The sequence below is a fragment of the Neomonachus schauinslandi genome, chromosome 2 (assembly GCF_002201575.2).
Source record: "Neomonachus schauinslandi chromosome 2, ASM220157v2, whole genome shotgun sequence".
In the NCBI taxonomy this organism is placed as follows: Eukaryota; Metazoa; Chordata; class Mammalia; order Carnivora; family Phocidae; genus Neomonachus; species Neomonachus schauinslandi.
In genome coordinates, this window is record NC_058404.1 from 168,912,256 (window position 1) to 169,017,069 (window position 104,814).

The 104,814-nt window shown below is 36.8% G+C and overlaps 1 protein-coding gene across 2 annotated transcripts; it reads right to left on the minus strand.

The window, feature by feature from the left end:
• Positions 1 to 4,461: 4,461 nt before the first annotated feature.
• SLC30A9 (solute carrier family 30 member 9) lies at positions 4,462 to 84,253 on the minus strand. Of its 2 annotated transcripts, XM_021701605.1 has the most exons (18): positions 84,029 to 84,253; positions 73,122 to 73,289; positions 59,474 to 59,533; positions 57,291 to 57,390; positions 55,234 to 55,326; positions 54,779 to 54,861; positions 44,655 to 44,713; positions 38,305 to 38,372; positions 35,529 to 35,631; positions 28,079 to 28,134; positions 25,821 to 25,956; positions 22,746 to 22,785; positions 21,607 to 21,678; positions 21,048 to 21,155; positions 19,831 to 19,996; positions 16,681 to 16,810; positions 14,552 to 14,665; positions 4,462 to 6,049 (listed from the first exon to the last, which is right to left on the minus strand). In XM_021701605.1, exons 1-18 carry the CDS (start codon positions 84,138 to 84,140, stop codon positions 6,005 to 6,007), a joined length of 1,713 nt encoding a protein of 570 aa, XP_021557280.1. In that variant the 5' UTR covers positions 84,141 to 84,253; the 3' UTR covers positions 4,462 to 6,004. The 2 variants fall into 2 exon arrangements, with proteins under 2 accessions (XP_021557280.1, XP_021557281.1); XM_021701606.2 differs by lacking the exon at positions 14,552 to 14,665 and having other exon boundaries at positions 84,029 to 84,243.
• Positions 84,254 to 104,814: the final 20,561 nt, after the last annotated feature.

Genomic DNA, 104,814 nt, shown 5'->3' on the forward strand with positions numbered 1-104,814 from the left:
TAGGCTAATGTAAATGTCCTGAGCACATTTAAGGTAGGTTAGGCTAAGCTGTGATGTTTGGTAGGTTAGGTGTATTAAATGTTTTTTCAACTTATGATTATTTCAACTTAGAATGGGTTTATGGGGACATACATCATTGTAGGTTAAGAAAGATCTGTACTTTGTTGTACACTATAAAATACTCTCAAGTATTAAAGAGATTAGAATTACTTTATTATATTAGCACTGTCTAAAAAGAATGGTGAAATGGAAATGTTCTATATCTACACTGTATAACATGGTAGCCACTAGCCACATGTTAGCTATTGAGCACATGAAAATGTGGCTAATGCAACTGGGAAACTGATTTTTCAATTTTACTTATTTACATGGTAATAGTCCCATGTCACAAGTGGCTACCGTATGGTAAAGCACAGCACTATACTGTTACATCCTCTTGATGTAACAATTTTCAGTGAACACAAAACTCTGGAAATTGGCTGTGTACTTGTTAAATTAGAAGAAGATTCCTTAATGTAAAGTATTTTCCCATCTGTGTAGAACAGAGGAAATATATACTATAAACTTGCATGTGGGTGTGCATATATACACCAATATGTGTAAGGACACATCATAAGCTTGTAATACTAGTTTTCTCTGGGAGAAGAAAATGGGTAACTAGGGGTCACAGTTGGAAGAGAGAGTGTTCCCGATGTATCTGTTTGAACATGTAAATGTTAATTTTAGGTCACATAAATGTTTCATCTACTCAAATACAACTTTAGGGTATTTTATAATTTTTTGATTAATGCTAACCTACACACCTTTCCCTAAATATTTTTCCTACATGGTTCAAATCAAAGACTGACAGTTGAACTAAGTATTATCTTCTGAGTATGTCTCTAAGGTGGTCTGTAAGTAATACTTGAAAATAAATCTTAGAAGTGACAGCCAATTCCTCAACTTCTATAAAACATCAATGTCCCACCCCAACCCCACCTCACCAATCCCCGTTTCAAGCAGTCTAAATTAGATGTGGCTTGGTGTTCTGACTACTGAATATTAACTCACTGGCTTATTTTACAATAAAATGATTATTTTGTTTCCACTTTCTGTTAAGTGCTACTCTTTCTGGGCTCTTGTGCTCAGCAGAGTGACTTGTAGAGAGCCAAATTTATCTGAGTTCAAATTTGGACTCTGCCCTTTACCAGCTGCATATCCTCAGACATTATAGATCTACTGTATCTCAGTTCCCTCATCTGCAAAAAAAGTAAATAATAGGGGCGCCTGGGTGGCTCAGTCGTTAAGCGTCTGCCTTCGGCTCAGGTCCTGATCCCAGGGTCCTGGGATCGAGCCCCGCATCGGGCTCCCTGCTCCGCGGGAAGCCTGCTTCTCCCTCTCCCACTCCCCCTGCTTGTGTTCCCTCTCTCGCTGTATCTCTCTCTGTCAAATAAACAAAATCTTTAAAAAAAAAAAAAGTAAATAATAATCTCTACCCCACTGGCTCTTTGTAAGGATTAAATGGGCAAATATATGTAAAATGGTACCTGACATAAAAAATTCAAATTATCCTGTTGATAGCTATCATAATACCAATAGGTATGTTTTAAGTCTATTTTAAAGCCTCTGTAAGCCCTTAAAGATACAGATACGATTCTGTATTTTGCTATGCCAATTCTAAACAATTGTGCTTCTATTTTCATTTTTTTAAGATTTTATTTATTTATTCGACACAGAGAGTGAGCACAAGCAGGGGGAGCAGCAGAGGGAAAGGGAGAAGCAGGCTCCCCACTGAGCAGGGAGTCTGATGTTGGGCTCAGTCCCAGGACCCTGAAATCATGACCTAAGCCGAAAGCAGATGCTTAACCGACTGAGCCACCCAGGCACCCCTGTGCTTCTATTCTCAATAAATTTGATTTGGGGAAGGGGACTATGTGCTCTCACAGTACCAAATTACTTTCAGTAATTACTTTGGTTTAGTTTCTTATGAAAAAGAAAATACAGTGGGAATTCCTATATTAGCATTAGTAGAGAATTCAACGTGGGCCCCAGGGCAGGCTAGCTCTAGGTTGCAGCTTTTAGTGTTTTTGTGTTTTTTTTTTTTTCCTCTAAATATGCTATATAGACACATCTCAGAAGAAATAACCTAATTAACATGTTTAAACAATCTAGTTTTGTCAAAATGTAATAATATATACCAATAAGGGATATAACATTTTGGGTTCGTGCTTTTACAAAATACATGATATCCTAATGGTATGTTAATAACAGTTCTCTTTATCCTGAAAACTGATTATAAAATGATTAAGAGTTGTTCTATTTTGGTTTTGTAAAACCAGGAAACTTACAAACTAACAAGTGTACTCAACGAATAATAAATTCTGTTCAAAAATACAGGCATTTTTGGGGGCGCCTGGGTGGCTCAGATGGTTAAGCGTCTGCCTTCGGCTCAGGTCATGATCCCAGGGTCCTGGGATCGAGTCCCACGTCGGGCTCCCAGCTCAGCGGGGAGCCTACTTCTCCCTCTGACCCTCTCCCCTCTCATGCTGTTTCTCTCTCGCTCGCTCTCTAAAAAATAAATAAAATCTTTAAAAAAAAAAAAAAATACAGGCATTTTTAAGGTAAAATATATCAATCTACAGTTTACAGTTATTAGTACATGAAGTAAAGGAGGATTTAAGTTGATGAAACATTTATTTATCAGGAGGAAAAAAAAACCCCAAAACTAGTCAGTGATCTGCTCTTACTTACATATGACATTTATTAAGGAAACCATCCTGAGGGACCAGGACCATCTTAATCTGCCAGCACATCAGACAGATGAAATACAATATAATAGAAACAAAAATTTTCTTTTCCATAAAACCAAAGTCTAGGGATGCTAGTAAACTTAATGCAAATATAAAGGCTGCCAGACCAATCTTCTACATAAATGCCTTCCAAATTTCCATTTCAGACACAGGGATGAAGGATTTAGGGGAGACAATCTTTGAATCAACATTTTACCTTCAATTCTTTGCTTCACTGACTTCTGACAGTTTGGCAAATTGGGGGTCATCACATTTAAAAGAAATGCCAAAGCTTGACAAATGCAATCTAAAAAAGATAGTATAAACTCTAAATGCCTGTGCAATTTTCAGTAGTTCCCAGCATTCCACCTCAAAAAGTTATCAGATTTAAAACTTAAGTCATTTCCTTTAGACGGTATAATTTTAGCAAAAAGCATTTTTCAAATTATGGGATAATTAAGGTAACACTAAAATCACATACCCAAAATTCAAGTCTTACACCATTTTGTTATTCTGAGTTATTTGGTGTGTGGGTAGGAGGATGTATGCAAAGATTAACTTCGTTTTTGAAAATTCTCCAGTATAATCCTATCTCAGTTTCTTCAGTACATGTTCAGGAATCTCCCTCTTTGGAATTGGATATTTTTGGCCACCAAGACAGTCCACTTAAAAATAGGTCTCCATCCCTCATCCTCCCTAGTGCCATAGTCTAATTAATAATGTGCCACCTTCCACAGTTTGGGGCCTACTACTTACAGCTGATGGGAGATCCATTCCCAGCCAGGGCTGAAAACAAGCATATTCACCTTTGAGTTCCTGAGGTCAGCTTAGTACAAGTAGGAGTCATGGGCCCTTGACTGCCCTTCTCACTGTCCCACCTTACTTTTGCAATTATTCTATCACAGAAGCTACTTCCCTTGAAAATATAAGATTTATATGCTTACATGTTCAAATGCTATGCATCATCAGATCAAGACTTAAAAGTTAGAAGCACTAATTTGGAAAAACACAAAAACAAGAAACCTGAACTAGATATTCTCTCATTTTTTAAAAAAAGAGGCCCAAATTCTCTGGTTTTAGAATTTAAACTGGACTCTAGTTTAAAAGGAGAAAACAAACAGAGCAGTGATAGCATACATTTCCTGATTCCACAGAAATACTCAAATTCTTAGATAGTGCCGTACGTCTTTATGTCAAATTTTGTTGAACTTTACAACATCAGTGCAGAACAGAAATGGAAAGACAGAAACATAAGCCTTCTATTATTATTTAATAGGCATGACCTCAATCAAAATCAGATTAGAAAACTCAAAGAAATATCAGGAATTGGTTTCTTTTAGGGAATTCTTAAAAAATCTACCATTTAGAATAACTTGTGCACACCAACTCTGACATTTTTTTCTAAATGAGTTAATTACTCTCATGTAGCTATGTGAAATTTTTCAGAGTAATTTTACTGGGAGGAAACTGGATATAATTTGGTACCTTCCCATTTGGCAGTGACACTGACTAACAAATGGCAAGTGGGAATGGGAAGGAAGATGACATTAGAAGTATAGAGTGAAGTATAATGAGTCAAAAAGTTAAAAAAAAAAAAAAGAGGGGTAAAGAATTTGAACCATAAGAAGAGAATCAAATTGTGTGTGTATGCCTGTATATATATATATATATATATATATATACACACACACATAACAATTTTGTATCTTCAAAAAATAAAACTGGAATGTTATTTCACTTAAAATGTACAACATGCAAAATGCTCTGTAATGGTAAAAAAAAATGTACACCAATATAAATTTTCATAATTTTCCAATAAATGACATTTCTGGATCAAAAAATTACCATTACAAACCCTTTAATCAAATGTTTATTTTTTGTTTCCAGCATTACAATTTGCTGTGATTCATAAACTTGAACCTAAGTAAGTTTTTAGACACTGACCTCATATAATTAGGTCCTTAGGTCAAACACTCACTTATCAAGCAAAGAAATCACCCAGCCACTGCTTTTGCCTGGACAACGCTCACTGCTACCTGAACAATTTAAAGTGCATATGAGTTGTTTTGATGAATGGAGACATAGCTGTAGTTTTGCACTAAATTTTATATTACTGAATTGTACGTTTTTTCACCCAGATACCTTATGATCATTAGAGAAAACTATTTACTTACATAATGTTTTAGCCATATACTATGTTAAATGTCCATTTATAACTGCAAGAAACTCACATTACAGACACACTATTGACTATATTATACAAAATCGGGGCCACAAGTTTCCGCATAAGAAGAGATTTACTTCTCTGTCTCTTAAAGCAAGAAATACCCCACAGTTCAGATTTACATGAGTAGTGCCTTTTTAAATAAATTAAAAATGCTGTCCAGTCTGTAAAATTATAAATATTTCTACTCATTTTACAGAATGTTAAAATGCTTATAAATGCATTACCTCCTAGTAAATACACATTATGGCACCGAAGCCAGTTAAAAAACAAAAACAAAAAAAAACAGCCATCAAACTGGCCTATGGAAACATCTAGGGTTATTTTGTATCTCCTACACTGGAAAAATTAAACTAAATAAAGAAAAAAGGTTAAGGTTAATAAAAATTTTACAAAATGGCAACTACTATAACCTAAAAGAGTGGACTGACATGTCTTCCTTCAATTCAGTAACCAAGCCATTTCTGGAATGAACATTTACGGATAACTAGGTTAGGAGAGTGTTCCTCTTAGTGCTCAGGGCAGGATTATGTAGAAATAATTTCCACATTCTATAAGAAAAAAAACAGAGTGACTGTTTAAAAAGGATTTAGCCAGAATGTTCAAGATTGGCAGGTTTTGATGGAGTGAAATCTTCAGTGGTCACAAAATTAAAAACCATAATCCTATGGATGCTGCTTATTTTTACCAATGTGAAGGAAGGAAACATGATTGCAAGGTACAATACACCCTGACAGGGTAAAATGAAAAATTATGAACAATTTAAATAACTAAAATGTTCCCTACTGAAACATAAAAACATGATTTCCAAATTGATTCAACTTGCAATGTCTCTTAGAAGTATGAAGTAGTATTAGTTCTGTAGACTGCTGAATTGCCCTTCACATTAAATATTTCCTCCATCTTAAAAAAAAAAACAGCTTCTGAATGGCATGGACTCCTTTGGTGTGGGAGAGCAGGCTCGCCGAACTTGAGTCCAAGGCTCCCTCCAAGGTGATTCATTCCATCAAATCTATAGTATCTCCAAATCTACATGTCGAACTTCAGGATTTCGTTTCTGAAACGAAAAATCACCACCACATTATTCATAGCAAAACAGAATTCTGTTTCCTTTTATTCCTTTAGATCACTAAAGCCACTAAAACATATGATCAAATGATTTCATGGTGGCATATTAGCAAGATAAAAGTCAATAGAGGAATATTATACACTATAAACAATACGGTAAGTAGCCCTACCTCCCTGAGTTTGTTCATATGTTCATTAATACAGTAATGTACTAAGAATCTCATATGGGGGCACCTGGGTGGCTCAGTCGTTAAGCATCTGCCTTCGGCTCAGGTCATGATCCCAGGGTTCTGGGATCGAGCCCCACATCGGGCTCCCTGCTTGGTGGGAGGCCTGCTTCTCCCTCTCCCACTTCCCCTGCTTGTGTTCCTGCTCTCCCTATCTCTCTCTCTGTCAAAGAAATAAATAAAAAATCTTAAAAAAAAAATCTCATATGTGCCAAACATTGCAAAGCTTTGGAAATACACTAATTTGTGGTAAAAAGAAAATCACTGGAAGACAATAATAATCAGAAGAAATGAACTGATATACACTTATTTTATATATGTTAGCAGCAACCCATACAGTTTTGGGCCAGGCACTGTGCTAGAAAGTAGAGCTATGATTATTAAATAAGATAGTTCCTGACCTTGAGGGACTCAGTTTAGCCAGGCAGCCAAGTATATCAATAACCATCTATGAGTTAGCGCATTAGAGCTAATAATAACAATTAATATTAGGAGCAGTTACTCTTGTGTCAAGTACTGTGCTAAGTAAGGGGCTTCACATGCATGTGTATGTTTTAAAATCCTCTAATAACTCAATCATTTCCATTTTACATATGGGAAAACTGAAGTCTGAAGAAATTAACTACCCTGCCCAAAGTTACATAGCTAGAAGGGATGAAGCCAGGATTGATTCCAGACCCCAAGCTCCTAACCATTACAATGTCCTATAATGCTAACTCTAGGAACAAAAATGTCAGATCTATTACTTTAACTCATGAGACCAGCAAGACTTCACCAAGGATCTAGTATCTAAACAAGGCTTGAAAGTAGTGAGTCTTCCAGAGAGATGATGAAGAGGACCTAAACAGAGAGCCTGAATAAAGTTACGGCGCCCAAGGGCGCCTGGGTGGCTCAGTTGGTTAAGCGACTGCCTTCGGCTCAGGTCATGATCCTGGAGTCCCGGGATCGAGTCCCGCATCGGGCTCCCTGCTCGGCAGGGAGTCTGCTTCTCCCTCTGACCCTCCCCCGTCTCATGCTCTCTGTCTCTCATTCTCTCTCTCTTGCAAATAAATAAAATCTTAAAAAAAAAAAGTTACGGCGCCCAAGAAGTATGCACTGGCAGCATGGAATAGTTAGGCACAGAAGCTGCAAAAAGGGCAGGATTAGGAAGGAGGCTGGAAGGGCAGGCAGAAACCAAGTTGTGAAAAACTGTAAATGCTAGCTTAAGGAACTGCAATTCAGTCACAACAGAAAATATCTTTATTACATGCCCACTCTGCGCCAGGCACTGAAGCATACAACAACGAACAGGAAACAGTACTTGTCTTCAATGAACTCTTATCTAGGGAGGAAATGCAGGTAGGTAAGCAGGCAATTGTAACAGTCTGCTACTCAAAGAGCAAGGTAAAAAAAATAAAGAGCAAGATAAAGGTCTTGGGATTTTATGAGTACAAAAAGGAAGGACACCTAATTCAATCTGTGGAGTAATTAAAAATGTAGTAAGATGTAACATAATGACACTGTGAAAATGGAGGGCAGAGAGAACATATAAAACTATGTAACTAATCTCCATCTATCAAAGAGGACATTTTTTTTTAAAAGATTTTATTTATTTATTTGACAGAGAGAGACACAGCAAGAGAGGGAACAGAAGCAGGGGGAGTAGGAGAGGGAGAAGCAGGCTTCCCGTCGAGCAGGGAGCCCGATGCGGGGCTCGATCCCAGGACCCTGGGATCATGACCTGAGCCGAAGGCAGACGCTTAACGACTGAGCCACCCAGGCGCCCCAGGAAATAATGTTTAAATTAGGAGAAGGAGTTTAAGACTTTCATATAGGAATATCGTAGTAAATATAGGAGAAATATAGAAGAAATACTAAAAATGGTTATCTCTGAGCAGAAGGATTGAGGATGGTGAGGGAGGTGATACTTACTTCTGTTTATAAGCTTTTCAGTTGTTTGACTTTATAAACTTTGTGTGTTATTTGATAAAAAATTATAAAAATAGGGGTGCCTGACTGGCTCAGTCGGAAGAGCGTGTGACTCTTGATCTCGGGGTCATGAGTTTGAGCCCCACTTTGGATGGAGAGATTACTTAAATAAATAAATACTAAATAAATGGACAGATAAACAAATCAACATGGGAGAAACTCTTCTAAAGGATTCTGATAATCAGTCAGGATTAATAATTCCTAACTTAAAAAATAACATCCTAGGAACATTTGCATATTCCTCATATTAAAGGAATTCAATTATAAAGACAAAGATCTGATGTAATTCTGGAGTTTAGCTCCAGCTGGAGCATTCTACTGAGTGTGCACTGAGATTTTTCTTATAACTAGTTTTGTTCAAGTATACCTGGGGGTTCTTTCCTCTTGGATCCTAATGCAAGAATGGCCAGGGGACCCCCAAACATAGGGGTACACTTTTGTTCTCAATGTTCTCTTTACCTTAAACTATTTGCTCTATCTAGAATTCCTTAAATTCAATACAGAATAGAAGATTTCCTCAAACAGAAATGAAACTGAATTTTATTTTCCCTTTCCAATCCTCCCTAACCCATCCTAATATGACTTTAAAAAGTTCAGCTATTAATGGAAAATTTGAAATTATTCTAAAAAAACACTATACAACAAATGTGTACCAATTAAAAATTTAATCTCAAGAAAGTAAAAAGTTGATGTACTCGGTTTTAAAATCAAGTTTTTAGAGAAAACTATCAGATTCCTAAAATGTAATGTGCCAAATACAAAGAAACACACACTGTATTAGCTGAATGAATAAAAAAACAGGATTAATATCCTTAAATTTTAATGTTTAGTGCCTAACAAGAGATCACATGCACAGCAGAAACTGAATAAATAAACAGAAATGAAAATCAGTAAGTGGTATTCAACTTATAATTTTCATTCGTTTGCTCAATACCTATTTTTTTAAAAAAGATTTATTTATTTGAGAGAGAGAGAGAAAGAGCACTAGCAGGAGGGGCACAGTGAGAAGGAAGAGAATCTCAAGCAGATTCCATGCCAAGCGCAAAGCTTGATGTGGGGCTCGATCCCATGACCCCGATATCATGACCTGAGCCACCAAGAGTCAGATGCCCAACTGACTGTGCCACCAGGCGCTCCTCAACAAATACTTACTGATTTATTCTGTCCTAGGCACTACCCAACTCGAATATTTTATATACCACAGACAAATTTATTCCAAAACTCACTATGGAGAAAGAAAAACCACATTGTGTAATTTATTTTGCAATGCTGCAGACTCAAGAAAATCCTACAGGAGCATGCAATTCGAGAAGCACAAGACGGACTGAAGAGCAGAACATTTAAATGGAATACTACTTATTAGGAATTTGCAAATACTATGGCATCTTCCCACTGAATTAATTCCCAATAGAATTATTGCCTCCCAAACACAAAAAAAAACTTCATGGAGGGATAGGAGAAGGGTCTATCCACAGATTGAAATATAGAGGTAGAACAAAAAAAATTTTTAATTAGCAGTTCAAAGAATTTCAAAATAAGAACAAAATATATTTCACATTTATAATATGGGACTTTATAAATTAGCTTCTATTATTTTTCATGCTTTTACAAAGAACTATCCAAGCTATAGATTTTATGCCAAAAATACCCTCTATTCTAATAATTAGATCAATGGCATTACTCAACAGAGATGGCTATACTGCTAAATTTTATCACTGAGTGTGATCTTCCAAAATAAGTCAATAATTATTAAATTTAAACTTAGAAGGCAACATGCTTAGATACTAAAAAGAAGGGAATATGCCAAAATTTTATTTTTCAAAAGAAAATCAGCTGATTTTCATAACAAGAAACAAGAATTACCTTCATGCACTCTCTTGGTTTGGTGCCTCAACTATGAAGAACTTTAAGATAAATTATACCTTAGCACCTTAGAGAGGTTTTTAACATGAAAGTATGGGTTAAACTTTGTTTCCTGGTTTGAAAGACTTATAATTCAAAATCACGTATGAATTAGTTCAGTCTATTAAATATTTAATAGCTTGTAAGTAAAGCACAAAGTTAGCTAAACAAAAACAATAAATTTATCTGATTGTGGTAAGAGTAAATATAAGTTAAGAATGACCCATTTGTTAACTTAAATCTGGCTTCTGACTTATTGTTTCTATTAAAGAGTAAAGCTAAAATAAAGATTTAGTCTGAAAGTCCATTATTTGGAGGTGCCTGGGTGGCTCAGTCGTTAAGCGTCTGCCTTCGGCTCTGGTCATGATCCCAGGGTCCTGGGATCAAGCCCTGCATCAGGCTCCCTGCTCAGCGGGAAGCCTGCTTCTCCCTCTCCCACTCCCCCTGCTTGTGTTCCTTCTCTCACTGTGTCTCTCCCTATCAAATAAATAATTAAAATCTTAAAAATAAATAAATAAAAATAAAAGTCCATTATTTTATCCATGTCAGGGAAATAAAAACAAACAGAATGGAAAAGCAAAGTTTATTTATTCTCATGTCACACTGCACAAAAATAATCATTTTGCATTACATTTAGAACAGTGATTTTTCAAAGTGTAGTCCAAAGATCCTGAAACCTTTTCTTTCTTTTCTTTTTTTAAAAGATTTTATTTATTTATTTATTTTAGAGAGGTCTTTCGCACATGTGTGTGAGAGTGTGTGTGAGAACGTGCACGAGCAGGGGGAGGGGCAGAGGGAGAGGGAGAAAGACTCTCAGGCTGATTCCATGCAGAGTGCAGAGCCTGGATGCTGATGCGGATGCCAGGCTCAATCTCACCACCCTGAGCAGAAATCAAGAGTTGGTCACTTAACCAACTGAGCCACCCAGGCACCCCCTGAAACCTTTTCAAGGGGTATTCCAAGGTCAAAACAATTTTCATAACAACATTGATGTTATTTGCCTTCACACTAGGCTGGTATTTCCTCTGATGACATATAAAAAGCAATGGTAGATCAAACTGATGGCATCTTTGCACAATTCAAGGCAACTGGCACCGAACTATACTGATAGTCACTGTGTTCCTTTATTGTCAGACACATAATTTTTTTAAAAAAAGCCAGTTTCACTTTAAAATGTCCTTCATGATCAGGGCACCTGGGTGGCTCAGTCGGTTAAGTATCTGACTCTTGATCTGGGCTCAGGTCATGATCTCAGGGTCCTGGGATTGAGCCCCCAGTCGGGCTTCACACTCAGTGCAGAGTCTGCTTGGGATTCTCTCTCCCTGTCTCCGTTTAACCCCTCCCCCCACTCACGTTCTCTTTCTCTCTAAAATAAATAAAATCTAAAAAACAGAATGTCCTTAATGAAAAAATAAAGAAAAGAAAATGTCCTTCATGAAGTAGAAAAAACATTGGTTTATTAAACCTCAACCCTTGAGTACACTTTTTAAAATATTCTGTGAAGGGGCGCCTGGGTGGCTCAGTCGGTTGAGCCACCAACTTGGTTGCAGCTTGGGTGGTGAGGCTCAGGTGGTGAGTTTGGGGTTGAGGGATCCGCCTTCAGCAGGCTCTGCACTCAGCAGAGTCTGCTTGAGATTCTTCCCTCTCCCTCCCCTTTTGCTCCTCCCCCCACTTGCACTCACTCATGTGCTCTCTCTCTCTCTCTAATAAATAAATAAATAAATACAATCTTTAAAAAATAAAATATTCGGTGACAAAATGGGAAGTACTTCCAAAGCCCTTCTGCTTCTGAGGTCTGATGTCACAAGGAAAAGCACCTGTGTGATTGCTTGAATTATGGGTTGACTCAGATGATTTTTTATCTAAACACCATTTAGGGGCTCCTGGCTGGTTCAGTTGGTAGAGCCTTGGTGCTACCAAAAAAAGTGAGCTTATCTAAACCCCAGTTTTACCTGAAAGAAAAACTAACAAACTATGGTTATTTAAATATGGTATTTGGCAGGGATCTTCTTAAAAAATGAACAAAATAAATCTGTTACTTCAAGTAAAACAGTAATATTTGTTGCTAATGGTAAAATGCAAGGTTTCAAATGAAAATCAGAATGCTGAAAAATTTTTATCTACCACCATGACCTTGATCGCTTCCTAATACTTAGAAATGTATCACCACTTGAAAGAGATGCATAAATCCAGTGAATTAGTATTTTCCAAATGGCCAATTCATAACATTCCAGAATCATGCATGGGTTAAAAGATCCATTCAAAGTACAAAGATAGACTAATGGATTTTAAAGTAATAATGTATAGCAGATAATTAATCATACCTAGAGAGAGGTCTGGCCTTGGCCCTTGGCTATGGGAGGTGATCTCTAGGCCCTTGCAATGTCCTGATTGATAATTTTGTCTTTATCTTTGGCCATACAGTATATGCTATATATCCACAAGGGACTGGAGACTAAGAGTGTGGGCTTTTCCCTGGAGTGGACAGAGATGAAAGGCTGACCACTCATGCAGTCAACTATGGAGCCCCAATAAAATCTCTGGACACCAAGGCTCAGTTAAGCTTCCCTGGTTGACAATACTCTGTGCAAACTGTCACATCATTGCCAGAAAATAACAGTGTCCATGACTCCATGGGGAGAGGACAACTGGAACTCCGTCCTATGCATCTCTTCCCTTGGCTAGTTTTAATCTGTATCCTTTCATTGTAATAAATCATAACCATGAGTATAAAAGCATTCAGTGGGGGCGCCTGGGTGGTGCAGTCAGTTAAGCACCAACTCTTGGTTTCAGCTCAGGTCATGACCTGAGGATCTTGAGACCAAGCCTCGAATTGGGCTCCACACTCAGTGTAGAGTCTGCTTGGGATTCTCTCTCCCTCTCCTGCTCATGCTCTCTCTCTCAAATAATCTTTAAATAAATCAATAAATAAAAGCATTCAGTGAGTTTTGTGAGTCCTTTCTGTGAATTATCAAACCTGAGGGTGATATGAAGAACCCCTTGAAATTTGCAACTGGTGTCAGAAATGAGGGTGATCTTGTGGACTATGCCCCCTAACTTTACAAACAGTATGTGAAAAGTTCTCTGATACAGCTTCAGGTTCCACATTGCAACTAAGCTTTAAGAGGCTGCCAGTTGTCAGGTATTGGTGTAACATCCAAAAAGAATTATCACAATTATCTGAAAATGCTGTAAGAATACTCTTAAAGATTCCTCCCTTTTCCCTTTTCTTCATATTCTTCAACCAAAACAATATATGTCAACAGAATGAATGCAGAAACAGATATGGGAATCTAGCTTAGATTTTTTCAAAAATGTGAAACAATACCATTCTTTTCACTATTTTTTCATTTTGGAAAATGTAGTTACTTTTCATTAAAATGTTATTTTTATTAACATGTATATTATAGTTTTTAAATGAATATTTTTAGAACTCTTTTTAAATTTATGATTCAGTAAGTATCAATATTAATTCAAATAAATAAAAGCTCTTTGGGTCCTGAATAATTTTTAAGAATATAAAGAATCTTAAGACAAAAATATTTGAGAACAGCTCATCTACAAACTTAAAAATCATGTTGTGAACTATAATATTAACATAAACAAAATCATATTATTTGAAGTGCTTCTATTACTCTGGTACCTAGAGTCTAAAAGAAAAAATAGTAAGTAGTGATAGAAATGCTTCCCTTCAATTTTTGTTATTTCCCTTCAATTTTTAAGGGAAATTTTTATCTAAAGAATGATCAACATCAGCTGAAGAAAATGCAGTGCCTTCAACAAGCTATTTATGTTAAAGATCATTTATAAATATTATTTATTGCAATAACTTGAACTCAAGAGTCAATAAATGACAATTTGAGAACACTGAGATTTTTAAAGATAGTCTTATCAGGTAATATTTCAGTAAAAAACCAACAGGTTGTAATGATATCCAACTCAAACAGAAGCAAAAAGAAAATATAAAATAATGACAGATGGAGTAAAAGGAAGATGTGTGTATGTTCAAGGTCACATTCTGTTTTTTCAAACTTTTGAAGAGAATCTAGTTTCCCTTTCACCTTTCTCTAGAAACTTTTAAAATGCTTTTTATTTCAAAACAAACAAAAACCCTTTAGCTACTTTAGAAACTAAGCAAGCACTATGGAATACAGGTTGAAAGTACAGAATTTGGAATTGACCAACAAAGGTTCAAATCCCAATCCCCTACTTCCTTGAGTAAATTGCCCAACTTCTCTAACCCAGTGATTTTTCTTGTTCACAACTACCAGTCATACACCATGAGGTTACTGAGAAGATAAACATATACATGTGATACAATCAGCACATTGTTCTGACACAGAGTAAGTACTTATGAAACAGTCAGCATTATGATTACCATGAATACATCTTACTTTCAGTTCTTTCTCAAGTCTATCTACTTCAGCTCCTAAAGTATCAATAATATTTTCTCCATGTTTAAGCATAAAGGTCTCTAGTTCTTCAGGAGTTTTCACTTCTTGAATTTCCTATAAAGAAAATGACAGCAGGAAAACAAAATAACTTTTTAAAAAATCATAGTAGTACACCAATGATTTCTTTAAAAAATTATAACAAACACCATTAAGTTTAACGAAAAACTTTCATGCTAAAGGTGATGGACCACCTAGTTCCAAAAACATTTAATTCAACAAAAAATTAAGTATAATACTTCACAGAGATAGCATTACAAAATTAGTGGGAAAAGAACAGACGATTCAATAAACAGTACCAGGGCAATTATTTTTATATAGGAAAAAAAGATTAAACCCCTACCTCAAATCATTAAACAAAAAAAATAATAATTCTAAGTGAATTAAAAAACTAAGAGTAGAAAACAAACCACAAAACTTTTAGAAGAAAAAAGAGAGTATTTTTATGATACTGGAATAAGGAAGTACTTCTCAAGCAACATAATAAAAAGCCTAGAGAAAAGGATTATAAATTGGACATGAAGTTAAAAAACACATTAAACCTTCTGTACAATAACAAAGTGAAATGGTAAATCACAAACTAGTACAAGATATTTGCATATACACAACTGAGGATTAGTGTCCAGCATATTAAAAATAAAATGTTTATTAATTTGTCAGAATAACAGAAATTAACTAAATAAAGCAGTAGAGGAAATCCCAATGGCCAATAAATTTAAATGTTTTCTAACCTCACTACTACTACCAGGGGGAATAGAAATTATAATTAAATATAAATTGTAATTTTCACATCTATCATAATGACAAAAATTTCAAAACTGTGAATATAATACCATCTAGTAAGAATGTGAAGCAAGAGAAACTTTGATGTACTGATGATGGAAATTAAACTGACAGTCTTTCAAGAACAATTTGCAAATACCTAGGGAAGTTGAAGGTAAGTTTGTTTTGTTTTGTTTTGAACTAGGCTCCACACCCAGCATGGAGCCCAACACAGGGCCTGAACTCACGACCCTGAGATGAAGACCTGAGCCAAAATCAAGAGCTGGACACTTAACTGACTGAGCCACCCACCAGGTACCCCAAGTTTACTCAGAAGCCCAATATTTTAAATCTAGCTATGCAGTACCCTAAAGAAATTCTTACACATTTGAACAAGAAAACACATGAGAATGCCATTGTGGACATAACTGTCCATCAGAGGGAGACTGGATAAATTGCAGTATATTCATAGGAGATTATATAGCAATTAAAATAAATTAACATATAAATAAATATATGTATACACACATATATTAATATGGAGGAATCTCAAAATGATGCTCTTAAGCAAACTATAGAGGAAATCAGATGGTATGATACCATTTGTATCGATTTTGAAATATTCAAAATGCTACTATATACTGTGCTAAGAAAAATCTGTGGAAAAATATAAAGACTGAATGGAAATGATAGTGCTAAATTCAAGACAATTTTTAGTTCTAGGGATGGAGGAAGAAGAATGGGATCTAGAAGGAGAAGACAAGGTCTTCACCTGTTTTTGTAACAATTTCTTTAAGATCGTAAGCAAATACAGTAGAGTAAAATGTTAAGATTTGACAAAGGCAAGTGGTAACCTTTGCACTGTTCATTATTATTATCCTCTGAATTCTCTTTTAAATTTAATTCTTAATATAAAATCATGGGTTGTAGAATCATAGAGATCTACACTGATATCTGACTCCATATTATGGCTTTGTAATTTTAGACAAATTACTTAATCCTTCTGTGTCTTAACTTGCCTATGTATAAAACTGAAAATACTATTGCTTTACCTCACAGCGTTGTTGAGAGTATGCTAGAGAATTTCTATAAAATGCCTGGCACATGGCAAGCACCTGAATAGTAGTTTGCTCTGCTGCTATCTCCTCCAACCCACTCCACAGCAAATAAAACGGTCTCTGTCAAGTTTGGGAACTCTAAGCTGAAAGCTCAAGTGACTTTAAGACCTGTAAAAGTTTTATTTTATTTACTCAAAAAGTAATTTTTCTAACCTTTGACTATATAAGAAAACAATAAATACATAAACTTACCTGTAGCATTTGGTCAAAATCTTGTTTTTCCAAATATGATCTTGTAACAACTCGTCCATCAAAATCTACTTCTGCCTTAAATCTTACTTTCCCTAATCCTAAATCTGTGGCTTTAACATCATGAATTGCCCTGCAACCAATAACAATGCATACAAGTTTATATTTGCACACATACACATTTTAATGGCACAAAGTACAGAATTCTTTTTTTCCATCAGTGATGAAAATGGACCAAGATGGCTTTCCGAGTATTCACCATTAAGTGCCATCAATAAATTTCCAAACAAACGTCCATTTAGCTATTTTTGCATAATGCCATACAAAGATGCAAACTTAATAAACATTATTTTATGGTTTGTATATACATGAATTATATAGTTTGTGGATTAAAAAATCAACTCTAAATTGCTTTTCTACAATGTTGTCATTTTGTCTCATAATTCTTTTTTTTAAAAGCTTCTTTAAAAGTCTTCATGCAATTGTAAAGTACTCTATTTGAATGAAGTTAATAATAACTACCTAATGGGATTTGATATGGGGAATAATGAGCCAACACACACATACAATGTTTAATATGGTAGCAACTACACGGCAGACATTTAATGAATGGAATTCAGAAAGTAGCTAAGTTGGCATCTTTACTTTACAGATTATAAAACAGTCCGAGAGGCCTAAGTGACTTGCCTGAGCTAATTCAGCTAGTCAACAGCAGAGGCAGGACTCACCTCCAGATCTTCAGACACCCAAACCCAGTAGTCTTTCCATTATACCATTTTGCCTCCCAGAAAGGGAAGCAGATGTTCTAGTGTTATAACTGCTTTTCATCCCTTCTGTCCTAACCCTCAGGAATCAATCTTCCTTAGAAAACTGTTGAGAAATTCTTTTCTTTCTATGATAACCACTATTAACATCTTTTCTTTATGGGATATATAAAATAAAAACACTCTGAATCCTGGGGATATAGAGAGCCATAGGAAAACAAGCCTAAATGAGACTCCAAATACTCAAAACATTTGACCCTAACTTCTGAGTGATCCTGAGCAAGTTACTAAATACTGAGTCTCAAATTCTTTAGCCATAAAAATAAAGAAGCATATTTATCAACTAGGATAAAAATAAGAATGATTTAATATTTATAAGGTTATATATACCCAAAATGAAATAAAACTTGTCCAGACTGGCAAGAAGCTACATAATTTTTTTCATTTTTAAAAAGCATATCTACCTCAGTCCTAACAAAATATTACAAATTTCATTATTTGACTAATACAGTGAAAGTAATGCTTATTCACTAAATGTAAAAGCCTATATTTTTAAAAAGAAGATAGATACCAAATGAAAAACTTAAACTACCATCTTAAGACACTGGAAAGAAGAGCAAACTAAATCTAAAGCAAATAGAAGAAGGAAATAATATAGATCAGAGCAGAAATTCATGAAATAGAGAAAACAACAGAAAATAAAACTAAAAGCTGGTTTTCTGAAAAGATCAACAAAATTGACAAACCTTTAGCCAGACTGGCCAAGAGAAAAAGGAAGACTCAAATTATTAGAGTCAAAAATGAAAAAGGAGACATTACTACCAATCCTAAAGAAATAAAAAGGATTACAAAGGAAAATTATGAATGGTTGTATGCCAACAAATTAGATAACTTAGAACTAATGCAGAAATTCCTAGAATGACACAAACTACTGAAACTGACTCAAGAAGAAATAGACAATCTGATCAGATCCTTAACAAGAAAATAGGTAGAGTAAGTAATCAAAAAACTACCCACATAGAAAAGCCCATGCCCAGATGATATCACTGGTGAATTCTACCAAACATTAAAAGAAGAAATAATACCAACAGTTCATAAACTTTTCTAAAAAATAGAAGATGAGAAAACACTTCCCAACTCATTCTATAATGTCAGTATTACCTTGACACGAAAATCAGACAAAGATATTACAAGGAAAAGAATATTAACATGGACTAATCAAGTACTAAGCCTAATACTGATTCTAAGAATATTCAACTTCTAATCTAGATATAGCTAGGTAACTACTTTTCCAGATTAAAAATGTAGGGCTTAGAATATAAATCTAGTAATAATTTACTCATTTGTTTTACTGATTCAGATATACAGGTCATTCTTAAAAGATTTAACTTAAAGATTCTGGTTTTAAGGGTGCCTGAGTGGCTCAAGTCTGTTAAGCATCTAACTCTTGATTTTGGCTCAAGTCATAATCTCAGGGTTGTGGGATCAAGCCCCGTGTTGGGCTCTATGCTCAGCGGGGAGTCTGCTTGAGATTCTTTCCCTCTGCCCCTCCCCAGTTTGTGTTTTCTCTCTCTCAAATAAATAATCTTAAAAAGATCTGGTTATAACACAGAAGAAAAATATATTCATTTAAAGTTTAACATATATATGTAGTTAGTAGAAAATTGGGATTTTAAAGGTTTATTCCTTCCGTATCACTCTGAAACTTGAATTTCACTAAAAAGTACTAATTAGAATGCCATATCTCTTCTGATTATCTCCTAAGTCTTCAGTTCTTCATTTTTTTTTTTTTTAAAGTAAACTCTACCCCCAACGTGGGGCTTGAACTCACGACTCCAAGATCAAGAGCTGCATGCTCTACTGACTGAGCCAGCCAGGTGCCCCTTCAGTTCTTCATTTTCATATCATTTAAAAGATAAAGATTATAAGGAAAAACTTTTAAAATGAGCTAAAACAAGAAGTCTATTTTCAAAAGGAGTATAAATTATATTCAATTTGGTAATCACTTCCCCATTGAATAAAAATTTTCTTAAATTTAATATAGCAATTTGTAATTATAATACAAATATAAGGCAAAATAAATATGAAGGTTCCACAGAAGTGTTCTACATTATGGAGATAACCACTTGCAAACTTCGGTTCCCATTACATCATCTAAGTGTTCCTTATTCTAAAAATTGAAGATAAATAGAATTTAAAAGAAAACAGGGAGTTTCCTAAATGCTTTTTTTCACTTGTTTTCTTCTAAGGTTGCAAGTCTGAAAAGTCATAGATTAAAAGTCTAAAGGCTAGGGAACCACAAACTCTTCTGGAAGTATTTACAAACCAAGCATTTCTATTTCTTAATATGTTTTTATAAACCTTAGCAGCATCACTGGAATAAGCTGACCTTACTGATGGGTCGTTCTCCAGGAGTTCAGTAAGCCGTTGTACTTGCTCTGGCTGGATGGATCGCCCTAAGAGCGCTTCCGTGTTAGTGTAGATGAGGAATGCTGAGACAATGCCTAATAACGTGCCCACACCCAAAGAACCTAGGCTGTCATACAGTGGATTACCTACATAAAGCACAGAAGAAGTCAGTAAATTAACATTTTCTATTATTTCATCAATCAGCTTTAGTGAGTAAAGAACCAGAATTAGTAAAACAAAGGACCTGAAATTCATTCCCTAATTCCTTTAATGACTTTTTCCTAATAAGTTTACTATACTACAAAATGGAGATGCTACCATATGCTTCACATTACATAGGCGTATTATGTGGTTTAATTATTTAAGATCTATTTCTTGCATACGGTCATTACATGAGTGAGGGTTCAGAGCATTTTAGAAACATCATATACATACTACTAATTTAATAAAATCCACTTCTTTTTGATATATCAGTAGCATTTTTCCTGTCCCACGCTGACAACACTGTGAGAGCAACAGCTGAAAAAAATAACCACCTTTTGTTTCTTATTCTTATCAAGGTTCTGTGAGAGAATTAAGCCATACAAAAAAATGATATGGATCACTCTTTTCATTCAACCAAGGATGATGCATAGCTAGTACCATTCTAGATACAAAGGGGAGAAGTTAATTCATTGCATGCTACAGGTACCTTAGAGCAGTGGTTCTCAAAGTACAGTTCTTTAACCAGCAGCATCAGTATCACTTGAGAACTTGGTAAAAATGCAAGTTCTTAGGCCTTACCTAAGACTTTCTGAATCAGAGCTACAATATATATTTATTTACAATATTAGAGTTTATTAAAGTTCTCTCCCATATATTACCTTAATAAACCTTTGAGGTCACTAGGCCAAATATTATCAATACTAAGCTCAGAGTAGTTGCATAATTTATTAAGGCACAGCTAGAAAGGTTTAGCACATTACAGAAATGCTCTAACAACAGCCGTCTTTATTTCAAACTAAGAAAATTTCTGAGAGAGAACTCTGAAGACTTCTACTGTCTTATTTGTCTTATACAAATAAATGGTTAGTATGCAATTAGCATTTAACAATCTATTGGTTTAAAACTATTCAGTGATATAAAAGAAAATACCCACATATTAGAGAATTATTTAAGTAGTACAAATAAATCACCTGTAACTTAAGAAATATTTACCTGTTAGAGAAGTAAGGCCCATACACGTAGCTGCTATTGTCACTCCCAAGACCGCTGCAGTATCCTCCAGTAATATAACATTTGTACTAGGATCACGACTTTCCATTACTTAATCATTGGGGTAGAGACAAGAAAAGAAACTTCTGAAATCCTAATTTGATACTATCACGTAACATTTTAATAAGTATCCATTTAAAATTAAGATATAAATTAAGATAAAAAATGTATGAGATCCTGATTTTAAAAACCCAGTTCAATGTAAACACAATTAGTTTAAATGTTGACAGTAACTGAAATTTAAAGTCAAATTACTTTCTCTAGTTATAAAAACATATATAGAAAAACGGTAGTCACTTAAGTTAAAATCCAAATATAAAGTATTCATGTTCGTATCACACTATGTTTCTCTTTTTAAAAGAGATGATATATAATACAAGAGCCATACAGAGAAGACATCGAGATATATTTTGTACACACCTATAAGGAAAAAGCAATAGTACTGGGCAATTTTAGAAAATAAAGGAGATGAAGTAAGACACCTGGTTTCTAACATACATACCATATTTATAAAATGACATTCCTTTGGCCCGAGCACTCCTACGAAGTTCATTTACAGCAACAAGAAGTGTTGCTGAAAGAAAAGCATTCATATCAGCGAGAAAAAAACTTCATGCCTCCAAATTTTAAAGATGGCTTCTCAAAATAAATAGGTACAACACCTTTAATGCCAGGGTTGTCAATAAAGAAAAGTTCTATATTAATTAGTCATTATCTAGACTCCAATTATCATAATACAAGGAATCCCATATTTCTAAACCATAATAATTTAAATATCATTACCACCACCTTAATGACCTTAATTTATTGGACAGCAACTAGTTGGCAGGCACCACACTAAGCACAACACTTCTGATCCTCCCAACCTTTTGAGGCAGGTGGTGTTATCACCATTTTACAGACTGTCAAAGATTAAGGGAACACTATGCATAGCAAATGACAATGTATCGGAAGTAAGCATACTATGAATACAATGAGTTAGGCAGTTTCCTACATGATGTGGCGCTTTTCTGTCATAAAACTTGCTACAGCTGAACCTTGCAGAAACCTGGAAATATTTTATTGCAAAGAGTCAGCCTTCCATGATTAACACTACTAAAACCTGATTTTCATTTATTTTTTTTAAAGATTTTATTTATTTGACAGAGAATGGGAGCGATCGAGAGAGAGAGAGAACAGAAGGAGCGATCGAGAGAGACAGAGAGAGAATACAAGCCGGGGGGACAAGCAGAGGGAGAGGGAGAAGCAGACTCCCTATGGAGCAGGGAGCCCAAAGCGGGGCTCAATCTCAGGACCCTGAGATCATGACGTAAGCCGAAGGCAGCTGCTTGACTGAGCCACGCAGGTGCCCCACTAAAACATAATTTTTAAAAATTCAATATATAGTTATGTTTTTAGACTCCATTCCAAATGTTCTGAGTGTTATGATTAAGATACTCAAGAACAAAAAAAAAGGTTTTCCCTTGCCCACATCCATTAGAGGAATAACCATAGTACATTATACAAAGAATTTACTCCCTCGAAGTAGATTCCTATTTCAATAGTTTTTCTTTAATCAGTGGAATTTAGCAATTTATAAAAATGAACTGCTGAATATATATTACTAAATTAAGAATAAAGAGATACTGTAACAGTACATACCTCCTTCAGATGCTAATGATCCCGCTAAAATACAATACGCCTAGAAAAGAAGTATTAAAATAAAGTGTAAGTTAATATTTCATTAGAGAGTCACAACGATTCATGCATAAAGTTTATAATGTTTAAAATGGAAACATAAATTCAAATCCTAGCCAGATAAGAATCTTGATGGGAGATAGCTCAAATGAGGGCAATGAGATAGAGGGTATATCTTCATAAAAGGAAAAAAATAAAAGTTAAAGATTTGATGGTCATTTCATTTTTTAATACTTAGAAGAGTAATCTGTCTACTCTACAGAATGTTAGACCATGACCTAAGTTAAATTCATGACATAAGAGATGAAAAAATAAGTATAAAAAATTTTCTGAAGTTCAAAATGAACACAAACATTTGAAATCTGGGGTGTGGATACCAGGATACATACAGTAAGATCCATACCCATACCCATGTAACTTCTGGCTTTTGTTTGGATGCCCAGTACCAATCCTGATTCAGAAAGATAAGCAGTTATAAATAGTGATCAATTTGGGAGAGGGGGATTACACCACCCTCCTTGCAGTACCAGGACACACTTGAATTAAATAAAGATTCACAAAAAACTTTAATCCAAGAGATAACCTAGCAACACAAATTTTTAACAATTTCAATGAAATTCAAACGAAACATATGTAGAATTTTCAGCATCATCTTTTTGGAACCCTGGGCTTCCCTGAAATAGAAGTTTGGAAAATTCTGAACCTAGTCTAATACTCTTATAATTCTGTTAAGGAAACTGAGATGTCCCAAGGCTATGTGATTTGCTTGAGTACATAGAAATGATACCAGGGTAAAAGCTAAAATATGGGTTTTCCAGTCTCAACTCTAGGCTATCTCCACTGAATCTTACTGCCAACCTACAACATAATTAAAACAGGAGCTAAACTGTCCAATATTTTTTTTAATCCTTCTATCTCCTTCCTGAAAGGATTTAAGACACACTTATCACCTAATAAAGGGAAACAGCATATATCAGCAAAAGATTCCAATACCTAATAAACATAAATTGGTCTATGGTACATTGAATCTATTATTTATTAACTAAGAGTCATAGTCTGATGTAACCTCATTTAGTTGCAAAAAGATAGAAGAGCTTCTAGCATTTTTTTTTTTTTTTTTAAATAGGCTCCACACCCAGCATGGAGCCTAGCATGGAGCCCAACACGGAGCTTGAACTCAGGACCCTGAGATCAAGACCTGAGCTGAGATTGAGAATCAGGTGCATAACCGACTGAGCCACCCAGGCACCCCGAGCTCCTAGTAGCTTTAAAACTTAAACACAATTGAAAATTTAACTAATTTTCATTAACCACTTAGTCTCTGTAAAATAATACTATACAATTCAGATGAATGCTGTAAGAATGAGGTATCTATAGGGCGCCTGGGTGGCTCAGTTGTTTAAGCGACTGCCTTCGGCTCAGGTCATGATCCTGGAGTCCCGGGATCGAGTCCCACATCGGGCTCCCTGCTGAGCGGAGAGTCTGCTTCTCCCTCTGACCCTTCCCCCTCTCATGCTCTATCTCATTCTCTCTCTCAAATAAATAAATAAAATCTTTAAAAAAAAAAAAAAAGAATGAGGTATCTATAAAGTGGCTGAACCTTTTCAGAATGGAGGAAAAGATGTTAAATGAGATTCATTCCAACTGAGAACAAATTAGGCTATAAGTACTCCCACATTCCAAAATGAGGTGCTGTACCATTTCTTCAGGCTTTGCATAGAGAACGCCCAAGCCTCATTTTACAACTCCTAGCTCCACACCCACTAACCCATGAGGAAGAGCTAAGGTTAAGGCCAAAAGTGAAGATTTCTTTGGAGAAAGCTATTAAGCTGTTAAGATTGTTCAGAAAGCTGGATGTACGTCCCTGGTGCTTAGAGATTACAGTGAACTATGTCTAATTCACATATAAAAATAAATTTATTGGCAAGTCTACTGATATTGATTGTGTCAACAGAGTAGATGATTATGTTTGGGGAAAAAAAAAACAAAACTGCGCTCTCACTGGGAGGGCATTAAAGATGTCTGTTTTAACACACAGAGCCCAAACAGGATTCTGAGTAAGAGTCTTTGGAAAAGAGATCAACTGCCCAAAGAGCCTTCTTGAAAATGCAAGGCAACCTCAGCAGAAAGAGTCTGGAACTACATCCTAAGAAGCAGAAGCTAAAAGGGGTGCCAAATGACCAATCCATGCTTGTCAAGGGAGCCAGAGTCAGAGTGGACATGCAGGGTAATCTCCAAGAAGTTTCCATGAGAGAAAAAGGCAGCTTTAAGTATCTACAAATGTCAGAGGATTCCAATGTAAAATGATGCTGGTGCCAGTAAAGTACAATAGAGTAGTATTTTCTGTCCTCTCTCCCTACATTTGATGCTGCCAGAGGCAAGCTCAGGAGTAGGAGAGAAGGGGAGAAGCCCTAGCGAGGAAAATACAGAAGGTGACCATGCTCCCATCCTCCCATTCCCCCGGTACAGGCTTCCTACCTACATGAGTGAAAAAAAAAAAATCTTTAAATACAACAATTCCAACTTATGACTGTCTTGTGGCACTGGATATTTTAATTACTGATAGATTATTCTTGGGACTAAAAATGAACAGAGATCTTCTTGTTCTTCAATATAACTGAAGAAATTAATGGAACTGCCCAAGATTTTAACCCAGGAGTCAGTACTTAATGATTGTACCTACAGAGATACTCTTTCCTTTCTTCTTTTTTTTTAAGATTTTATTTTTAAGTAATCTCTACACCCAATGTGGGGCTCGAACTCACAATCCTGAGATCAAGAGTTACACAATCCACCAACTAAGCCAGCCAGGTGCCCCTGTACCTACAGAGATACTCTTGTTCAACATCATTGAACCATATGAATTTAGAGGTCATGTGTAGTCATGTTCTAAAAAACACAACTACAGCTACATAACCCCGTATTACAGTCAAAAAGGTATGTGTTAGTCCCTTTCTTTAATATCAATATGACAAAGGCATTCTACTGTACTTAATCACTCTTATATTACTTGAAAACTGAGGGGGGAAAAAAGATTACCCATAGAAGGGATTCCATTGGTTGAGGATTAAGCAATCCCATGATTCCGTGGTACCAAGATAATCCTGCACCCATCATGAAAATACCAACACCACTAATTAGTGAAGCAATATAGCGCATATTTGAAAATCCATACCTGAAAAATTAAAAAAAAAAGTTTACAAAAAATACAAATCGTTTTATATGTTGAATAAGTCAATGCAAAAGAAAACCAAAAACTTCTTATAATATAAAGATGTTTATGGTTTTATATTTAAGTAAAATGTAAATGCCAAACTTAAATCTAATCAGAAAATAACATATAAAGGGAAAAAACTACAAGATCTTTGAAAATATAGAAAAACAGTGAATATGACTGAATTCAGGTATTTTCTAATCCCTCTTCCATATAGTCTGTTCTGATTACATAGAGTCGATACACTATTATGTACCACAAATACTGATAAAATTCATCTTTTTAAAAATGCATTCAGGTATTTAATGTAGAGGAAGACATTTAAATTTCCCTGTAATACAGCTTTCTAACTAAACATTTGGTCTTCTTGCCTATAATTTGATGTTGGATACTTGGGGCTGGTTCTGAATAGTTTAGCACACAGCAACTAACTACTATTATTAGGACTATGAACTTCAGTTTTTCGGGCGTTTTTATGGCAAGTTTTTAAAAAAAAAATCTCATTTTTAAAGAATCTTTGTCAATATGTGTATTATTTTGTATTACTGTATGTATCAATAAAATACTGAGTTTTAAGAAGCTCAAAAACATGATAATACTATACGAGGAAAGGAATCTCATTAATAAAAATATTTCCTGGGAAATTTACTCCCAAAGCCAAACTCTATGGCACCCTTCTGGCAGATGCAAATTTAAACAATAGGTCTTAATTAAAACTGTTTTTAATTATTTCTGCAAATATGTAGTAATATTGCAATAGGGAATTCTCAGTTTATAGATATGACAATGTTCTACCTATTTGATTTAGAAAAACTTACTTTTTCTAAATGTACCCCCCAAAGTAATATAGGATATATATATATTTATTTCAGTTAAAGTAAATTAAGATCTAAATTAAGTGCTAATACTTTCCTTCTATGTGTTTTCAAAAAATTGTAGGTTCTGACTGAAAATTTTAACTATGTAGATCTTCACTGTCCCATATTAGTCATCGGCCACATAACGCTATTTAAATTTAAATTAATTAAAACAATAAAAATTTAAATGTAGATCTTTACACTAGCCACATTCCAAATGCTCAACAGCCACGTGTAGCTACTGACTATCATACTGGACAGATATAAAATATTTCTATCACTAGAAAATTTTATTGAGCAGCACTCAAGTAGATCGTTGAAAATACCTTAAAAAGAAATCTTCACAACCTAAAATTATAAAATTTTATCCTGTTTTAAAAATTTTGGTGTATAAAACTAATCAGGAAAAAAATTTTTCTTGACACAGTAAAATAGTGTAATGATGTGTAATTAGTAGATAAGAAAGCTACTTGCTCTCTATAATTGCTTATTGATAGTTCTAGGATATTCAAAATATACTATCATTTATGAGAAAACAGTAGTGTCTTGCTTTTAAGCAAAAAAAAGGCCTTTATATAAAGCACAGAGGCAGACTCCTTTACAGAAATAAAAGTACATTTTTTCTGCCTTAAGACTGATCAAATTTTATTATTGAAACTTGTTAAATAAATGATACATGTGGAATTCAAAAGTATTAGCTGGGTATGTTAGTAAAAGGAAAAAATCTCTATAAAATAACTGATGTGACTCAAAATAATATAAAAGAATACTCATTTTACAAATAAATAATTTTAAAATGTTAGCAGAATACTATTTCCAAATCACAACAGGATTAAAATACAATAAATATGGATTTAATAAAAGTTATCACTACAATTTTAGACTCAGTGCCTATTAGTCTAGATGTAGAATGTTTCCTTTAACCAAATAAAATAGAACTCTAAGATCAAAATATGTGCTTTGTTATTAATTATCAAATATGAAGAGGACAAGATCTCTATGCTGTTACAAAGCATAAAAATAATTTAAACACAAATTTCAAATTATATCTTGAATTTATTTTGACACTGTGTTTGAGTCCTACATTTTAGATCCTATAGTGAAAGAACTGACCAAATCTTTAACACAAAAATGCAGGTATATAAACTGCAGGAGACTTCCAAAATTCAACTGCTTTTATTTCAATGACTTGCTGCCAAAAAATAAAATAAAGGCAATGTCCTTACGGATGAGTAGGATCTGGTGTTTGAACAGACTTACTGATGCCCACTGCTAGTAAACCCTATGGAGAAGAAGAAAAAAGGGTAAATAATTATTAGCAAGATGGAGAGTATAGTGTGGTAGAACCAATCTGGAGCGTGCAATCTGACAATGGCAAAGAACCACTTCACATGCACATACACAACAGCCCAGCAGTTCTGGTTTACAGTCCTTACCTTAGAGAAATAAAGATGAACCCAAAGGGGTTCAAAACACCATTGCTTATAAAGACAAAAAATGTGAAAGCCAACCTAAAAATCCCTCAATAAGGAATGGCAAAATAAATGCTGGTATTGCCAAACCATAGTTACATCTACAACAGTTTAAAAGAATGGAGTTGAGACAGAGCTTTCTGTACTGACATGGTAAAAGCTCCTACACATACCATTAAAGTGGAAGAAAAAAAAAATCAGGAACAGTGTGTAAAGTACAAAAAAACTTACGTCATTTTGTAGACAACACATAATGTAAAGCACAGCAAAAGGTCTAAAAGAATATACATTCAACTGTTTATACCTCTGAGGAGAGAAGTAGGATTAGGATAGTCTGTAATATCTGATATTTTTATAGGAAAAGTAACATATTGCTATACAAATAAAAGACAGTAAAAATTTTAAATAGTATACATTGTATACAGACAAATATATTTCTACCAGATCTTCCAAAGCCATGCACAAGGAGTATACATATCAATATGTACATTATCTGGGGTGTGGAAGGAGGGAATAAAGATGTAAGGCTAATTACAACTAAGACTTTATTTTTTTAAAAAACCAAAAACATAAAGTAAATATGGCAAAAATACGAACATGTCTTTAATCCTAGTTACCACCTTTCTCTCCTTCCTTCCTTCCTCCCCAGACTTGATCTTTTCTTCCTTTCTTTCATTTATTTGGTTTTTCAATTGCATCTTTTGTTAAAAAGAGTTATCCACTGGAAACTCCCGATATTAGTATGCTTGACCCTAGTAAGTCCTTTCTATTCTAATTTGATTGAGTTTAGAGATCCAAAAAAGATTACCTTATTAGAATTATTTGTTTAAAAAAAATACAAGGCCTCCGAGTGAATACCCTACGTGGTACTATTTCCCTAATCTGGGGCTTTTCCATTTTTTCAGCATGGTATCAAATAATCAGATAGGTAAAGCTTCAAGACAACCAAATTCTTCATAGATGAGGTTCCCTGTAGGTTACAAAAAACTTGATAGAAACACTCTCTCTAGTAAAATAGAGATTACACCACCTTGAAAATGGCTAAAACAAATATATGATTGGACTTTTAAGTTTTGATATTGGAAATCCTACCCTAAATACACAGAGTATTACAGTTTTTTTTCTACTGGATTCCAAAGAAAAAGAGAGTTAAAACTACCTAAAACACAGATGATGGCTTTTCAGTGAATCAAACCAAGAAAATGAGAGCAAATTAAGATAGAACACAGGATCCTTTTAAACTTGCAAATTAAACTGAAATATTCATTAATTCACACTATGTATATGTGTGTGTGTATATGTGTGTGTGTGTATATATATATGTGTGTGTGTTTATAATGTTTACAAAATAGCCAATGGGTATTCAATTATTTTTAAAATCCTTAATATTCAGGTTGGCCACACAATGAAGTGTAGGATATCAAGTTTTTCATAAACTGAATGTGGACCAAATTTATTAGTTTTTCCTATAAAAATAAGGTATCACAGACCATCCCTAATCCTGTCCCCCTCACAACCCCCAGAGGTAGGGTAACACGAGATAGGTCCTTTCACACCTTTTTCTGCATAATTACAATGTGTGTGTGTATATATATATAAATATACACACTGATATATATATATCTGTAAATATAACCTACATCTGTTTGGTTTGCAACATATGGATATTAATATCTACTGGCTAAGAAGCATTATAAATGCTTCCCCCTCCATGATTTTCCTTTCCTTTTTTGATTTTTTCCTTCAGTATCATACTATCATGCAACTGCTTAAATGTCATCTTGGAATATCTTTCTAATTGTTCTGACCCCCTTACAGAAGAGCAAAGACTGATTTCTTCTAAACACTACATTATAAACTCAGGTGCTCGATAAATTCATATCAATTAATATTAACGATGTACTGTATATTACTTAGCAGAAAAGTTTTAAAAAATGAACTGTACAGAAATTGTAAACCTAAATATCACTAGAAGCACAGGTCTAAATTTAAAACTTGAGGTATTTTAGTCTCTCAAGAGGTAAAGAAAAAAATACTATAGTTATAAAAATATTACAACAAATTAATTTTTTAATAACTGGAAGTTTGTACCTTTTGACCACCTTCACCCATTTCACCCACTTCCACTAACTCCCTGTCTCTGGCAACCACCAATCTGTTTTCTATATCCATAAGTTTGGGGTGTTTTTATTTTATTCCACATATAAGTGAGATCATTCAGTATCTATCTCTGACTTTATTTCACTTAGCGTAATGCCCTCAAAGTCCATCCATGTTGTCACAAATGGCAGGATTTCTTTCTTTTTTTCTCTAATGGCTGAATAATATTCCTGTGTGTGGGGGGGGGGGGATCATTTAAGAGTCTGATGGATATTTCAGACTATCTTTATATACACTTGTATATAGTTGTTAATGTTGCTTTTGTGAATATATTTGTGAGAGATTTCAGGAAGGGGTGTGTGTGTGCTTGAAAAGATGATCACAATTGACATCATGTCTTTTTGCACTTTATATTATGGAAATTTTCAACATACAGAGAGATGGATAAAACATTTTTTAAAAACCCAATAGAGGGGTGCCTGGGTGGCTCAGTTGTTAAGCATGTATCCCTTTGAATTAGTGTTCTTGTATTTTTTTTTAAGATTTTATTTACTTATTTGACAGAGAGAGAGAGAGAGCACAAGCAGGGGGAGCAGGAGAGGGAGAAGAAGGCTCCCCGCTGAGCAGGCAGCCTGATGGAGGGCTTGATTCCAGGGTCCTGGGATCATGACCTGAGCCAAAAGCAGATGCCTAACCGACTGAGCCACCCAGGTGCCCGTGTTCTTGTATTTTTTGGATCATACCCAGTAGTGCAACTACTGTATTATAGTTCCATTTTTAACTTTTTGAGGAACCTCCATACTGTTTTCCACAGCGACTGTACCAGTTTGCATTCCTACCAACAGTGCACGAGCATTCCTTTTTCTTCATCCTTGTCAATACTGGTGTTTGTTGTGTTTTGATTTTAACCATTCAGGTGTGAGGTAATAACTCATTGTAGTTTTGATCTGCATTTCCCTGATAAGGAGTGATACTGAGCATCCTTTCATGTGTCTGTTGGCCATCTGCATGTCTTCTTTGGAGAAATATCTATTTATGCCTTCTGCCCATTTTTTATTTATTTTTATTTTTATTTTTTTTAAAGATTTTATTTATTTATTTGACAGAGAGAGATACAGCGAGAGAGGGAACACAAGCAGGGGGAGTGGGAGAGGGAGAAGCAGGCTTCCCACCAAGCAGGGAGCCCGATGCAGGGCTCAATCCCAGGACTCTGGGACCATGACCTGAGCCGAAGGCAGACGCTTAACGACTGAGCCACCCAGGCGCCCCTGACTTCTGCCCATTTTTTAATTGGATTATTTGTTTGGGGGGTGTTGAATTGTATCAGTTCTCTATATATTTTGGATACTAACCCTTTATCAAATATGTCATTTGCAAATATCTTCTCCCACTCAATAGGTTGCCTTTTAGTCTTGTTGACTGTTTCCTTCACTGTGCAAAAGCTTTTTATTTTGATGTAGTCCCAATACTTTGTCAAAGAAATTACTGCCTCTGCTCTCTTCTGCATTTTTATGGTTTCAGGTCTCACGTTTAGGTCTTTAATGCATTTTGTATTTATTTTTGGGTACAATGGAAGGAAGTTGTCTAGTTTCATTCTTTTGCTATGTAGCTATCCAGTTTCCCCAACACCATTTATGGAAGATACTGTCTTTTTCCCACTGGATATTCTTTCCTGCTTTGTTGAAGATTAATTGACTATATAATTGTGGGTTTATTTCTGGGTTTTCTATTCTGTTCCATTGATCTCTGTGTCTATTTTTGTGCCAGTTCCATACTATTTTGATTAATACGGCTTTGTAATATAACTTGAAGCCTGGAATTGTGATACCACCAGTTTAGCTTTTCTTTTTTCAAGATTCTTTTGGCTCTTCAGGGTCTTTTGTGGTTCTATACAAATTTTAGGTTTGTTCTAATTTGGTGAAAAATGTTGGTATTTTGATAGGGACTGCATTAAATCTGTAGATTGCTTTAGGTAATACGACATTTTAACAATATTTGTTCTCCCAATCCATGAGCATGGAATGTCTTTCCATTTCTTTGTGTCTTCTTAAATTTCTTTCATTGGTGTTTTACAGTTTTCCAAGTATAGGTCTTTCACCTCTTTGGTTAAGTTTATTCCTACAGACTTTATTATTTTTGATACAATTGTAAATGTGATTGTTTTGTTAACTTCTCTTCTGCTGCTTCATTATTAGTATATAGAAATGCAACAGATTTCTGTATGGTGATTTTGCATCCTAAGATTTTACTTAATTCACTTACCAGTTCTAGTAGTTTCTTGGGGGAGTCTTTAGGATTTTCTATATATACCATGTATGTCATCTGCAAATAGTGACATTTTTACTTCTTCCTTATCAATTTGGATGCCTTTTATTTCTTTCTGTTGTCTGGTTGTGGCTAGAACTTCCAGTACTATGTTGAATAAAAGTGGTGAGAGTGGAAATCCTTGACTTGTTCCTGACCTTAGGGGAAAAGCTCTCAGTTTTCCCCCATTCACTATGATGTTCCCTGTGAGTTTTTCATATAAGACCTTTACTTTATTTGTTGACGTATGTTCCCTCTAAACTTTGTTGAGGGTTTTTATTATGAATGGATGTTGTACTTTATCAAGTGCTTTTCCCCCATCTATTGAAAGGTTCATATGGTTCCTTTTTTTTATTTTTATTTTTTGCAGCATTCCACGATTCATTGTTTACATATAACACCCAGTGTTCCAGGCAGTATGTGCCCTCTTTAATACCCATCACCAGGCCAACCCATCCCCCCAAGGGATCAAATGGTTCTTATCCTTTCTCTCATTGATGTGATGTATCACATTGATTGATTCGGGAATACTGAACCACCCTAGCACCCCAGGAATAAATCCCACTTGACTGTGGTGAATGATTATTTTAATGTATTGTTGGATTTGGTTTGCTAGTATTTTGTTGAGGATTTTTGTATCTATGTTCATCAGAGGTTTGGCCTGTAGTTCTCTTTTTTGGTGGTATCTTTACCTGGTTTTGGTATCAGGGTGATGTTGGCTTCATAGAATGGATTTGGAAGTTCTCCTTCTTCTATTTTTCTGGGATAGTTTCAAAAGAATAGGTATTAACTCTTCTTTAAATGTTTGGTAGAAATCATCTGCAAAGCCGTCTGGTCCTGTACTTTCATTTGTTGGGAGGCTTTTTTTTTTTTTCTTTTAAAGGTTTTATTTATTCATGTGAGAGAGAGAGAGAGAGAGCATGAGCAGGGCGGAGAGACAGAGGGAGACTCCCCCCCTGAGCAGGGAGCCAGATGAGGGGCTCAATCCCAGGACCTGGAGATCATGACCTGAGCCAAAGGCAGATGCTTAACCATCAGAGCCACCTAGGCACCCCTGGAGTTTTTGATTACTGATTCAATTTCCTTGCTAGTCATCAGTCTGTTCAAATTTTCTTTCTTCCTGCTTTAGTTTTGGTAGTTTAATTTATCCATTTCTTCTAGGTTATCCAATTTGTTGGCACATAACTTTTCATAATATTCTCTTACAGTCTTCTGCATTTCTGTGGTATTGGTTATTTCTCTCTCATTTGTGATTTTTGAGTTCTTTTTCTTTTCTTCTTGATCAATCTAGCTAGAGGCTTATCAATTTTGCTGATTTTTTCAAAGAACCAGCTCCTAGGGGCACCTGGGTGGCTCAGCTGGTAAGCATCTGACTCTTGACTTTGACTCAGGTCATGATCTCAGAGTTGTGAGATCGAGTCCCATGTGGCGCTCCATGATAACGGTGGAGTCTGCTTAAAATTCTCTCTCCCTCTGCCACTCTCCCCCATCGCTTACACGGAATATGTGTGCTCTCATTAAAAAAAAAAAAAAGAATCAGATCCTGGTTTCATTGATCCATTGTTTTTCTAGTTTCTATATCATTTATTTCTTCTCTAATCTTTATTATTTCCTTCCTTCTGCTGGCTTTGGGTTTTGTTTTTTGCTCTTAATTTTATAAAAATCTTTCTTCATTTGTACATTCAAGCAAACGAATTAAAAATCCCAGTTTAGGGGCACTTGGGTGGCTCAGTCAGTTAAGCGTCCAACTCTGGATTTCAGCTCAGGTCATGACCTCAAGGTTGTGAGATCAAGCCCCGCATCAGGCTCCATGCTCAGCAGAGAGTCTGTTTGAGATTCTCCCTCTCCTTCTCCCTCTGGCCCTCCCCCGGCTCATGCTCTCTCTCTAATAAATAAAATCTAAAGAAAAAAAAAACAGTCTAATGTGAAATCATTTTAGTTCATTAATCACTTGTGATTATTTTATAGCTTTATTTTTTTAAGACTTTATTTCTTTATTTGAGCGAGAGAGAGAGAGTGTGTGTGTGTGTGTGTGTGTGTGTGCGCGCGCGCGCGGAGGAGGAGCAGAGGGAGAGGGACAAGCAGACTCCACACTGAGCATGGAGCCCAATGTGGGGCTCGATCCCATGACCCTGAGATCACAACCTGAGCCAAAATCAAGAGTCAGAAACTTAACCTACTGAGCCACCCAGGCACCTCGATTATTTTATAGCTTTATTCAAAAAACTTAATTGGCCCCTATAGTCATAAGAATTCATATTCAGAGACCAAATTTCTACCTAATGATAAGAATCTCTTATACAAAAGATTCTGCCCAACACTTACTACTGATAATGCTATACTTCATATTCCACTGTTGTAAGTTCTTAAAGCATAACAACGTGCTTTAAATATGATCAGGGGCACCTGGGTGGTTCAGTCAGTTAAGCATCTGACTCTTGATTTCAGCTCAGGTCATGATCTCAGGGTTATGAGATCAAGCCCTGCACTGGGCTCCATACTGGGTGTGGAGCCTGCTTGAGTTTCTCGTTCTCCCTCTGCCGCTCTCCCTACCCACTCACCTCATTTTCTCTCTCTCAAAACAAAGGTAATAAAGAAGATCCTTGATTTAAAAAATAATAATAAATAAAATACTATGATCAAATTTCTATGTACTTCATCATCAAAAGTAAAAAAAACTTTCATTTTATTCCTCAAGCCAACTATAGGAATCATCTGTTTTTTAAATAGGTCAACTTTTAGACTAAAGCCTTAAAAAATTTACTTTAAAATTAATAAGAAAAAAACTTTTACACCTTACCTGATTACAAGTATCAGATAAAGAGTGTATAGCTTCAGAGAACATACTTGCTGAACCGGTATAAATCCAGGCAAGAAATTTAAAGAAGCAGTTTAATCCATTGCTAGGAGAGAAAGATAAAACAATTTAGCATAGGTTTTGATAAAAATTTCCACCAAAAGCTTATTTAATTGAGTATATAAACCTCCATACTAGATTCTGTTCAAAGTAAATTAAAAAGAATCTCTAGCCTTTAAGAATTTATTATATTTTAGGTAATAAGAGAATAAATTTGAAAAACACAGATTATGATATCATTAAATATTCAAATGAAGAAACATGATATGTGTAAACAAATTACTTAAGTATATTTTGAGAACTTATGAGAAGAGTGTGTTTTATATTTGGATGAAGTAAAGTTAGAAAAGAAATTAAGTGTCTTAGGGTAGGTTAAAGAGGATCTACATGATATTGTCCAGCACACTAATGTCACAAAGTCTATTTACTTAAGCAGGCCAGATGCCAGAGGTGAAGACAAATCTAGACCAAGCAGTCTCAGAATCATACTAGAAGATAATAGATGCTAAAAATAAACATGGTTAGCTCTGAGGAAGCTAGCTGTTCAGATTCCAACACTAATGACTGGTACGGTTTACCTCGGGCACTACACTTAGTCACTTACCATGTTTTATTATAACACTATTATTATATAAATATTAATATCCTCATTGTATAAATAAGGAAACTGTACATCCCCTTCCAGCTCTCTTTGCCCTCTTTTCCACTTCATTGAAAGAATTATAGCTCCTCTTGCTGTATCCATTTTCCACATTTTGCACTAAGTCTTCAGTCCATTTAACAATGGCTTATGCCTCAGATACCTCAGTAGATTATTCTTATCAATACCACAACTGTTTCTTGCTACTAAATTCCTGAAAACATTTTAGTTTTTTCCTTAATCTCACAGAAGCATATGCCACTTTTTTCTTAAAGGACTGTCTTCCTTGGCACCCATGATATCCCTGGTTTTCCTCCTAGTTCCTGATTTGCTTTCCTTTCTGTCTTGCTCCTTTCTCTTCCTCAGTCTCCTCTGCAGGCTCTTTTCCTCTACCCATTTCACAGATGTTAGCATTCAAGGTTTCCTCCTGAGGGATTTTTCTTCCTCACACTTCATACACATTCTCCAGGTGATCTTAATTACTCCTGTGGCTTGGGGCACCTGGGTGGCTCAGTCGTTAAGCGTCTGCCTTCGGCTCAGGTCATGATCACAGGGTCCTGGGATGGAGCCCTGCATCTGGCTCCCTGCTCAGCAGGAAAGCCTGCTTCTCCCTCTCCCACTCCCCCTGCCTGTGTTCCCTCTCTCACTGTGTCTTTCTCTGTCAAATAAATAAATAAAATCTAAAAAAAAAAAAAATTACTCCTATGGCTTTAATTATCATCTCTGTATTAATAACCCTCAACTCTAAATCCCTAATCCAGCTTTCCTTTGTAAGCTTCAGACCCAACATATATTAGTATTTATTAAGGACCTGTTATGTACTAGGTATTACACTAAGCAGTTTACATATATTACATACATTCTTCCAATGAAGAAAGTTTTAATTGCTAACCTCACTTTACTGAAGAGAGGAATTAATGCCATTGACCAACTCCACTTGGGTGCCCTACAGGCAGATCACTCAAACTCAAAAATACACTCATCATTTCCTTTGCTGCCAGCCTGCCCCTCCTTCAAGTGCTCCTTCTCTCAATGATGATGCCATTATCTATCCAATTGTCCAAACCAGAAACCTGGACCCATCCTTGACCATACCTCCTAAAACTTCTTGGACCTAAACATGTCTTTCCATCCCTACCTTCATTATCTCAGTTTAGTGCATCATCATCTCTTCTCTACATTACTGTACATGACATTCTCCAGTCTAGTGCCCCTCCAATCCTTAAAGATGAGAATTATGAATTGTATCTTTGTATTTCAAGACCCTACCACAATTCCTGACATGTCATATGTATATATTTTAGAAATAAACAAACTAATGAATTATGGAATTAATAGTTTTAAATATCCTAAAATATATTAATCAGCAAAAGAGAAAAAAGATAACAAAACAATACGAATCAAGAAGACAGAAGGAAAAAGAAGAGGCACAAATATCAATTATGTTCTTCTAAGTTAAATGGGGAAAAACAAGAAATATAAATATTCTTCAGTAGTTATGACCCAGGTTGATTTAGTTACTCAAAAAATGATCTCAGCCAATTCACCTTTTTAAAAAAGACTTCTTTCAACTCCAGTGAAAATAAAAGAATTTTCAGAGAGCAACTATTCTTACATCCTAACCACTCCAAAAATAGACCCAGCACAAGCATGGATATCTATGTGGACTCTTCCCTCATCATTTTACTGACAATATTAACAAAGGCTCATTCAACTTCCTTCTAATAACATGAACTTATAACCCTTTACCTAAATACCAAGTAATAAATTTTTACATTCATAGATATACACATTAAAAATAATATACTTTTTTTTTTTTTTTTTTGACAGAGAGAGCGAGCGTACAAACAGGGGAAGCAGCAGGCAGAGGAAGAAGCAGAGGACCCAGGTCCTGGGTCCATCCCTGGCCCTGGGTCCATCCCAGGACCCTGTGATCATGACCTGAGCCGAAGCCCCTCCCGACATGGGGCTCGATCCCAGGACCCTGGGATCATGACCTGAGCCGAAGGCAGACGCTTAATCGTCTGAGCCACACAGGCGTCCCAAAAATAATATATTTCTATTTTAAATGGTACTTACATGCAAATGGCAACCATCACCACTTTTCCTGGCCCTTTAAAAAAAACTGATGTCGTTCTGGACCGTGGCTATAAAAAAACAAACAAAAAAACACACAGAAAAAATCTTTAAAATTTCCCAGAGAAACAGTTTAATGCTTATAAGTGATCTGACACACCAGAAAATATGTCCTCTATTAAACCCTCTGAACAACTAGATTTAGTTATTTGCTTTTTTCTCCAGAATCTCCACTTTAAAAAGTGAGAAGATAGAAATTGAGAGTACATATGAGTCCTTTTCCAAAACCTTAATTGTTTGTTTCCTTGTAAGTAATCTCCTGCCTATTGCCAGAAAAGATCTGAGTTGGTTACATAGAAACCAGGGATAAAGTGATAAAAATGTACTGAACTAAAATCGATATATTCTAAAATTTTTCCATTTCCTGAGCAACTTAACTTTTAAACAAGGAATGGCCAAAGCCAAGTTTGCTTCTCTAATTTAACTCCTTACTGCTCTCTAAATACCAAAGACCTCAAGTGATAATATGTTTAATTCCAAAACAGACCAAAAGAAAGAAATCAAGTAAAGAAAACTATTTTTCTTGAGTTAAATGTAGTTTTGCTGTTCCTTCAATGTATACTTTCTATGTTTTTTCTCCTGCTCTTTCCTCTCCCTGGAATGCTATCATCATCTTCTACCACAATTTATCCAGCTTTTACTTATCCTGTTCCATGTTAGGCCAACTGGCATTTTTCTATGTAAAGCCTTCCTTGGTCGGTCACAGAGAATAAATACTCACTCTGCTGCACATTTATTATTGAACTTTACATTTCTATTAAAGTACTTCACATAATTCTGCCTTATGTAATTTATTCAAGAAATATTTATTGTGCAACTACTACATGCTTGGCATAATTCTAGATGCTGGGACCTGACAGTAAACAAAACAAGAGTCCTGCCTTCACTGATCTCACAATCTAGTCCAGGAAGATAGAAAATAAATCCATAAACAAAAATATAACATCAGATAATAATGAACATAACAAAACAGAACGGAGAGGATCATGTATGGGGGGGAGGGTGTATGTGGAAAGGGTTATTTTAGCTAGAGTAGGAAAGAGGTTCAAAGATGAGAAGGCAGCAACCATGAAAAAATATGGAAGAATGGTTTCAGGCAAAGTATACATACAGCACATTTAAAGACTGTGGAAAAGAAATAAGTTTGGTATATGGAAAGGACAAAATAAGGTTGGGTTGGTGTGGCTAAGAGCATAGAAAGCAAGGAAAATGGTAGGGGTTGAGGACAGAGAAGGAGGCAGGGACCACATTCCACAGGATTTTGGAAACTATGGTAAGGAGTATAACTCTTATTCTACTGGCAAAAAGTCACCATATGATTTTAAGCAGGTATTTGGTATAGTCAAATTTAGGTTTTACAAAGATATAGTTTAAAATGTAGAGAATAGGGGTGCCTGGGTGGCTCAGTCAGGTAAGCGTGTGCCTTCGGCTCAGGTTGTGATCCCAGGGTCCTGGGATCGAGTCCCGTATCGGGCTCCCTGCTCAGCGGGGAGCCTGCTTCTCCCTCTGCCTGGTGCTCCCCCTGCTTGTGTGTTCTCTGTCTCTGACAAATAAATAAAAATAAATAAAATCTTTGAATAAAATGTAGAGAATAAATTATGGGGACAAAAGCAGAGGTGGAGAGAACAATTAGGAGGGTACTCCAGGTAAAGGATGGTGATGATTTAGACTAAGGTTTCAGTAAGAGGCATGGTGAGAAGCAAGTACACTAGGTATCTATCTTGGAGAAAATGCCAGTTGGCCCTGCTAATGGGCTTTAAATATAAAAGGGTCTATAATGAATCTCCAATATTTGGCGATTGAGTAAATAAGCAGAGATTTTTTGTAGAAGAGATGAAGGAAGTGGAGGTATTAATGAAGTACAAGGAAAACCAGGAGAAAGACTATCTTGGGCTCCTAGAGAACAAGGTGTTCCAAGGAAAAGGAATACTTGCTACTGGTGGTGGACACTTGAATACTTCTTCCTTCTCAGATTTCCATGAGAAGAGATTCCTGCCCCCCACCCCGCCCCGAGGTAATGGTGGCCTCCCCTCCTCCCCAGTGGCCCTCTGGAGGTTGACTAAGTTTAGTGAGGTAAATTTAGGAGAGAATGCTGGGCATGCTTATTAGCTCCCTCCTTTATTTTGGGAATTGGTACACATTCTTTTCTGTTCTTTCATGGCTCCATATTTGGGCAAGACAGGTAGAGCTGTCTACAATTTACTGGGTAAGTCTAAATCAAAAGAGTCTTTAAGATCTAACGTACTGGCTTGGAACTCTGAGAAATAGATGAGGAAAACAAATAAGGAGTAAAATTTTAGGTTGTTACTGGGGTCATGACATGTAAGAGTTACTTCTTGGTAAGTCACCACAGCTTATGGCGGTTTTGTCCCCTTGCATACAGATGACAATACCCTTGAGGAAGTAGAAACAGCCCTCACTGAGAGCTGTAAGACAGGCTGCTTGCTGCAGCTTACACTTGAATTCCATAGATGCACCCTGGCTGGGTATTGCCAAGAAAGCTGAGGTGAGATTCCATATCAGGAATTAGGGGAGAAAAGTGCCTATTTAAATTTTTTCTCACTATTACAGTGTTTTGCAGTCAGGTCTGCAGACCAAGATTTTAAATAGCACCTCCTACATTCCCTGTGGACAAGAGAACACAAGAGGGAGCTTCTAGATTTTAAGTGTTAAGGCCAGCTCTTGACAAACAATGTGCAATTAGATGCCCCCAAATTCTGTTTTGAACTGCCCCCAGAGCTAAGACAAGGAATTAGGCAGGAAGAAACCTTATCCATGATTTTACTTGAACTTAGATTTGCAAACTACAAATTCTGACCATGGCTCTAGATTTCTGAGTTCTATTGTTTATTGATTAATAAAAACCAGAGTATGTCTGTTTTATTATAATGAGAATGTGCTGTATCCTTTGGCTGAATAGAGAAAAACAAAACTCCAAAAAATTATTTTAGGAACAGTAAAAAAATGCAGAGATAAATGAAAAGATGTTGTTTAAAGTGGAAGATGAGAAATCTTTCTTTAGAAGAAAGGTATGAGAACTTTTGGGATAAGTAAGACAGATAAGGAAGGAAAATGAGATCTTTAAAATTAGAATAGAATATTATAAGGAAAAAGAGATTCATGGAGCACAGATTGCTGATAAAAAATGATTACAGAAAAGGTGAAAACATGTTGGTATTCATGAGATCAGAAATAGTGACAAAGTCCAACGAAAAGCAAGAGATCTACAAGGAGCCAGGATTCACAACCCCCTTGGGAAGCATCCTGTTAAAGTCACCCCTAAATTCCATTAATAAAAGCAATTGGAGAACTACCCCTTAGAAATCAGAATGGCTAAAATGCTGGGAATTACTGAAACTGGAAGATGGGTATATCAAATATTTATTTTTTCTACTTTTGTATATATTTGAAATTTTTCATAATAAACAATTTTTTTTAAATATTGGAACAGGGTGCCTGGGTGGCTCAGTCGTTAAGTGTCTGCCTTCGGCTCAGGTCATGATTCCAGGGTCCTGGGATCGAGCTCTGCATTGTGCTCCCTCCTCAACGGAAGGTCTGCTGCTCCCTCTCCCATTCCCCATGTTTGTGTTCCCTCTCTTGCTGTGTCTCTCTCTGTCAAATAAATAAAATCTTAAAAAAAAAAAAAAACTGCTTCATGAACATCATACTTCAGGGGTCTGCAAACTTAAAAAAATAAAAATAAAATATTGGAACAAAATTAGAAAATTTGGCAATATTTCAAAAAGGACTACCAGCAAAATCAGTGTAAAATACTCAAAGCACTACTTGTACTTCAAGGTTATAACGGCAAGTAGAGATAAAGGTACTTCTGATGCTCTAAAGGACTATCACAAATAAATTCACAGAATTAGAATTCTAAGGAAAGGCACAAGAAAGTAGAAATGTATTAAAGGAGAAATGTATTAAAAGGACATTGAGAAATTAGATATCAGACAGTTAGATATTGTTCTGACGAGAGAATGCTTTTGGCAGACCCAGGACATAGTGAGTTCATATATATCACTACTAGAGCTCCCCTAATACATAGAAAAATACCAAAGAAAAACAAGTGTCTGGATCAGAAAAAAAAAAAGTAAAGAACTTAATATTTAATTTAAAAATATTTAATATTTAACAGGACTAGCCCCATATATTTTAAAGAAGGAAAGCAGCCATCTTCAGTAGAAGAGTAAATGTTCCTTACAGAAATATGGGAACAGTAGCGGAAAATTAAAGTGTTATCCTATTACTACAAAAAAAAGAGTGTAATAGAAACAAATTCGAGGGGTGCCTGGGTGGCTCAGTCGGTAAAAAGCGTCTGCCTTCGGCTCAGGTCATGATCTCAGGGTTCTGGGATCGAGCCCCACGTCCGGCTCCTGCTCAGAAGGGAGGTCTGCTTCTCCCTCTCCCTCTGCCCCCAATCATGCTCTCTCTTTCTTGCTCACTCAAATAAATAAATATATGTGCTGCCGAAGCGAGCACTCACTCAAATAAATAAATAAATAAAATCTTTAAAAAAAAAAAATTCCATTCAAACCCTGGAATGTTTCAAGGTTGACAAGTATGAATCCTCAAAAGGCTTCTAGTGACACTGATTTCAGAAGTCAACAGCTACTCTCAAACATCCGGTGACAATGATCCTCCATGTGAAACAGATCTAACACCTAGGAACAGATCTTCCCAGGAGGCTGGTCTCACCAGCCTAAGTTATTCCACAGCTGCCAGGGCACCGAAGTGAAAAGGTTGGCTCATGAGGCAGACAAGGACTCCACCAATGGAATGCCAGAAACACAAAATTCAAATGGGAAATGGAAATTACGGAGTTTTGAATATAATGAATGGAAAAGAAAAGAACATCAAATAAAATATGACTACAGTTGTCATCATTGCCAACCTAAATTTTGCCAAAAGGGAGCAAGGTCTCAAATGTAACTCAGAAGAAAGGAGACAATTTGCACAGCTAGCCTTTTCTCCAGATAGGACATTCACTTCTTGACAGGAGATACTTCCCAATTAGGTTTAAATGCAACAGTGACTCTGGACATGACTACTTGGTATGTTGGAGGTAATGGTGACTTTGATAAGAGCCATTCAATGGAGTGGTGGGGATGAAAGCCCAAATGAAGAGGATTCAGAAGAGAATAAGAGGTAGGATAATAGAAGTAAACTTTCTATACTAGTCCCAATATTAATTTCATTCTAATAGGAAGTAGATAAGTTATTAAATCTGGTGATGGAAAGGGAGGTACTTTTATCAATTACATCTATTTTTTTCAGTGAAAGATGAAGCAAGGTCATCAGCTTAAGAGTAAGGCTGTAGGAAGTTTGGGAAGAGAGGAAAAGTATGCAACAGCTATCTTAGAGAGAGACTGAATGCACTACGGAAGTTCAGTAAGACTCTCAAATAGCATCATGTCTGCTGGTTTTATATATACTCATATAATACGAAAAGAAGAATCAGAATGGCTGTGTAATTTTCTCCTCCAAGGGCTAAACTTTTTGAGTACAAGGAGAGAAGTGGCAGTTTGAATATTTAATCAGGGTTAGAAGTAGGAGAGAGGACAAAGGAAATTAAAGGTGTTTATGAGAGCTGAATTTTGCTAAAAACCTAAGAAAATAAGTCTTCTCCCTTACCTCTATCTATACACCTATGGTTTATAACACTGTTATGAATTTTTTTTAATTTGTTATTGTTATGTTAATCACCATACATTACATCATTAGTTTTTGATGTCGTGTTCCATGATTCATTGTTTGCATATAACACCCAGTGCTCCATGCAGAATATGCCCTCTTTAATACCCATCACCAGGCTAACCCATCCTCCCATCCCCCTCCCCTCTAGAACCCTCAGTTTGTTTTTCAGAGTCCATCATCTCTCATGGTTCGTCTCCCCCTCCGATTCCCCCCGCTTCATTCTTCCCCTCCTGCTATCTTTTTCTTTTCTTAACATATATTGCATTATTTGTTTCAGAGGTACAGATCTGTGATTCAACAGTCTTGCACAATTCACAGCACTCACCATAGCACATACCCTCCCCAATGTCTATCACCCAGCCACCCCATCCCTCCCACCCCAACACTGTTATGAATTTAAAGAGAAGTTGTCCCAGTTTTTTTTAATTTCAAGAAAACCAAACAGAGACAAACAGACTATATAATTTGTTAAGTTACAATGTGCTCAAGAAAATCTTGAATTATGATCAGACATGCTAAAATTTCACAATGGACTGATACTAAAATTTCACTGTGCAAAATATACACACATAACATTATCAGAAAGATAATCTTACCTTGGTGTTTCCCAGGAAGTCTCTATATTCTCTTAATATTTTTTGGTTTCTAAATAGCCCTTTATAAGAAAAGAATTACAAAATACATTTAGTTCATACATATTCTATTAGTCACATTTTAGGGTAACACAATTATTCTCTTTGAGAGTATGTTAAATATGTTCTACTGGCTATCAGCAAAAATATCAGATTATTATAAAAAATCTGGATCTGCAACTCAAATAAAAAATGGGCAAAAGACTAGAACAGACCTTTCTCCAAAGATGATATACAAATGGCCAACAAGCACATTAAAGGATGCTCATATCAAACTTATTATCAGAAAAACGCAGATTAAAACTACAACGAGGTATCACCTCACACCCATCAGAATGGCCATTATCCAAAAACCAAACCAAACCAAACCCAGAAAATAATAAGCGTTGGTGAGGATGTGGAGAAACTGAAAACCTTCTGTATACTGGTGGGACTGTAAAATGGTGCAGCCGCCATGGAAAGCAACATGGAGGGTTCCTCAAAAAATTAAACACTACCATATGATCTAGTAATCCCACTTGCAGGTACACATCAAAAAAAAAAAAAGAAAGAAAGAAAAAGAAAAAGAAAAGCAAGCAAGCAAGCAGGGTCTCAAAGAAATATTTACATACCCATATTCAGAGCACCATTATTCAGAATAGTCAAGAAGTGAAAGCATCCAAAATGCCCATGGATAAACAAAATGCAGTATATGCATACAATGAAATATTATTCAAACTTAAAAAGGAAATTCTGGCACACAGATGAACCTTGAGGACATTAAGCTATGTGAGATAATGCAGTTAAAAAGACAAATTTTGTATGATTCTATTTATATGAGATATCTATAGCAGTCAAATTCATAGAAACAGAAAGTAGGAGACTGGTTACCAAGGGCTATAGGTAGGGGAAAAGGGGAACCACTGGGTAACAGAGTTTCAGTTTTACATGATGAAAAAGTTCTGGGAAAAAATTTTCTGAATATCTGTTTCATAACAATGTGAATATACTTAACAATTCTGTTAAAATGATAAATTCTGTTGTGTTTTTTTAACACAATAAAAAAAAGGCAGGGAGAAATCTAGATTTGCAATGAGAGAAAGGCACTTTTTAAAATATTTATTTGTTGGGGCGCCTGGGTGGCTCAGTCTTTAAGCGTCTGCCTCAGTTATTAAGCGTCTGCCTTCGCCTCAGGTCATGATCCCAGGGTCCTGGGATCCAGCCCCACATCGGGCTCCCTGCTCTGTGGGAGGCCTGCTTCTCCCTCTCCCATTCCCCCTGCTTGTGTTCCCTCTCTTGCTGTCTCTCTCTCTCTCAAAAAAACAAATAAATAAATCTTTAAAAAAATAAAATATTTGTTTATTTATTTTAGAGTGTGGGGGTAGGCAGGGGCAGAAGGAGAGAAAGAATCTTAAGCAGGCTCCAGGCCTAGTGCAGAGCCTGAGGCGGGGCTTGATCTCACAACCCAGAGATCATGACCTGAGCTGAAATCTAGAGTTGGACACTTAACTAACTGAGCCACCCAGCCACGAGAAAGGTACTTTGATATAAGGTCTCTTCTCAATACTATCTAAAAATATGAGTTACTTAATCTTAATAAAAGAACCAAGTCTTCATTTTTTAGCTCAAGGTTTAAAAATACAAGAAAAACAAATTTCTATTATTTTCTCAAATTGTGTTTAAATATTTCCTTTAAAGTATGTACAGCCTATTCATGGTATCATTATTTTAATAGCATAAGACTGGAAACAACCTGTGGGGGGAATGACTGAGTAAACTATGGTGTACCCCCAAAAATGGAGTATTATAAAAGGAATGAAGAAATGTCTCTATTTACTGCTATAAAATGGTCCTCAGGACATAATGTCAATAAAAAAAGAAAAGACAGAAAGTATACCTTATTTATGAAAGGGGACTGGGGGGGAGGGCTAATACCAGTATATATGCATTTCATAATATATTTTTTAATGGAAAAAATAGCTCCAAAACTAATTTTTTAAATGGTTACTGATGCGAGGAGGAGGAATAAGGTAGAAAAGATAAGGATGGAAACTAAATTTCTCTGAAGGTTTTGTCTGGTAGATGTGACTTTGGAATCATGTAAATATTTTACAAAATTATAAAATAAAAATCAAAATTATTTCTAAAAATCTAAAGCAAAATAAACAAATGAACTTAATTTTACATCTATTTTATGGTTTATCCATGCAGACAGAAATTTCAAGTGAATTTAAAACAAAGAAATATAACTATACATCCCTAGTGGAATATATACTAAAGACAAAAAGAAAAGTCAAGAAAACTTAAATCATCCTGATGGCAATAACATTGGTATTACTATTTTGAAACTACACTGTAAGAATAAACCAAAATTGTAATTAATTATACTAATGGATTAAGAAATAAGATTTTCAGGGGTGCCTGGGTGGCTCAGTCATTAAACGGCTGCCTTCGGCTCAGGTCATGCTCCCAGGGTCCTGGGATCGAGCCCCGCATCGGGCTCCCTGCTCTGCGGGAAGCCTGCTTCTCCCTCTCCCACTCCTCCCTGCTTGTGTTCCCTCTCTTGCTGCCTCTCAAATAAAAAAAAAAAAGAAAGAAAGAAATAAGATTTTCAGTGTAAGAAAAGAGTTACAGAACACAACAAAGAAGAAAAAATTAAGTTTTTCAGAATAGCCTGTATATCTTCTCTCTTAAGAAAAATGAAGTATTTCCTATTACTGTCCACTGGAAAGACCTTAAAAATATGCCAACCTATTAAAAATGAGTACCCCTGGGGCACCTGGATGGCTCAGTCAGTTAAGCATCCAACTCTTGATTTCTGCTCAGGTCATGATCTTGGGGTGATGAGATTGAGCCCTGCATCAGGCTCCATGGTGGGCATAGAGCCTGCTTGGGATTCTCTTTCTCCCTCTCCCTTTGCCCTCCACACCTCTCTCTCTCTCTCAAAAAAAAAAAAAAAAAGTACCCCTAATGCTAATACCCCGAGTACAATCTCTCAATTTTATTTACCACTAAAAAGAAATGGGGTTCCTTTCAGAGATGGGTAATGCCAGTCTGGGGCAGGACATATACAAGATAAACCTGAAACGTCTTATTGTACCTAAAAGCAAGGACGCTACAATACTAGGGTTATGACAAAGGGACTTCAGAACCAACTTGAAGTGCTTCCATTGGCCAAAAATGGGACAATTTGAGCCCCACTACTTTGCCTATTTTGTTCCTTCCTTCCTAGCATGTCTCCTCCACCCTTTCCCTTCTCCTTGATCACCTTCCTATCTCACTGCTCCCCCTCTTTATACTGAACTCCCATGCTCTCAAGAAACTCTCTCTGCCCCTTTTCTTCCTATATTACTGACCATAATTGTCCCTCAATTTCCACTTAGAAATTTAACCAACTCATCAAGGGAAGGTAATACTGTCACCTTTAAGCTTTAGAAATATACAGTATTTAGAAATACAGTTAAAAAATTCAGAGTCTCCTAAATAAAGCCTGACCGTCAAACAAAAATATGTGTACATTTTTCTCAGATACTGGCACCTCTATCTCTATTTTAATCCTGCCACGTTATATCTGTTCCCCAAAGTAACCAGAACTATAACTGCAGTGCAAGCATCTAAATTCCCCAATGCAATCTGCCCTATTGGAACAACATTTGGTCATATCCTGTATTAGCATCTCTATTACCTAAAAGAACCCAATGGAAGCCTTTAACTTAGTGATAACAAAATTCTGAAGCTACCTGACCCTAATATATATTTCTTTTACCAAAATATTTCACCCCTGTGGGTTTAACTGCAGCTCTCTTTAGCATATCTGTGAATATAAAGATAATCAATCAACAACTGTTTGCTTCTCCTGAGAGGCCAAAACCCCACAGATACTAGGATTCACTGATTCTCTTTATTACTTTCAAAATGCTAAACTAATGATTTAAAGGACGTGGATTCTGCAAAAAAATCTACACTTGCTCAACATGCAGATGACTTAGTATTATATTGCAGGCCTACTAGAACCTCAAATATATTCCTTACTCCTCCTGACTGGATTAGTTGGAAAGAGACAAAATGTTTTCAATTTTGTCAAGAAAAGGAATAATCAGCAGAAGGTCACTCATTTTCTCTGCCTGAATAAAAAACTATCCAAAATCATCCTAGATTTTCAACCAAGGTGCAACTGAGAGGATATTAGGACTGACGACAGATTACTATAGGCAGTGCTTAGTGAACTTTCTAAAGCAGTTCAACTACCACTATCATATAAACTAAAACAAATACCTGTTTTTTAGAGATATAGACTGAAATATTTAAAGATGAAATGGACTGGTTTCAAAGTAATTTAGTAGAGTGGGGGTAAGGGAGCTATAGATAAAACAAGATTGGCCATGTGTTGATAACCGGATTCTTGAGGGGTTGTTATACTTTCCTCTGTACTTCTAAGTTTGAAATATCCCCACTGATGGGGGGGAAGGAAACAAAATGTGAAGAAAGAACATTAGAAAATATTCAGAACAAAAACCCACAACAAAGTAGGGGCAGAGGGAACATATCTCAACATCATAAAGGTCATGTATGAAAGACCCACAGCTAGGGGCGCCTGGGTGGCTCAGTCGTTAAGCGTCTGCCTTCGGCTCAGGTCATGATCCCAGGGTCCTGGGATCGAGCCCCGCATCAGGCTCCCTGCTCCACGGGAAGCCTGCTTCTCTTTCTCCCACTCCCCCTGCTTGTGTTCCCTCTCTCGCTGTGTCTCTCTCTGTCAAATAAATAAATAAAATCTTTGAAAAAAAAAAAAAAAGAAAGACCCACAGCTAATATCATCCTCAATGGGGAAAAACTGAGAGCTTTTCCTCTAAGTCAGGAACAAGACAGCAATGTCCACTCTCACCATTGTTAAACATCGTACTGGAAGTCCTAGCCTCAGCAACCATACAACAAAAAGAAATGAAAGGCATCCTGGGGCGCCCAGGTGGCTCAGTCGGTTAAGCATCCGACTCTTGGTTTTGGCTCAGGTCATGATCTCAGGGTTATGATATTGAGCCTCACATCGGGCTCCATGCTGGGTGTGGAATCTGCTTAGGAATCTCTCTCTCTCTCTCTCCCCCACTCCCTCTTCCCTGCCCCACTCTCTCCCTCACTAGAAAAAAAAAAAAAAGGAGGGGCGCCTGGGTGGCTCAGTCGTTAAGAGTCTGCCTTCGGCTCAGGTCATGATCCCAGGATCCTGGGATCGAGCCCCGCATCGGGCTCCCTGCTCCGCGGGAAGCCTGCTTCTCCCTCTCCCACTCCCCCTGCTTGTGTTCCCTCTCTCGCTGTGTCTCTCTCTGTCAAATAAATAAATAAATAATCTAAAAAAAAAAAAAAAAAGGAAATAAAAGGCATCCAAATCAGTAAGGAAGAAGTCAAATTTTCACAATTCACAAATAACATGATACTCTATGTAGAAAACCCAAAAGACTCCACCAAAATATTGCTAGAACTGATACACAAACTCAGCAAAGTCACAGGATACAAAACAAACATACAGAAATCTGTTGCATTTCTATACACCAAAAATAAAGCAGCAGAAAGAGAAATTAAGGAATTGATTCCATTTACAATTGCACCAAAAACCATAAGATACCTAAGAATAAACCTAACCAAAGAGGTAAAAAGTCTGTACTCTGAAAACTACAGAATATTTATGAAAGAAATTGAAGAGGACACAGAGAAATGGAAAAACATTCCATGTTCATGGATTGGAAGAACAAACATTGTTAAAATGTCTATACTACCCAAAGCAATCTACACATTTAATGCAACCCCTATCAAAATACCACCAGCATTTTTCACAGAGCTAGAACAAACAATCCTAAAATTTGTATGGAACCACAAAAGACCCCAAATAGCCAAAGCAATCTTGAAAAGCAAAGCTGGAAGCATCACAATTCCGGACTTCATGCTATATTACGAAGCTGTAGTCATCAAGACAGTATGGTACTGGCACAAAAACAGACACATAGATCAATGAAACAGAATAGAAAACCCAGAAATGGGTCCACAACAATATGGTCAACTAATCTTTGAGGGGTGCCTGGGTGGCTCAGTCGTTAAGCGTCTGCCTTCAGCTCAGGTCATGCTCCCAGGGTCCTGGGATCGAGCCCCGCATCAGGCTCCCTGCTCCGCGGGAAGCCTGCTTCTCCCTCTCCCACTCCCCCTGCTTGTGTTCCCTCTCTCGCCATCTCTCTCTCTGTCGAAAAATAAATAAAATCTTAAAAAAAAACAAAAACAAAAACTAATCTTTGACAAAGCAGGAAAGAATATCAATGAAAACAAGACCATCTCTTCAACCCATTGGTGTTGGGAAAACTGGACAGCCACATGCAGAATGAAACTGGACCACTTTCTTACACCATACACAAAAATAAATTCAAAATGGATGAAAGATCTAAATGTGAGGCAGGAAACCAACAAAATCCTAGAGGAGAACACAGGCAGCAAACTCTTTGACCTCAGCCATGGCAACTTCTTACTAGACATGTCTCCAGAGGCAAGGAAAACAAAAGCAAAAATGAACTACTGGGATTTCATCAAGATAAAAAGCTTCTGCACAGCTAAGGAAACAACAAAACTAAAAGGTAACCTACAGAATGGCAGAAGATATTTGCAAATGACATATCCAATAAAGGGTTAATATCCAAAATCTATAAAGAACTTATCAAACTCAACACCCCCAAAAACAAATAATCCAGGTAAAAAGTAGGCAGAAGACATGAATAGACATTTTCCCAAATAAGACATACAGATAGCCAACAGACCCTGAAAAGATGCTCAACATCACTGATCATCAGGGAAATACAAATCAAAACCACCATGAGATACCACCTCACACTAATGGCTAAAATTAACAACCCAGGAAACAACAGATGGTGAGAATGCGGAGAGAAGGGAACCCTCTTACACTGCTGGGGGAAATGCAAACTGGTGCAGCCACTCTGGAAAACAGTACAGAGGTTCCTCAAAAAGTTAAAAATAGAGCTACCCTACCACCCAGCAATTGTACTACTAGGTATTTACCCAAAGGGTACAAAAATACTGATTCAAAGAAGCATACGCACCCCATTGTTTACAGCAGCACTCTCAACAATAGCCAAATTATGGAAAGAGCCCAAATGTCCATCGACTGATGAATGGATAAAGAAAATGTGGTGTATATATATACAATGGAGTATTACTCATCCATCAAAAAGAATGAAATCTTGCCATTTGCAACGATGTGGATGGAGCCAGAGTATTATGCTAAGCAAAATAAGTCAGTCAAAGAAAAACAAATACTACATGATTTCACTCATATGTGGAATTTAAGAAACAAAACAGATGAACATGGGGGAAGGGAACAACAACAACAAAAAAAGAAAGGGAGGCAAACTATAAGAGACTCTTAACTATAGAGAACAAATTGAGGGCTGATGGAGGGGAGGTGGGCACAGGATGGGCTAAATGGGTGATGGGTATTAAGGAGGACACTTGTGATGAGCACTTGGTGTTACGTGTAAGTGATGAGTCACTAAATTCTACTCCTGAAACTAGTATTACACTATATGTCAACTAACTGGAATTTAAATAAAAACTTGAAACAAAGATAAAATTTAAAAAATAAATAAAAAGTAGGTAACTCAAAAAAAAAAAAGAAAATATTCAGAACATACACAATTAAGAATTAAAATCTATCAAAAACTCATGAAAATCAATTTAAGAAGACACACAATGTAATAGAAGATGAGTAAAGGGTATAAAAATTATCACAGAAGAATTAAGAAAAACAAATAAACATAGTAAAAGATAACCAACCTCAGTAATATCAGAGAAACTCAAAAAAAATTTTTTTCTTTTAGAGGGACTGGTTCTTTATTTCAAAAAGACACTTGTCAATTTTCAGTATCAAAACAGTTTGCACTATTGGTTTCTTTCTCCCAATCGGCCCCCAGAGAGCACACCAAAGGAGAGTGCATTTTAGGCCAATAAGCTGCAGGATGCACACCTAACGGGCCTCACAGAAACCTTACCAAAAAGGGGAATTGGGGAGGGAAAGAAACTTTAAAAGATCAGCACACTGTCAGCCCACAGACTGTAGAGAGTTCTCAGCCAGACAGGGTGGCCAATGTGCCCCAACCCTTAAAGAAGCAAAGTTTCAAAATAATATAAAATTTAAAAACAGTTTTGTACATAATCTATGCAAGATTTCTCCAGCACTAACTGATACAAAGCACAAGATCGCACTTTAGAGACAGCAGCTTCGGGCCCAGCAAAGGGTAATGAGATGGGAGTTTGTTTCATATGACTAAATCAGTGGCAAACACATAATTTTCTTTTTTTCCTTCAAGGAGGCAGGAGAGAAAATAAGCGGTCACCTCAACATAAGGGGAACACGATCCATTCTGTGGGCAGTTAGGGTAAAGACAGGATAAGGATTTGGTCTCAGAGGTCTCACCATCTTAATTTAGAGAAACTCAAAATTAAAGATACCATCTGTTGCCCATCAAATACACAAGAAAGTTAAAACAATGGCAATATCCAGCATTGTCAAGGGCATGAGGAAATAGTCACCCTCATACACTATAAATGTAAATGTAAACTGGCACTATATTCCTTTGGAGAATATTCTACCAAATTTTAAAATGCCCATGTCCTTTGACCCTGAAATACTACTAGCATTTTATCCCATGTATTTGTAATAAGAGCATAATATATTATTATATATTTAAGAAATATGACATTCACTAATGTGTTCTTTGTAAAGGTAAAAAAAATTGGAAAACATAAAGCTTATTACATCCATACAATGGAATACTATGCAGCTGTTAATAAAGAATGAGTGAGAGGTAGATTTCCATATGTAGACATGGAAATATGTTTATGGTTACACTGGTAAGTATAAAGAACAAGATGCAAAACAATAGGAATAGTGTCACCATTTATGTTTAAGTGAAAAAAATGTATGTATATAAATTTGAAAATGCATCAGAAATATTCTGGATAGATGCATCCCAAACTGCCAGCAACAGTTATCTATAGGAAGTAAAATGAGATGGTAACTAGAGAGAATGAAAGGAGACTTTTTATTCTTTATATTTTTGTATTCTTTTTTAAATCACAAGGGTGCATCACTTTTGTCATTAGTGAATACATAAATATATATAAATCAAAGAATTATCTAAATTATATTTCACATAATCCTGAATCCCAATTCTATAAAGGTGGCTTTGTCACTCAACTATTGGATTGTTAAATGCCCTGAAAGTCTTATTTGCAACTAAATCTCAAGCATCAAGCACAGCTTCTGGTTCACAGTAAATGTTTGGTAAGTATCTGCTGAATGAATTATTTAAGGTAGAAACGGGGGCGGGGAGCGCCTGGATGGCTCAGTCAGTTAGGCATCCAAGTTTTGGTTTCAGCTCAGGTCATGATCTCATGGGTCATAGATCAGCCTGGCATCTCTGCGTTCAGCAGGGAGTCTGCTTCTCTCTCTCTCCCTTTCCCTCTGCCCCTCCCCCGACTCATGCGACTCTCTCTGGAATAAATAAATCTTTAAAAAAAAAAAAAGTAAAGTGGAAATGGGGAAACTGAATTAACAGACTTTTCTGTAAGAAAGCACTACTACTTTTAGAACAAGTATAATCTTCAAATCAGACCATAAATTATAATATTCATATATTTTTTAATAAACCACCAACCAGCTTTGTTTCCTCTTTAAAGAGCTATGGAGGAGAAAGCCAAAAAAATAGATACTGTTTTTATTTTTATATATTTATTTTTTTAAGATTTTATTTGTGAGAGAGCAAGTGCACACGCCCACAAGCAGGGGGAGTGGCAGGCAGAGGGAGAAGCAGGCTCCAGGACTTGATCCCAGGACCCTGAGATCATGACCTGAGCCGAAGGCAGACGCTTAACGAAGTCAGCCCACTCAGGCGTCCTGATACTGTTTTTAAAAAGTAACAGAATCCCAAAGTGGCAACTGGTATTTGCTGGAACCAACAGAGCCAAAGCCAAGAGGCATGCAACTGCTAGGGAGTGTAATTATTAAAGGCCCAAGTTTTACCTACTTTCAATTAACTCCAATTTAAATTGAATATACTTACTTTCTCTGTATTCTATTTCTGCTTCCTTACGCAGTTTTTTCTCTCTGGCAAGAGCCTCAGGGCTTCCCCAAACTTCCAAAGATCTGTGCATACACACATGGCCATTAACAATGGATAATTTTAATGACTTTATTGTAATCATATTTAAATCGAGATGAACTGTAACTACCTGAGAATCTTACAACAAAGCCTAAGGTCCTTTAGGAAAAATATAAAGCAGTCAAGAAATTTTTCTAAATTAAATCTAAACAGCAAGTAAATTCAACAGCAAATTTTCTTATAAATTATCACATACTTTTAGTTAACTAGTACATACTAGTAATTCGCAGACAAGTTTGCAAAGATGAAAATACTCTGCTTTTAAAATATATCATTTAAAAACCTCTATCTAATATGGGTTTTTATTAATCCAAAACTTGGCTTGTACATTTATTCTAAAAGAAGTATGTTCTTACTTTGCCTCCACATCTGATCTCAGGTATACAGTAAAGGACTCGGTATCTTCATGAGGACTTCGTCGTCTGATTTTTCGAAGTTGTTCTAGATCACTGAAGAAAGAAAACATGCTGAATTTATTCAGAAAAGGTTCATACAGTTTCTGTTCTTTTCTTAGAAGGATTATTAGGTGTAGATAAAAGCCACTACCTAGATCCCGACCTTTAAAGGCTATACAGATCAGTTTAAGGCTTGAAAGATCAGTTTAAAGATGGCATTTCATTTTGTACACAAAAATTGGTCTAGAGACAATGAAAGTAACAATTATTCTTGATGCTCACTAAAAATACATAATATGTATTACATAATATGCAGAGATTCAACTCCTTCATCAGTGTTTGTATTTATCTGCTATGGACACCCCACTGCAATGTCTGATGTGTGGAAAAAACATGGATCAGAGTACCATCCCCTACTTAAGAATTTAAATTTAAAATTTATAGTCATACTTGTTTATATCCAGATTAATACTAAATGGTGATACTAAATGGTAATACTATTTATAGGTATCAAGTCATAAAGAGTATCTGTCGGGGCACCTGGGTGGCTCAGTTGGTTAAGCGACTGCCTTCGGCTCAGGTCATGATCCTGGAGTCCCGGGATCGAGTCCCGCATCGGGCTCCCTGCTCGGCGGGGAGTCTGCTTCTCCCTCTGACCCTCCCCCCTCTCATGCTCTCTGTCTCTCATTCTCTCTCTCTCAAATAAATAAATGAAATCTTAAAAAAAATTAAAAAAAAAAAAAAAAAAGAGTATCTGTCAATTCTATGTTATTTATTTTCCATTCTCTTGAATTCTGAAAGGTTTATGTATTCATCAAGTCACTGCTCAACATTCATTCTAAATTTGATCATTGTACTTCCTATGGAAATTTTATAAGAGTTATGAAAAGGCTTATAAATAAAAAGCTGGTATAAGTTCCAAGAAATGAAACTTGGGAGTTTATAGGGAACCTGGCTGGCTCAGTCAGTGGAGCATGTGACTCTTGATCTCGGGATTGTGGGTTTGAGCCCCACACTGGGTATGGAGATTACTTAAAAATAAAATCTTTAAAATAAATACAATACAATACAATAAGTCAACAACCAACCATCACATATTAGTAAAAAGTTTGGACAAGGTATCAAAGATATGTATTCTAACCCCCTGATGCTGACTCAGTAAATAAGCTGGGTCTTCACTAACATCTTTACTATGTTTCCTGGCCTACAAGTGGAGACAGCAATACCTAATCTACTTAATTCACAAAATTTTTGTGAGAACTACATGAAATACTCCATGTGAAACAGGACATTGTTTTACATCAATGTCACAACTGGCTGTTAATAGTTATGAAAGTTATAAAACTGATTATAAGAATTCTTATTTCTTGATAATATACAATAGAGGATGTGACCAGGAGGGAAAGGGGAAAAAAAGGCTAAATCTGATGACTAAATTGCCAAGAAATTTTCCATGTAATATGACTTTCTTAGGTAAACACAGAAAGGAAGGGGAAATTTTTAATTTGTGACAAATATCTCAACAAATCTCTACGATTACAAGAAAATTAATAACAAAAAGATACCAGAAAACAAAAATAATTTATGCTCAACAGAGTTGGAGTGTGAACATAAATGTAACTAAATTAATTACTCAACTCTGCTAGCCAAATAAACCCGTAACTTTAAAAAGTTAAACATACAAATATTCAAATATCTTATTGATAAGATATCTTATCTGCCACATATTAACATAGTAATAAAACTCCTAAGGTTCTTGTGTGATACAGACATTTTGAAGAACCTGCTTTTTTGAGTTTAAGATACCACGAAAGACTGCAATTGCTCACACTGAAGCAGAATTCAGTTTAATAAGCTAACAATTTTAACATTTTTTAAACTGAACAAATAGTTCTTCAATTTAGGAAGGAGTCATGGGAAAGTTTTCACATGGACAGTAGCAAGTAACACATTCTAAGAAATAAATGGTTATTTAGATTAGCTAGAACTACCACATTAAAAAAAACCAACTGCTGTACCTGGATTTAAGGCAGAACTCATTTATTGCTCTGACTCCAGTGATGAAATTATTCTGAGTGTACTTTGGTCCATATTCCCTCTTCTTAAGGACTGCTTTGACTAAATTCAAAAATATAAAAAAACATAAAAAATATGCACACTAGAAATCACATTAGAAGATGAACATATGCTGATACTTAGGGGGTTCACTAATGAATTTCATAGAAAATTGATGTTTTTCCTGATGCACTGAATGGCATCAGAAGAAGAGAGTCTCCCAAGTGCAGAACAGGACAGAATTCCATTTGTCACCATCTAGATTTTACCTCCATAGTCATCTGTAACTGATGCCAAAATGTCAATCCTTTGTCTAATGGACACCCTGTAGAGGTATTCCTGGTCTGTTTAAATTGTACCAATACAGTATAAATTGTCTATGGCCTAAAAATAGTAATAATAAATTGTCTAGGGTCTAAATGAAAATGAAGTTTCAATAAAAAAAATTATATGCTCATTGAATGTTTTTCAAACTGTACAGTGAAACCAGCATTTCATAAAAAATGAAAATAGAAAGTGATCAAAGAGTACCACATACAGTGAATAAGTACTTTTTGTGAAAACTTTTGTTTCAGTTATATACAATAATGTATGTACATAGTAGGTCATTAGTATTTCTTATGGGAGTTGCAGTCAAAAAAGCCTGAAAGCTGCTGGACTATTTCACACAGTCCATAAGAAAGCTGAAGTAAACATAAATATTTTTATCAGTTAAAAATTATAGGAAGTTTATTACAGATTATAGGTAAAATACTGCCTTCTATTAAATTGTTTCCCTATTACCAAGTATCAAATTGTTTATTAAAAAAACCCAGAGATATAACAAAATACCAACTTGGCATCAATTACAGTCTGTGAATTAAAAATTACACTCAATATAGGTCTATATTTATAAATCATTATAAAGTGAGACTTTTGGTCGTATGACATAGATAAATAAAATAAGCAACTATCTGAAGAGCAGGGGCAAAACAATAGAAAGTCATGTGTTCTGTTTCAAACTGTCACCCTGTCACTTCATATTCTATTCTCAGATATTAATTAATGAGTTTTCCATTGTATTTTGAAGTGGAAAGAGCAAATTAAGACTAAAATGATTCATCTCCACAGAGGTAAAAAAGACTTAAAATAACACATTAACTCATAAAATCAAATGTACAAATAATAATAACATTTCAAACATAAAGTTCAGTATAAAAATCAAAACTTTATTTGAAAAAAATACATCTAAGGAAGTTCAGGTTTCTTTTTCCATGAGTTTCAAGTCTCTAAACTGCCTTACTCTAATAATCCTAAAATTCTCTATCCAGATGAGCTCCTCTGGAGCAAAGAATTACTAATTTCTTTTAAAAGATGAGTGTTTTTTTTTAAATTACTTTTTAAAGATTTCTTCAAAGTATACAGAAATCCCTATTGGCCTGTCCTGGCCCAGATTATTGACGATGATGACTGCTATCATGTTCATTATTCTTAGCTGTAACTATATACTATGGACCATCTTCAAGGTTATCCTAGGAAAGAAATCCCATTTTTAGCACAATCTGATAGGGGAGAACAACTATGGCTCAGGGAAAATGCCCAAGGCCATACAGCTAGTACATGCTGGAGCCACAAATTGAGTCCACTTTCGTCTGATGCCAAAGCCATGGTGCTTCTAATCACAGAGTTACCGCCCCTGTCAAACATGCTGCTTTGGAGACAGGAGCCATAGCTCATTACAAAGGGCAGAGCTGCTAACAAGAATGCCTTCGTCACTCAGTTATTCCTAAAAAATAAAGTTGGACAAGAATGTCCAAACTCTATCTGGATTTGAACACGCTGTAACTGAAAGGTACTGGTCTCTTTAATCACATTACTTTTCTAAAAATGCTAAAGTAATTGATGTCTTTTATTTGCCATTACTGCCTTCTTTGGGCTTTTGAAAAAACAATTACCACAAAATTTATAACCAAAATGCAAAGTGAACTTCAGTAGAAAATTAGCTTATAAGCAGGAGAATAAATCTTTATGGCTGGTATATTTACAGAAAAGTAAAAATGGACTGTACACTCAGAATAATATAATTATACAGAGCTCTATATAAACTAATTTTGTATATTTAATTCAAAACACCATTATAATAAAAAATAGAATAAAATATATTTACCTCTTACTTGGAGAGGTTCTTGCTTAAGTGGAGCTTTCAGTTCAGCGCCTATATTTTCTGCTATAAGGTTTATTAAAAAAGTAACAATAAGTAGTTGCTTTCATACAAACCTATAAACTTAATATTAGCTAACGATCTGGCAATGTGTAAAAAAGATAACATATGATAGACCAAGTCGGATTTATCCTAGGAATTCAAGAGTAGTCAAACATTAGTAAAACTATTAATGCCCCTCATCATTAACAGACTAAAGGACAAAAGCCATAGAATCATTTCAGGAGCTAATGAAAAAGCATTCACTAAAATTCAACACCCATGCAAGTTTCAAGCCTTTTTTGAAAATTAACACAAAAAGGAATTTTCTTAAAAAATAAAACAAACCTCTAAAACATACTCAATGGTGAAAATTTAGATGCATTTCTTTAAAACAAGGAACAAAACGAGGACACACACTATAAATTCTTTTACTCAAAACTACTCTAGAGGGGCACCTGGGTGGCTCAGTCGATTAAGCATCTGACTTTGTCTCAGGTCATGATCTCAGGGTCCTGGGATAGAGACCTGTGTCGGGCTTCCTGCTAAGCAGGAGTCTGCTTGTCCTTCTCCTCTCCCTCTGCTCCTTAACCTGCTTCTGCTCTCTCTCTCAAATAAATAAATAAAATCTTAAAAAAAAATATTCTAGAGATATTATTCAGTGAGGAAAGAATGACTATTGAGTTGCTACTGGGACAACTATGTAACTCTCTCCCCCCGAAATAAATGAATAAATAAACAAAAGTTAAAAATTAAATATACGTCACCCCATAAACAGACAATTTCAGGTAGATTAAGGACTTACGTGTTAAGGCATTTACATGTCTAACAGACAACGACAGAGAATATTTTTATGATAGAGAGATTTCTCAAACAAGAAAAAATGGGTATATTCTGCTAAATCAAAACTTCTGCCCATCAAAAGATCCTTAAAAAAAAAAAAAAGAAAGAAAGAAAAGCCTCAAATTGGGAGAATATATTTCTTTTTTTTTTTTGAAGATTTTTATTTATTTATTTGACAGAGAGAGACACAGTGAGAGGGAACACAAGTAGACGGAGTGGGAGAGGGAGAAGCAGGCTTCCCACCAAGCAAGGAGCCTGATGCAGGGCTCGATCCCAGGATCCTTTACATTTTACAACCATCAGATTAGAAAAAATGAAAAAAATATCAATATCTAATGTTGGTAAGGATACGGAGCAATGGGAATTCATACACTGCTGGTGGAAAAATAAACAGGCACAATAACCTTGCTAAACAAGCTGCCATTATCGATATAGTTGAACACAAGCATAACTTATGACCTAGCAAATTGCACTTCTAAGTCAATATGTTTGCCTTAATAGAAACTTGCACAAGAGTACAAGGAGAAAAGTATGAGTGTTTCAGAGCCACACTGTTCTGTTGCTTCACACTGGAAACCCAAATGTCCATAAGCATGAGAAAAGACAGATATACCATGTTATAGTCATAGATTTCATACAGTAGTGAATATAATAAAAATAATAATAGTTATCTTTCTTTGAGCCTTTACTATGTGACAACCGCTATTTATTTACATTTATCAACTCATTTAATTCACACAACCCTCGAAAGTATGTACTCTAATTATCTCCACAAAAATTAATGAACCAGACACATATACTGTTAGGATAAATCTTAGCAAAATTTAATGAAAAAAGTAAATCACAAAAGCATACACACAATAACTTATCACACAATAAAGTATAAAAACAAGCTAAACAATTAGATATACATACAAATGTCTAAATCTATTCCTTTTTTTAGAAATCGACACAAAATTCAGGATAGTCACTTTGGTTTTTGTTTTTGTTTTTTATTTCAAGATACTTTTTTTTAATATAGATTTTAAAGTAAACTCTACACCCAACATGGGGCTCAAACTTACAACCCTGAAATTAAGAGTCACAGGCTCCACCAACTGAGCCAGTCAGATGTCCCTCAAAATACTTTTTTTTTTTTAAGATTTATCAGGAAGAGGGGCAGAGGGGGTGAAAGAGGAGGAGGGAAAGAATCCTAAGAAGACTCCACACTGAGTGCAGAGGCCAACGCAGGGCTTGACCCCAGGACCCTGAGATCATGACTTGAGCCAAAACCAAGAGTAGGATGCCCAACTGACTGAGGCAGCCAAGAACCCCAAGATACTTTATTTTTAAAACAGGTCACAACACTAAGCTTTTGGCCCATTCTGCCAATGTACAAGCTAGAAACACTTGCTCAGCAGCTGAGGAGCACTCTTTAGTAGCATGTTTGAGAAGTGAATAAAAATCCTATAAAAATAATTATTCAAATAGTTTCCATAGAAACACAGATAACTGGCCCCATCTCCTAGCCTTCCATATTGTTGCATCCGAGCCAACTCTACTTACAAAGACTTTTCAAAACCAGCAGTAATTAAGTTAAATGGTCCCCCCAAATGCCACAATTCAAGCTAAGCTCGAAGTGAACAGCTACAGGAGTGGCACCTACACGTGAGTGCTAGCTGAAGCACAAGGGGGATGCTTCACCCTACTCTCCCAAGGACAGGACACAGACAGAGGCTTACGTCCTATTCCTCTACTTCGGGCTGGAAGTCATCGTTCTGGATTTGCTGCATCAGTTGCCATGTTGGCACCGACATCTTATAGTACCTACCTGGCCTCTGGTACCCATCCAAAGTAGAAGCAGCAGCAACAGCGTAAGCACGCACGTTTTCAAAGAGCATCCAATCACCCACATGCATCTCGGGCAAATCACAGCTCTCAACAATGTGATCAAGGCTGTCACATGTTGGTCCCAATATGCTAGTTGAGTAGTACTTCGAATTTGGTTTGGGTCTCTTCTGCAGAAGGGGCTTCACATGTGCATGATCATAAAGGATCCAATTAAATGATCCATATACTCCAACATTCATGTAATAAAGGCTTGTTCACTCGATTTATCCTCATCATCAGAGCCTGTCTGTTCCTTTAATACGAGTGTTTTTTTTTTTTAAGATTTTATTTATTTATTTGAGAGAGAGAGAATGAGATAGAGTATGAGGGGGGGAGGGTCAGAGGAAGAAGCAGACTCCCCGCTGAGCAGGGAGCCCGATGTGGGACTAGATCCCAGGACTCCAGGATCATGACCTGAGCCGAAGGCAGTTGCTTAACCAACTGAGCCACCCAGGCACCCCTTACTACCAGTGTTTTGGCAATGATGTTAACTGCAAACATGAAAGCTGATGTAACATAGTATCTGTCGAGCTCAGCTATGATTCTCAATCCTGAGTCTGACTCTGGTGTCAGAGGCTGAGGGGACTGACCAGGACAGTCACTTTGGATACATAGGGTGAAGGGAAATATGAGGAGAATGTGATCAAATATAGTAAGGCTCTTAGATTGGGTGGTAAATTCCCAGGTATTGATTTTATTATGTTTTCTAATTTACATATATATTATATATATTCTTTCATATATATCAAATATTTTGTAATAAAAATCTCACCCTTAAAAAAATTTCCCTTGTATTTATATCCTCACTCAATAAAATACATTAAGTTTATTAATAACAGCTAACATTTACTAAGCATTTAAAATATGCCACATACTGTACTATAAGTTTTATGTGCATTATTTCATTTAATCCTAACAAAGCTGCTGAATTAAGTACTACATTATCTTCATCTTACAGATGAGGAAACTGAGGCACAGGAAAGTTTTCAACTTCCCCAAAGCCATATAGCTAGGATTTTAAACATGAAGGCACAGTCAGGATTGAAACTGAAGTCATTTTGATTAGTCTATACTCTTAACCAATTTCCTACATTGTCTCTATGTTTAAAACAACATTTGATATATGAGTGGATATTTGTGTATTTTTCATGGCGGCAGGGGGAGGGGAAGGACAGAAGTAAAAACTGGATTAGCAACATGGAGGTTACTGGTAAGCTTCTGACAATAGCAGTTTCAGCAGGAAGAATGGGGATAGAAGCAATAGGCTGAGGTGAGAATGGGAGATGAGATATGAAAGCAATATTTGGACTTTTAGCAGGAGCTAGAAAGGAGAATGAAATCAAGGAAGGACTGATGGGATTTTACATAGAGATGAGAATGATGAAGAGGAAGAAAATGCTGGTGTAGTAGATCAAGAGGATAATCGTTAAGAGCAAAGAACTTGAGCAGCTGAGATAGTAGAGGATCCAGAACATGTCTTTGAAAACATGTAATAAAAAGTGTTTCCAAATATTTAGATTATCAGTGTACTTAAATGATATGCAGCACCATGAAATCTGACTACTTGAGTAGTGGTACATTTGGACTTCTGCCGTTTTACTGTCCGTGTTCAGTTTACCATTCCCCCCCTCTTTTTTTGCTTTTATTTTTATTTTGCCTTTCTTGCCATCTGTTAGATTGATAAAATTATCTACATCTTCTTCCCACCCTATCCCCTATGATGGTGTGAAATTTATAAGATTATATTTCTTTTGTTTTAATGATTCCACTTAAAAATTTAATATACTTTCCTATAAATCTTTCTAACCATCAGTAAAGTTATTCAGTATATCAACTCTCCTCTAAACAAGAAAAAAACCTTTAATCACGGAAAGCTTCTTTGATCTTATTACTCTTGACTAAAATTTTAGTATTTAATATTTTAAAAGGTTGTTCTTGTTTTTATTATCAATAGTTAATTTTACCCACACATTTTATCTCTTGCTTGCTCTTCATGGTCTCTTTTACATCACAATATGTTTCTCTTTTTTTTTTTTTTTAATTTTATTTATTTATTTATTTAGAGCACAAGCAGGAGGAGCAGCAGAGGGATAGAGAGAAGCAGGCTCTCCGATTTGCAGGGAGCCCAACACGGGGCTCCATTCCAGGACCCTGGGATCATGACCCGAGCCAAAGGCAGACACTTAACTGAGCCACCCAGGCGCCCCTCCAATGCTTTTTTCCCTCTGGGTTTACTCTGCATCTTACACAGATACATACTTAAGTTTCCTTTTTTAATGTGGGTGGGTTAATAGTAAATGACATTCATCTTTCTAGATGTGAAATATTTTTTTCTTTTTTAAATTTTTTTATTAACATATATTATTTAGATGTGAAATATTTTCATGTTGCCTTCACTCTAGACTGGTTATTTAGACCAGTGTAAAATTCTAGAGTAACATTCATTTTTCCTTTTACCCTTTCATGGATGTTACTCCAAATCACTCCTCCTTATGTTTTCTGCATATTGTAGCAGATAAAAAGTCTATTTCAAAAGAACAACAACTGGATAGCATTTTCACTTTTCTCTTTGGAAGTTTTTAAGTTGGGCTGTTTCTTGTTTTTGTTTCTAAATCTGTGAATTTATTTTTACTTATCCCGCTTAGTATTCAAAGTATACTTCTGATCTGAAGATTCTTTTTTTCTCTGTTCTCTCTGAAATGGCCTACTAAATGTAGGCTAGAGCTTCATGCCTCGTAAATGCTTTTCATTTTTTTTTTTTTAAATCTTTTTGCTTTCCTCTGCACATTGAGGGTCAATTTCAATTTACTAATCCTCTACTAGATGATGACTATTTAATCTATTAAACTTTTTTTTTAAAGATTTATTTATTTATTTTAGAGAGTGAGAACGAGCAGGAGGGGTAGGGGAAGAGGGAGAGAGAATCTCAAGCGGACCCCACGCCAAGCCCAACACAGGGCTTGAACCAAGGACCCTAAGATCATGACCTGAGCCAAAACCAAGAGTCAGACACTTAACCAACTGTGCCACCCAGGCACCCCTAATCTATTAAATTTTTATTTTAGTGACTACACTTTCATTTCTAAGATTTCTAGTTGGCTCTTTTCCAGATGTATTTGTTCTGGTTTTACTCTGCCAGTTTGTATTTCAAAATACGAGTTCTTCATTTATTTTTTTGAGGATATTAAACTTATTTTAAAGCAATTCAGGCTGTTATTTTAATATCATCTAGAGTTAATACACATTTGAATTTGTTGGCTTTCTTACAACTAGGATTTTTCACGTACTTTTATTTTTTTATTGATATAAAAGATTTTATAAAAGATTTTTATAAATTTAAGGTGTATAATGTGTTGATCTGAAATTTATATATTGCAATATGATCCTTCCTGTACTTTTAAATTTTGGAATTTACAATCTTATTCTGAATAGGACATATCCTTTCACTCTCCTTCTCATGCTCTAGCTCAAAACTCAATCTGATCCTTCTGCCTTGAACCAGATTTCCTACTGCCAGTTTGAAATTCCTACCCCTCTATCCAGTCTCCGAACCAGCAAATAGTAGGTTCCCAGTCCTGTTTTTCCCTCTTGCCTCCCTACTTTAGAGCCTCCTACAAGACAAAGCCTCACATAACAAATGGAAGAGGCTAGTTCAGCCTCCTATATGAGAGTCTGTGTGTAAGTTCAAACAATGAGTCTGACTCCAGCACCTGGCTACGCATGTAGCACCCTAACCAAACCAAACCCCTGGTTGCCAATGCCTGATTATAGACTAGAGTCCAGTACCTTCTGTTACACTCTTTTTTTTGTACAAGCACATCTTTTTTGGAGTCCAGTTGTTTTTTCAGTTTTCTCTTTCTATATTTTATCTATCACTCCAAGGAAAAGTAGAAAAGATACCTCAAAGCATCTATTCACAATGCCATCTTGATCAGAATTTCTGCCTAAGCCACTGATTTACCTTCCTTCAAGAGTTTTAAGGATAAATTAAATGCCAACAGACTAGGCACTAACAAAGGTAAAACTCTCTTTTACAAAAGCAAAGGGTGCCTGGGTGGCTCAGTCGGTTAAGTGTCTGCCTTCGGCTCAGGTCATGATCCCAGTGTCCTGGGATCAAGTCCAGCATCGGGCTCCCTGCTCAGCAGAGACTCTACTTCTCCCTCTGCTCCTCTCTCTCTCTCTTGCAAAAATAAATAAATAAAATCTTCAAAAATAAAAAAAAAAGCAAAAATCTTACATCTTATTTTTAGTATATTCTTAGGGTTTTTTAGTGAAAGCCACTGGAGAAATGACTTAACATGGTATATTATGTTTTGATAACTAAAACATGTACACAAAATCCAAAAGGCTTTAATTATCCATCAAATCCTAAGTAGGTTATGATAGTATATTGGTAAATTAAAGATAGGTTTAAAAACACCCCTATATAGGGGTGCCTGGCTGTCTCAGTCAGTACAGCACACAACTCTTGATGTCGGGGTTGTGAGTTCAAGCCCTATGCTGGGTGTAGAGATTACTTAAAAAATAAAAAAATAAATTTAAAACACACTAATAACTACAGCTTGTAACATCTGACATTGAACAGTTCAATAATATGATTTTATTTTTTATTTTTATTTATTTGCAAATTCTAAAGCATCTTTATAAAATCTATATATCAATTACTTAACATTTTGTTTTGAGGAAGAGAGAGTAAGGTAGACAAAAGTGAAGGAAAAGCTTTCAACACTCACCTAGTATCTGAACAACTAAAATCTATTGTCGAAAGTTTCAGAGACAACCCTCTTTTCCACAATGATCAAAATAATTCAACCACATCACATGAAATGAGTTGCTCTAAGACTGATATTTCTGGATATTTTTCTTACTACAAACTGTCTAGATGATACTAATAATATAGTGCTAAGAATCATAAATGAGAAATGTTAGTAAATGGTTCAAACACATGTATGAATACTTATTTTGCTCACCAACATCTTAATAAGCTTATACTGTATCACTGGGGTAGAATCTTTATGATTTCAATAAATAACTAGACACTCTATCCATGAATATCTCTAGACACTTGTTTAAAGCTCAACCCCTGGCTGTTTGCCACACATCTGCTGTCATTAGCAAAATTAAAACTAATTTTACTAAAATTTAAAACATCTGAATGCTCCTTAAAAATTTAAGGATTCCTTAGCAAGTCTTTGCCTCTTAATGAGCTGTTCCTGACTTTACCATGTGATTTGAATTATTCAAAAGTCAATCTCAAATCCTTAAATATACAAATTATCTTTCAATCAAGCAATTACTTGATGTCTATCTAATGGCTAACAAGTTCTACTTTGGCCTAAGCAAATTCTGGAAAATTGAGCCCAAAATAAAACCACCAATAAACAATATATTTCTAATATAAGAAAATAAACTAAACATTTTGATTTCAGTCAGTGGAGAAAAAAGAAACCGGGTCATGGATTTCCATTTCAAGCATTTCGTATAGCAGAACCAACATTAAGTATTTTTGTCTGAGTCTATGTTCACGTCAGAGGAGTATAATACCATATTTTACCTTTAATTATATTATTTCATCACTTGTTTCTTTTCCCATTTCTATGTTCCAATAAATATACTTATTTCTGGAACTGAGGGACTCATTATACTCTCCATCCCTTCACCTTCTAATATCAAACTCTCAATCAATATTCGTCCTCGCAGTTCTCCATCATCACAAGGAAAAGAGAACAAATTGGCTAAAACTGCACAGTAAGCCCAAAGGGAAGATGGGGCTTAGGGAAAAGGATGAAAAAAAGGAATTGTAAACACAAGCACAGGTTTCTCGAGGAATCTATAAGATATTCCCCTGTAAAAGACATCCAACTAAAGAAAAGGTAGTCTTGAAATGTTTATTATTCCTCAAACACTCCCTTCTTCTGACACCATATTCTCCTTGGTTTTTCTCCTACCTCTCCAGGCTGCTCCTTCTTAAGTATTCTTTGCAGGCTTCTCCTCTTCCACCTGTCTCTTATTTATTGGGGATTTTTGTACTAGAAGATCTTATCTCCTCACTCTGACCTCCCTTCCTGTACTGTCTCAAACACACTCATGACTTAGTTGTCTCCTGGGTATAGCTAATAACTACTCCTAAATCTCTCCCCAAGTTAGAACTCTGCATCCACTCATTTACAAGTATTTATTAAACCCCTACTATGTGCAAACCACTGCTCTAGGCACTGAGGCTTCTGCTTTCATAGGGCTTTGGAAACAAGTAGATGAGAAATAAATAAATGTTGAAAATATCAATCAGTATTAACTGCTACTTACAAAGAGAATTAAAATTAGGCTAATATTAAAGACTGGGTGGCTGCTTTATTTTATTTTTTAAAGGTTCTATTTATTTATTTTAGACAGAGAGAGAAAGAGAGAGCACGCACATGCTTGCACAAGTGGGCAGGGGGCACAGGGAGAGAGAGAGGGAGAAACAGATTCCCTGCTGAGCAGGGAGCCCCACACGGGGCTAGATTCCAGGACCATGGGTCATGACCTGAGCCAAAGACAGACACTTAACCGACTGAGGGGGTGGCTACTTTAGATGAAGTGATTAAAGAATGACTCTGTGCAGAGTTGACATTTTAACTAAAATGTAAACGACCGGAAGGGTCAGCCATTTGTAGAAGGGTACCTTGGAAAGAGAAAGTACCTAGAGCAAAGGCCCTATAATGAGAATAAGGTTTGTATTAAAAGGAGACTGGTTTGGCTGAAACATAATAAGCATGAAAGAGTGAAAGCACGGAGCCCAGGGAGAAGGCAGTAATCCAGCCAAGAGATAATGATGTCTCACAGCAGAAAAGTAGCATACCCAACTGCCTACCAGTCATCTGTTAAGATGTCAGAGAGGCACCTACAATTCAGATGTCCAAAACTAAATCACCATCTTCTCATTAAAATACACTCTTTCTTTGGTATTCCCAATTTTAGAAATCCGTGAATCATCCAAACGATCATCCAATCCAGTCAGTAACCAGGCACCATGCTTTACTTGATCCTCTTCTCTTTTTCCTAAATTCAATCACCAAGTCCTAATTATTCAGCTGCTAAATCTCCAGTTCATCTACTCACTTAAAAAAAGCATTGCCATTAATCTAGTCTAGATCCTCATTTGTATTACTGCTCTTAATCTCTTTCTTTTCCAATCGGTTTTCCAGTCGGCAACTAATTATCTTTCTAAAATTTTAAATCTGATCAAGTACGTCCTCTACTTAAAACTCTTAACAGATTCCCACTGCCTAGAAAACGAAGTCCAAACTCCTCAACAAAACCTTGATCTGACTTTACTTACCTCCTGATATTCATCCCTTGTGCTCTCAAAACTACCAACATCACCACCAGGTCCTATACTCACTAATCTAATCACACTAAATTACTTGCATTTTACCTTCTTTCTCTACCATTCATCACACCAATACCTAATTTTCTTTTAGGTCCCTAATTAGATAATATTTCCTCATGGAAAACTTGCTCAACCACTCAAGACTCAGTTCTTGACCTCTAAGTGCTCCTGCAGCATACAGTATTTCCTCCATCACAGTATTTACTACACAGTATTATATTTGTTTGCTTAACTTGGTTTTAGCAATTTTCTGTTTTAGTAATAAACTCAGAGTCATTCTATTTGCTGCCATATAAAAAGTGTTCAATAAATATATCTTGGGGTGCCTGGGTGGCTAAGTCGGTTGAGCGTCCGACTCTTGATTTTTACTCACGTCATGATCTCAGGGATGTGGGATCAAGCCTTGAGTCCGGCTCTGCACTCAGAGCAGTCTGCTTCTCCCTCTCTCTCTGCTCCTCCCCCTGTTCTACCTCCTAAGTGAATAAATAAAATCCTTAAAAAAAATACTTCTTGAATAAATTAATGAATAAAGGACTTCATTTTAATGCTGCACAGCAGACTAGATATCCTGAACAAAATCTTTTCAAACACATTGCTAAGCTCACAAAAAATGATGCAAAGAGGGCAAAAACAAAAGGAAAGCAGAACCTCTACAGACTAAGTGAGAACACCAAAGCAACCTTTCCCCTGAGATTTCTGTTGAGGTTTATAGTCTTTGAGCTTCTACTTCCATTGCTGCTAGGGGCATGAGAGACCAGAGAACAAGACTACATTCTATTCGAGATGGAACATCTAACAGGAGACACCCAGAAAAAAAGCTAGACAGACAGTACAGCTGTGAACTAAAAAAAAAAAAAAAAAAAATACACACAGAAGGGAATAGCAAGAAAGCATGCCAACCTCTCCTTTGGTATTAAATAGTGGGGGTGAAAAACATAAGGCTAAGTCAGCCCTCACACAAGCTTGCAGTCTGAATTCATGCTACCAAAGTGGTCTAAAAAGTCTAGAGCAAAGAATTTAAGTTAATTTGGTCCTAAGCTGTATTCCCAGCAGCTAATAAAGGCAGAAGTAAATGCTATGCAGGAATGCATCTTCAATCCAGAGAGACTTCAAATAGTTCCAAAATATAAAACTACATGGAAAATGAACAACTCTCAATTAAAAAATATAGATATGGCATCATGAATGAGTGCACAGAGGAAAAAGATAATATAGTAAGAACCAAAAAATTTCAGATAGAATTTTCATTTATAGAATATAAAATAGGCATGTTTAATATGGTAAGTAATAAAACAGGAGTTTTAAAACATAAGGAAAAAAAGAATAAGCAAGGTGAAAAATAAATGATTTCTAGAAATGAAAAATATAATCATTGAAATTAAAAACCCAACATACATATCAACCAGTAGATCAGAGGCAAACTAACAAGGGAATTAGCAAACTAGGCAGACCTAAGAAAATAATGCAGAATTCAGGCCAGAAAGATAATGAAATACAAAATATGACAGAGAGGTTTAGAGACATGGAAAATAAAGCAAAAAGACCTAACATAATTCTAATTAGAGTTCCAAAAGGAGATAAAAGAGAACTGAGAACTGGCTCAGTCAGTGGAGCATGTGACTCTTGATCTCAGGGTTGAGAGTTCACGAGCCCCATGTTGGGTGTATAGATTACTTAAAAATAAATGAGCAAAGGGGCACCTGGGTGGTACAGTCGGTTAAGTGTCCGACTCTTGGTTTTGGTTCAGGTTATGATCTCAGGGTCATAAGATCAAGCCCCACATTAGGCTCTGCATCTACTTAGAGTTCCTCTCTCCCTCTTCCTCTGACTCTCCCTGCTGTGCTTGCTCACACTCTCTCTCTCAAATAAATAAATCTTTAAGTAAATAAGTAAATAAGAGCAAAAAAAAGAGAACTGAGAAAAGGTAACAGAGAGTGACAGAGATCTGTAGAATAATACTAATCCTCAGATGCTGGAAGCTCAACAAATCTCAAGCAGGATAAATACATACCTAGTATGCAGAAATACATACATAGTAAAATTAAAGTTTACACCAAAGAAAAAGATTTTCAAAATAAAGTTAATCAAATTTAAAAAGCAATAAAATAGAAAAGACATGAGAACAAAAGCATGATATGTGACTTTTCAACACCAACAGAAGCCAAAAGACACTGGAATAACATCTTAAATGTGCCTTTACAATAAAAAGATCCTCACCTAAAGGAACTTGTTTGCCTAGGATGCACATCAGACAGAAAGACCAGAGAAATAAGAAAAAGTGGTTAACAAAGATTTTAGAGAAATCTGAACAAATAACAATGTATATTGTATAGAAGGGAAAGAGCAGAACAGACACAAAATACTAGCCAATAAATAGCATGTAAATTGGGAGAAAGTGACCAGAATTAAAGAATTCTAATTTCTTTATATTTTTCAGAAAAGAATGTAAACTTTTTAATAACCTTTAGACTTTGAAGTACATAGAGTATATAACTCCCAAACAAGTCCATGTATGTGTGTGCATATGGGGAAAAGAGGATAATGCAATGAGAAAAAAGAAAACTAAAAAAGAAAAAAATTTTAAAATGCCAAAAAGAAATTAAAAAAAAAAAAAAACCACAAGGAAGTTCATGATACAGTGGCAGAAATATGCCCAAACATATCAGTGATAACAGTAAATATAAACAGACTAAATTTCCAATTATAAGACAAAGATTATCAAATCAGGACCAAAAAAAGGTTAAAGTCAGAGGATGGGAAAATTTATACCAGGAAAATACTAATAAAATCTGGTAGAGATAATACTAAAAAAAAAAAAAGAGTTGTTACATAAAAATAAAGGATGTAATTCATCAGTGTTATGTAACAACTCTAAATGTTTATGTATCTAATAACATAGCTTCAAAATATATAAAGCAAAATTTTAGGAAGAACTGTTAAAGGAAAGACTGTCAAATCCATCAGAGCTATCATGGCTTAAATGCCTACTTTAGAAGAGAAAGAAGGTTCAGAATTAATGAACAAAACAGCTCCCTGATAATTTAAAAATGAATGACAGAATAAACACAAAGAAAGCAAGAGGATACAATTAAGGTAAGAATAAAAATTAACGAAACAGGAAACAAACATACAATATAAATGTTCAAAGTAAAAAGATATTACTTGGAAAAATAAGAAAATGGACAGAGCTCTGGCAAGATTAATCAAGAAAATGACAAACACCATTAAGAATGAAAAAAAAGGATATAACTATATATGCTGCTAAGAGTATACAGAGACTATTATGAACTTGATGCCAATAAATTAAAAATTTAGTTTAAGTGAACAAACTCCCAGAAAAAAAGAGAACTTACCAAAACTGAGTCAAAAGCAAAAAAATTAAAATTAGCAGTTTAATAGCTTTCCACAAAGTAAACACTAATTTAGATAGTTTTGTACATAAGTTCTAATGAACATTCAAGGAACAAATAATCTTACACAAGCTAATTCAGTATACAGAAAAAAAAATTATTTTAAAAGATTTATACACACCTGTTTCATCAAATGATGGTACTTTTTCCACTCCGAGAGTCTGTGATCCCTGTCCTTCTTTCTGAACATTTGTGGAGTATGACTTCACTTGACTCAGTGTACAAATATATGGGTGACTACAGTGAACCATGTTTGAAAAGCTTCCCAATGTCACTAAATTCTGCCATTCTACAAGAAAAAAAATTAATTTCAAACAAACTCACAACAAAGATTTTATACCCAATAAAACATACCCACTATGAAAGAGAATAATTTTACAGAATAACAATAAAACTTTCATTCTGCTAAATACTCAAATGCACATGCTAATCCACCCTCTCTATGGAGGTGTTTCATTGACCCGTAGGTGTATGGGGACTACATTTTGTAAAGAAAAAATAATGATAATACTCCTATTCTCTAATTTGTAAATTTATTTATATGGCAATCTTTTATTTTTTAAGTCTTTTTTTAAAAGATTTTATTCATTTATTTATTTGAGAGAACGAGAGAGAGAGAGACAGCACGCGCAAGCAAGAGCAGAGGAAGGGGCAGAGGGACAAGCAGATTCCTCCTGCAGCCTGACCCAGGGCTCAATCACAGGACCCCGAGACCATGACCTAAGCCAAAATCAGATGTTTAACCCACTTAGCCCAACCAGGCACCCCTGGAAACTTTTAAAATATGTAAAATCAGGTAAGACATTCTTATTCACCTCTTCTGAAACATCTCTGACATATAATAGATACTTTTTATTTTGTATGCTGGTTCCATACAAAATTTTAAAAACATGGAAGTAAGGAAGTATTGGTGCAGGTAGAGATGAGACTAGGTTCATTTTAAAAAATGTTGGCATAATGTACTTTGCAGAATAGAGAACTCAGAGAGTGGGGAGGTAAGGTGGGCTTCCTACTCAAAATTACCCTGTGTCCTTCTGCTAGCTAGAGATTTATTCCTCTTTCATTTCACAATCAATAAGTGAATTATATTAATCAGTCATTCATACTGTCACTGATTTTTTTTAAATCAGATAATTAGATCAACATTTGGTGAGATTCCTCAGTATATAGGAATTCTAATTGAGGGAAGAATAGAAGACTAATTACAAAGCACTTCAGCTGCTGCATCTGGTTGACAGTGGGCTTTGGAGGGCTGAAATACCGAAGAAAAATATATTCCATACTTGCACTGAAGTGGCAGAAAACTAAATCTGTCTCTACGCTCATGTGACCCTCTTTCTCTCTTTTTTTTTTTACTATAAGTATTAGACCTTGAACACCTTGTAAATAATTTACATATTTTTTAAAGTGTTAGGTGAAATAATGAAGTTATACCATTAAAGATAGTCAAGTTTTTCCTGAGAGTGGAGAGTTAAGCATTTAAGGGCTGAAACTTCTCTTTCCTTTTTTTTTCCCTAAGTAATCTCTACACCCAACTTGGGGACTGAACTCACAACCCTGAGATCAAGAGTCACACGCTTTACCTACTGAACCAGCCAGGCACCCCAAGGGTGAAACTTTTCTGTTTAATAATGATCTTCCCAAAATGTTAACTCAAATATGTGCATGTGCAGATACACGCCTTCTGAAATCAAGAAAAATAAATCTTTTCTTAATGACTCCGAGAATTCATCAGGAACATAAGTTATCGTGAATGTCAAAGATAATTCGAAAAGCATGAGGAACATAAAGCAGTATAAATATTCACTCAAGCTTCAGGCTTGGAACTTTTGAAAAACTTCCTGATGTCAACTTACTGTTTCACTTATTTGGCAAATAACTATTGAAGACCCAGTATGTTTTTGGTCATTTGCCTCTATTTTTTAAAGGCTTACTCTTACTCTAAAGTAAAGCAAATATAACAATGTACCTCCTTGCACATTAAAATCTGTAGCCTACTAGTCAAATCAGTGACGCAAGAATTAAAGCACATTTTCCTAAGAAACTCACCCTCTTGTTTACAATGGCCACTGGTGTTCTGACCTGTCAGTCCTATTCAAAGTATCTTTTGTGATTATTACCTAACAAAGCCAATATGCCACCAACGCTTTTTTTTCACCCACTGATCAAATGCTTTTATAGAGACTGTGCTAAAGTGTTTAAAGAGAGACTACTCCACAGTCTTTTTTTTTTTTTTAAGATTTTATTTATTTGTCAGAGAGAGTGAGAGAGAGTACAAGCAGGGGAAGCGGCAGGCAGAGGGAGGAGCGGTTCCCCACTGAGCAGGGAGCCTGATGCAGGACTCAATCCCAGGACCCTGGGATCATGACCTGAGCTGAAGGCAGATGCTTCACTGACTAAGCCACCTAGGCTTCCCTACTCCACAGTCTAAAAATCCTTCCGCAGAAGATAGTATTTCCATGACTTGATCCTAGATTTTTTTTCAAGGTTCTCCTTAGTTTTTCAAACATTAAATTTCAAACATATGCAAAGGTAGGAAAAAAGTACAATAAATGCCCAGGTACTCATTGCCCACCTTCAGCAATTATCAACTCATGGTGAACCTAGTCTCATCTCTGCACCAATACTTCCTTACTTCCATGTTAATTTGATGCAAAACTCAGATAGTTAATTTTTTAATTTATTTATAAAGATTTTATTTATTTATTTGAGGGAGAGTGCACAAGCTGGGGAGAGAGGGAGAGGGAGAGGCAGACTCCCTCCTGAGCAGGGAGCCCAACATGGGGCTCGAACCCGGGACTCTGGGATCATGACCTGAGTCAAAGGCAGCCGCTTAACGGAATAAGCCACCTAGGCACCCCCAGACATAAAATAATTTAATTCATAAATTTTTCAGTATGTATTCTAAGAGACAAGAACTTTTTAAAACACAGCCAAACCACCATTATAAAAAAAATAAACAATGCCTTATATCATCAAATAGCCTCAATTTCCAACTGTTTACAAGTGTTAGAATTTTTGTGTGTGTGAACAGATCCTAATAAGATCCATATACTTTTGTTGACTGAGATATCTTTTAAGTCTCCTGTAAGCCACAGGATGTATTTTTTTTTTAAGGTAGGCTCCATGCCCAGCACAGAGCCCAAAGCAGGGCCTGAACCCACAACCCTGAGCTCAAGACCTGAGCTAAGATTAAGAGTCAGACACTTCACCAACCGAGCCACCCAGGTGCCCCCAGGATGTCTTTTTTTAAGAGCCAATTTTAAATTGAAGAAACCAAGTTGTTTGCCCTAAATTTTTGTCTTGGTAGTTTTCCAGTCTGAATTTTGCTGACTTAATTCCCATGGTGTTGTTTAACCTGTTCTTCTATATGTTCTATAAATCAATGGATATACAGGTTTTATCGAAATTCTAACTCTTTTTATTAGAACAACACTACTTATTAAGCAGTGAGGAGTTCTGGGATACCTGCCTGGCTCAGTTGGTATGGCTAACAACTCTTGATCTCACGGTCATGAGTTCGAGCCTCAAGTTGGGCATAGAGCCTACTTTAAAAAAAAAAAAAAAAAAGGGCAGTGTTAAGTTGTTTCATCAGGAACCACATAATATTTGGTTGTCTCTTTATTTGTGTAGTGTCTGCTGTTGTTCAGTGCCCAGAACCATTTATCCATTAGGTGGTTATAAAATGGTGATATTCAAATTTTACCACTTCTTCATTTGTCAGAATACTTCAAAAAGAGAAAATTCCCCACATTTCTTTGGTTACTCAGCAGTATAGTTCATATAGGAAAATCAGGCTAAATTGTCTCCTTATTTACCAGTTCTCAAAATAATGAGTTCACTACCTACCATCCTGAAGTAGTGACACATAAATTTGTATCATTATTTCATAGATTTAAACATTCTTTGATATATTTCAATCCATTTTAGTCATTCTGATTAATGGTCAATCTGTCCCATTTTTGGCCAGAAGGGTCTCTTCAAATTGACTCCTGCATTCTTTTGACACTATCCTAGTACTAATCTTTTTTTTTTTTTTTTAAAGATATATTTTTTATTTATTTATCTGAGAGAGAATGGGAGACAGAGAGCATGAGAGGGGGATGGTCAGAGGGAGAAGCAGACTCCCTGTCGAGCAGGGAGCCCGATGCGGGACTCGATCCCGGGACTCCAGGATCATGACCTGAGCCGAAGGCAGTCGCCTAACCAACTGAGCCACCCAGGCGCCCCCTAGTACTAATCTTTGATAGCTTCCTTGCTAGCTGTTCTGAAAAGTCCTTAATTTTTAACTTCAGTAGAATTTCAGGTATCAGCAACTTTAAAAGTACACATTTGGCATTAATGCAAGATCAAAAATTGCACAAAACTTGAAGAATACATTACCATCTTTAACACTTTATACTCTCAAAAATACACAGGACCACATTTGATTCAATAAAACAAATACAGTATCTAACATACAGCAATAGAAACACAACCATTTATTTTTTTTTTTTTTAAGATTTTATTTATTTATTTGAGAGAGAGCATGAGAGGGGGGAGGGTCAGAGGGAGAAGCAGACTCCCTGCTGAGCAGGGAGCCCGATGCGGGACTCGATCCAGGGACTCCAGGATCATGACCTGAGCCGAAGGCAGTCACTTAACCAACTGAGCCACCCAGGCGCCCTAGAAACACAACCATTTAAAAAAAAAAAAAACGAACGGGCACCTGGGTGACTCAATCGGTTAAGTGTCTGCCTTCGGCTCACGTCATGATCCCAGGGTCTTGGGATCAAGCCCCACATTGGGCTCCCTGCTCAATGGGGAGTCTGCTTCTCCTCTTCCCTCTGCCGCTCCCCCCACTTGTGCTTGCTCTAATAAATATATAAAATCTTAAAAAAAAAGAACCATTTTTTAATCAATTATTGAATTCATTAATTAATTCTAGGAGGCAGAAAAATAGTAAAAAAAATATTACCCACCACTAATATACCCTTTCTTCAAGCTGACGTCTAAAATATGTTGCATACAGAAGATTAACCTTTGAGAGTTTGGTCCTCACTGTTCTTTGGGTTTGGACAAGGACTTCTCATTACTGTATATATAAGAGCTATTTCTTCACCAAGATTGCGAAGAGACTCTTGTCAGTCTAGTTACAAAAATCACTCTGCTTTTATTTTACTGCTATTGCCTCTGTAGCTCCTAACAATCACTGCTGATAAGCACTTGTCCTCTCCAGTCTGGTTTGTCACCTACCACTTAATCTGGCTTTCAGAGGAAATTTGGCCTTCTTTTTCAGATTACAACAAACAACAAAAGAAACTCTTTTTGTCTCATGCAAACTGACAATTCTGTCTACTGTGTATGTTGCTTCTGCAATAACCATAACCAAAAACAAACAGAAAGATTTCTTGCAGTTTGTACTGTTTTCTTATTGGCTAATTTCAGGACTAGAGAGTCAAACTTGTAGCCTAAGTCTTCTAGAGATCAGTCTCTTTACTTAAGAGACAATTTCAGTAGTTTCTCCCCCAAATTCCTAAAACACTGACATATCAAAAACTAAATCATTGTTACACTTAATTTTATAAGAGGTTAGTGTGAACTTAAAATACACAATAATAAGCAGAGTAGCACAGCAGAAGCTTGCTGGACCCATTAAATACACAAAAATATAAAATGCAAAAACTGCTCTTCGTGGTAATATTTATCATGGCAAAAACAGGAAACAACTTACATGTTTCCTAATGGAAAAGTAATTAAATTATGAGAGGTCCCTATATTTTCATTGTGTATACATTTAAATCTTTTAAATATGTGGGGAAATATTCATAATGTAGCATTAAAAAAAAAGCAAGAGACAAAATAACATAGTGGGATTTCAACTATTCAAAACGTGACTAATGGGGGTACCTGGCTGGCTCATTCGGTAGAGCACGTGACCCTTGATCTAGAGGTTGAGTTTGAGCCCCACACTAGGTGCAGAGCCTACTTTAAAAAAAAAATGTTGGGGCGCCTGGGTGGCTCAGTCGGTTAAGTGGCTGCCTTCAGCTCAGGTCATGATCCCAGGGTCCTGGGATCGAGCCCCAGGTCAGGCTCCCTGTTCCGTGGACAGTCTGCTTCTCCCTCTCCGTTTGCCTGCTGTTCTGCCTGCTTGTGTGCTCTCTCTCTCTGTCAAATAAATAAAATCATTTTAAAAAAAATGTGACTGATGAAACATCTAGATTATGCATAATTTTTACTCTATAATTTACACTTTTCTGTATTTTCAAAAATGCCTAAATTTTTAAAAACTAAGAATGTAGTCATTGCCAAATTAATTTTATTATTATTACTACCAATACTAACATTATCTAGTTTACTTTAATGCTTTTGGCTAGCCAAAAATGCAGAAAAACCTCTTGTGCCTAATCATCTACCAAGCAAAAGTGTGACCTAGATCAGGTAGCTCAGCCTAGGACTATCGCTGATGTGATTTTTATCCAGCAACAGGAAAATTCTGTTTTTTGTTTTTTGGGTTTTTATTAAGTAAAGAATATGAGATCCTGGCAACTTCCTGCACTGCCTCTTGGTATACATCCCTAGTGCACTTAATTCTTGTTAATATTTGCTTAGAAAAGTAAAAACAACAATATCTAATATATTCAGGGCTTACCAAGTGCCATTGTCCAAAATACTTTACCTGTATTATCACACTATATAATTTATATTCCAAAATATACCTCAAAGCCATCTACTTCCGTCCATCTTCATTGCTAACTACCCTGGCTTAGCCCCAGCCTTGTTTGCCTAGATAACTCCCAAATGATCTCTTTAATTCACCCTCTCCTTTCTGATCCATTTTCCACACAGTAGTCAGACTGATAATTTTTAAAATATTGCCCCCTTTTTTTAAACCTATGGCCTAAAAGGCTCCAATGCCTCTCAAACTTCATTTCATACCCTATCCCCCTGTACCCAAGCCACAGCAGTTTTCTTTTATGCTCCTGAATACACTAGTCTGGTCTTTAGGGTTCCTATTTGCTCTACCTGGATTGATCTTCACCTGGCTTGCTCATTTTCATTGTTCAAGACTTAACTCAGTCACCAACTCCTCAGCATATCTAATGAAATAGCCTCCGCTAGCTACTTTCTAGCCCATCACCCAATTTACTTCTTTCACAGCACTCAGACATGTTTTCTCATTCCCGGTGTCTGCCCAATAAAGGTGGATACTATGTCTGTCTTGTTCAGCACCACAGCACCAGCAACAATGCCTCACCTTGGACCTCTTTGTTGAATTGAACCTCACTCTCTAAAGGTTATGAGGTGCATAGTATAGTTAGTATCATTTTACAGTTAAAAATCCTATCATTAACTTGAACTACATAGAATCATGGTGTCAGCCTGCCAGAATGGTCTTTCATTGCTAGTTATTCAAAGTGGGGTGGGGGTGGCGGGCATAACAAAACAAAATTCTTGTCAGATTAGAGAAAACAATAAAACACAAAAATTTAATTTATACCTTTTTATTTAAAACTACACTTCTATTAACCTCAGATTTAAGCAAAAGCACATATCTGTTAATTTGGTATGCTGTACTTAAAGGAGCATCCTCCCATCTCAATTTTTGCCAAATGAGGCAAGGCATAAATATATGAAAAATAAGTGCTCTATGCAAAGTCAGAGGAACTTAAAAAGGAAATATTTACTATAGAAACTAAGTCACATTTTTATCATTTAAGAGGATTATGTTTATTATAAATTGTTTGAAAAACAAAAGGTTAAAAAATTTTTCTAGAGAAACTTACTGTTAATATATATTCTTAACTGTACTTTTTTCTAGTTTTACCTAACAGTATAATAGCATTTTCCCATGATGCTATTCTTCTAAATTGATTTTTTAAGCGCATAATAAAGGCACCAAAATATATTTCAGTTTCCAACTCTCTATAACTACAAACGTTATCAATTTATTACTATGAATAATGAACTTGTGCACACATCGTAATACCTGTCTGATTATTTCTTTATGTAACTTTAAATAGAATCGCGGGGCGGAGCGGGGGGGGGGGGGGGGGGGGGGGGGGGGGGGCGACGCAGCACCTGGGTGACTCAGTCAGTTAAGCATCTGCCTTCGGCTAAGGTCCTGATCCCAGTGTCCTGGGATCGAGCCCCACGTGGGGCTCTGTGCGGAGTCCGCTAGTCCCTGTCCCTTTGCTCTTCCCTCCTACCCCCGCTCTCTCTCAAATACATAAAACCTTTAAAAAAAAAAAAAAAAATAGAACCACTGGGTCAGAAGGTATAAACCTTTAAAGTTTTTTTTTTTTTTTTTAAAGATTTTATTCGCTCATTTGACAGAGAGCGCACACAAGCAGGGGGAGCAGCCAGCAGAGGGAGAGGGAGAAGCAGGCTCCCTACTGAGCAGGGAACCGGAGGCGGGGCTCCTCGATCCCAGGACCCCGGAATCATGACCTGAACAGAAGGCAGACGCCCAACCAACTGAGCCACCCAAGAGCCCCTAAAGTTCTTTTCATAAAATAACTGACCTCCAAAACACTGTTCAACTCTAAGTCCCAATCAATAGAAAAAGAGAGTTCTTGCTTTCCTGTACCCTCAGTATGAGGTATCATTATGTAAAACTTAGCCAATATGAGACAGGAAATGAGTAGCAAATCCTTAAACTTACATTTCTATGCTTATTGGTAAGTATGGTACATTTTTACACTTTTATTGGCCACTTGAACTCCTTTATGAACTCATTCATTTCCTTCAGCCATTTTTTTTTTTCCTGTAAGATACATTGGTTTGTAAGAATTCTTCATAAATTCGGGATACTACTTTTGTAACTGCCCTGTCCAATACAGTAGGCACTGTTCACTGAGCACTTGAAATGTGACTCTTCTGAACTAAAATGTGCTAAATGTAAAATACACACTGGACTTCAAAGATGTAGTACAAAAAGGTGATGTAAAATATCTCAATCTTACATATTGAAATCTTTTTAATATACTGGATAAAATAATACTAAAATTAACTATCTGTTTTTACTATTTCACATATGGCTATCAGACAACCCAAGGTTACATCCATGGCTCACGTTATCTTTCTTTTGGACAGTGATCCTCTACAATACTATTTTCCTTTTCACCTTTAAACTGAGCTTTCAGTGTATAGGCATTTCTCATTTTTAAGTATGCAGATAAAGCAATTGTTTCCCTTAAGGTTTCCTTCTCTCCTTCTTAAGTTTACCCCCTCTGCCATACAGGAATTTTAGAAGCATAAACTTTATTTCTTGACAAAGAAAAACATCTGTTTTGATTTTTTTTTCCCCAAAAGTTCTTCAAATATCCTTTTCTTCTTACATTCATCTACTTAAATAGTACCCTTTTTCTAAATGCTTTCTAAATTTTACCATAATGGCTGCCCTTTTAAAAACTGTTTCAGTTAGTACTGGAACTAAATTTTCACAAAGAAGGTTATTTTTAAAACCTACTATGTGTTAAGTGCGAAAACACATTTTAATTTTCTATTGATAAACATTCCAAAGAACTTTGCAAAGTCATTCTGACTGAAGAAATAGGTACTTATTATCTGTGGTTCACAGGCGGATGAGACAAAGAGTACATAATTTTCGGCATGATGACAGCTACAGAGAATAGGAATAACAAATTACACTATTTTAAGTCCTTTCTACCAACTTAGAAGGCAGTTTAGCCAATATACCTAATTTAAGTGTAAAATGCCAAAACTGCTTGGACAATAGAATCAACTATGCTAGAACGTTTACTTGGGGATTCTGGAGTACTGTATAATCAGAAGATTCATATTGTTCATAAGAGAACCAGCTATATCGCCAATAGAGAAAAATTCAACTTTTTTTTTTATGCTTTCAATGGTTAAAGAAAACATATTCATTCTAGAAAATTTGAAAAATTCAACTTTTCTATACCCACCAAAAAGCCCCAGAACATGTTAAAAGTAACCCTTCTGAAATTTTAAAAGCCAGTTTTTACATTTATTACAAATAAAAGATACTAATATATTCTAATTTATCTGCATAGCACAGGCATCACTATAACTTATGTTACTTGTAAACTTGAATGACTCGACTACAAGTTCTAACTTCTATTGCCAGACCACAAACATGCTACAAATTTTTTCAAACATGAATTTTTGGGAAATGTTTCTGTAAATACTTTGTATGCTCAAGAATCTAAGGAATTAGACTAGGGGTGGATTTGGTTCTGTGTTTTTCCCTCTGTTCTCAAGGGGTCAAGCTATGGCAAAAAACGTAGGTAAGCCTGACTAAAACCTACAAGTTCAATGCTATTTTGGAAACTGTGGGACAACTTAAATTTGAGTCAAAAAAGAATATGTAAAGAGAGGAATAAAAATTCTCGTCAACCACCTTTTTCTGGGTTACAGCTCCAGGACACAGGATTTAACCAAAAAGATTGTTAACAGAGCTGAAGAGTTAGTTCTTTTGCTTTACGATCCAAAACTGCGCTCATTCAATGACTGCAGCATGGTCATATCCTCATACTCAATGATTCGTAAATGATGAGTAGCACCCCCATCCCTCCCTCCCTCCTTTTTAGGAAATTTAAGAAAAAAAGTTGGGAAAACGGGAAAAGGAGCAGGGCAAGAAAATCTGTTGAGCCAAAGACGCTCAATGAAGGGGAGTCGGTGAAATCGAAAGACCCTGGCACTTTTAGGATTCCACAATTTCTCATTACCTAGGGGAGAGGGGTTGTCATCGGGGGACACCGCAATGCGCACGTAGCGTTTTATCTGGTACAAAGTAGTTGGCTTCATGTATGTGACCCAGCCGGAGAGCTACCCGCAAGTTTCCATGGGAGTCGTGCTAGGGCCTTAGGCAAAACCAGAGTCTGGGAGAGCTGTCAGAAGTCCCCGCCAGGTGGGCGGGCTGAATTGCAAAGACAGACCCGAAAGGAAGGTTCTGGGGTTGGGGAAGGGCAAGCGGGCGAAGTGCCGGAGGCGAGGTGCCGAGCCCGGCCTGCTCCTCCAGGCCCGCTGCCGTGGAGCCAGCGGCCGAGGCGGGACACTCACCCTGGCGCTCGCTGGAGCCGTGGGCCGCCGCCCTGCAGCGCAGACGGAGCCGGCACAGGGAGGACCAGCTACATCTGTGGGCCGCAGCGGCGGCGGCCAAGCCCGGTAACATCCTGGCGGGGCAAAGGCCCCCACTCGGACACCACCTCCTGCCTCCGCGACGCCGCGGGGAACTGACTCCATAGACCGGACACCTGCTAACACTCACGCCTGCGCCGCCGCTGCGGCCTCATTGAACCGGAAATGGTAACATCATTTATCGGCGCCAGTCGCGCAGGTGGCGGAAGTGACGTAGACAAGGAGTACAAATCTGGAGGCCTTGTCTCCGCAAGACCGAGACCTGCGGCGTGGGCAGGGCGTGGCTGCAGTCAGGGTTCGGTGTCCGCCCTTCTTTTTCCCGCATCTGTATCTTTTCGCTTTAGTCGGAAATCATCGCGTATCGTTTTCATCTGAACAGCTAGGAAAGCTTTGGGACAAGTGACAGGGCCTTTTCCGGCATCTGCCTGCTCCTTTCTATTTTGTGAGCTCGAAATTTGGTAGGTGGTGTTGGAAATGGGAAAAAAGGTGGAAAAGAAGGATGCTGGTTTTCTTAACCTCTTTCGGGAGCCTTCTTGGATGAGCCTAAGCGGCGGCTAACGTACCGAACTCAGTACTCTCCGAACATTGCCGCAGTACGTCGTTCTCCTCTTTGTAACACACTTTTGTGTAGCCAGTACATGAAGGCAAGTACTCACTTTGGAATCAGTACTTGCCTTACTAGCCTCTGAACCTCAGATTCTCGTGTGTAATGTAGTAAAGTAAGGCTTTCATATGTTCAAGATTTGCCTGAGTAAAGGGAGATGTGCAGACATCGGAAAAGGAGTCAGTCTGGTTCTAGAGAGAAAGAGACCGGATCAATATTCACCGCGGTGTTTACCCCTTACACGCTCGTTCAGGTCTCAGCGTAAACTCGGGAGAGGCTTTCCTTAACCCTGGCCAATGTAGTAGGGCTGGTTATTCTCTGCCGGGTTGCCTTGTATATTTTCTTCAAAATGCTTATCACTATTCGGAATTATCTGTGTATTTATTTTTTTTAATTTTCTGTCTCTCAGAATAGAAAATAAGCATCAGGATGCTGGAATCTTAGGTTTTGTACATTGCTGTTTTCAAGAGGGTAAAAAACAATAGCTGGCACAACACTTAAGTTGAGGGGAATGCATGGTGGTTTGTTTTGAAATCAATCTGAGTAGCTTAACTATGTTACTACACAATAACTATTTCAAAGAGAAATAAATTAGCATGTTCCTAGAATCAACAGTCTTATGCTAATTTAGATAACCGGTTTGTGAAGTCATAGTGATGAAATTATAAGAATGGTAAAGTTAGCTTCTGTGACAAACATAGTTTAAAACGTTAAATGGTCAGGGCATTTCAGTGGCTTAGTCGGTTAAGGGTCCCACTTTTTTTTTTTTTTTTTTTTTTAAGATTTTTTACTTATTTGACACAGGGAGAGAGGGCGTGCTGGCCCTCCAGAGAGCACAAGCAGGGGGAGTGGCAGAGGAAGAGGGAGAAGCAGACTCTCCGCTGAGCAGGGAGCCAGATGGAGCCAGATGAGGCTCAATCTGAGGACACTGGTATCATGACCCCAGCCAAAGGCAGAGGCCCAACCTACTGAGCCACCCAGGTGCCCCTAAGCGTCCCACTCTTGACTTCAGCTCAGGTCATCATCTCCGGATGGTGGGATGGAGCCCCACAGGGAGCCCTCCCCCTTTGGTCCTACCCCCCCCTCTCCTGCAGCACTCTCTTCCCCCTCTCTCTCAAATAAATAAAAATCTTTAAAAAAAAAATAATAATTTCACCACTTACTTGGTTACCTTCCTTCACTTAAAAAAAAATTAAGTGGACATTTAAAAATGTGCCATAAATATGCATAACTTCATGATTACTCAAATATCTGAATATTACTGGAAAGTTATCTCTTCCTTGTAATAGATTTTAATGGAAATTCAACTCTATGATATAAAATACATAAAGGCTTAGCTCTAATTTTATGTAAATATCCATTGGCCTTCACTAATAATGCTTACCTGCTTTGGATTCTTAAAGTAGCCCCTGGTTTCTTAACTTGGATACTGTATTAATTTTGATAAACCTCCAGAAGTCTTGACTTGCCAAATAAATTTGAAGAATAAAGCAGATCATGCTGGGTTCTATCAAATAATAAGGTCTCCATGGACTTGGGATAAAATACTTCTGCAGCTGTCTTGGTGTTTACACCTATATTGTCATTATATACTGGTCCTGCTGGACAGTCCTCAAAATTTCCCCAAGTGCTGAAAATTGAGGCAATGTCAGTTTTAGAGTTCCTTAGGAGAATTTCCTTTGACCCTAAATTCTTTGAGAAATCCCATCCTTACCAAGATATTTTGCCTTACTGCTCCACTTCAGACACATTCAGCAGCTGCCTATATGTACAAAATGGGTAAGATTCCAATATCATGGAGCTTATTTTCTATCAGAGGAAACATAAAATTTAAAAATAAACACATAATTTCAAATAGTGATATTATTAGGGGTGTCTGGCTGGCTTAGTCGGTAGAGCATGCGACTCTTGATCTTGGGGTTGTGAGTTTGAGCCCCACATTTGGGGTTGTGAGTTTGAGCCCCACATTTGGGGTACAATTTACTTAGAAAATATTAGTAATAATATTGATCACTTACTAATTGCCACACTCTCCATGTGCATTATCTCATTCATAACACTTAAGCAAGTTATAGATGAGGAAAATAAGGCAGAGATCTTGCTTTTTACCACCACACATTACTTTCTAAGTCAGTGGGTTTTATCCCCTGGAAGAAAATACGAGGTCTTTCAAAAGACTTGAATGACAACATGGTCTTTTGTTTCCTGAAATGTAGGTCAAGAGAGCATGTCCCTAGATTTTTTTATGTATGATCAACATGATACTGAGTTTCAAAAAAATAAACTTTCATGAGGATTTGTGATATAAATAGACGCCTAAATATAGGTAACTGTTAAGTCAGAGAGATGGAAATAGAAGTAGGAAAGGAGTGAAGTGTCATTTGATTATTAGCACACACCACAACACCTGCAGGGTTTTCCATGAACTCTGAATAAGTTCCTACATCTTTCAGGAATTTGCTTCTGTAATTGAGCTGACTGTTCCTTGGTTTCACCTTGTCTGTTGCTTTGGGAAAACAGTGATTGCTGATCATGAGACAAACTTGGCCATTTATTTGGAAAATTGACTTAGATAATCCATTGCAAGATAAAGTGAGTGGTTCTATCATGAGGTATACTAATAATACAAATTTAATTTTGAATGCATATATTTGTGGGCATCATGTTGATTTTTGCATGCAGGATTGGGGGTGGAGGGAGCTTGCCCACCTAAACACTTCAAAAAGAAAACAGCTTACGTGTGGATAAAAGGGAGACGACCTGGCCACAGCCGCGAGTGTCAATGCCTACTGTACAAACGTGGTCAGAAGCAGTGTGGGCCTGCAGAGACATAGTTTGCATGTATAGGCAAACATCTGCATAAGTAAAGAAAGTGAAATGTGAATTTGATACGATGTCTGACCAGGCTGCTAATCCTCCTCTCCATTTTTCAGAGCTGTTGAGTGATTTTCCCAAAATCACTCAGCAAGGATGGGCTTGAACATGGAATCAGACACTGGTCCCCTGACTCCAAATCTGTAGGTGTGTGAGCATGGGGTGCACGGGGGAGAGGCAGAGGTTGGTTGTTCTGATGGGTTTTGTCCCCACATTATTCTGTGAAGTAACTTGTTTCTTAATCACAATTATTATGTGAAAAAACTATATGGTAACTCCACTTGCATTCAGATTCACTCTTTGCCACTTCCATCCAGGAATAAAAAGAGTGATTTCTCCAATGATGACCATATTCCTGGGTCCTAGCTCTTTTATCCATCTTAGTTTCTCCAATAATAACCCCTTCTGCAATTCACTTTGTCAAGTTGGGGGGGGAAATTTTATATGTAAATTTATATGTATGCATCTTTCACCATGTGCCCCTGGCTCCCTTCCTCAGAGGTTAGTGATCAGGGGATTACAGACATTACAACTGGGAAAATCAAGTTACTAAATACTCCTGGGGACAGAGGAGACTGAAATGTTTGATAACCTTTATCCTTGAGAAAAATAAGCTGGGGACTGAGAGCAAGTTGATTTGGTACTTTTGGGAAGGGCAGCATTTGTGAAGAGAGTAAATTTCTTCTGCAAAGCCACAGGTGGGGGCACCAAAAGAAATTCTCGTAGGTTTTTAAAAATTTAACTTTTTTTTTTAAAGATTTTATTTATTTATTTTACAGAGAGAGAGCACAAGCAGGCAGAGTGGCAGGCAGAGGGAGAGGGAGAAGCAGGCTCCCCACTGAGCAAGGAGCCCGATGCTGGACTTGATCCCAGGACCCCAGGGTCCTGGGTTAAGGCAGCCACTTAACCGACTGAGCCACCCAGGCACCCCTTTAAAAATTTAACTTTTTATTGAAGTATAATACGCAGAAGAAAGCATAAATCCTACGGGCACACCTCTAAGGATTTTAACTAAGGAATGAAACTATGTTAACGGTACACAGCATTACTGGCTTCCCAGAAGCTTCTCTTCCACTCACTACTCTCCGACCCCTCAAGGTAACATGCTTCTAACAACATAGATTGATCTTCTCTGTTTGGGGACTTTATATGCATGAATTATATATACATTGTGTATTCCTTCATAGTACATATGAAAGAATCTAGTTTCTTTACCTCAATATTATGTTTGTGGGATTCATATTGTTTTCATTCTCACAGCTATGTAAGATCCCATTGTATGGATATCCCACAATTTACCCATTTTACTGCTGATTAGCATTTGGGTAGTTTCATTTCGGAGCTATTACAAATTATCACGGACATGTGCATGTGTTTCTGATGGATATATTCCTAGGACTAAAATTACTGGGTCACAGTATGCAAACTTCCAGCTTTGGCAGTTACTAGCAGTTTTCCAAAGTAGTTGTACCAATATACACTCCCAACAGCAGTATGTGAAAGTTCTGTTTCCTCATGACCGCACCGACATTTGCTACTATCTTCTTTTTTAGCCTCATGGTAGGTATGGAATGGCATGGCATTGTAGTTTTAATTTGTATTTCCTTGATGATAAATGAAGTTGGATACCTTTTCAAATACATATTGTCCATTTGGATATGCTTTTCATATCCTATTTAAGACTATTATTGCCCACCTTTCTTTTAGGTTGTCTGTCCTTTTCTTACTGATTTGTATGATTGATTTGTATGATTCTTAATGATTTGTATATTCTGGAAACAAGTCCCTTGTTGGATATATGTATTACAAATATCATCTTCCACTCTTGTGAATTGTCTTACCATTTTTTAGTGGTATCTTTTAAGGAAAGGAAGTTCTTAATGTTACATTATCAAATTGTCCAAATTACCAATTTATTTTACTAATAGTTAATATATTTTGTGTTCTATTTTGAAAATTTGTACTTATGCTTTGGTACTTATAAAGTTTTGTAGCATCTTCAAGATGAGGAGAATGATATTTCCATCCCCATTGTATGTTTGCTTAACCACCAAGCTTGCTGACTTATCCCAGTGCTATGAATTTGAGAGGAAATTTTGAGCACTGGGAGGAGATGGTACAGAGAGCAGAGACTGTGGATCCTGACTGATCCTACAGACCTCAAGTTGGGATCACAGAGAGTAAATGAGATTGAGACCTACAGACTTGTCATAGAACACCAAAACATGGGGCAACAAGTATGTGTGTATCAGGTATGTGTGTATCATCACTGCCAGCCAGTAGTCAGCTGATAGATACAGCAAGTCCTGCAAAGAACTATCAAAACATGGGGAGCTGCTTGGGATTGAATTTCTCCTCAGTGGGGCCTGTCAGGGAGCCCCATGTGTCCTCACTGACAAGTAGCTAGATAAGCCACAATGACCTACAGAAAGGGGACAACAACTTTACCACACTCATGCATTTGGGAGATCACATATTTCCCTTGTTGAGCTCCTGACCCCACCATCAGAAAAGCAAGAATATGGAAGAGAAAGAGGTGTGTGTAAAGTGAGTTGGAACCACACAGGTCTCGTCTACTCTACCCTGGAGGGGGCGTGAGTGTTTTTAAATATGAGATTAATGTTTTTTTTAAAAGATGGATTTATTTATTTGAAAGAGAGAGCACAGCAGGGGCCAAAGGGGGGAGGAGAGGGAGAGAAGCAGACCCCTTGCTGAGCACAAAGCCCTACACAGGGCTCAATCCCATGACCCCAAAATCACGACCTGAGCCAAAACCAAGAGTCAGACACTCAACCAACTGAACCACCCAGATGCCCAGATGCCGAAGATTAATGTTTTAAATGAAGAGAACTAAATTGCAGTACCTGGAATTAAAGTTTTAAGAACCAGGGAGGCTACTACCCAAAACAATGAAGTTTGACCAAGTACCAAGTGTAGAAAATATGAAAATTTCATGCTTATGCGTCTTGAGATTCTCAAACTGGCTACACACCTTTGTTTCCCCTGGTATCTTTAGACAGGGATTGTTTAGTATTCATCTCTCAAGCCTTGGTGTCTAGTGTACAATAGTACATGGAACATAAGATGTATGTGAGTGAGTGAATGAATGCATGCAAACTGTAAGAACTACATAACTGTTCTAATTCTCCGTAAGTACAGAGTCTCCTTCAGAGAGAGAAAGTTACGGTTATGTCCGTAAAATCTCTACAACTTTCACCCTACAGAGAGAGCTTTCAATCCACTTTCACCTCTTTTTCTAATCAGCTCTCCTTCCCCCTCAATAAATACATACATAACTCTACTAGGAGGAAGAAGGACTTCCCCTTAAATGTTACATGACTTTGAGCTGCATTCCTAAGAGGCTCTCTCAGCCTCTAGAATCCTTTCCCTCTCTTTTAGGGATCTCCCTGCTCTGTCTCCAGCATTCTACTCAATTTCCTCATCCACATCTCCTCCCATTTCTCCATAAATAACCTCGTAACTCTGCCCCTCTGGCCTTACCATGTACCAGTTCTGTCCATGTTTGAAGCCACTTCCCCACTCAGCATCACTGTTGGGAATCTGGGAGAGAGGAATGGGAGGCAGTATTTCTTTCCTTCTTTCCTCAAATATCTATACAAGTGGGGATAGGAAGGTAAAAAGATAAATGGCCAGAGTCTTGCTCTTTTTTATTCCTAGCCTCTTGTGAACCCATCTTCCACCAAGTATTTCAGTAACATGGCCATGCTTCATTTCAGCTGTTTGTTCCCACCAGCTGTGCTACCCTTTCTCCTGACACCTCCAACAGTCCTTGTGTTTGGAGAGCTAGCTGGAAGTACTTTTGTCTGGCATCTCTCTCTCTCTCTCTCTCCATATATATATATCAGAGTCCTGTGAAATTTTGCACTGATTATTTGCTCTTTCTAAAAATATCCAGACTTTTACTTTTTAGCCATTAAAAAAAAAGGGGGGGGTTTGAACTGAATCAATTCTTGTATTTTGGCTAAGCCATATCTGGACACAGCAACTATAGAGAAACTGAAAAAGGAAGAAAAGAATCCTGTCCATGCCCTGTTTCCTGGTTAGGAAGGAGCAGACTTTAGAGAAGGGAAGCCAAAGCATGCTTTTTAACAACCTGAAAATACGCCCTTGAAGGCTAAGGCCTAAATTGTACCCATAAAATGGTAAACAAGCTTGACTGTGGCTTTGGCTTATTTACAATAAGGAATAAATCAATTGAAGCATTTTACATTCTTATTCATACCTAAACAGAAAGAGACCATAAAAAGCCTTTTCAAAGAATTGGGGCAAATGGAAGAATTTAATAAACAGAAAAGAATTTTAAAAATGAGGAAATAAAAAAAAAGCAGCAAAAATATTTTTTAAAAAGCTAAAAACATTTTAGAAAGTGTCAAAAAAATAATTACTAACCCCACATGGCTGGGACAAATGAATTGCAATCAGAGGCCAGAGTACAAAAAATAATTATTCATTAACTTGCAGTGTAGCCTCTGCTACATGTTATTTCAGCAACTAAATTGTGCAGTAATGACAATGAATTCTAAACTTAAATCTGTAATAATGTGGCAGAGTCATTCCTATCCCATACTTGCAAAAAATAATAATAATTTAAAAAAGAAAAAGTGGTTAAATGGAATCAAGACTAGTCCTAGAATCTAATGTCTTTGAACAGGGCTGGGCAGCAGGCTGCTCACTGACATAGCTGCTGAATACAGTTTTTAGGGCAACAGAGGAAAAACTCTGAGGTAGCCCAGTATTTTTCACCCCTGCTGTTTTTTCTGATAATGGGCTCACACTCATTCCCTTTCCATAAGTAAAGTATCAGACTGTTTACTCATTCCACCCTCTGGCCAAGAAGTACAAGTTCATGATGGAAACCATACTCTAGGCAATGGATTTTGGCTATTTATCAGGATGTGAAATGAGAAAATATGCAACTGACAAAGCTTAGAAACAAAATCAGGAATGAAGAAAAATAAATCTGAAAACAGACTGTTTAACAGTTTGTTATTAGAAACAAATTCTGGCCACCCCAAAGCTATTTGCTAAGCCCACCCCCGGCTTCCTCCACACCCACTGGCCTGCTCTGCCCCCAGGTCTCTGGGCTGCCAAGGGGCTGGTTACAGTGGTCCTGACCTTTCTTGCTAAGAGCACATCTCTTTGCTGGGCTGCTCCTTTCAAGCAGGTGCATTTGATTGTACAGAACAGTTAGACCAACCATTGGGGCAGTTTTAGGAATTGTTTCTAAAATTAAAAAAAACAACAAATTAATTCTAGATTAAACAAAATTTCTATCTAAATTCAGATCTCCTGATGTGGAATTTTTTTTTAATGAAATTCTTTTGCGTTTGTTCATTTTTTTTTTTAAAGTAATCTCTGCACCCATAGGCTCAAACCTATGACCCCAAGATCAGGAGTTGCACGCTCTTCTGACTGAGCTGGCCAGATGCCCCTGGAATTTTTTTTTTTTTTAATGATGGAGTAGTTCAGTGCCAGTGAAGGACATTTATCATATTTTCTGTCTGCCCAGCATACTTTAATGTAATTCCAATATCTGGGGAATCTCCCACCTTGTGGGGTCCACTTCCCCAAGGTAGAAGGCTGGGACTTGCTTCCCCAGGCCCCCTTGCAGCTTAGGGCCCACAGATGTGACAGAGACTTCCATTTGAAAGAAAGTAATGGGAAAAGCAAGGCATCTCATGGAATAAATTTGGAACAAGGGAAGAGGTATGAGGCCAAGATAATGCAGTTTTCAGAGAGAATAGGGACAGAAGTTTTGGTGAGTGGCCCCACAGTCTCCAGTGGAGGTTGCATCACTCCTGGTTCTATAGCTTCCAAGCTTGATTCTCTACTTCCAGATTTTGTTAGCTACCCAATATACTTTGAAAAGGATCTTTTTCTATTTAACTATGGTGGATTTTGTTTCAAACATTCAGTGTATATTCTAGGAACTAGCTTTTAACAATGGAAAAATAGGAACACATTCTTGTCCTAATAAAGCTTACACTCTGGTAGGGGAGACAGATGATAAAAATAAATATATGATAATGCTACATGCCATATGATAAGCACTACAAGACCATAAGTATTGTAGAGAAAAATAAAGCAGCTAAGGAGAAAAAGTGCCAGGGTTGGAGTATGGCACATTTAGATAGGGTGGTCAGGAAAGTTCTGACCAAGAATGGCTAAAATTAACTACTCAGGAAATGACAGATGTTGGCGAGGATGTGGAGAAAGGGGAACCCTCTTACACTGTTGGTGGGAATGCAGGCTGGTGCAACCACTCTGGAAAACAGTGTGGAAGCTCCTGAGGACGTTAAAAATAGAGCTACCCTATGGCCCAGCAATTGCACTACTAGGTATTTATCCCAAAGATAAAAATGTAGTGATCTGACGGGGCACATGCACCCCAATGTTTATAGCAGCAATATCCACAGTAGCCAAACTATGGAAAGAGACTAGATGTCCATCGACTATAAAGAAGATGTGGTGTATATATATATATATACAATGGAATACTACTTAGCCATCAAAAGAAACTGAAATCTTCCCATATGCAACATGGATGGAACTAGAGATTATGCTAAGCGAAATAAGTCAGCCAGAGAAAGACAATTATCATATGATATGATAATGATCTCACTCTTATATGTAATTTAAGAAACAAAACAGGATCATAGGGGAAGGGAGGGAAAAATAAAACAAGACGAAACCAGAGAGGGAGATAAACCATAAGAGACTCTTAATCATAGGAAAAAAACTGAGGGTTGCTGGAGAGGAGAGGGTGGGGGGATGAGGTTACTGGGTGATGGGTCATTAAGGAGGGCATGTGATGTGATGAGCACTGGGTATTATACAGACGATAAGTCACTGAACTCTACCTCTGAAAATAATAATACATTATATGTTAATTGAAGTTAAAGTTAACTGAATTTAAATTTTTTTTAAAAAGGGAGGGGGTACCTGGGTGGCTCGGTCAGTTGAGCATCCAACTCCTTTAATTTTGGCTTGGGTCATGATCTCGGGGTTGTGTGATCAAGCCCCACACAGGACTCCACACTCAGTGGGTAGTCTGATTCTTCCTCTCCCTCTGCCCCCCAAAATAAATAATTTTTTAAAAATAATAAAAAAAAAGGAAAGTTCTGACCAAGATGACATTTGAATAAAGATCTGAAGGATGTAAAGGAATGAGTTAAATGGATATCTAGGTAAACATTCTAAGAAGAAGGGAAACAAGGAGTACTTGAGTGCGTGAGAAGTGTACTTGGCACATTCAAGGAAGAGCAAGGAAATCAGGGTGGCTGGAACAAGGTGAACAAGGGGAAAAGTAGTAGGTGATGAGGACCAAAAGGTGAGTGATCCAGTAGGTGCTGGTAGGTTACTGCAGGGGCTTTGAGAGTGGAAACACTGAAGGGCTTTGAGCAGAGGAGACATGTATGATTTAAAAGGATCACTGTGATTGCTGCATTGAAAACAGACATAAGGAAAGGGGCTGGGCAAAAGCAGAAGAAAGAGAAAAGTGAAGAACTACTATAACAAACTAGGTGAGAAGTGAAGATGGTTTGGCCCATGGTGGTAATTAAGGCAGGTGAAGAGACATAGGCTGATTCTGGATATATTTTGAAGATATAACTGACACCATTTATTGACAGGTTGGTTTGGGGACATTCTGATAATTTCATGCTTCCAACATACAGGATTAGCATATATGATGTAATGTGTTTTCTAAGAATCAAAAGGCAGAAATATATGTATTCTCAACATTGGTAATATAAACTCTCTTACACTAATAGACAGCTTTAGCATTAACACTACCTGATACATATATTACCAATCATCCTTACTCTGCTGAAGTCATTTAAAAAATATTTTCAGTGGGGGTACCTGGCTGGCTCAGTCGGTAGAGCATGTGACTCTTGATTTCAGGGTTGTTAAGTTCAAGGCCTGCTTTGGGTGTAGAGATTACTTAAAAATAAGATCTTTAACAAAAAAAACTTCAGTGTTTACTATGCGCAGGACATGGTAATTTGATATCACCAAAAACTTAAATAACACTAGAGTTCACAAAGCACTTTAACACATTATTAAACTCACAACCACTTAAAGAGAAACAGGTATTACCTGTTTTACAGATATGGAAACTGAGCCTTAGAAACATAAATAACTTGCCTCAGGTCACCTCCTGGCAGAGCCAGCCTTGAACATGGCCACAGATCCTTTACTCACAGATTAAAGTGCTATATCACAGATACACTCTAAAGTGGCATTCTACCATCTCAGGTTTCACTTTTCTTAGTTATAAAATACTTTCTACATATGTATCTTTTTTTTTTTTTTTAAAGATTTTATTTATTTGCGAGAGAGAGAATGAGAGACAGAGAGCATGAGAGGGAGGAGGGTCAGAAGGAGAAGCAGACTCCCTGCTGAGCAGGGAGCCCGATGCGGGACTCGATCCCGGGACTCCAGGATCATGACCTGAGCCGAAGGCAGTCGCTTAACCAACTGAGCCACCCAGGCGCCCTCTACATATGTATCTTAAACACTAAGCCCATATATTGTGGACAGAATTTTGTTCCCTCCTCACCCCCTAAAAATTCTTATATTGCAGTCCTAACCTACCCAATGTGACTATATTAGAAGATAGGGCTTTTAGGAGGTAATTAAGGTTAAATTGTAAGGGCAAGCCTTAAGCCAATAGGAATGGTGGGCTTGTAAGAGAAAGAGATCTTTCTCCTCCAGGTATACATATCTGAACATACAGTGAGATGGTAGCTATTTACAAGCCAAGAGAAAAGGCCTCAGAATGAAATCTACCTTGCTAGCACCTTGACCTTGGACTTTCCAGCCTCCAGAACTCTTGAGAAAATAAATTTTGTTGTTTAAGTTACTCAGCCTATGGTATTTTGCTGTGGCAGCCCAAGTAGACTAATACACCATTATTATGGAAGAGAAAGGTGGATTAATCTCTTAACACTTAATGTGGCCAATTTAACACATACACGGAACCCCAAAGAAATATTCAATTCCAACTTCATTTTCAGGCCATGAATAATCCAAACCACACAAAGTCCACAAGCCGGTGGAGATTAGAGTCATCCTTTTATGCTCCATTCAGCTGGCCCCTAAGCACCATTCACAGCCATGGAGTCTTACTCGTAGCCTCTGGGGGAGCAACATATGCTAAGGCCAAGTTCACCAGAGAATCTCTTACAATCTCCTTCATACCTTCAATACCTGTGTTGTCCAATAAATTAGCCACTAGTTATATGTGGAGAATAAGTATTTGATATATGGCTAGTGTGAATTGAGATGTGCTATAAGAATAAAGTATATACCGGATTTCAAAAACTTAATATGAAAAAATATATATAAAATATATTAATAACTGTTGAATAGTATTTTGGATACAGTGGGTTAAATATTATAAAAATTAATTTCACATTTCTTTTTACTGTTTTTAATGTGCTCCTAGAAAATTTAAAATTACATATGTGGCTTGCATTTGTGTTTTGCATTGTATTTCTGTTGCTTCTCCATACACACACACACACAGTCTATTAGTCCTTTTGATATACTTACACTTTCCTCAGAATCTCCGCTCCAGCTCTTCTTGGGTCTTGCCTCCAAAGGATGTTGCCTGTCTTTCCTGCTCCAACTAGTTCTACTATTGTTGTGGGCAGATTTCAGAACTTGAATATGCATGAGGTGGAAGGGAGAAGACCTTATGGGAGTCTAAACCCCCCCACCCCTGAATAAAATATTGAATGCAATTAGATCTTTCCTCGTTGCACTGATACTTTTTCTCCTTCACTATTTTAGGTAACATTTTTTTTTTTTAAGATTTTATTTATTTATTTGAGAGAGAGAGAGCGCAAGAGGGGGTAGGGTTAGAGGGAGAAGCAGACTCCCCGCCGAGCAGGGAGCCCGATGTGGGACTTGATCCCGGGACTCCAGGATCATGACCTGAGCCGAAGGCAGTTGCTTAACCAACTGAGCCACCCAGGCACCCTAGGTAACATTATTTTTAAAAGACCCTTCTAATAATGTAGCCTTTAGAATACAACATTCCAGGAAATGGAAGGGAGTGGCAGGGAAGATAACTCTATCCTATCATACATACATTAATGATTTTGATCCTATACTACTCCCTATTTTTCAAAAGGGAAAAGCTGTCAAGAGCGATTAAATGCATTACCCAAGGTCACAGATCTGCATGAAGTAGATTTCTACTGAAATTTGAGCTCTAACCAGATTCTGTGCTCTTACCATTATATCACAATATCATGTAATCTCCAAAATTCAAACTTTTGACAATTCAAAATTTTATAGAACTTGGGTTAGGGAGAAAATAAGAGGTGGCCACTGATACAAACTAAACACTACCTGGAAAATAATTAGTTATTTTCTGTTTGGGATATAGATAAGTGGGAAATTATGTTAGCTACTCAAGCAATTCAATAAAGCACTCCACTGAATTGTTCTAAATTTCAGATGATGATGATGATGACAGTCAAAATGTTGTACGCCCTTAGATATGAAGCACTGTACTAAACACTCTGTGCTTGAGCTCATTTTATCATCTCACAGTGTATGGGGTCCTAGTAACCTCATTTTATAGGAGAAACTGATCACAGGGCTAAGAATTGACTGAAACCAAGCCTGTCAGATTTCAGACCCTAGAGCTGGGCCATGCTCTACTGCCTTCCAATAATAATGGTTTTATCTCCACTACTTCTAGGTGTCTCACTTGGGATAAAAGAATGAAGTCACTCCCAATTTCTGGCAAATTCCCTAAAGAAGAAAGAATTGTAATTCTGGGCCTCATTCTCTGCATATTACAGATAAATTTAGTTTTGAGCATTTCTTAGACTATTTTTGCATCCTTCTTATGCACTCATTTGGGATAGTTTAGAAATAGCATGTTTTAGAGAGGACTTTTAATCATTTACTGATTTTGAAGATGTACTTCTGAAGAGAGCTCTCACAATTCCAGAAGCCGATCTGATGTTTGCCAAGTAATAGCATTTTTGCTTTCTGTCCCTTGCATGAACCTTTATATCCCTGGAAATATCCAACTGCCAACATAAGGCTTTGTATTTTAAGGCAGGGGCAGGGAGTCTCTTAACATGTCCAGTTTCTTCTTTGCCCAGAAAGGTGTTGACTTAAAACATGATAACACAAGTTTTAACTAAACACTGACTCATCAAGCAGGATCTTCAAAGAAGTTCTTTAAATTCCAGGAGTCCCGGAATCCCCTAAGGTAAAATGAGAAACATAATATAAAACGTAGCTATTTGTTTGTACAAACCATTACAGTGTACGAATATGTTCACTTCAAACAATCCTCAAAATAACTGTCTATTGGCCACATTCTACAAATGAGGAAACTGAGGCCCAAGGAAACCAAGAGAATGTCTAAAGATTATAACCACCATTTGTGGACTTTCTGACATTACACTTGATGTTACACGTATTTGCAACTCCTTGATCATACTTTAACATACAGCTGGTATGCCAGTTTGAATCCATCAACCAAAAAGAAAACTGAGAGATCCTGAATAAAGAGCTCAGAGAATATGGCAAAACATTTATTTACTTTTCCCATGGAGTCTCTTATCAGACTGTATCAGAGTCTACTTCAGATAGACAGTAGTCCCTTTTCTAAGGCTCCTTGCCTCTCCACCATCACCTTCCCTTCTCCCCAGTCTTTTCCTGCCCCTTGCATCCCATTAGGTTCCCATGTCTATCTTGGACCAGCAATAAAGGATCACTTAAGTTCCACCTATCTTGAAGGGGAGGCTTTGGATCCTTCCGATTCTTCAGAATGAAACCCTACCAAAAGACCTTTCTTTTGTTGGTGCTGACCAGCTCTCAAATCTCAAAACCTAACTTTGGACTGATTTGTTTCTAGTAGTATGGCCAACACCCCAAATAATCTTTCCACTAAAATCAACCTAAAAAATCTGGTCAAATGGTAAAATAAATGCACCCCACCACACACACACCTTAAAAAAAAAAAAAAAGATGATAAAATGTAAAGAAGTTTCAGAATAAGTGAATACACAGGTAATCAATCTATCTAGTACCTCTCAAACATGGAGTAAGAGGTGGGAAGCCAGTACCAGACAAGAAGGCAGGCGATAAAGAAGGCCACCCAAGGAGGGGATTCTAGCAAGAGACGTCGGCATAACAAAAAATTGCATTTGAAGTTTAAAAAGGCAGCTAGGAAAGTTGCCTTTTTCTACCCTTGAAGCCAGGTGGAGGGAAGAAAACTCTGCATAACCACAAGCCAATATCTGTAACATTTGTGTCTCCAATTTATACTTTCTATATAGGGAAAAAAAAAATCTAGAGCTGAGAATTTAAGTGGTCCCAGCTTGGTAGTGCCCTGAAGCCCCTAGCAGAAACATACTAAAATTTTTAACACAAAACTTTAGGTATGGGGGCGCCTGGGTGGCTCAGTCGTTAAGCATCTGCCTTCCGCTCAGGTCATGATCCCGGGGTCCTGGAATTGAGCCCCGCATCGGGCTCCCTGCTCGACGGGAAGCCTGCTTCTCCCTCTCCCACTCCCCCTGCTTATGTTCCCTCTCTCGCTATCTGTCAGGTGAATGAATAAAATCTTAAAAACAAACAAACAAACAAAAAAAAACCACTTTAGGTATGGCTGTTCAAATTTCTAAAGTTTAATGGAAAAAAAGAAAACAGTAGTAAGTGTATACAAATTCCAAAATGGGAGATAGGTAAAATAGGATGAAAAAAAATCCAATTAAAGAAAAATCAAGAAAGGAGGAAAAAGAAACACAAAAGGCAGGACAAAGAGCACAATATACTGACAATAAGCCCAAATATATCAGTAATGACAGTAAGTTTAAGTGGACTAAACTATCCAGTTAAAAAACAAAGTTACCAAATTATTGTTTAAAAAAAATCTAGCTATGTGTTATTGTCAGAATTAGGTTGCAGAAGCAGAGCTGCTGGTATGGGATAAGGGATTTATATTAAAAGTAGACAATACCAATGTGAGAGGAGATCTGGAACAGGGAGATGGAGAGTCAAAGATACTAACTAGTGCTCCTAAGCACTATTAGTGTTGGAAATTATCGGGGAAAACTGAGAAAGCACATGCCACCCAGCTGTGAAGTGGGAACGCAACAGGAATTTGTGGAAAGTTCTATGAGAAGCCACCGCCCCTGTCCAGCTACCACCTCTGTGGGTCTGCAGCCAAGCACCAGGGGGCCAAGCTGGGGCAGCATTCAGAAGAGCTGGATGAAGTACAAAGAGCAAGAACACGCCAGACCCTGCTGGGCACCTGTTGAGCTATTCATCACCCCGTCTACAGAATAAAGGCCACGCCCTCATTTCAGCCTGTCAGTTCCCACACAAATTCGTCTTTGGGCCCACTCTAACCCAGGAAAGGGAATTCTGGGGAAATGTAGTTCTCAGCTTGACCAAGCTGATCATAGAATAATCTAGAGCAGCTGTTCATAAAAGACACACCTAGGGGTGCCTGGCTGGCTCAATCTGGTTAAGCATCCGACTCTTAAATTTCAGCTCGGGTCTTGATCTCAGGGTTGTGAGATGGAGCACCGCGTCAGGCTCGGCGCTGGGCATGGAGCCTGCTTAAGATTCTCTCTTTCTCCCTCTCCCTTTGCCCCTCTTCTCCCCTTCTCTCCCTCTCTAAAAAAAAAAAAAAAAAAAGACACACCTGAAGCATAAAGAATGGAAAGACACGTCAGGCAAAAAACTTAAGCAAATGAAACCTGTGTATACCTATATTAAAATCAACAGTAAAATTTAAAGCAAAAATTATTTTCAAGAGTTAGAGGGTCATTATAGAAAGTGTTCAACTAAAAAATAAACTTCTCAAAATTGCATACATCTAATAATATAGCCTTAATACATAAAGCAATTGAGATTACAAGAGAAACTGACAAATGTTATCACAGTGACAGACTTTGACATACCTTTCTGAGATTTAATGGTAAGAACAGACAAAGAATAAGAAAGTATACAAGATGTGAGTAACACTAGTAAGTGTAAAGGAAAAACTGAGAATGCTCAGAGAGAAGGTGCAGGAAGGTATTACTTTAGATTGAAGATCGAGGTTTCACAGGGCAAATGCAACAGAATGGGGCAAGTGTTGAGGCCACTGCCAAAAGAAAGATTCATGAGATGTCTGGAAGTAGAGAAAAATGGAAATAAAGACAAGGTTAAGTTCAGAAAAAAGGAAGCAATAGAGCATTTGTGGAATGACGCTTCATTGATAGGTGATAGGTCTTCCGAGTGCTGGGGGCTTTTCACTTTAGCTCAGCTCTAGGCCTCAGGGAGAAGTTCTTTCTCCTGGGTTTGTCTTTCTGTACTTCAGAGAAGTGGGAAAATGTACTAAGCCTTAGGGGCCTGAGATTCTCCCCCAACTTGAGAGGTGCCCATTCTCCTTTCCCTTCCCTCCTATCTCTGGTCAAAATTGAAAATGGTTGGCAAGGGAGTTACAAGATTGGAGTCTTGCAGGGCTCGAGCTTCAGTATTTTCTCCACCAGAAGGGATGTGGGTCAGGCACAGTGTCAGTAACAATGATGGAGTACAGGGCAAAGAGATGGGGAAGGAGCTCAGCAAAAGGAATGAGTTCTTGAGGTTAATGTAATCCAGCCCTATTTCCCACAGCAGGAGATCAAGGAAGGTCTGGGACAGAGCTCTTCACCATTAAAGTGTATACTGGCCCAGGGAGACCAGAGCTGGTAGCCTCTTGCTGAATTGGGTCCACAGTGAGAGACTGGGAGTGTCAAAATGTTTTAATTTGAATTTCAATGCCCATGTACCCTCCTGCTCAGTTCAGTCTTCCCATGGCTTGCAGCAGTCCGTCATTGACTCCATCTATTGTTAGAACTCCTATGGATGTTGGCATGTGTGGCATTATCCTTTGTTTATTTTCCTTGGGTAATAGTAAATAGTTGAAAACTTGGGATCCTGGATATGTGTTTCTTTTTAAGAGCCTTGATCAACATTCAGGAAAAGAAAAACCTCAAAAGATTCTGTGTGACTTAGCACCAAGATTTACAACCAGATTTACTAGTGGCTAATTACAACCCAAACTTGCTTTGTATTTTCAAAGGGCTTTTTGTATATTCCATCTATGGCGATACTAAAATGTAAAAATACAGGGGATGGGTTAAATAGCCCTTATCAATAAGATTATACAAAACGACACTAAAATACTTAACCAGTGGTAAGTTCTACTGATGTCTGAGAGTGATAACATTATTTCAAAGGAAAAATTCGAGTATTTGGTGTAAATGGTTATGTAATACTTTTTTTTCTTGGCATGGTAATTAGGAGATCCATGTATGGGATAATCATTATAACAACCAAAAAAAAAAAATAAATGTTCATTTACTAGAGAAGTTATCTCCTCTTATCCTTGCTCAAAACTCTGAAGACATGTGAGGTGTCTAAAATGACCTTCTGGGCGCCTGGGTGGCTCAGTTGGTTAAAATGACCTTCTGAGGTGGGGCAAAAAGCAAATACTTGAAAGCATCTCCTAAGTATTGAATGATTTATTCTACAAATTCTGAAAAAGAATTGTATGAATACCCAAATTATGATGGTATCACAAAGAACAGCCATGGGCCGCTGTTTCCTAAGACTATCACTGAGACTATAAAAATGTGCATTCAGTGAGCATGGTCTGAATGAGGGTTTTACTCTGATTTCCTTCACAAATTATCAGTCAGGAATTCCCATGCGCTTGTCTGGAATTCTGGTTTCTCAGTCTTAAAATAGAGACAAAAAGTCTACTTGTCTCATAAATATAATAAAAAAATTCATTAGCTCACTTAGGCATCTTGAAATAGTGATTATTAACCAATGATAACGGTCTAAAAACTTCATAACATTAAAAGGTTGAAATCATGAATAAGAATCCCATGACCGGGCGCCTGGGTGGCTCAGTCGTTAAGCGTCTGCCTTCGGCTCAGGTCATGATCCCAGGATCCTGGGATCGAGCCCCGCGTCGGGCTCCCTGCTCCGCAGGAAGCCTGCTTTTCCCTCTCCCACTCTGCCTGCTTGTGTTCCCTCTCTCGCTGTGTCTCTCTGTCAAATAAATAAATAAAATCTTTAAAAAAAAAAAAAAGAATCCCATGACCTTAATTAGTGTTTAATGTAAAAACCAATTGGAAATAAAAATCAGGAGTCAAGCTATGTTTCCCCCCATGATTTTTATTACATGCAAACTGAGCCATTAGAATTTTTCAGAAAATTTGCCAGTAGGGGGCAGTGTGCTTGTAATTAAAATAAGATTCTAATGTTTTAAAATTTGAGAATCTGGTAACTCCCAGTATACAGACAATAGACTAAGAATGATTTTACAAACCTGCTTCAAAGTTATTTGGGCATTAATGTCAAAGCGTTAAAAAATACTGATGTTATTGAAAGCTGTTAGTGCTATATAAATATCTTAAGTATAGCTGCCACAAAACCATTTTAGAGCAACTATAATGAACATAAAAACCCAAAGAGTAATAAGCCTTACAGATCCTTTGACTTTATAATATTAAAAGGCAAAAACAAACCAACCCTCTGGTAGATTCATTTAGATAGGGTAAATGTTTACTCACTTCAAAAAAATATTTTACTCCCAGCAATATGCCCATATAAAAGTATAAAATAGTTTTCTAAAAGCTGTTCCAATTTTTTTTAAGATTTTTTTTTTTTTTTAAGTAATCGCTACAGCCAACGTGGGACTTGAACTTACAACCCCAAGATCAAGAGTCGCATGCTCTACCAACTAAGCCAGCCAGGCGCCCCTCTTCCAGTATTTTTAAAGAAATGTTCTTCTGCTTTTTTTAAAATTGAGGACTGTCCTTGGGAAAGAGAAACATGAAGTTCATATATAAAATATTAATTCAAAATAAGCCCAATAAGACTATAAGCCCCAAAAGGAAATTTAGCTTTTTAGATAAAGGAACAAAAAGGGTATTTCTAAACACTTCATAAGATGAAATATATGCTTTGGATATTACTACAATGAACTGTAAAACATGAATCTGATAGTTAAGTGCATCAAGGACCATTATTTCAGATCAGACAAACCTGCATATACAACTCTATCTTTTAGGAGTTAAAAAAATACATCCATTTTATTCTGGATCACTGCAAGTTTCAATTCTTTGTCCTGAGAGTTTTTGGTTATTTAAGTCAAATGGCCTGTTACTCTTGAACTCTTGGTCATAATGGT

Bases quoted from the DNA above. Each gene is read 5' to 3' on its own strand.
- SLC30A9 (XM_021701605.1), bottom strand. From the start codon at position 84,140: ATGTTACCGGGCTTGGCCGCCGCCGCTGCGGCCCACAGATGTAGCTGG. The intron at 57,391-59,473 runs GTAAATATATTT...TTTTGAATTTAG, and splicing joins AGAACCTCTCCAAGTAAGAG to TCAAAGCAGTCCTTAAGAAG. The intron at 22,786-25,820 runs GTAATCTTTTTT...CTTCTTTTCTAG, and splicing joins CAATGGAATCCCTTCTATGG to GCGTATTGTATTTTAGCGGG.